Genomic DNA, 144,179 nt, shown 5'->3' with positions numbered 1-144,179 from the left:
TAGGACTTGCACACTTGACACAAAGAATTAAGCTAGGCCCTCTTCAAACCATGAATTTTGAATATTTTCATTAATTAAGGATGATTAGTTATATAGTCTATAATAGGCACCCAGAAACAAGAAAAAAACATAGTTCCAGTAGCAAGGTTCAAACAGTTCAAACTTCAACTCAATCCATCCAATCTTTATGAAATCATGAGGAAAGGTTCTCCAATGTGTCTCCAACACATCCCTAATTATGAAAATCATAGCTCCACCAAAATCCAAGCTCAATGCTCAACAAAACCTAACCAAAATCCCTCCAAACATGCAGGATTGCAAGCAAACCCAAGATGCTCCTGTATCAGACTCCCTAGGTGAATAGAAATGTGTATCCCACACTTTGATGCCCAAATAAATATCTAAAACCATCTTCATCTTCACCAAAGGCTTCCACTTCATCAAAGTCAATAGAAAATATCTAAAAATCTACCATCTATGCTTCATCATCAAAATCAAATACATATCAGCAACAGAATTAGCAAGCTCACACCCAAGAACAAACTAAACATAATGCTTTATTAGCAAACTCTCATCCACATCAGCAACTAGTGAATCCACACTAGTAGAAACAAACTCTATATCATAAATAATATGTAGATCTCAATCAACACATGCCAAACTCTCAATACCAACCATCTCATTGCTCACAACAAGATTCTCTACAACATACAAGTCACCACCAACAGAAACCAAATCATCCATGACCAAGTGCTTTGTAATTTTCATGTTTGATTCAGCCAACTGATCATGAAAACCAGCCTTTGTCGCAACATCAACAAGGTTAGGAATATCTTGAGCAACAACCTCAATCTACTTTATAGATTCTATATTAGACTTCACAAACTGATTAGCAAAAGCCAACCCCTTCCATCTTAACCTTGTCATGCCATCTTCTATCATGAACAAGTCTCTTAACTAGCCAAACAACTCTCTTCCAGATTGGTAGACTCCAGCTCCACAAACATCTACAAAGTGTCTTCCTCATCCTATCCTTATCTCGATCATTTGAACTAGTTTCAACCTAAGCAACCACCTTCTTAGTTCGATCAACCAAACTAGTTTCAAACTAAGGAGACATCTTAAAAAAATTCCTCTCCACCACATCATGGAGATTCACAATCATCTTAGGGTCCAATCCTCTCAGAGGCATCTCCCAAGACCTTCATAAACCCATTACAAAAAATCCTTCCCATGCTCCTTATGACAAAACTAAATTATTTGCAAGTCATATAGCAACCTGCCACCTCACATGAATAATCAAGAACCATATCACAAGTCCAAGACCACGGATCTACAATCCACAAACTCTCTATGATCATGCCTCAACAAGATCAATCTTCCATCTTTGCATCCATCGATCCATCTACAAGCCCTCTACAATTGCAATTTAGAACCACAATCTATCACTTCACAACCAAGAGATCTAGGACTCCAAAAAGAAAATCCACCATTAGATCAAAGATCAAATCAGATCTACTTCTCCACACAAGTCCTAATGCAAACTACCTCAACTTTGGCAATCTGTCTACATGTTTAGGAATAACCTTTTCTCTAATACCACCTAACACAGTGCAAGGCAGGAGAATCCCCAAAGGGGATGTCTTAGCCCATAGCTATACAACCACACAGTGAAAACACAACAACAAAGAAACAATAATGCAAGATCTGATACCAACTCACAATAATTTATTCATAAAATATATAACTGATTACATACAATATTCTTGACTATAAGGCCTTCCAGGTTAGGGCCAAATACAAATAGTAATTACAATATTAGTTCTACAAGATCCCTCAAGATCCAACCCAAACACTATCCCAGCTAGCCCAGATCTATAACATAATAGCAACTTGGAAGAAACCACCAAGGAAATCTCAACTTGTGCTCGCAAGCCCACCAAACAATCTCCTTGATTTCTAGCCACAACCCTAGCTCTTCTCCAAGATCCAAGATCCAAGTGTAAACTACCTCACATTCGGTGCTTTGTCCACATATTCATAACTTCATCACAATCCTTCTATAAAGTACCTCACATTCGGTGCTCTGTGCATAGACTCAGGAAAATTTTCCCTTTAGCTACTCCCACAAATTATTCCATCATGAATGAATGAATAAAAGACTCTACAAGACCCATACTTATACCAATCTAAGCCACAAATCAGCCCATAACACAAATTAAATACAAGTACATAAATGAAATGCCACAAGTCGGCCTACAATAGTAATTAAATGCCCAAAATCAATATCTAAGTAAAATCATGATATCTCCTAGCTCCAATTAAATTAGAACTTGTGCTCAAACCATATGTAGAAATCTAGGTCCTCTACAACCCCTTAAATGCATAAAGGCTGATTCTCCAAGGAAAAGTGTGCATCCATCCTGAAAGTCACCCACAGCATACTGTCACATGAAACTGCCAAAAATCAATACTTTCGAAGAATTGTCATATCTCCTAACCTATAATGAATTAGGATGTGTACACTTGATATACATAAGTACTCTAGGCTCTCTTCAAACCCTAAAGTGTGTAGCTTCTCATTCATTAAGGATAATTAGTTATGTGGTCTGCAATAGGCACTCAAAAATCAAAAAAAAATACAGTTCTAGTAGCAACGTTCAAACAGTTCAAACTTCAACTCAATGCATCCAATCTCTATGAAATCATGAGGAAAGGTTCCCCAATGTGTCTCCAACACATCTCTAACCATGAAAAGGATAGCTTCACCAAAATCCAAGCTCAATGCTCCATAATACTTAACCAAAATCCCTCCAAGCAAGCAAGATTCCAAGCAAACCCATGATGCTCCTGCATCATTATGGCATCCATCCTCGGCATAGGAAACCTATATTTCACTAGGTAAAAGCACAAACCTGTATCATCCTTTTACAAAGGAAAAGGCTAAAAAAAGTATAAATTTTCACCTTCATGACATTTAAAACTCATCTTATTGTTTAAAATTTGAAAATGAAGTAAACTAATAAAATGTGTAGAAATAGATGAAGTTTAGGATTATAATTTTTAATAATTATTTGGAAAAGTCATTGATACATTTTCCTATTTTTTAAAGATAACTTTTTAGTTGCTAAAAAACGTTCAAAATTAGGGGTCTAATTCCCACCACAAAACTATATGGAAATAAAATTATTTTCCTTTGATCTCATATTATGTTATACATAATATAGATAGCTAGAACAATCTCAATAAATTTTGGCTTTAGATGTACATTTTCTGTTTTATAACGATTCAAATTTTAATTCACCTAAAATCGATAGTTTTCATCTCCCACCACATTTTTCAAAACAAATCTATTCCAACAAAAACAAAAATTATGCATTATTGAAGAGGACTCTCTTTTCTAGAATGACATATAATTTTTGTAAAAATTTGATATTTTATTCTTTCTCAAAATTGACATCTTCTCAAGTGTTAAAATGCATTTTTTAGAAATTTTTAGTTACAATATACTAATCTAATTAAAACACTATGAAATCTATATAAGAATATTGTTGAATTTGAGCTCTATAAAATGGTGTTTATATGTTATTAAAAATAGTAAGAGTTATTGAAATATCAGTTTTCTGAATAACTTTATTTCTTTAATAATTGGAAACTAGTATAAAACATGCATTTAATAGACATTTCCAATTGGAAAATTGTGAGCTCATCTATAACTTAGCTAGAATAAATTTATCAAGATCATATGTTTGAACAAATTTGATTTTTAGATAGAAATACACAAGTTCAGTTGTTCTGATAAGTCAGCCTAAAAGGTGACACAACTTTGTACTTTTACTCCACTGTGATCTTTTTAATAGCTCTAGAATAAGTACACATTCTCCATTTTTCATTCCTTTTAGGTGTCAATATAGTAGATACAACACATAGACTCAAGCTTTCTCTAATCAAACCTTTCTCCAACAACTCATACACTTGTCTATTAAGTTCTTCGTTCTCTGTAGGTGTCAATCTATATGGTGCTTTGTTTGGAAAACTAGCTCCAGGAATTAGATCCATACAATGACTTATACTTCTCATTGGAGGTAAACCATCAGATATATCCTCTGCAAAAACCTCTTTTTACTCATTTAGAAACTCTACAATTTCTTCTAGTACTCAGTCAATACAACCATCTATCACTCAGCCATTACTATCCAAACTTGGTCCTTTAGAGAGTACGGTAAAACAAACTTGATTCTTATTCAAATTGCTTCCCGCTAACCATGTAAAAGTTTATTGCAGTGTAATTGACCTCATCTAAACTTTCAATCAAAGGTAACAATATTTGCTTCTTCCCATCCACTTAGAGTATATTGATTCAATCTTCCATCATGTATAGCATATCTATCATATTGCCAAGGTCTACCCAATAAAATATGACAACAACCCATAGGCATAATACCACACAAAACTTCATCAAAGTAATGTCCAATCTTGAACTTCACAATATATTTCTCAATTACCAATATCTTATGCTCATCTTTGATCCATGAAAGATGAGAGGGTTTAGGGTGCTTCAGCCTCTACAACTACAACTTTGTAACTAGTTCTTTTGATGCCAAATTTGTAAAACTTCCACTGTCAATGATTACCTTGCAACATTTTCCAGCCATCTTACATCTGGATTTGAAAAGACTTCTCCTTAGGACAGGTTCCTCATCACTTCCTTTATTCCATAAGGTTCTTCTTACCATCAGATTTTCACCAGCCTTAGGTCCACTTGGTGAACCCTCATCATCTCCTTGAATCACAGTATTTTTGTTACCTTGCCTACTTTCAAAGGATCTATGCCCTTCTTTACCACATCGAAACAATTACTATAAAAACCACCTCTAGAATAAGAATTACCTCTTCCTCGGTAAGAATTAGTACCTCCTCAATAAGAACTATCACCTTTTCATTCAGTCTTGCCTTTGTTATCATTCTTCCATTTAGATTTTCCCTTATCTGGCACATAATTGTCAGATCTACCACCTTCTCCATAAGATCTGCCTCTAGCTCTCTAGAATCTACCACCTCTACCTCTTTGTCTTTGTTCATGCTTCTTTGTCAAGATCTCCTTAGCTTTCAAGGCATACTAGTATGCATCTTCCACACTTTCCAATTTCACAAAACTTATTTCATCTTGAATTCTAGATCTCAATCCATTTATGTATCTTGCAATCTTCTCAATATCATCATCCACATTTCCAGATCTGATGTCCAACTTATAGAATTCCTCAGTATACTCTTTCACACTCATGTCTTTTTACCTCAAATTCTACATCTTTCTTAACAAGCTAACTTGGTAATCAACAAGAAGGAATTTGTTCTTCACTTTGTTCACCATCTTCACTCAAGTTTTGATCCTTTCCTTTCCTCTCCTTTTTCTATCAGTTTGCAAATGCTCCCACCATAGTGAGGCATGTCCTTTTAACCTAGTAACTATGATTTTCACCTTGTTATTATTAGAAGTGTTTTCATACTTAAAGAACTTCTCCATTTCGAAAATCCAATCCAACATAGCATTGGTGTCCAATTTTCCATCATAAGGAACAAGTTCTATAGTAGGCTTTGAATGTTTCCTAGTTAATACTCTCAACAACCTTGCTTCATCTTGATCTTCTTTAGGTTTTGGATTAGGGTTTGGTGCCACTGCTTCATCATCACTTACATCATCAAGATGTGCTCCCCTCCTCTAGGTTATCTCCACAACATCTAATCTAGTTGTAATCTATCTCAATGTATCCAATATTGTGTCATCAACATTTCCTCTACCTCAAACCATCTTTACAAATCATGTTCCTACAAGATTGTAATCCCCTGCAAGTCGTAGGTCAAATCTTTAGATCTGTTACCCCACAACCAAATTCACTTGGGGTTCTAGACAATCCAATCTCCACAAGGATGAACCTAACTCTGATACAACCTGACATAGGTAGAATGAATAACTAAGGCCAAAGGCACACCTATCTATGCAAACCACCATACAAGAGTTAACACAATGAAAATCTAACACAAAGAATAGCAACCAAAGGAGGAAGAAGAGCAAAAACTTTCATTGATTCATTAAGTAACTAGCATATATGCCCAGCTATAAGGCCTTCTAGGTTACGACCATATAACGATTCAATTGCAATCCCTAATGATGCTACTTTGCATTCTTGCTTCTTACTCTTCTATGTTCTATATCTAAAACTTAATCCTAGACCTCCTCAAATACTTGTACATCCATAGGTCAGCCTATCACAAAACTAAACCTTACATTAAATTCATGCACAGCCACAATTCAGCTCACATTAACTACCTATACCAAAATTAAATGGATGAAAGGTCAGCCCAAACTAGAACCAAACACAAACAACATAGCAAATGAAGAGTTTGCCAAAATACTTGCACTCGGTATCCAAATGAACACTCAGCAACCACACAAGTTCGACATCCAAAGAGTCACATTGTAGCAACTACAAACTTGGCAAGCAAAGGATCACTTGGCAACCAAAGGAATCACTCGGTAGCAACTATGAACTTGGCAAAAACTAAATGCTCAACAACCACTGAAAGCTTGGTAATGCAAGCATTACAAATTGGTAGAAAGTGAAACTAAAAACATGCATGATATTAGTGCAACCTAGGATGCTCCTGCATCAACCATAAACATAACTCTACCCCTAACTCTACCATAATTGGACTCTAACCATAACCCTAACCCTAACTTTAATCGTGACTCAAGCCCTAATCCTAATCATAACTCTAACTTTAACCCTGACTCAAACCCTAACCCTAACCCTAGCCCTATTATAACCCTAACCCTTACCATAACCCTAACCTTAACCATGAGCATAACTTTAACCCTAACGTTAACTATAACTCTACCCCAAACTCTAACCCTAAATCTAACTCTACCATAATTGGACTCTAACCCTAACCCTAACCCTAACTTTAATCTTGACTCAAACCCTAACCCTAATCCTAACTCTAACCTTAACCCTAACTTAAGCCCTAACCCTAGCCTTATAATAACCCTAACTCTAACCCTAACTATAACCATAACTCTAACCCTAACCTTAACCATAAACATAACTCTACCCCTAAATCTAACTCTACCATAATTGGACTCTAACCCTAACTTTAATCCTAACGAAAAACCTAACCCTAACTCTAACCTTAACCTTGACTCAAACCCTAACCTTAGCCTTAACCCTAACCATAACTCTAACCCTAACCTTAACCATGGCCATAATTCTAACCCTAACCTTAACCAAAAACATAACTCTAATCTAAACCTTAACCATAACTCTAAAAATAACCATAACCATAACTCCAACCCTAACCCTAATGCTAACCCTAACCCTAATTAGAATTACTAAGGTTAACATTAACGGTAATGGTAACTTTGTCCCTGACCATATATCTACATTTGACTATAACATTTTACATTGGAATATCCCAAAAATTTAAAAAAAAATTGTAATCTAAATTAAACTCCATATATTAAATTTTAAAAAAATGTTTTGAAGCATAATTTTATAGTAACTTTATACACCTCTAATTAAAAACTAATTAACAATTTTATAATAACCTTCTCAAAATATTTTTAAAAAAGTAAATGTTTTTCCTATTGCATCACAATTGCCACTAGCTTTTATATATACCTATATATATTACATTGAGAGTAATTGTTCTTGAGGCGCCTATTTTCATAAATCCCAACTACGATTAAAATAACCTTGGGATTAAATAAAAATAGGTGCCTCGAGATCAATTACTCTTAGCATAATATATATAGGTATATATAAGCTAGTGTTTTGTTCAGATATTTGGATGTGCTGCAAATATATTGATTGTGTGCATGTTATGATAAAGCTTTTGGAGTTATGGATATACATTTATGTATATGGGTGTGGGTGTTTAGTTTCCCTGTGATGATACTTAATCAAACTAATGATAGAATCTATTGGTGTAGGTTTATAAGATTCTAATGTAAATTATTCATCATTTGGTTAATTGTTTTGTCAATGACATTACTTTGTGGTGGTACACTAGTTAGCAGTATAACATTAAAATATAAATGGTAATAATTGATAATAAAATAAAATGATTATAATGACAGAAATGTGTTGCTCATTTCTTGTGTGGCCAGAATTTAAGCTTGTTTGGAGAGTTTTAAATGTTCCATCAAAGATATGGCTCAATTTATTTCTGATTTTTATTTTGATAATTTTTATTTATTTTAAATTAAAGTGAATTTAATTACTTAATTGATTCCCCTTGTTTATAGCTTCCTTCTAAGTGAGCCTATTCCGAAGGAAAACCTTGAAAAACTCATCAAGTTATATCAAGTTGCTCAAAATTTGAAAAATTCTAACTGTGAAGTTTTTAATGCTCAAATAGAGAGCATTGATAACTTTAAAAAGCATAAAGCGCTCAAAATTTGAGCATTCAAAATCAAGTTGGTTTAAAATGCTTGCAAAGTGAGCAAACATAACTTGAAGGTTTTTAGTACTTTGAAAACAAGCATGCATAACTAGAAAGAAGGTTGTGGGTGTTCGAAAATGAGTGCGGAAAATTAGTTGATTAAACCAATAGGCTTTTCAGCGTGGGCGCCCACTAACAAAAAAAACTGTCTTATGTTGGTAAATTTTCAATAACAAGATTATAAACCCATTGAAATGAAGAAAGTTTACAGGCCCTGTTGAGCTTGAGCATCCTTGCAGAGAGTGGTGTTGTGTTGCAAATGGAAATCATTGCCTGTGATTTGAAGGCTTTGATATGGTTTCCTCGCTACTTTACAAGAAAAACTATGCAGCGCTGCATGCACCTATGGGTTGTGTCTATCATGTCACAGACTTTTCTTTCTGGCTTCATACCACATTATTTTGAGAATTGAACTGTTGGGATATGAAGTCCAATAGTCACATGACTATTTGTTCTCCCTCAGCTCTTCATATTCAGAAAACTCTTTATAATGGTTGTGTGTAGCTCATATAATTGTATCGATTATTAATAAATAGTAACTTCCTGCTTGATTGTGGATGTAGCCACAGTTGTGGTGAACCACAATAACTGTGTACTTGTATTTTGTCTTTGTCATGTATTATTTATTTCATTTCTCTGCTCATTTAATAACTTACAATTGGTATCAGAGCCCAGATTGAGGTTGGAGCAGAGATAGAAGAAAATGAAGTTGATCTCATCATCATCAAATTTCTTGCGAGCTTAAACTTGGTAGAGGTTGTGCCTACTAAGAGCAGAAGAATCTGCCATGTGCACTAGTGGGATGGCTGGGAATATAAGCCTGAAGTTGAACCAGAAGATTTAAAAGCTCTTAAATCTAAGCTTAATTCAATTCTTGAGCACACAGGCATGCATAAGAAAGTTGTCATGGAAGAATTACGGAAGTGAACAAAAGAAGATAAGACTGGTGAGTCTGCAAAATGTCTGGGGTTGGCATATTATTAAATGGCTTCTCTGGTTTCGACCTCAAAGACAAAAATAATTTTGCATCTAAAGTTCATAGGTTGCTGCAATTAGAATACTTTGAAGAGCATGCCAAGTTTTCGGAAGAAGAAGATGAAAAGTTTGCTGAGAAAGAAGAAGGTGAAGGGATAGATGACGGTGTAGAAGATGTATCTGACATGATAGAAGACACCGTTGAAAGAAAAGGCCTGCATGTGACCAAAGTTGTTGCTCAACTTGGAGATGAGGATGCTGACAGGACACCGATCAAAGGTGATAGTGGTGTAGTCTTTAATGACATAGGCTTTTGGTCAAATGATAGACTGGGAAACAAGGATCCTGTAGAGAACTTGTAGATGTATGGACCACGCAGGTACCAAGCCGGTGTGGATGAGGAGGGGCAGGGAAAGACCCCGGATAGGGCTCTGGAGTCCACCTCACTCTGTCTTGGATGGTTTCCCTTGTGACGCATCTAACAGATATGGTTGGGTGAAGGTCCATGTCCCATTAATGGTGATCGTTTTGATCCAAACACTAGGTCATTGTTGCTTGGAATGTTTCGGAGATGTGCCCTGGATTATGACTATTGGTGCCAGCTTCTTGGACATAGGTCTTCCCTTACATGTTCGCCTGGACAACGAGAGTGTTTTCTATGAAGAGTTTCTTATGGTAGTGCACATCTTCATGGAGAATGGGCACTCATGTCTCAATGGAAACTTGAGTTTCATTGATGTTGAAAGAAAAATAAATTTGTGTGGACAAGAGGTGATAACATAGATGGTGAAGGGCAGAGGAAAGTTTGTAGGAACCAATCTGAGGGAAACATAAAGTAGCGATGGAGTATGGCAGTACGATCCTATTGGGATCATTAAATTTGATCCATGACAACAACAATCCTGTTGGAGTGCCTCTGTTCTTGACAGTAACGATGAGAGGTTCCTCGTGGAGGCTGAGAAAAAGGAGCAGAATGCTGGTAAAGACCCTAAGACCAGAGCTTCTATCAAGGATGAAGGTCCTATTTTAAAGAAATCAAGCCAGCATTTATCGACTTGGAGGAGCCAGTTGTAATAGCAAATGTGTCAAGTGTTGAAAATAGGATTGATAAGACTGGGCGATACAGGGGGAATGAGAGAGACACTAATCTCCACTTGGCGAGAATTGATGTGTCTTATTATGTGACCAATTGTGAGTGCTTTGTTCCCCAAGCTATTCTCATGGATTTGAAGCCTGGTACTATGGATAGCATGCGGTCTGGACCATGGAGCATGATTCTTGCAAATGACAGGGATACTCTGTAACAAAGGCAATTGAAGAACTTAATATAGAGGGTGGCGTAGCACTATGGTTGCTGAGGGAAAAAGGAATGGAAATTCCTGTTGAAATAAACTCACCACAGGTTGTTCCTTGTCAATTTCAAAACATTGGCTCTGTTAATTCAAAACTACTAACCTATTGCAACGCTTATATTGGCTTGGTCATTAGTGTGGGAAATTTGGTAACCAGTTTGGATGGATGAGGCTTTTCCCAAGCACATGAAGCCAACTGTGGCTTTAATTCGCAAAGTAATGCTCTGTCTAATATACATGTTCTAGTTGTGCATTGTGGAAACAAGCTGCAATTTTGTGGTGCTTTAGGTGGCTCAAGCCAGACCTGAGAAGCAACTGGTCATAATAATAATGGGGATGTTGTCTTAAAAGAAACAACCAAAAGAATGGTGCAAATTATGTGAGCTGCATGTTGCAGTACAGAGGAGATATTTTTAACTCTGATCTGATGTGGAGAAAACTCATCAGGAGTGTGTTAGAACAAAACTTGACAACCTTGAGATCGTCTCAAGGCCTCATTGTCCTATGAGATTCAAAAAAGGTAGCAGGGGATGTCATGATGCATGGCTGCGTCAGTTGGACTTCATAGGGGAGATTGTTGAGATGTGAAGCTAAATAGTCACATGACTATTTGTTCTTCCTCAACTCTTTGTATTTGGAAAGCTCTTTATACTGGTTGTGTGCAGCCCATGCAATTGTATCGATTATTGATAAATAGTAATTCCCTACTTGAGTGTAGATGTAGCCACAGTTGTGATGAAGTACGATAACTCTGTGTACTTGTATTTTGTCTTCGTTGTGTATTGTTTATTTCATTTCTTGTTCATTTAATAACTTACATAAACCTGTGATATCATGGAGGAAAAGATATTTGGGATCAAATTATGGGTTGAGAATCGATTCAATGTTGTTCATCTCACCGAGAAGGCTTATCATATTGCTATTGGATTGGCTTTGGTGAATGATTTTTTGAGATGTTGATAGGTGATTCAGTATAGAGAAAATTTTACGTTTTTTAATACCCCCGTTCGGAGCATCTGATTGCATTCCGAGACTTCTTTTCTTTTTGTTTTAATGTTTAGAGCCTATTTGTTTTTTGATGTCATCTAATAGGGCATCCTTTGATTGTTGAAAATAGTTATTAACATTTTCAATACCGTGTAATTTCATGAGATCCTTCTTTTGTGTAAAATACTATTAGTCGTCAACAACAGCGGTAATGCAGCAGGGTAGTTATGTGCATTTGAACTTACTTTGTTGTAGGTATGAGCAGAACGAATCCTGTTTTTCTTACAATATATATTTGGTTAGGTTTACCAATCTTTTTCTTATTCATTAGGTTTTGTAAAGTTAACTCGTTCTTTTCATTGTTCTATCAACATCAACGCTGTGTCTTGCTTTGTTGCATTCAATCTTGCTTTGTCAGAGGAATACCGAATGACGGATTTTGTGAAATTTATGAATTCCCCTTCACGTGCCATCATTTTATCTGAATATATATGTGACTTGGAGCCCCAAATATCTGTGAAAACTATGATATCCAACTGGTAATGTTTTGCGATGTTGTCCAGATGTTAATTAATTTCCACTGTGGTAGCATTCAGCTAGGTAAATGTTCTGCTAACCCATCCTTTAACTGTTGGAACATTCATGCATAATTCTGTTCCATTATACATGCATTCATTTTTAATATACCAATTAGTGATTCCCTCTGGAGTGATATTCAGTCTCATTCCTTTTGAGAGCATATCCATCTATCCTTATATTGATTGTTTGACTTTGGTGGCTTTCTTTTCAATTTTTCTCCCTAGTAGCTACAAAATACTTATACTAAATTCTAATGTAACCCCGCACCCAGGTCAAAAGCCTGAAGCACACTGTGTGCACCTGAGTACCCCTATTGGCCGAAAAAGTGTCGCCTCACCTTGGCCTCATCGATCGAGCACCCAGGGGGACACGAGACTCAAGTGCAGGGGTGTGCACCGGGTGCTACTGGGGTGCTTGCGGGGTGCAGCCGGCTGAATGGTCCAAAAAGTCATTAAAAAAATTCTTTTTACATTTTTTTTTTCATTTTTTTTTAAAACAAGCTAACCCTTGGGATGATTAGGACTTCGGTATAGGGAATGATTAGAGAGCACTTGGGATGATTCCATTCTCATTATTGACATTTTGTCATTTTGTTGATTGTACTCACTTTGATATGGCTATGATACATTATTTCATTTCACTGTTTCATGGTACTCGGCTCGTTGTCATCATAAGCATCTTTATGATATATGATATTCATATTTGAACAATGAAATTTGAATCTTGCATCTTGAACTAAGTTAATTTGTTAAATGGTCATTGGTAATGGTTATGAAGTTTCAAGTTTCAAGTTTGAACTTATGATTTGTGAATCGCATTTCAATTTTCTCTATTCAACTATATTTGTTATGTTATATAATATATTGAAGTATCATTTCATAATTAGCATTTTCACTCATATATATATATAAAGAACCATTCTTTGAAATGAAACTCAACACTTAGAAATGATACAAAAAAGAAGTTGCAATAAAGATGAAGCACTACTCTATTGCAATTTCTTGCCTATACTTCACTAGATGGCCTAATCACGCATCCAAGTAACATCTAATACATGATAATCATTTATTATAGTTAGGGCACTACTGAAACTTAGCATTTTCAGTCTCTCACACACACGCATATATATATACATGCACACTATGCAACCTCCTCTCCCATGTCCTCTACTGTCTCCAAATTGAAGCCCTTATTTTTTCCACACCTAAAACTCGTCCCGACATCCCCGCACCCCGCACCATTGTAACACTGCTAAATTCCAAGTTTGATACTTTTTTCATTTGTAATTTTGTTGTATGGAATACTTATATTTCTTTTTTAATCATACATGTATAGAGCTTATATTTTATATCTCCTGTATATGTTGGGTATTTGTAGTGAGTGAATCAATCATGCGTGGGCCTGCTTGTGTATTTGAGGATTTCCTTCCTGATTACAGGTGTACATGAACTCTACAACACTCGTCTAACTGTTTGTTTCCTTTGCCCTGCTAAATTCTGCAATGGTTCCTGTACTTTCTTTTAATTTGGTGTAGGTTTGCCTCAAATTTATCTGCACCATAACAGATTCTTGAAGGCGCATTTTGTCTCGCTTCACCCACTCAAGCATTTACATTTGTTTTCTCAAAATAACTCTAGGTAATGTTGGGTAGCTGGTAATGGTCTCAGTTCTGTATTTTTGTTCTTTCTTTCTTGTCTCGTTTATTTAACTGCAGTGTTTGAGTTTTGTGGAGATTGAATCCGATGTGTGCCAAAATGTGGAGGCCATTTGTTTTTCTATATAGATGAAGTGACTTTACGTGTGACCTGCAATTCAAAAAGTGCACAATGCGGAGTGTGCGAGTGGCGGCCTGAGGAGTGGCGCCGCTGCCGGTGGCCACGAGGCTCCGAGGTGTCTGCCAAGGCATCTGGAGGTACTCGAGCCACAGTGCAAGGGGCATTACCCCGTTGAGCAGCTCCTGCAGGTGAGCAACTTCCAGGGCAACTTGTTAGCTTGCACCTGTATCTGCATAATAACATTGTTACAAATCCCCCTGCTGCTGTTGCTCCTGATGACGGCTGGTCTGTGCCTAGCCCGCCCCCCAATTTCAGAAATGATTGGGGTTTTAATGACAAAGATGATCCTCCCCCCTCGGCTGCCACTGCTTTGGTAGCCTAAGGTTGCTATATATGTTTTTTTTTAATGAATAGTTGCTTTTTTCGGCTGGTGCCGTGTGTTTATTTCCGGCTTAGGCCGCTTGAACTCTCTCGCGGGGTGATCTTGTATCCCTCGACCCCTTTTTGTAAATTGTATTCTTAGTATATTTTTTAATAGAACAGGACTATTCATCCAAAAAAAAAAGTGCACAGTGTCAAGTACAAGGAAGACTTTATTTGCATAGGACATTTCATTATTGATGTTTCATTGTTTCCTAAGACAACCAGGTCCTCCAATCGATCTAAGGGCCAATTTTCTGGTGTAAGCCTTGTGTTTTGTGTGCGAAGGAGATATTTTAGAGGTTCTGAATAAGGTGGAAGATAACTGACTACTTCCCCTTAACTCTTGGACTGGTTTTTCATATGTATTAATACATGGGTTTTGTAAAAATGTTGAGGAGAAATTCATATGAAATTTGTGAATCTTCTATTTTATGAATAAATATCTGGGTTTAAGGACAAATTATAGGAAAAGAGAGCATTTTACTTCTGTCAAGAGGATTGTCCACACCTAAGAAAGGACTATGATTTTGTTGCCCATACTGTAAATGATTTGACTGCCACGCATAGTAGACATTTGGTTGCTAACCTCAAAGTTTCTCTGCTCCCATTGTCAGTGGCCCTGATTTAGCAGACAAGATGTTTGGAACATTATGAAGCACCAAGGTTTGTTGAATTAACTTTTGCCCTTGCAGACCAGTTAGCACAATGCATGATTAAGCACAGCTCGACAAGCCGTAGAATATATTTCTCTGTTCATCTTCAATTTGAAGAGGTGCTTACACTATTTTTTCCTTCTCTTTGTGTTATTTAAATCAAATCTTATTGGCAGTTAACCCAATTGTAGTATTGTCGGATAAACCCAGACGTTGTTCCTGTTTGATTTTCAGGATATGGTAGCATTTTTGTGTTGTGTATGATGGGGGCAAGGGACAAAAGGAAGAGTTTGATGTTTCTCGAGAGAAGGGCTGTAGGGACAAGTTCAACAGAACAGGCTGTATCATTAGACCTGGAAAAATTAGGAGGAATGCAAAATGTACATAAAATCCTTTGGAGTTGGTGTTTTATGATCTGGATTCGCTCACTTTTTATAGATTATGGTGTCTTTCAAAATCCAATGTCATAGTTTGTTTTTTCTCATCTCAACTTACAAAGCTTATTAGTTGTGTACTTTAAACATTCAAACATTCAACGTGGGAACTGTAAAATGGGTTTTATTAGAAATGCTATAATATACAATGGATGCCAATAAATTACTTCTTTTGGGTTAGTTAGAGACTTTTGAGCAAATACAATAGGTACCCGTAAAGCCAGATACAAGAACCTTTTCCAGAATCCTTCAAAGCATAATGAAGACAGATTTATGTCAAGCATTATGGTTGGAAATACTCTGGTAGAAATGTCAAAGCATAAATTAGGCACACTAACTGTATGACAAAAAGCCTTTGTAAAAGGTGGAAGCATGAACATGGCACACAAACTGTTTTATAGAAAGTCTTTGCAAAATGTACTTGAGCATGAACATGGCACACAAACTATATTGAGCATGAAAATGTTTGATAGATACTATAGTTGAAAATGTTATGTTTTACATGCATTCAAAATATGCAATTAGATAACGCCTCTGAATTGTTTGGCAGACTTCCCTTCAAAGCTTTCGTTTTTGTGAGCTCCAATAAACTGAAGATTCATTCTGTGTGAACCATTCAGCTACCCTAAGAGAGGAAGTCAAGTATGGGAAAATGTTAAATTCTATGAAAGAAGTGCAATTGCATTGGAACATTTTGGTCATCTGTGTCTCACACAGTCAAGAGATGTAGTGCTTATTGAATGTAAGGTGTTCGACAACAAGAGCAATAGGGCAAAGACATCTTCATCCATGGTCATTTCTTATTCATTCTGATAGTGCTACTTGGCCCATTAAACTAAATGTATCTTATATGTCATATTGTGTTCAATTTCTCACTAAATTGCTGCAATCTGTCGTGCCCTTTCTATTTCTGTTGTGTGAAATTATACTGCTTTCTTCACATTATTTGGCAAATATTACCTTTTGTGATCAGACAAAACTTTCATGGTCAGACAGTTTGTGTATTTAAATTCTACATGCTCTCATGCTGGACTTATGTTTCATTCTGGTCAGATAGACTGATGGTATGCATCTCTTGGAAATTATGTTCTAGATGATCTTTAAAGAATTTTTTTAACATAAACGCTATATTTTGAAGGTGAGATAATATTGAAGATGAAATTAGTTTGAAGGTGATTCTCCCAGTTTCACGTTTCACCTATAATAACATTGTTTTTTACTTTTCTCCCAATTGCTTTTATGTGCTATATAAGGATATACAAATTCTTCCAATGTCATATAATGTCTGAAATATCTGAATTCCATATTCTTGGAGGCTCGAATGTGAGAATTCCTGGATTTCTTGCTAAATTGCTGTATTGGTAATGCTTATATGTATTCCTGTTGCATGAGATTATGCATGTTTCTCCCCATTATTCGGCTGGTCGAGATGATTTATGGTTTGCGCCTATTTACGTGCTTTCGTGCTGGACTTATGTTTTATTCCGGTCTGACCGATGGTATCCATCCTTTGGGAATTATGTTCTGAAGTGTCTGTTTGGCAACAGGAATATAAGTCGAATAGGTATATGTATATTCTTAAAATTTTGAATTTTCTGTTTGGATGCACCAAATCGAAATTGGAAAAAGAATAAAATAAGAATACAAATTCTAATTCTGGACCAAAAATAAGCATTTGCTATTTCACCCAAATAGATAGAATTGGAATATGTATTCATATTTCATTTTTTTATTTTAGAAAACATAAATTTTTGAGTCTATGAATTCTGCATCAAATTAAATTACGAAACAAATATTGAAAATGAAATTATTTTAGAGGTTATATTTCACAGTTTTCACATTACTATAATGTATTTTTTAATTGTCCCAATTGTTCTTATCAGGACAAATTCCAGATATCTAAGGATATACACATTTCCAGATTAAATATTGCCTGAAATATCTGAACAACAATTTTTCCTTGGGCAAACACGAAAAAGAAGGTTAATAAATGATTTTAATTGATAAAGAGGGAAAACAGTGCAGAAAATGCTCTCTAAAGAAAAATCAATATTAAATTTATCATGTGACTTTGCAAACAAGAAAAGATGTCAAGAAATGAATATTATTGACAAGAACAGCATTACTTTGCTCTACTATTTATTGTAAAGTAAAGAGAATGATCTTATTTGAAGAAAAGTCGATCTTAAATTTGTTATGTGCCTTAGCAGATATATCACATAAATTTGCATAAGACTTATTTCTGACAATAACTTTCGCCATACTGTCCCTCTCCTATGACGAACCATGTCCTAGAGAAATGCTTCTGCCAAAGCCCAAAATAAAATTTGGGATAACTAACTTTTTCCCAAATCGGCTGGTATATATTCTTCTGCCTATTATGTCAAGTATTTCACAACATTATATGGCTTTCCTTTTCACAATGACTAAGTTTTAATTTGGATTTGTAGGTTCTCTGACCTGCAATAAATTTATCAGACATATAAGCTGGATCATCAACATCAGTTATTTTTTATCCGGGTACCATTGGACAAACAAGGAAGCCCAGTACTTGACAAATATCCATCAGCATATGTTTCTATTGGCATAAACATTGCATCTGATTGGTGCAAGTGTTAGTAGTTATGAATTATGAATGATAAAAAATTAGTGGACTTAAGTAGGAGAGTTTTGAGCACTTAAAAAGCGAGCACCCAAAACAAAAGGGTTTAGAATGCTTAATAATCAAGCATTCCTAACCCATTACTTAAGCATGCTTTAAAAATTGAGCACCCATAAACATTTCGCTAGAAATGCTTGCAATAGTCAGATCCATAATTGTAGGGCCCATTTACCGTTGCACCAAAAGCCATGACTGTTAGTGAACATGGAACACCACATAATTAACCACATGTGGGCAGGGGAGTGCGTCGCATCACCCAACAATAATTAGTTTCAAGTTTTCAATACTAAAAAGTTGAGCACTCAAAATTATTTTAGTTATGATTTGTTTCAAAAGTGAGCATGTCTAACTCCTTTAGTTGGATCATGAATTTGAGCGGTAATTGAAAATTCAAAATTTTCAAAAAATTTCAATCTATTGTTCGGATCTACAAAATGAGAATTGGAATTTGAGGAAATGTGGATTTGGTATTTCCATTTGACCTCCAAAACAAGAATTATGTTTCTACTCAAAATATTGTTATTTGGAATTCTTCTTTTAATTTCCATTTTAAATTCCATTTTTTGAAAATAAAGATTTCAACTAAAGTGAAATTTAATTGGTTTGACATTCGGATGCCCATTTGGGAGCACTTATTTGCACATATTTTTTAAATTTAATTAAGTTGTAACCAAAAAGAGACATTTCAAGAAATGATGCCCTTTGCATCTACTACGGGCACCCTTTGAACGTCATTTCGTAAAAACATAGTAGGTGCTGCTTGAAGAAATTAGAAAGATTATTGCAAAATTTTGTATAAATACAATTTTTTTAAATTGGGGGAAAATTGCACCTGCTCATATGTTTGGATTAAATAAAATAACTAGTGCCACAAATATCTAATTTCTTTTAACTTTTTCTTGAATTCTTATTTTGTAATGAACATCAACATTTTCGGCATATGTGGAGTTGAAAGCACCATAAACAGATCCTTGAACAAATTAGATGTATGAATCACTTTTCTCTCTGTAGCTTTCATATTCATCTTTTGAACCATATATTTATATTTTGAACCAAATAGGTTTGGAATAAGAAATTTTGAATATCAAATATTTTTTGGTTTGAACCAAACAGTCGCTAAATAAATTCCAAAAACCATAATATGAATTTAGATTCCAATTTCTAAATCATATTCCAAAAACCAAACATACCCTTAATTCTTTGTTCAAAATCCAAGCATTTCTGGCTCACCTCAAAAATCGGTTGTAACTACCAACAAAGGAAGATGATGCATAAGATGGAATTGTTCATATAGTTGTTGAAAGTCTCGAGCTTATGAGAATGACAATATAGTGCTATGATCCACTATTCGGAGTGATTATTTTCTCCTTCACCAAAGTGGAAGCTTTCAAAGTACTAGAGGGCTACGTGTATAGATTGAACAGTAGGTGTGAACCAAGGAGTAGTACATATGGTCATACGATAATCTCAAAAATGATGGTTAAAAAGTATCGACGTGAATTGAAAGGGAGATTATTTTCTAATTTCATAGTTGAAAATGAGAATTCTTTGATCGATTAGTATGCAAAATGTGGAATCATAGACAACCGAGTTGAGTTGTTTGTCGTTATGTTTACGAGAAGTCCACTCTAGCTTTGAGAAGGAAGATCTCTGGATACCATCTCAACTGGCGCATTGTAGGAATATTTTTAAAGGGGGTTTTATCACCAGCAGTAATGTTTATTTTGTAATTGCAACTGCAATGTTGAATGGTTATGGTCCATATGAAATTCGTAGAGCAAGCTCTCACATTGTTAGACCAAACGCCATTGAGAGCGTGATGACGTAGGCTTTGGAAACTTTCGAGCAAGTACATTGCATAGAAAAATCATAGTAAAAAGCACCAGCAAACATCCTCGTGAAATCTGATCGTGAAATATGGGATATAGTTGCTCAAAACTTGGAACTCTTGAAGTTGTGCAATTGTTTACGATTTGAACGGGCTTGGAGAAAGTACAAGAATAATTCTACATCACTGTCTAGCTTAGATAACAAGCACCAGCAGTCATTAGGCCTAAATATTAAAGGGTGTCCATTTGAATGAGACATGCCGCTTAGCTTGGAAGGTTTTCATGCTCTTATTCATGATTCTAAGCTTTAGGGAATATTGTCTCCGTTAATGAGGAATAGACTTCAAATTCTAACGTTTGGATGGTGATATCTTTAAAGTCAAGATATATAATTTCTTTTTCCTTATTGGTTGGAGGTATTTTTGCTAGGGGTTACTTGTATTTTTAAATCTAAAAATAAGAAGAAAAAGTGTAAACACATTTATTGTACAATTAGAAGTATATGACTTTAAATTCTGGGACTTTTCTTCTCCAAATAAATGCAATTTGTAGGCATAGGAATTCTTTAGCTTGGATGAGAAGGATTCAAAGCATTTGGCTTTGTACAAGAGGATTTTGAAAGATGACATTTGCTTAAAGGAGAAAATTTGTGAGGAAAATGAGTGGGTAAAGAAAGGAGGGGAGGGGTTTTTTACAAATGGGTGAAGCCACAGTCATGGGGGGAAATATTGTAATAGAGATCAGAGATTCATAGAGGCATGGCCTTGAGTGTTTCTTGGAATATTTGACACCATTGAAGAAGCGACCTTTTTTATGAGGGTTTCTAGGGCTATTCTCATGTTCTCTTCTAGTGAGGAATGGAATTTCATGGCCATGGCACCATTGTCGAAATGTCCTATTACTAGGAAGCCTTACCAAAGATCTAACCAATTCTTCACAAGGGAGCTCAAAGGACCAAGTTTTACTCAACCTAGTTATATAATAATAGGGTCAAGGAAGCATGTGAATTAGTGAAAATGTATGGTGGAAGAGCCCAAGTTTTGGAGTTGGAAGACCTAGGTATGAAATACCTTGAAGAGATCTTGCTAATAACATCATCATGCTAAATATCATATGTGAATACCTTTTTCATTTTAATCTGAGGAATTCAGTCATCTTCTATCTATTTTTCTTATATAGTACCTTGAAGACAAATTACTTGCTTGTATAATACCTTGAAACCATATTACTTGAAAAGCTAATTTTTTAATGGAATTTTTTTTTGTAGTTTTGAATTTTGTTTTGATATTTGACTTGAGAGCATGGTTCTACATTGATATATTTTCTACTAAGAATCAGGTATTGAGAGGTATCTATTTTGCATCTTGTTTTGAACAACTTAGTACGAGAGCCCATAACACCCTCCACAACAACCCAACAAAGATAACTTCAAATTTGTGACTTGCGCCCACGGTTGCATATTACATAGACAAGGGTTTGACCATTGGCACATCATTCCAAGGCCATGTCATCTCATAGAAATGTTGGGTAAATGTGTTTTCTCAAAGTATAGATCTGGAATAAGAACCATTAAAGAAATGTGGTTTCATAGTTTCCCATGATTATAGGTAAGCAGAACCATGAAAACCCACTAGTGACCTACTATCTCAAAATTCCCATTATGCTTTAGCACTCTCATTTGAAACTTGTCATTATTCTTGTCAATACAGGCTTGTATTGTTAAATACATTATGCTTGTTATGTAGTGCCTGCCCCTAAGTCGCATTTCTGTCATCCTTGCCAAACTCTTTTAGGCCAATTTATGTTTGATGATTAGTATTATTATTTTAGAGATCATCAGATGTTGTTTTACACTCAGTTTATTATATGATGAGATTACTTGGTACTCTATATTTCATGCATGTATGATGATTATTCAATGTTTTCAGTTATCGATGATGATTAGTTAGATGGTTTACTATCACATGTGCTTTCTTATGGATACTTACCCCATACTACATATGTATAGTGTCGAGATCTACACGATGCACCACTTCCTGCCATTGTCTGTTTAGCTTAGAATATTGTGTTTGTACATGCGTGGATTTTATGCAGGTTGCAGGTACCGGGTATCGACTTCCCTGAATTGCCAAGATGAGCGTACCCTATCACATTATCTCAATGGTAAGAGAGGGGAGATAAATTCTTAAGTCCAAATTCCATACCTTTAAGCCATTTGTCCTAATTGAAAATTAGGACAAGTATTTGAGTCAGTACCCTTCGAATGTGTCAAATGACGTTAATTTGTGATTATAACCATTTTGTTTGATTTAGTATGTGCTTTGCAATGATGGGTTTTCGTATGTTGCTTTATGAGTCTTTGGTGTAATTTTTATTAATTAAGTCTAATTAAAAGATTAATTAATGATTTAATTTAATGGAAAAATTATTATGACATTTTAATATTTAATTAATTAAATAAAAAGAATTAAATTTGGTGATAAAAGTTAAAATTTTAAATTTAGAACGTGATAATATTTATTTAATTTAATAATAAAATATTTAGAGTTCATTTTTAAATAAATGCTAAATATTATTATTAATTGAATTAATAAATATTTTATTAATTAAGTTTCTAAAATGAATTAAGAAGTGGAAAAGATATTAAATTATTAAAAAGATTCTACATTGCATGATGCGTGCATAAGTTTAAAATAAAAGAAATTAATTAAAAAGATTAATTAATGATTTAATTTAATAGAGAATTATTTTGATATCTTTAATATTTAATTAATTGAGAAATTAATTAAATAAAAGAACTAAATTTGGAGATTAAAGTTCAAAGATAAATTTAGAACAGGATAATATTTATTTAATTTAATAATAATAATATATTTAGAGTTCATTTTTAAATAAATGCTAAATATTATTGTTAGTTAAATTAATTAAATATGTTATCAATTAAGTTCTAAAATAAATTAAAAGTTGAAAGATATTAAATTATTAAGAATTCTAGATCTCATGATCTAAGCATGAGTTTAAATATGAGAATTAAATTAAAAGATTAAATAATAGAAAATAATAATGTTATTTTAATTTCATAAAGTGCACATGAGATTAAAGTAATAAATTAATTTAAAATAGAAGTCAAGTGGATTATTAAATAAAGTTATTTTATAATTCAACTTAATGTGCATGAAAGATGAATGCAAAATAAAATAAAAGATAATAAAGGTTAATTTGGGAGTTAACTCAGTTGTGCAAAGAGTCTTCTCGGGTGAACGCACAATTAGTGCCCCGATTTGAGGAGAAAATTGCTTATCACAACTTTGGGAGTTCATTCTTGGGGGACACGAATTGGGACACGTTTTGGACGGGAATTTTTGGGAGACTACTTTTGGAAGTGAATTTCAAAAGGCTGATACCAAGAAAGTTTTCCAGAAGAAGGTTATTGAGAGGAGCGAATTCTCTTACAATTCCTGGAGATTGCATATTAGCATCAGGATCAGGTAGGGTCTTGTGTTTTGATCGCTAATTATTTACGCAAATTTCTTATTTCCTGTCTTCTTCGTGTCTGTGGATTGTAAACCTGAATTCTCTATGATGAATGTTTAAACATTACGATATTGGAATTTATCAGATGCTTGTTTATAAACTTCTGTATACATGAGATTTAAATGGGAAAGGGTTGAATCTAATACCGATATTCTAGATTAGAAGTTCGGATGCTTGTTTATATTTCTATACCAATATATTAAAAGAAAAAAGGCAATTCTTTAATATATTTATATATTAATATATTAAAGAGGAATTGAGTTAGTATATTTATAAATTTATATATATTTATTTATATATTTATTTATTTATATATATATTTATATTTAAGCGAAATTAAATCTCAATTAAAAAAAAGAAAAAAAGAAAAGAAATTTGTTTAAAACAAATTCATTGTTTTTAAAATTAAATCATATATAAAACTAAAAAATATAAATTTAGTGGGGGGGAGGGATTTACCCCATGCCCACCCCCACAGTCGGCCTAGCCGACAGTACCTGCATCGCAGGTACTGCGATCGCAGGTACAATGTACCTGCTACCGCAGGCCCTGCGTCCGTAGGACTGCGGCAAGCCGTCGGCTGGAATAGCCGACAGTTTATATACCTTGTACGTTTTTTCTTTATAAATATATTTTTAAAAATTATATTATTTACAAAAAAAAAAAAAAAAACAATGTTTATTATTAATTAAAAATTTTAATTAATAAAATTATAATATATTTTAATTAATAATAGTTTTACATTTATTAATATTTAATAGATAAATATTAAATGCATTTAACATAGTTTGTATATATTAATTTATTAATAATTTTGGTTTAATATTAATAAATTAACAATTAATGAATAGATTAAGATAAGTAAGTAGAACAAGCAATTATTGATTAATTTAATTAAAATTAGTTTAATTAAAGTTAATTAATAATGAATATTATTTGACTAAATTATAGATTTGGATTATTGATTTAATGGAAGTTATTATAGAAATGGGATAATCGTAAGGGGTAGTTATGAAAACTTAGTTACCTGAATTCGACATTAAACTGAAACATAAACCTTACCTTAACTCAATAATATACTTTCAAATCCAATCTCTGAGACTTTGATGTTGTCTTTGTGCTTTGAGTGTTATGGGGTTGGTTTAGCGTTGACCAGTTTAGGTTGTTACCAAAGGCTCGGGGTTGTGAATGTGATGTCATGATGATTTGGTCTCGATCTATCTTAACCCGACCATGGTAATGTGAAGAAGTGCTCTATGACATGATTGTGTTTACTGTTTGTTATTGCTTCCAGTTTCCTTGTGTGAAGCTGAGATGTATGTAGTTGAGATACCTGACTTAACCATTTCCGAGTCTCGATCAGTTATATTGATAACCATTTTTGAGTCTCGATCAGTTATACTTGGATTGCTTTTCGATCGCTTGAGAGGACTGAAGTGTTTGTTATGTTCTTGATGATGTCATGTTTTGACTTGACCATTTTGGAGTCTTCGATCAGTATTGTAATTTACTATTGGGATACTTTCTGGTTGCTCATTAGAGAACCATTGGATTTCGTGATTTATCATTGATGCCTTCAGTTGCTGATAGAGAATTGTCATGATCATATGATTATTATTGGATGCTTATCTGTTGCTCATGAAGAACTGATGTAATTTTGTGGCTTATCTTATATGATGTTTTTCAGTTGTTTGAATAGGACTGAGGTGGTTTTATTATGATTCTTTGATTTATGATTTCATGAGCCTAGGGTAGGTTATCTATGTGTAGAGTCGGGAAGTGGCTTGCAATGGGGATCGGGGCCCTAAGAGGCTGCTTGGAGTAACCCATTGTAAGTTGTTTTAATAAGTGAAAACATTTACACTAAATGAGGGAAAATGAACCTAATAAGATAATTGTATGTTCTCTCCCATGCCTTGAGTGCTAGTACAGACTAGGATGGGGTAGAGAGAATGCTTGGTTACGACCTTGCATTCCATAGTAGGCCTCCTCAGTACGAGAGGATACTAGTGGCCGCAGGATCAGTAGGGACCCGAGATTCCTAAGGGATTGCTCGGGTAACTTCTATATGACTTTTGCGATGACACTTTCTGCTTGCATATTAGGTTTCCTACGTGTCTTGTGGTACCTCTGGGATTTAGATGTCGATCATTTTAGGAACCCTTGAGTTAGCATACTTATAGGATTTTTTGGACTTAGAGAGTATTTATGATTATAGGTTTTGTTATCCTATTTGGGACTTGAGACTATCTCCTCAGCGCGGTGGGAGTGGACCATTTAGGTTCCACGCGGTCGGGTGGTAGTGCTTTTACTCTTACCATTGAGATCCGTTCTATGGTCACCATGGCTGGAGTTTTCGTGATTGGCATTTACCTTCACTATGTTCTTGGATTATTATGATGGATGGTTAGATTTTATGATAGATGTTTTATCATTATGGATATATGGATGTATCAAGTATGGTGAATGGTTTCATATATTTTTACTGTACTTTGTATCATGGATTTGAGGATGTTGTATCTTTATCTTTACATATGTATATTCTTTTAAGCCTTTCATACCCTGTGACTTGTACAGTGGATGATTGAGCATTCCGAATTAATTTGCCGAGAGGCATTCAGAACAAATGTATATTATGGACATGGGACTTTCTGATTATTCTTTCATATCTATGTGATAGTTGTTAGACTTAGAATTAATTAAATTTAAATGTGACTCAACGTCTTGGGATCTTTAAGAAATGTAACTTACAATGTATGTTTGTCGATGATTACATGTTATTGCTTCCGCTACTATGTGTTTGATGTGTATGTTATACTTTCTTACTTCAAAAAAAAAAATGTTTAGCAAACTTAGTGAAACTTTAGGTTAATTCTTTTGGATCCCTTGGTGGGGCGTTACATGTTACTTACCAAGTTGGTCTAACACAGAAATTGCCCAGGACTATGAGGATTTCTACAATTTGGGGATGATCACATTGTGTGTGTTTTTCCTTTATGATAAGCTTTGAAATATGTATGGTTGCTAATAATTTGTCAAAGTCTATTGATTTCATTTTTATATGAATAATGACACATGGTGGACAATGCTTTTCTCATTTTGGTTTTGTAAATTTGGCCAAGATGTCTTTTTTGCACCTATGTCACCCAAGTTTCAATTCATCTTTCTTCTCTAAGGTTTTGAGTCAAGTCAAGTGTCAATGTCTAGATTACCCTTAAGGAACTTCTCCTCTCATCTATCCCTTTGTGTGTACGTAGGTGGGCATTCAAATAAATGTAATGCATTTGTTCATATGAGGTGATTAGGAAAGAGAGAGTAATTTTATACATTTCCCAGACGAGAGGGAAGTTATTTAGAAACTCTAACTCTATGATCAAGTGTTTATTCAAGGCATAATACAAGAAGAATGGAGAGATCATTGGCAGCAAAGAATATGAGAACTGAGGCTAAAAGATTTCATGCAGATCATATTAACATCATGGAAACCAAAGAAATTGGATTGAATACAGGAGAAGCAGATAAATCCTCAAAAATGGTGAAAGAACCTAGTCAAAGGTGGTATGAATTTCTTTAAAATTAAATCAATGGCTCATATTTTATCTAATTGTCTACATTGCAAAGTTGACAAGTCAAATGGCTTAGGGATTAAATTTGGATTGTCAGAAGAAGATACTCCAAAAATTCTTATGGTAAGTCTTCAAAATCCTTGGTTCTCAAACATTGCTTATTTTCTGATATATGGTGAATGCCCTGATGAATTGACTACTAAGAAAAGAAGAGATTTAAAAACAAGATCCTTGAAGTATGTGATTCATGATGATGTCTTGTACAAGAGATCAATTGATGTAACATTTTTAAGATGTGTGGATAAGAAGCAGCAGGTAAAATTATTGACATTTTTTCAATATGAGGCATGTAAAGGACACTTCTCTTCTACTATCACTGCATTTAAGATTTTGAGGAAATTTTATTATTGGCTTGGCATGTTTAAAGATGCATATAAGTAGGTGTCTGATTGTGAGAAATGCAAGATGTTTACTTATAAAGCTCAGTTTGTTGCCTTACCTCTTAGGCCACTAATAATTGAAGCTCCTTTTCATCAATGGGGTTTAGATTTTATAGGCCCAATTAATCCTCCTTCCAGTCAAGGACACTCTAACATACTAACTACCACAGACTATTTCAATAAATGGGTTGAAGCAAGATCAATGAAGAAGACTTCATTAGAAATAGTATGTGAATCTCTCAAAGAGCATATATTGATTAGGTTTCAAATTCCTATGAAGTTGATAATGGATAATGCATCTTATTTTTCCTCTTTAGAGATGATTGAATTTTTCTACGATAATGGTATTCAAGTTGGGCATTCTTCTGACTATTTCCCTCAAGGAAATCGACAAGATGAGTCTATTAATAAGAATCTAATTAATATTTTGAAGAAATTGGTCTCAAATAATCAAAAAAGTTGGCATAAGAAGACTCATGATGCTTTATGGGTTGACATAACAACACCGAAAAGAGCTATATGTATGATCTCACCTTTTGAATTAGTCTATAGAGTGGAAACTAATTTTCCTCTACTTTTATAGCTTGCTACTTGTAAATTAAAGACTATGATTCAAGAGGATGTTTTCAAAGATGGATTAGAGAAGAGGATCTTGCATCTTACCAAACTATAAGAAGAAAGGGAAGAGATGGCTAATAAAATCATTGAACATCAAGGAAGGATGAAGAAGTTGTTTGATAGAAGAGAAAGACCTAGAAAATTTATGGAAGGTGACTTGGTGTTGCTATGGGCTAAGGGACATGAGCCAAGAGGTATGCATTCTAATTTTCAATCTTTATGGAAAGGGCCTTTTCAGGATATTCAAGTGAATCAAAATAATTCCTTTAAATTAGCATATTCCACTAGAGAAACCCTACCATGTTCTTATAATGGGAAGGATTTGAAGTTGTATCAAATGAAAAATTGAAAGTAGGTAACCCCTACATAGTAGCTAGATAGGTAGGTTTTCGTTTCATGCAATTTGCTTTAGTTTAGTTGCTTTCTTTTCTAGGTAGTTTGTTGCTTCTTTCTTAGTTTAGTCTATTCTTTTTGTTTTCAAGTTGTCACCTTATGTGTGGAACCAGAGATTGCTAGAGTTCCTTACGAGCATTATCATGCTTAAGTCCTTAGATAGAGCCAGTTGTTACCCAAGTTTCAATTCATCTTTCTACTCTAGGGTTTTGAGTCAAGTCAAGTGTCAATGTCTTAAGTCTATGTCTAGATTACCCTTAAGAACTTCTCTTATCTATTCCTTTATGTGTACTTAGGTGGTCATTCAAAGAAATATAATGCATTTGTTCATATGAGGTGATTAGGAAAGGGACGGTAAGTTTATGCATTTCTCAGATGAGAGGGAACTTGTTCAGAAGCCCTAACTGTATGATCAAGTGTTTCATTGAAGGCATAATACAAAAAGAATGGAGAGATCACAGGCATATTCAGAGAAAATGACAACAAAGAATACGAGAACCAAGGCTAAAAGATGATATGCAGATCACAGAAACATCATGGAAACTAAAGAAATTGTATTAACTATAGGAGAAGCAGATAAATCCTCAGAAATGGTGAAAGAACCCAGTCAAGGGTTGTATCACTTTCTTTAAAATTAAATCAATGGCTCATATTTGATCCAACTATCTATGTTGCAAAGTTGACAAGTCAAATGGCTTAAGGATTAAATTCAGATCGTCAGATGAAGATTTGATCGATGAATGACATTTTAAGATGAAATTATAAGTATTTAATGATGCCTCTTCATAGCTATCAGATCTCACAAAGATCCAAGGTCATCATTATGTTTCTTTCCAAAGTTTCACGATTGATAACCATAGCGACATGACGATAAAACAACATGTGTCCCTGTGGGTCATTTCCTTTTGTGGTTGGTACAATGTCAAATGAGGTGATAAGAATCTTTATTTGATTGGTGCTATATGAGATAGAGTCAGGGTTATTTAGAATTTCTTTTCACCGTTGATCTCTGAATCAATCAATGGTTATTGCTATATCATTATAAAAATTTGCATGAGGAATAGTCATGGCGAAACAGCAACAAGCTGACACCTATCCATGGGAACCAACTAAGGGTAAGATCACCAGAAGAATCATCACCATAGATCATACTTGAAATCAATGCTTTTCGGTATGTCATTATGGAGAGTTTCTCGACTGTTAATTATAGCAAGATAATGATAGCACGACACTTAGAATAGACGGACCCACATTACAAAGCAGAACAATGGTTAAGATTTTCTAATCTCAGTCATTGTGTCAAAAGATCAACTCTCATCACACTTTCACAAATAATTGAAGGTAACCCAAGGTTGACATGGTGAAGCTATGAGAAACCAATGTTTGGAAGGTCACAAACAATTAGTATCAACTAGGGGTTGGATTTGTGAAGAGATGAAAAAACTAAGTATCGCATGGTTGTAGCATTAAGTGTTAGATTAACAAGCAAGATGCAAAGATGTAAGAGAAATCCATGATTAAGTCAAATAGTTTCTTGCAATAGCAGATGTGATGTAACAGTTAAGTCTCTTCAAGTCATGAAGTTGTGATGATGGGCTCAGCGGTTAAGATTTACGCTTTGTTAATCATCATCTAAATTTGTGAAATAATAAAATTGTCTGATCACATCATTGCATCGAATGAAGACATCATATGAATTGAAGTTGTGAAGTAGCAACACAATTAGACATTTGAACCATTAATACCTAGTGGTTAAAAGAAATGTCAAGGTTTGAAACTGTGGTGAAGATGTGACATATAAAAAAGGGAGATAAGTTTAACCGTCAGATCTCAAGGAATCGACAACACTCACTTGCCCACTTTCCAAAGATGCATGAAAGATAATTAGAGAAAGGAAATGATAATTCAACACGTGTATAGGAAGGGACCCAAAAAAGGAAGATATAAAGGAAGAGACAAAAAGGCTTATAACGATTTAATCTAAACTATTGATTTGAGATCAACAATGGAAATTTAAAATTTCAGTGATCATTGTATTATGAATTATACAAACTTAGCGTGAAATAGTAGAAATATGAAGAGAAAAGGTGATTTTCTATAAGATTTCATGAAGATTGCAAGAAGCTAAACAACCATTTCATAGTTTTAGAAGTGTCATAGATTCATATCATTGATAGGAAAGATGCCACTTAGATAATTTCATATTTCATTTCCTTTTCTATTTTCTAACTATTGCTATGTTGAACTAAAGGATAACAACAAACTATAAAGTAACCTTATTTGACAATATAAAGTTTGGCAAACTTGAGGGTGAATTGAATCTATAATTCCATTTACCACATTTGCTTGTCATGTTTTGTTGCCCATGCATGGATTAGCTTTGCATTAAGAGATGAAAGACAATCAAGTATGATTATGTGAATAATCAAATGAATTCCATTTCACTTTAATGTTTGCAGTATAGTGATTCCATTTACTTTCTTCATATAAGGCTATATTTCTTAAGTTTCATTGGGAAATGAAATATGAATGTGTATGAATCTATTAGTTATTGGTTGGATTCCATTTCATTCAAGGTGTATAGTGAAAGCAATTCCATTTGCCCTCATTTGCATATCTTCTTCATTCCTCTTATGTATTTAGATGGTTAATCTACATTTAAAATAGAAGCAAGGGTTAGAAATATCAATATAATCTACTACAATCATTCCATTGAGTGTGATAGGTTATTCAAATCCATCTTAGCTAAATTTTTTGTGCCTATAAACAATTTGGTTGTCCTTTACTACTCTCAGGTTAAGAACTTATAATGTCAAAACTTCTGATCTCATAAAAACATATTAATTGCATATCATTGCAAATCATAGGGAGATGTACCTAGTAATTTAGAGGGCAATGATAGAATACATGCATTAACCCATTTATTGGTAAGCATCCTTTTGTCTCTCCAAAACATTGGGAATCAAAGATTCGGGTTCTAAAATCTAATAGGAGGACAAATTGTTAACCAACAACTTGTTGATTTATGTTTTTATTTGCAGTTATAAATTTACACTTTGAGTTTATTATTTTCTTATCTTTTGTGCATGTTGTACTTAGTGTCCCATTAGTCTAACAAAAAATTTCTACCTCATTTCAATTATTGTATGCTCATTGTTTTTAGATCATCCACCTTCTTCAACACTATTCATTAGATACTAATGAATCTGTTGAGATATATTTTGTTAATTTGACTCATTAACCAATCATCACAATAATTATTAAAATTTACTAGATTGAAACATTATAAATAATTTAAAATTTGTATTTTCAATAATTTTTTTCCTATTTATCATTTGGTAAAGCAAATAAAAAAATCATTTTTCTAACAAAAAATACAAACTTATAAATGTTATAACAAGAAAAATTAGTGATTGTGAAAACATTACTATGAATTTCTAGAAATTTCTTCAGAACATTGCTATAAATTCTTGGAAATTTCTTTTATATAGCATTGTCATTATTGGTTGGTAATTTATGGATTTTTTCTTAACCACCAAAACTATTTACAAGCGTCAGCATTTTCTATACAGGGAGGCTTCCATTGAATAGATCATTTTGGACAAATTCTTTCCAACAACAAAATTACTCTCATCAAGGTGAAAATTTGTTGTGGTGTGATTGATTTTAACAGGTCGGGCAATTGTGGCAAGTTAGTTATAGGCCCTATAAGAGTTGATGTGGGAATCAGTCTAGCATCCACTAGATCAACTTTTGGTATGCCTCAATAAGCAACATTTTTCTCAAAAGCTCCTACCATGACTTCTCATCTATTGACTTACTATATGTCATTCAACTTAACTCCTAAACGATTCCTTTGCAATTATAGAATAAACATTTGAGTTCCAAAACCAAAGACCCTAGAAATTAGAGAAACTTTTTCACAACAAGGTACCAAAATTCAACAACTCTCCCACCTAGGGTTTCATAACATAGATCATAAAAGACCAACCATCTTCCCAAGTAAGGGGTTTTTAATAGGTTTTCATGCAATGCATAATCTATAAATGAATCATTTGAGAGCTCACACCTTAGCATTTAGTTGAAACAAACTACATGAAAGGTCTCACTACAATAGATGTAAAGTCATGAGAACCAACAAAGCCTGCCACCTTACTTCAAAATCAACTACATAGAATTGCAATTCTAGAAGCCTTTGGACAATCAAAGGTATCTGAATTTTGATTGCAGTGCAATTTCTTGCTAATAAATTTAAAAAGTAAAAAAAAAAAAAGGAAAAAATACTTGAAATATATTTTTCCAATCATTGATCACTGCTAGCAAATTGTTTGAATAAGATTAGGGTTACCTTTCCATAAAGACCAATGATTGATTACTACTTAGGGTCTAGTTTACATCAATTCAAGAAAGTCATTTTACAAAAATTAAGAGGACATGAAATAATTGGGGAGTTGGTATTCTGGATTCTAGAGCTTGAGCCATCCTTTTTCTATAACATCTCACATACAACCATTTTCTATTTTTTTTCAATCGATTTCCATAATCTATTCCAAATCGCATATTTTCCCACATGATGACATGATGCTGGCAAATTTTGTCAAGTTTAGATACACACCTACCAACTACATTTGCTTAAAAGCCTTCAAGGTTTTTTTAGCAAACTTGTTTTGTACATATTCTACAATCAACACATTCCATGAGATGATATTTTGTTGAGGAAATTTGTTATAAAAAAAACCCTCTACCTTCTCTATACTTCCACATTTCACATACATGTCTATTAAGACAATCGCACTACCACATTTGAAAAAAAGACCTCTTTGTACTACACTTTTATGGATTTCCATGCCCTATTCTACACCTCCCTCAATGGCATACCCTGAAAGGATGCTACTAAAGATGGTAGATCTTAGCTTTATACCTTCTAACTCCATATGCTTTAAAATCTTTAAGACTCTTTTTGGTTGTTGAAATTAGACAAGAATTGTTATGCCTAATTTCTAAAAATTTCAAATTCATACAATACCTGTGAGAGGGTGGAACCAAGGAATATTAAATATGGTCATACAATAATCACAAAAATGATGGTCGAAAAGGCCTCCAATACTGTGAAGAAAATGCAATGGACTAGTGTACATGCAAACTCATCCACAATCCTTGCTAGCGGCTGGCCTGCCTGTGCCAAAGGGATTTTTTTTTCAGGGTATGGATAATGTATGGAAGTGAATTGAAAGGGAGATTATTTTCTAATTTCATAGTTGACAATGGGAATTCTTTGATCGATTAGTATGCAAAATGCGCAATCGTAGACAACCGACTTGAGTTGCTGTTTGCCATTATGTTTACGAGAAGTCCACTCTAGGTTTGAGAAGGAAGATCTCTGGATACCATCTCAACTGGCACATTATGGGTATATTAAAAAAGGGGGTTTTATCACCAGCAGTAATGTTTATTTTGTAGTTGCAACTGCAATGTTGGATGATTATGGTCCATATGTAGTTCGTAGAGCAAGCTCTAAAAAACTGTAAAAAATTGTCCATATGCACCAAAGGAATTGAGCTTAAGAAATTGTAATGAATCCACTAGTTACAATGAATCAAACTGCTAATTCATGGACTTCCATAACCACAGGAAAATGTTGAAGAGACTTTAAAGTGAAAAAAAACACCAAAGTGTATTCAATTAGCTTTAGCGAACAGCCCACCCAGCTGCCTCTACTAAGCATCCTTTCGAGTTTCAATATAGAAGATTCAAACCAATTTGGGTTCTACATCAGAACATTGACAAAGTTTTGACAAAAAGACTCATAAAGTTTATTCATGTCTTTAGTTAACCTTTGATTATAGCAGTCATGTTAGAAAGAATACGTACATGAAATGTTTGACAAAATGTCCTCCGGGTATGCTCCATTTCTTGCCTTAACTGGTATAGGAATAGAAATTGCCAATGAAGAGTTATTGTTCCTTGTTTTATTGGTGGTCGGTTGGAAAAATGGAAGAGAAGGATTTGTATGAGATTGTTTCCGTCTGAAAGATCTTATCATCACCGGGTTATAACAAGGTTCCCATTCCAATATTGACATCAAACTCCCACGAATTGTTCGTCAAAATGCCACAGAAAACTACCATCTCATGTATTCCTTAATTACTGATACGTTCAATTCACACTAGCTAATACATTTTTTCCAAATTCTAGAACAGATGCAATTAGAAGAATCATCTGTCATTGTTGACAATCTCTTATGCTTGCACTTATGCAATGCTTGGTGAGATGGAGAGACATGATGAAGATATGGATGCCGCATCGCATGGCTTCAGCATGTTGAGCCAATTTTCAAGGATGCTAGAATCATTGGAACTTGCATACTGGACATCATGGACTGATATTTGATCGTGAAATATGGGATATAGTTGTTCAAATATCTTGGAACTTTTCAAATTGTCCATATGTTTACGATTTGAAAGGGCTTGGGGAAAGTACAAGGATAATTATATATCACTGCATACCTTAGCACTGCAGTAGCGATAAGGCCTAAATATTAAAGGCTATGCAGTCCCTCCCTGTAGAATGTAGGTGAGTTTTTGAATGATATTCCCAAATGGTGTGATCTCTTTGCTAAAATGCATACAAAATGTGAATACATAGACAAGGGTTTGACCCATTGGCACGTCATTCCAAGGTTATGTCGTCTCATGGAAATGTTGGGAAAATGTGTTTGCACAAAATATAGATTTGGAATAGGGTATTCTGACTTGATTCACAAAAACCATTAAAGAAACGTGGTCTCATAGTTTTCCATGATTATAGGGAAGCAGAACCATGAAAACCAATCAGTGACCTATTATGAAAGAAGGCCCATTATCCTCCAACACTCCTGTTTGAAACTTGACATTATTCTTGTCAATGCGGACTTGTATTCTTAAAGATATTATGCTTGTTGCTTACCAAGTTGATCTAGGATAGAAATTGCACAGGTCTATGAGGATTTTGATAATTTGGGGAATGATCACTTTGTGTGTTTTTGGCATTTCTAATAAGATTTGAAATATGTAAGTATGGGTGTTGATAATTGGTTCAAGTATATTTGTTTCCTTTTTATATGAACAATGATCTATGATGGGCAATGCTTTTTTCATTTTGTTTTTTAAAAATTTGGACATAATATCTTTTTTTCACTTGTTTTATGTTTTTATTGACAGTTATAAATTTATCTTTTAAATTGACAACGATCATCGTTTACGCTGGTTGTACTTGTCGCCCCATTAGTCCAACCAAAATTTTCTACCTCATTTCAATGATTATATGCTCATAGTTTTAAGATCATCCACTTATGCAACACTATATTTATTAGATACGAATGCATCCATTAAGAATTTTTTCATTTGACCTAGTCAACCGACCATCACAATAATTTATTAAAATTTATTAGTTGGCAACATTATAAATATTTTAAAATTCCTATTTAAAATAATTTAAGTTTTTTATTCCTCCCATTTATCATTGGGAAAAGCAAACAGAAAAAAAAATTCTAACAAAAAATACAAAATTATAAACATTATAACAATTTAAAATAGGTGATTGTGAAAATATAATTGTAAATTTCTAGAAATATAAATAGGTGATTGTGACAACATTATTGTAAATTTCTAGAAACTTCTTTAGAACATTGTTGTAAATTTTTAGAAATTTAATTTATAGCATTGTTGTTGACAACCAATAATTTCTGGAAATTTCTTAACCTCTAAACTGTCTACAAGCATCAACATTTTCTATATTTGAAGACTTCCATTTGAATATCATCTTGGACAAATTCTTTCCAACAACAAAATTACTCTCATCAGGATGAAAAATTGTTGTTGTGTGATTGATTTTAATAGGTTGAGCAATTGTGAAAAGTTAGTTGCAAGCCCTGCAACAACTGCAATGGGAATCAATCTAGCATCCATTGGATCAACTTTTGGTATCTCATAAAAAAAAGGAGGGCCTCAATGCTCTAGAAAATCAATAATCCAACTATCAAACTCCATGTCTTTTGTAAGGTCCAGTTATCATATTCCATGTGAAGATGTCTCATTACTTAAGTGATCAAACACTTATTGAGCATTAACCAAACATTCACATTTGTCATACATGTTGATAAGCCATTTGTGATACATGTTGATAAGACTATTTTTCAAAAAGGTGCCCTTGGAAAAAATAAATCCCTTGCCATTGATGTGTGACTATATTTTCTTTCCCTTTGAAAGTGTATTCTTATTAATGCAAGCCTACAATAGTTGAAGATATGTACCATAAATTACAATGGGGTTGTGGGTATTAAGAAAAATCTACACTACCTTCTTCAATCAATAATCTTTACATATTTTGATTAGCATGTATTATAGACAACTTGTGGGAATCAAGCCCAAAGAGTATTAGTAGTGCAACTAAAACAAACTGGCCAAGTTTATAAGCATTCTAATAAAGTTGCAACTAATGATGAATAGGGAAGATATATATCTTACTGTAAAGACTACCCCCTACAAAACCAATGCCACATCAGCAATCTCCATAAAATGTGGAAAAATCAACGCGAGTCAAAGTCATTTGAAAATTGACGAGTCAACATTAGTTGATTAACCATCATTAAATTTAACAAAATGATACATATACATATATGCTCAAATTTAAAAGGATACCATAATTCAGTTACCAAAATACCAAGATGTATCAGTTATTCATTGATTTTGACAGAGGCTCTAGAACTTGTCTAAGAACAGAAGGGCGAGAATATTGTAGGAGTTCTTTTCCACCCTACCACAAAGATATTAAGCTTCCCCCGAATCTTTCCTGACATGAAAGATACCTAGCCTAGCAACGAGGAAGACTAAACAAGAAAAACTAAGAGGAAACTAATAGAGGTGTTTAGTAACAAAAGTCATATTCTAAAACTAATATACTACATAGACATCCACAAAAACCACATAATTAGGTCAGTATCCATCTTATCATAATTAAATAATTTATCCTTATTTCCAATTCACATCATAACCATCATATATGCCTGTGAAATATTACACCAAGACTCTCCTTTAACTCATAATAGAACATGATTCTCATTGGCATTCTACACATATAGAGGAAAGTAAACATCCTCTTAATTATCAAACATGTCAATTTCATAATACTTCCTTTACTTATTCATATAGTTTGATATGCCATTTACTTCAAGAAGCTCTAAATATAGGAAACATAGTAATGATAAAATATTCACTCCTCTTGGATAATGACAACATCTATATTCAATATATGGTGTGTACACTATAGAACAAAAAAAAAATTAAGGAAGCCAAAACATCCTCTTATTCTTTATCGACATATTAATGCTTTCCATACTTCAAAAACACGTGATCATTTCTCCTACTCTTCAAACATTAATAGTTAATGAACTGTTTCCCTTGAATAGTATGTGTTTTTCTCTACTCTCTTTAGGCATCATCTAAGAGTTCATAAAATTTAAACTACTTTTATTCCAAACCATTCCTTATGCCTACTCAGGACCAATAGAGACCTCACCAAACTAAACAATTAGTTTGTAAATCCAATATTGAATAATTACATATTCTCAATTATGAGGAAATCTTTGATCACAAGTGTCTTTTAGACTAACAATTAAAAACAATAAGAATTGATAGATAGAAAGTATATTGTCTACTCTTAATGTCAATCATATAAGAGAACAATAAGAAAATGAATACATCATCTCATATAAATGTTGAAATCTGATTGAAAAGATCATTGTTGAAAAAGGGAGATTGTTAAAGAAAAATGTTTCAATCATTATTTTGTCACTGATGTCAAACCTACTATTTGCTAGAAAGATAATTGCTTATAAGATCCAAGTACTATCGCTTAGTTGATTGATGAAGAGGATTTAATCAATGAGATGTAACAATAGCACCTAGAGGAAAGGTTGAGTTATGATTTTGTAATGAAGTACAAGGATTAGTTAATACAATGGTGAAATGATGTATTGATAATATGCTTGAGGATACAAAGGTTGGCTACACTTAGAAACTTTAGAAGAACAGGTAATGCTAAGAGTGTCTGCAAAGCCTAACCAAAGTTGATAGTGGGTGCTGAGCAAAGTTAGTTCATACCAAGTAGAATATCAGTTGGTGCCAAGTAAAAGCAAATTATAGTGTGTGCAAATAACATAGTTAGTGCCGAGAAAAATATAATAGGTTTCGAGCATCAGTAAATTGTAGTTGATGCCGAGTGAAAATATAGTAGGTGTCAAGAAACACAATATGTATCGAGCATCAAAAAGATAATAGTGCCAAGCTACTGCACTATTTTAAAAGTCAAAGATTTGCTAGATTTGAGCTAATAAGTTTATTACCTTGAATCTTGTGAACCGAATAGAAGATAAGGATGATGAGCTGGTGGTACAGATTTTAAGGTTAACCATTTTTAGGCAATTTCAAGTGGATTCTACATGAAATTTCTAGAAGAAACAAGATAAGGGACAGATACATTATATCCTACCTAATCTATCTTAACCCTAATTTGGATGATGGAAAATAGAGTGGGAAAAGTATTCTAATTTCCTATTTAAGGAATGCTTGGTCATGAAGCGAAGAAGTGGTGGAAGAGTGTGGTGTCAAAAAGAAGACATTGAGAAGGTTAGAGAAGACCTAGGAAGAATAGAGTACAGATTTTGTACTTCATCAAGTGACCATAGGAGTGACTGCATTGGTACAACAAGCAAGAGGCTTAAGGAGACAAAAGCTTGAAGAGAGAACAAGCTATCAGAGCTGTAGAGATTGAAAGCTAAGCAAAATTGGGAACTAAATTGAGATCTGAAACTAGCAAGTTAAGTTGTAAGTTATTTTAGGTCAAATACTCTATTGTACTCTCTAATAATTGTATCAATTAGGTAAAATCCTTTGGACTAAGGTTGACTTAATAGTAATTAGAAAATCCTTTAATAGGGTGGCATTCCAAGTGAATGTCCTAAAGTCCTTTAATCGAGCTCACTTCTAACAAGGTGATTGAAATCCCTTAACCAAATCACATTTAACAGTTTGTGTTGTAACCTTTAACAGGGCATCACTTCAAAAGAGTGAGAAAGGAGTAGCATGTTATTGGCGGCTTTTCCCAAATTGAGTTTCCACATAAATCATTGTGTTATGTGTTGATATTTCATATTTTATTGTTGCATGTTGATTTATTAGTAACCTACAAGTTTAAGTGATTATCTTGGATGCATGAATGTTTAATGGGCTCACTATGATAAGTGAACAAGTTTTATTGGTACATCTGAACCTTGAATAACTAATTCACCCCCCTCCCAATTATTCTAAAGAATTCTAACAATAAAGCTTCATAATTTCTCAATTTAGTGCAATTATTTGAACTAATTATTTTAAAATTTCATTAGTCTACTATTTCTAAAAGTGACATTATATGGAGATCATTCCTATCTGCAAAACTAATCTAGCTCGATAAAATTAACAACAGGGTAAATGTGTTTATAGATTGGGTTGAACCACATCACCCCATTTCATAGATGATTAACACATGTTTATAGTGACATAACCTTATGCTTAAGTTCAAGCCTAGTGGGGGGTGTATGTCGAAGGAAGTTGACTAGTTGATGTGATTCAATATGAAAATTATATTCAGTTATAATCAGTCTCGAATATACATCCATTTGGGAGTAGACATGCATGATAATGCTTGTGATTTTACATCAAGAGGATTAAGGTAGTTTCAATGCCAAATGACTATTTCATTACATTTCATTTGTAGACATATATTCAGAGTTCCCAAGACATGAAATCTTCTAGAGGTTACTATGAGCACTACACAATGCTTCTTAAATCATATGGAATAATGCCTAAATAGGAATGATTTTCAGCAACTAAGAGAAATATTATCACAAGATTTGTTAAAGATATAATGGAAATCCTTATGTTTAGGTTCTTGCATTATTCCCCATATATATCAATGGGTGGTCTAGCTCTAACAATGTTAAAAGATGTGAACATTGAGAAAATATATGAGTTTTCTTATAGGAATGTAGTCGTCGTAGTACAGAATGGTCATGCCAACTAAATTAAACAGTTCTAGGTTTGCACATATATGTTTCATTACAGCTCAATGAAAGTAATCAATACCCATTCCAATATCACATGACTTCAGCATTAAAATTTCCAACAAGATATGGCCTATAACCAGCCTACACACACATAAATTTTCATACATTGTATTCTTCATACACAGAAAACATCATACACATACACATGAAATCTTTATTCAAGAAATTTTGTAACTTAGTTTAGTTGTTCAACTAAAAATTTTCCATATTTTTCACACATTGCATCAATTCTGAACGAAGAGTAAAATCTATAAAATGCATTAAAAGATAACCTAGTGTTATTCGTTCTAAAACCTCTAACCAACAAGCAAAAGTAGATGTGAGATCTTCCTCCGCATTACAGCTTCATCTTCAACTTTAGCTTTGGGAAATATATGTCAATCAGCCAGTTTTCCATAGATTCAAACAATGTTGGACGCGCCAGAAAACCCCCATTTTTCATATATTAGTCACCAAATTTCCTCTTATGAATGGCTCTTCCCTCATTCCCCCAACTTCATAACTATTTATTTTGTTAATATCCCTTTACTCGAGCAAAATTTACCCTAATTACTCCCCTCCCCAAATATTGTAACTAACTCTTTTTAAGTAATTGCATTTAAGGTAATCCTATTTAATAAATTTCATTTGAAAGATAACAAATTCTAACAAGGTATCAGGTGGAAAAATGACTCATTTTAATTGGCATCACCAAAATTGGATTGTGACACTTACAAAGAAATCTTTTTACTTTTTCTATTTGAATTATAAAACCTCACCTCAATCACAAGATTAAACGTGCAAAATTAATGTTGTAAAAAGTGATTGAATCAAGCCTATTGCTACTCCATATAACATACATGTTCTAGGAACATTACAAGATTGTTTTCCCAAATCCTCTAATCTTTTACAACATTTTGAAACATGTCATTGTTCTTTTACAACATTCTAAAACATATCATTGTGCTAATTCATTGTGTTATTGAAAGGAACAACTAACACCCTTAGGTATGACAAGTGTTGCATGGAAATTGTGTAAGCACTTAATGGGCCATGTGCATAACTCCCAACAATTGGTGACATTTAGTAGGCCATGCTCAAAGCTCCAAACAATAGGTGATTTTGAAGGTGGGAAATGAGATATTCAAGAGATTCCACTTCATTGATTTCGTGGTTGCTTATGTTGATCTCTCATTTTGTTTTGGGTGGGAATTATCTTGAACATGTCATTGTCCATGACTTGTCATTGTTATTATGACTAGCTATTCCAAATATGCTTATTGGGATTTCAATCCTCTTCTTATGGATGCACTGCTTGAGTGTGATGGTTGCAACTTGGTAGAGTAATTTAAATTGAAGGTAGACATTTTTTTCCCTTGAAGTTTTAGTATAAATTGCTAAAGGATGTATTTATGGTACTAATGCATGTTTTAATATCTAAAGTATATTTTTAAGCAAATATTTTTTATAAAAATATTATTAGGGTATGTATAGGATCGTGATCAATCAAACTATGGTCTTAAGAGACAATGAAAAATCAATAAAGCAGGGTTATGTTAACTTGACATGTAATTTTAAAATAGTTATGGGCTTATATCAAAAAGTTGTAAGAAAAGAATCTATAAGAAATTGAATGCAGTTTCCAATATACTAGGCCTTATATGGAGAAAAAATATTTGATTGGTCAAAATTTTGGATTTTAATGAAGTACTCAAAAATTTTAGGGCAAAAATAAAAAGTAGGTGTATGTCTAACCACCTTAATCAAAATCAAGTGTTAATATTTTTAATATAATTATAGATATAAAAAAGTAGACTCATGCCCAAATATAACACATATGTTTGGGTATTTTTATTCCAAATAAATAATTAAAAATAAATTTTCTACTATAACTTTTTCAAAATAAAAACCTCATGTGTCAAACCACCTTAACTAATTGAAAACTTTACAAAATTAATTAAATTTTTTTCTTATACTAGGCAAAGCATATAATGTGACTCAATTTTAGGATTTCAAAAATGTTAAACCATTTGAAATTTATAGGTATTTTTCAATTAGTATGTCAATCAATAGTTTACAAACATCTTCATTAGAAATTAACTAATAAATACAAGTTATCAAACTCATAATTTGACAACAATTATATCAATGGAATTTTGAGAGTGTTCTCCAAAAACCTTTTTCGTTTCATTGAATTTGGATTAACAAAAATTGTCAGATGGCCAATCAAAGTCTGAATATCAGGGAAACATGTTTCAAACACATTTATTGAGTTGACCAAAGAGGTTTGGTAAATACCAAGCCTACTTAGGTACCCAATCTGCAATCGGGTACCCAAAATGTGGTGACAAAACACAAAATTTTAAAAGTTGAGATCATGGGAACTAATTGTAGATTATAAAATAAAAACTTATGAACATATTTAAATTTGTTTATTTTATATTTTATTACTATATATTATATAACAAATTTTATTATTATAATATTATATGATATTAAATATGATTATATATTATTATATAGTATTATATATTATCTATATATTATTATTATAATATTAATATTATAATATTATTATTAAATATATATTATTATAATAATATTATTATTAAATATATATTATTACATATGCTACTATAATATATATTTGAACATAGTATCAAAAATTATTAAATAGTATTATACAGTTTATTAAATTACAATAAGATCGATTACCATATGTCCCTAGGGGTCCTAGGACCCCTACAGACACATGTAATGTAATGGGTTGAAGGGGTCCTAGGTTAGCCTATGACCCCATTCAACCCAAATGATCGATTAATGTATGTCCCTAGGGATCCTAGGACATCTAGAGACACATGTTGTGATGCAATGGGTCGAATAGAGTCATAGGCTCATCTATGATGCCATTCAACCCATAAGATTGATTACCGTATGCCACTAGGGACACATGTCATGATTTAATGGGTTGAAAGGGATCGTAGGTTATCCTACAACCCCATTCAACCCATATGATCAATTTCCATATGTTCCTAGGGGTCCTAGGACACCCAGGGACACATGTCACAATGCAATGAGTCAAATGGGGTTCTAGATTAGCCTACAACCCCATTTGACCCATATGATTGATTACCATATGTTTCAGACACGTGTCTTGATGCAATGGGTTGAATGGGGTCATAAGTTAGCCTACGATGCCATTTGACCCATATGATCAATTACCATATATCCCAATGGGTCCTAGGACCCGTAGGGACACATGTCACGATGCAATGGGTCAAATGGGGTCATAGGCATTCAACCCATATGATTGATTACCATGTCCCTAGGGGTCCTAGGACCCCTAGGGACACATGTCATGATGAAATGGGTCAAAAGGGGTTGTAGGTTAGCCTAGGAAACCAATCAACCCATATGATTGATTACTGTATGTACAGGATTTCCCTAATTAGTCATTGCAAACTAACACTAGTTAAGGAACAATTGAAGATTTCAAGAGTAGAGCTTTTTGATGCTCATAGCATTATTGATTGGTGTAGTTCAACATTATAATAGGGGATCTTGATTTAGTAGTATGTAGGTTCTTTTGGTTGGTTGAAGAAGATTTCATAGGTGATTTAGAGATTCATAAAAAATGCATTCATTCTAGAGCTCTAATTTGAGTACATGGACCATTTGGACATGACAACTAGCTTTCTTTTGTCCTAGTTTTTTTTATTGTGATTAGGATCATTGTAAGTTGGGTGAGTGGGTGGACACATGGGCTCCAAATTATCTTACTCCATTGTCTATCATACCCTTTTTCAGAAATGATGGCATGAAAAGTTTAGTTGAACATAACCATCTATTAGATCTTCTTTAGCTAGGACATGTCTTTGCATTGGTGTCACCATAGGGGAATGATGAGAAATTAGATTATTAGTTAACACATTGTGTAAGAGGTAAACAAAAGCTTGCACAATTGATTAAAAATGATAATGGAGTCACATATCCTACTGTGTCAGTTGTTATTGGTGGAACATGGCTGTAGACATACATGCTTAGAAGGAATGGAATTCTCGCATTTCAAGACTATTAGAAGCACAAAAAATTTCTCATATATTCACATCTTATTATAGAAACAAATGTGAAGTTGTTGAAGCATCAAGGAATACCAAAAGTAAATTATTTTTTCATTGTTACTAATGTTGATCATGATGTTGAAATCTAATTTTAAAATATCATTGTTGAGAAAGGGAGATTGTTGAAGAAGAATGTTTTCAATCATTATTTTGTCACTGATTTCAAACTTGCTATTTATTGGAGAGACATTTTCTTATAAGATCCAAGTGCTATCACTTAGTTGATTAATGAAGAATATATAATCAATAAGATGTAACAATAGCACTATAGGGAAAGGTTGAGTTATGATTAAGTAATGAAGTACAAGGATCAGTGAAGACAATGATGAAATGATGTATTGATAATATACTTGAAGACACAAACGTTGGCTACACTTAGAAACATTAGAAGAATGAGTTATTCTAAGACTATCTAAAAATCTTAACCAAAGTTGATAGTGGGTTCCAAGAAAAGTTCATTCATGTTGAGTAGAATATCAGTTAGTGTCGAGTAAAAGAAAATTCTAGTGTATGCCAAGTAACATAGTTGGTGCTGAGCAAAATGCAATAGGTTTTGGGCATCAATTATGCCGAGTGAAAACATAACAGGTGCCAAGCAACACAGTATGTGCTAAGCATCAAAAGGTTAATAGTGCCAAGCTGTTGCATTATTTGAAAAGTCAAAGATTCTTCAAATTTGAGCTAATAAGTTTGTTATCTTGAATTTTTTGAACAAGGTAGAAGATAAGGATAATGAGCTAGTGGTACAAAATTTGAGGTTAACCATTTTTAGGCAATTTTGAGTGGATTCTACATGAAGTTTCTAGAAGAAACAAGATAAGGGTTAGATACATTGTATCTTACCTAATCCATTCAAACCCTAATTTGGATGAGGGAAAATAGAGTGGAAAAAGTATTCTAAATTCCTACTTAAGGAACTATAGATCATGAAGCAAGTGGTTGGCTAGAGTGTGTAGTGTCAAGGAGAAGACATTAAGAAAGAAGAACAGAGTGAAGAGACTTTACTTGGTCAAGTGACCACAGAAGTGAATGCATTGGCACAACAAGCAAGAAGGCTTAAGGAGACAAAAGCTTGAAGGGAGAAAAAGCTATCAGAGATATAGAGACTAAAAGCCAAGTAGAATTGTGAACTGAATTGAGATTTGAAATCTACAAGATATGTTGTAAGTTGTATCAGATCAACATCCCTTATTGTTACTCTCTAATATTTGTATCAGTTAGGAAAAATCCTTTGGACTAAGGTTGACTTAACATGCATTAGAAAATTCTTTATAGGGTGGCATCCAAGTGAATGACCTAAAGTCTTTTAATCAAGCTCACTTCTAATAGGGTGATTAAAATCCCTTAATTGGGTCACACTTAACAGTGTGTGTTGTAACCTTTAACAATGTTGTCCATTCACATGGCATCACTTCAGAAGAGTGAGAAAGTAGTAGCATGTTACTGGTGGTTTTTCTCAAATTTAGTTTCCATGTAAATCATTGTGTTATGTATGTTTATCTTTCATGTCTTATTGTTGCATGTTGATTTATTAGTAACTTGGTAGTTAGAGTGTTTAGCTTGGATGCATGAATAGTTAAATGGGTTCACTAAGCTGAGTGAAAAGTTTTATTAGGACATTTTGACCTTGAATAACTAATTCACCCCTCCCTCCCAGTTATTCTAAAGAATTTATAACAATTGGTATCAAAGCCATCTATTGATTGAACTAGTTTGAAGGTATTAGAAGCATAAAGATCAAGATGTCAAAGAGAGAAGTGCCTAAGCTGAACAGAGAAAACTTCCTTGCATGGAAAAGTCTAATGAGATTGCATCTTGGAGGAATAGGAGACCATGCACAATCTTCAATTATAGTGGAACATGATGATCCAATTGGTGTACCTAATGCTGAAGATATGAAGATAAAGAAGGAGCACAATCAAGCAATGTTGGAGATTGCCTCTACTCTCAACTATGCAGAATTTGATTACAGAAAGGGATGCAAAAATACTTACAAGATATGGGAAAGCTTGTAGATAATCTATGGAGGAGATAAGAATGTACAAAGAGCCAAGTTAGAGATCCTTAGAGGAAAGTTTGATGACATGAAAATAAAAGAAGGCGAGAACATTGCTTAGTATGTTGGTAGAATAAAAGAAGTTGTTAGTGCTATAAAAGGTACAACTGGTCATGTTGATGATGAAACTATTCTAAGTAAAGTCTTAAGAAAATTATTACCTATCTATGCTATAAGAGTATCTGCTATACAGAAATTGAGATGCATTCTAGGGAACAATCTAACCCTTGAAGTTCTAGTAGGAAGACTCATTGCATTTGAGTTATCCAACTTTGACAACTACAAGCTAGAAAGTCTTGAATCTACTTTGAAGGCCAAGTTGCTACTAAAAGATTCTAATGAGAAGAAGTAGAGGAAGAAGAGAAGAATAAAACATGAGTCCAGTGACAGTAACATTGAAGAGGAAGATGTTGAACAATTGGAAGCATTGATGGCGAGAAGATTCCATAAAGGAAAGGGAAAATTTAAAGATAAGCTTCCTATCATTTTTTTTAATTGTAATTGAGTTGGACATATTGCTGCTAGGTGTCCAAAAAAGAGAAATTACAAAGGAAATGGAAAATACAAAGGCAGAAGAAATGAAAACAGCAAAGTGTACAAAGACAAAGGCAAAAAGTGCTACATTGCAGAAGAAGATGATTCAGATTAAATTGATGATGAGGTGGTCTATGTTCCTATGAAGGATAAGTTAGATGAAGATGAGGAAACTAAACTTGTGACATGTGTGAACAAGAATGATAAATGGATCATTGATAGTGGATGCTCACTGTAAGAATTTGCCTTAGGGTAAGATTCACCCAAGATCGTAGAACTCAAACACAAGCACAACTATAGACCAAAAAAAGTATGATCAATTAATCAGAGTATGTCCTCATATATTGCTCTGTATTATATTTATAAACACATTAGGAGTGCCTGTATATAAAGGCCTCTTAGGAAGAACCTAGAATGTCTCTAGAAGGAGCTAGGAGATAAGATAAGCATGACAACTAAGCACACATCTTATATATCATTCTAGATGAGTGGATGAGAATGAAGATTTTGTAGACACTATGTGCTTAATTAGTATGCTAACTCTTGTGTTGTAGACACCATGTGCATAAAAGAGGTATAAACTCCTGTGTTGTCAACATAACAACTCACAAGAGTATGCATACTCCTAGGTGACTAATAAATAAATAATAAAAATATGCATTAACCTAAGTAAACTTAAGTAAGTGTAAATAGTAAATACTTATTTACACTAACACCCCCCCTTAAGTGCAACTTAGGGGAATGCACTTAAGTTCACAAGAACTAGGATGAAATGCATAATGGGTCCTGGCTACTAGGCCATGTTAGGTACCCATGTAAATAATGATATGCAATCTCTCATAAAGCATAGAAATAGGGAAAACCTTATGGGAAAAACCCTCCCCCAAAAAGAGAGATGAAAAGGGATGCATGGATGGATGGAGTAATCAAGACCAACCCCCCCCCCCCCCCCCCCCCCCACCATTATGACATACATCGAGTATAGGTTATGTGCAAGATCATGGTGTGCCAAAAAGTGGCGATGTAAAAAAAATAGAGTTTGAACACATCTAAAAGCGCTTCAAAATCTGCTCTGACTTTTTTCCACCTGTCCAAGTACCAATCCTGGAAGGAAAGGCCGAGCCTTATCAAATATTCGATCTAAAATCGGATATCGAATTTAATATCAGATATCCGATAATTATATGACATTATTATTATATTATAATAATATAAAAACATTATATTATAACAATATAATACATTATAATATAATATTATTAAATATAATATTATAATATAATATTTTTATTAAATATATACTATAATATTATTATAATAATTATTATTATACTATAATATAATATTATTATTATTATATTATAATCATATAATATTATACTATAATAATAATATTATATTATAATGTATTATATTATAATAATATAATATAATATTTAATATTATAATATATAGTAATGTAATATTATATATAATATAATAATAATAAAGTATAATATATTATAAACTATAATAATATAATATAATATAATACATTATAATAATATAATATAATAATATAATATAATAATATTATTATATTATAATAATATAATAATATAATATAATATAATATTATTATTATATTATAATAATATAATAATATAATATAATATTTTATATTATAATATATATTAATGTAATATAATATATATATATATAATATAATATAAAAATATATAAAATATAAGTGAATATAATATTTCAAAGCTATATGTTATATGTTATATATCTTATATATAAAATATAAGACATGCAGGCAATCGAATATCCGATTCAATATCGAATATCCAATATTATATTGGATATCCAATATTATATTGGATATCCAATATTATATTGGATATCCAATATTATATTGGATATCCAATACCTGTAGCATTACATTAAAAAAAAAAACCCGCGGGCCCTTATTTCTCATATTTTGGGCGCCAGTATTAGTGCACAACTGGATATCGGATATTAGATCAGATATTAGATATTAAGGTTTTTTTTCGGTTTTTTAAACTAATTTTTAATCTAAATTCAATAGATTTTAGCATGATTTTGTTTGTTTTAGTTGAATCTAGGGTTTTTTTTTTTTTTAAAGGTTAAAATTAAGGTTTTTTTAATATATATTACATTTTGCAATTCAATAGGAATGGCTAATCAGAATGATGACACTGAGGCAGGGAATAATATTCCTCGTACCCCCCACCAAAAAATCCAGTACCCCCACAAAATTGTCCACCAAACGATCCTCTACCCCCTCAAAACCCTCCTCGAATCAAGGATTTGATAAATGAAAATCTTAATGAGTTGAGAGGTTTGCATAGAACATGTAATAATGTACCCGCATTGGCTCCTATGTTATCCACGTTAAACACCATAGTGGATAACATTGAAACCCTTACAAACCAACAAAATGTCGCTCTTCATTGGCATGATCAAATGCACAAGATGTTTGATGATGGTTTGGATTATGATGAGGTTGCGGCCCTCAACATAAGCAAAGACAATTTGGCCAGCCTTTTTGCGAACCCGAAAATGAGTTTACTAGTTGACCCAAAAAAATCCAAACTATCGATTAAATGGTGCACAAATGATGATACGTGCAAACTTTTAGGATCGTTGGTGGATGATCTTTGATATCCCTCCACATGGCAATTTAGACATACCATTTTTTTTCCTTAGAAAATTATATGCTGAATTTGTGTTGAAACTTAAAGTGAACTATTGGAGCATGAAGCCCAACATTGGCTTAGGAATAGGAGCTCCTCAGGATAGACCCTCTTCCTAGCAGAAGAAAGCTGGCACTTTTTTCCCCCCCACTAATATCTCCCCTCCTCCTCAAGTGCAACATCCAGATATTATGATAGAGGCTAGCTCTCAAACTATCAGAGCCATTCATAAGCTGAGTAGCCTAATGATATCTCAGGCTACATCAATCCTGCCTCCTCATGTTGATGATACTGGTGCCAGTTCATCATTGGCTAGCTCATCACATGTTTGTGTGCCTCACACTTGCATTACGTGCAAGAATATTTGCCTAGATCCCATAGGTGATCTTCCTGAGTATCATTTTGTATTAGACAAGGATACACCAGACACACACGCAGAGGCTACAAACCCTTATGTGAGAGAGGAGGGGAATGCAGAGGCATGGACTCCTTCAGTGTTAGTACATGTATATATTTTTTTGTTATGACATATGTGATTTAAAGTTAATTTTTATAATATAGTAATTTTAATTTTTAAGCCATATTGACTTTTATATGTATGTGATCTTCATTCACATTTAGTTGATGACCAAGGAGGAGCTCAGATAGATTGATGATGCCACGCTCTCGGCCATTTCATTTGGCCTTGAGAAATCTATGGTACATTATGTTGTGTTCACATATTTTTTCTATTTGATATTGTAGCATATATGGTTGCTAATCTTTCTTTTATCTTGTAGGTAGCATCTGTCCCAGAGGGACAAAGTGCAGAGGGTGAGCCAGCACACATTGAAAAAGGAAAGGTATTTAGGTGCTTTCTATTTGATTAAATATCAATTCATTCTTGTAAAATTTTTATGACCTAATCCCATTTAATTACATTCTTTATTGTATATAGGGCATCGCTACTGGTGATGAGCCTGTACAGATTCTGCATCGTAGACCATCAGGGACTTCCATTCGCACTGAGATTCCCATTGTATGTATAAGTATCATTTATTTTTTATTATCCTTATCTTCATAAATAAATTCAAAACTAATTTTTGTGATATTAACAACTATTATTTTGTATCTCATAGGAGACTCCTACTGCACATGAGGTTCGATGGGAGAGTTATGTAGATTTGATGATGCGGCCACTCACTCCTGAGGAGGAGCCTACAATAGTAAGTTGTAGTTTGAATTCATGATTAAATATGTTATAAATTTAGAATGCTATGAATTATAATTGTATATTTTAAATTGTAGATTCATATAACAAAGGTATTTGAACATATACAGCCCACAATCAAAGAGGTACCAACATTGCTGAGGGCATACAAGAGGACTCCTGAGCAGCATAGGAGGCCAACGAGAGAGGTATTTATTATGAAATTTTGATAATATTAATCTCCATTACAAAAAATATCATTATGCATTTGAGTAATTCAATGTTAGATACATAGAATCATATAAATTGAGTAGTCTAACTTTGGGTTTTCCTTTTTTGTTTATGTAGGACACATCTGATGCACCTAGTGCAGTGAAGACGCTGCATTTTGATCATCCACCACCACCCTAGGATAGTATAGTTGTCATAGGATGCATTATGAGACATTTTGAGATGGCATATGCCACATTGTATACAGAAACATTGATATTATACACATTCTGATGGCATGATCAGCCACATTTTGTATATGGATCTATGTATTTTGATATATATTTAAATACTTTTTCTATGGATACATGATCTTTGATATATATTTGTGTAAAATTTTGTCTATGGATACATGTATTTTGATATATATTTTTGTCATTTATGTGCACAATGATATACATGTTAATTTAGTATCTAGTATTGTTCAATTTATTGTGGATCATGTGTCATGCCCTAAATTTTACTAGTAAAAGCACAACAATTTTTATTTTTTTGTAGCTTATGAAGTCGCATAAGAAATTACAAATTGTAAAACAAGGTTATCATTGAATAGGAGTTCAAGACTCATGTGGATAGTGTCATCTGGTTGTAACATTTTAATCACAGGTGGTTTTCAAATAGATTGGATGAGAGTCTAGTTCAGGTTAGCATCACGAGTCAAAAGAGAAAGTTCAAGATACAACACTCATAAATTAGTGAGGTAATTCATATCCTAACAAGCCTCTGATACTAATATTCTATTAGGGTATGTCAGTTGTATCATATGGACTAGGTCGTGATTCTAGCATGTAAGGGAAGGGGATCAGAATTACTTATTATCCTCATTACCAATGTACACATATTCATTAATCATTACAATATATATTAATGTGACAATTACTATATGGTGTGGAAGTGTAGTATATCTTAATCGATTAAACACATGTATCTAGAGAATTTAGATTTAGTACTCATCACATGAGCACCCTTAGTCAAATAAGAAAATGTACACTTATGTACCACACTATATCGGATCTAACCATTAGAAATTAGAAAAGATATGCCCCAAAGGTAGCTTCCAAGTCTACATGATGGAGAAGGGGCCACTTGTATTGATAGTATCCATCATTCAACACATACTATACACAACTTATGGAATAAACAATTTGTTTTATGTGCCAAACGTGTATCATGTGCTTGCCTCCATGTCTTACTGGTTATAGGTCCTCTCGAAGATTGGACAAATACTAAGTCATTTTCTCCCTCTTTACTCTATTTAGTCATCCTTATGCATTCTATCAACATTGCTTCCTCACCAAACTAGCACTCACTACAGTTTCCTAAACACAAAAATTACTATTTCAATACATAAATTAAACTCACTCTAACAAAAGAAAATTACTAGAACTATCTAGCTCATCAACTACTAACTAATCTAGCTACATTGCCATGCTTTTACATTTACTATTTTAATTACTATAATTACTATACTATTACATTTACTTTTTACATTATTACATCTAATTATTCACCATAAGCTTACTTTCTCACTATCAATATTATTATTATTAAAGCATGTTAAGATTCAAAGTAGTTTCATAGTATGAATTAGTAAGCACATAAAATGAGGAACTCTTAGTAAGTCTAAGGGCCAATTCAAAGTACTTAACTCAATAATAATTCATGATCATTATTTAAACACATCCTACTACATCATCATATTGAGTGTGTCAATTTAAATTTGTTAGATGAATTGTTTATGCAAGGATTAGGTGCAAGCGTATAAATAAGGTTTTTATATAACATACCTTGTCATTTTGACATATATGTATTCATCATTTCATGCAACTAACGTAGTAAAATGTGGTGTACATGAATCATATTATCATTAATTATATACATAGGGTACATGAGCTAATGAGCTACCTCTAATGACATGCCTATTGACCCTTATTACATACTAGCTAACTAATGCTTTATTCCTACACTGCATTTTCAAATTGGTATATATATTCTATTAACTTTGATATTCTACTAATATCTTCGATCGAATCCACAACATTCATTATCTAACTAACATTCCCTCAAGCCAAATATAAAATTCACTTGACATTAAATCCAACATCTACACAGGTTTGTCGTGCATTCAATTCTATCTAGTAACTCTTATCTATCAATGTGCTTTATTGACTAGATAAAACTAGATATGAGTTATTATTTTAATCCACCATCCATCCTTATCCTTGATTCTCCAATCCCATCATCCCGACAACTTACTTCATATTAACCCTATTATATCTACATCCAACTATCCTATTTTACAGTCTTAACACTAATTTAATTAAACCTTCCGTACTTAACATCATGTTCAATTATATATGCATTCTCATAAACTTATTTATTTCATCTAATTTATTTTCCTATATTGAGATTTTCCATTACCATATGGTTTAATTGTTACATGTTTCTAAATGAGCCCCTTGATAAAAACATTACCCTTAAACTAAGCTCAAATACACTAAGTGTCATTATCCTCTACTCAAGACTTGAAATGATTAAATAATTATCTGATAAAAATAAAAATAAATCTAAACGGTGATTCTCCTATCTATCTTAAATCCTCATAATTCCCTAACTCTTACCAAGGCCACATTTCTTCCTACACGTGGTCCCCACAAGGTCCCACGTGGGTCATGTGCAGAATTTTGACTAATCCAAGCCTTAGGACATCTTTTTCCCATCTCTCCAATCAGCAATCCTAATGTGAACAAGTCATATTAAATGTCAACTTGACATTCTCCTAAGTACAAATCCCTTGGGATTTCTATCCCACTCCCCCTTAATTTCAAGTCGACTACCTATGCTTGGGAACATGTGACCACTGCTGCAAGGAGGGGACAACTAGTGCATAAGACAAGGATGTGACATAAACCCTTTCTCCTATGCACCCAAGTATATTAATGGGGATGAAACCCCTTTTCAAGGAGGCAAGCTCAAGGATAAAAGTTTTGACATGACATGTCAGAATGAATGTCAGATTTAACAATATGCCTCGGAGAGTGGAGAAAACTTTTTGCATTATGATGGCTTAGGAAATGTTCGGGGCTACTCTAGAAAGGCGGTCAAGATCAATCTTGGCTTTTATTTTATTTTTGAGTTAAATATTTAAATTTGTCATATTCTCTAACATGCACACTAATATGCCTTTATTTATTTAATTACTAATTTATTATTTGAGTGTTGGATGTGACTTAGAGGTCACAAGATTGTAATGTGTACCATTCTGTCACTTACAAAATATATTAGTCTAGGAATTAGTCTCTATATGCTATTATTATTATTATTAGTATTATTGGATAGCAGTCTAGAATTTGGGAATATTCTTTAATATTTTATTGCTCTCAATTAAGGAAGGGATTTATTTGCCTTTACCATACATTTTCCAGAGAGGAAAATGCATGCCTATAGCAATGTATCTCATAGATTTTGTTATGTCTTCTCTTACAACAAACTTCATTTTGTTATATCATGAAATTAATTTGATGATTTCCTTGCTTATAATTGCATTAAGCTTGGAAATTAAAATCAATGTTATCCATGCATGTGATATGAACATAAAATTTTCCTTCCAAATTATTGAGTGCACAACAAGATTGTAAGCAATCTACTAAGTTTTAAATTTATACAATCAATGGTATCACATAACATCCATGGATTGTTATTATCAACTAATCATTTACAATACCACAAGGAGAAAACCTTCTTTCACATTTTCAAATGATAACAATGATGTCAAAGTAAATCTATGACTCATACCAATGCTTTCATAACAATATAAACTCCAAATGAAACATGCATATACAACCTTATCAATTATTTCCTCTACACGTACATTAGGTAACAATGATACAATCTCCTTCCATCATAATGGGGAAACATAAGGGACTTTTCAAAATCATAAGGAACATGAACATTGAAAGATATGGACAATGAGTAGCATGAACATTGTCCAACATGATCGATGAGAACATGAACAAACTAGTGCATCCTCCTTCACAAATGAGGGCACAATGTCAATTGTTCTCATCCAACATCAATCTGCAAGATAATCATTGCAAGCCATTTCCATTTCTCCCTTGGACACAAATCTGCATATGCAACACAACAAAATAACAAGGACCATGGGTGCTTTCCATCCAACCATAGGCCTCAAAGAGACGACCCCCGCGCTAGGGAACAAGGCTCAAACTAGGATGCACATACAATCTTTCAATGCATAAACATTACATTTCAAACTTGAACAATTTCCCCCCAAGGCTATTTCACAATGGCTTCATAGATGGAACCATAAACATAGGGTGAAGGTGTGTTCTAAAATGGAGACTTGCCATACCAAACCATATCTGCAATAAACAATTTTCATGCCCTCTCTGGTCTATCATAAATCAACGACTTAGTGCCCTCTTGAGGCCTCCACATTTCCTCCTCCAAACCCACTACCATCAGGTTTAACTCCTCAAACTTCCTTTCTACACCATACTTTCCTTATCACCCCCAGCAAGATATGAATGGTTATGACATACAATGGAGCCCATACTCCAAGGTTCTCAATACATTTTTTGAACCCAACTTAAGCCCTTCACCCTGGACTTATATTCCCTTCCCACAAGGGTGAGTATAAGTCAAATGCCCATAACAACACTCAAGCACAAAACAAGAAAACAAAACCAAGTAGAAATAAAACAAGAAATTTTCAAGAGCACATCACATTTTCACAACACAATATCAACACCCATAATACAACAAGGAAATAGAGGAAATCCAAACCTCATACTCACAATACTCCATACAATACAACAAGATGCACAATGGTCTCACACGAATCTACATGGAATGAACACCATTCAAGCACTCACATGAATGCTACTCCACAATGCAATGCAATGCATACTCCATTAATAAACTCCACACTTGCATATTTGCTTAACCATGCTAAAAGAAAGAAATGGAAAAGAAGCAAGTTTGAGATACCAACATTGATCCAAGCTAGGGTAAGGGTAGTTGTAGTAGAGCTCCCCTAATCTCCCTCCAAAACCTAACTGTCTCTAAAATTAGAGAGTGGGTAGACACCCCACTAGTTTTCCCAAGACCCTCTAATAAAGCCTTCCCACTAACTTATTTTAGCAAAAACACTAAGCCACTACTTCTTACAAATATGTCTCCTCTAACAGTTCATTGATAGCCCTCATGAGCTCTGAGTTATGACCCTCAAAATATCGACCTCAAAATGCACTTAGAGCACCTTGGAGACTCCTCGGTATGGGGTGGCCACAGATGATGGATGGTCTCTGTGGCCAAAAAAAGGGCATCACTAAGGTTCACCTACCCACCCGAAGCTAATGGCACTAAAAATTCCATGCCAAGATCAGCAATTTCAAAGTTATGCTATGGTGCACCTATGAACTAAGGCACACTACGAGTTTTGGCATCGAGCAAGATCACTATGTCGAATCCAAACAGAATGTGATCTCTCAAAAATGAGATAGATTATTTTAGTTCTCAGCAACTATCCTGTAGCATTTCATAGTTCATCGATAGCCCTCACAAGGTCCGAGTTATGACCCTCGAAAGATCGACCTCGAAATGCACTTAGAGCACCTTGGAGACTCCTCGATATGGGGTGGCCGCAAATGATGGATGGTCTCCATGGCTAGAACAAGGGGGTGACTAGGGTTCACCCGCCCATTTAGAGCTAATGGTGCTAACGATTTGATGCCAAGATTAGTGGTTTCAAAGTTACGATGTGGTGCACCTATGAATTGAGGCACACTGCGAGTTTTGGCATCGAGCGAGATCGCTATGCCAAATCCAAACAAAATGTGAACTCTCAAAAATGAGATAGGTTATTTTACGCCTCACTATCACCATTCTGTAGCATTTTATAGTTCATCAATAGCCCTCACGAGCTTCGAGTTATGAGCCTCGAAAGATCGACCTCAAAATGCACTTAGAGCACCTTGGAGACTCTTTGTTACGGGGTGGACGCAAATGATGGATGGTCTCTGTGGCTATAACAAGGGTGTGACTAGGGTTCACCCACCCATTTGGAGCTAATGGCACTGATGATTCGATGCCAAGATCAATGGTTTCAAAGTTACGATGCGGTGCACCTATGAACTGAGGCACACTGCGAGTTTTGGCATCGAGCGAGATCGTTGTGCCAAATTCAAATGGAATGTGAACTCTCAAAAATGAGATAGGTTATTTTAGGCCTCAGTATCACCATCTTGCAGCATTTGATAGTTCAATGATAGCCCTCATGAGCTTCAAGTTATGACCCTTGAAATATCGACCTTGAAATGCACTTAGAGCACCTTGAGACTCCTCAGTATGGGGTGGCCGCAAATGATGGATGGTATTTGTGATTGGAACAAGGGTGTGACTAGGGTTCACCCACCCATCCAAAGCTAATGATGCTGACAATTCAATGCCACAATTAGCGGTTTCAAAGTTATGTTGTGGTGCACCTATGAACTGAGGCACACTGCGAGTTGTGGCATTGAGCAAGATCGTTGTGCCGAATCCAAACAGAATGTGACCTCTCAAAAATGAGATAGGTTAATTTAGGCCTTAGTATCACTGTCCTATAGCATTTAACAGTTCATCAATATCCCTCACGAGCTTTGAGTTATTACCCTCGAAAGATCGACCTCAAAATGCACTTAGAGCACCTTGGAGACTCCTCAGTACGGGGTGGCCACAGATGATAGAGGGTCTCCGTGGTTGGAACAAGGGTGTCACTAGGGTTCACCCATCCACTTGGAGCTAATGGCACTGATGATTCAAATAGTTCTAGCTGTTAGGAGTTAGATTTTGAAAAGTTGTCAAGAAAATTGCAAAAGTTGCTAAGCAACTTTTTGCAATTTTTGCGCTTAGACAAGTTTTATTGCAAATTTGATTGCAAATAGACTCTACAAACTCCTAGGGACCCTAATAATGTTCTAAACATCTAGACTTACCTAAAAAACATGGAATTTACCAAAAATTCACTTTATTGGACCAATTGATGGCCAAGGCTTATAGTTCACCATGGGGTCTTGTGTCCATTACAAATGTGGATGGTCACAGGGAGATCATTAGATCTATCCCTAAACCTTATTACATCAAGAAAAGAAAAATGATTAGGTGCTTTGCACTAGTGTTCCCTGTATTTCATAAAATTTAAACTATAGAGTTTCCTTCCAAAATGCTCATGTAGTCATTCATTCAAGATTTCAATTTTCTAAAGCAATAAGCTAAATTTTAAGTGACTTATTGAATGTTTCAACTTATGAAATGACTTGAGATTATTATGAGACCTTATTAGGACCTGTGTAATTACTCACTTACCCTATGAAAATGTAGACATTACTAAAGTTCAAATCTCATGGTCCTTTACAACTTTTCAATATGAAAGTCTTTCAAAACATTATACAATATTATGACTCTTTATGCTTTCAAATGCCATGATTGGTTGCAAAATGGAAGAAATCAAGTATTCTAATTGTTCATCCATACTTTCTAGATTTTTTTTATTTGATTAGTTTGATAAAAATAGTTTTAACAATCATAATGTCAGCTTTATGTCAAATAAGGAAAAAACTAAATTTGTAATAAGATATCCACAAGCAATTATCTTTCATATAGTTATAAATGCTCTTAAAATTGTCCTTATAGCCTTATATCACATGAAATTATGATTTGCAAGAACTTGTTCAATATCTTCCTCTTATAATTCCTTACAAAGAACCTACCAAAATACAAATTAGAATGTGCAACTAATTTAACCTATCTTTTTAATTATTACAAAAACCATATACAAAAAAAGTTCACATTTTACATCATAATACATCATAAATCTTATGAACTCTCTCCAATACCATCCCCCCCTCCCCCAACTCTTCATGATGTACCTACATTCCAATATCATAAAAAAATTAGTAACTTATTGTATTAAACAAGATAATCATTAGTTCATTGAATCATTATGAAGAAAATAACATAAGAAGTAAATATACCTAGTCGAGTGTTCCAATAGGGTCCTCTCTCTATTTTAGGGTCTCCAACAGGGCTTCATGATCAACATTAGCAATAGTAAAAAGTTTTTTTACTTTTGGTCTTCCTTGATGCTTCAACAAATTTACATTTGTTGCTATAATAAGATGCGAATATATGAGAATTATTTTGTGATTGTGATAGTCTTCGAATGTAAGAATTTTGTTCCTTCTAAGCATGTATGTCCGCAGCCATGTTCCAATAACAACCACTGAACCAGTAGGATATGTGAATCCATATCATCTGTGATTGGTTGTGCAAGTTTTTGTTTACCTCTTACACAACGTGCTAACCAATAATCAGATTTCTCATCATTCCTTTGTGGTGCAACCAATGCAAAGACATGTCCTGGCTGAAGTAGATCTGTTAGATAATTATGACCAAGTGAACTTTCCATGTCATCATTTCTGATAGAGGATATGATAAAAAATGGAGTAAGATAATGTGGAGCCCATGTGTCCACCCACTCACTTGACTCAAAGTGATCCCAATGACACCAAAAAAAACTAGGACAAAAGCAAGCTAGTTGTCATGTCCAAATGGTCTATGTACTAGAATCAGAGCTTTGGAATGAATTCATTTTTGATGAGTCTCTCACTATAGCACAATCTAATCTATCAACTACGGACCTTTCCTCAACCAACCAAAAGAACTTGCATACCACTGAATCAAGAGTCCCCCCCTGTGATAATGCTAAACTACACCAATCAACAATGCTACGAGCATCAAGAAGCTCTGCTGCTAAAATCTTCAATTTCTCCTTGACTAGAGCTCTCTTCACACATGCCCCCACTCCATCATGTTCCCCTTTTCCATGGCCGAACTCAAAAAAACTCCAAATATGAGGCACCCCTCCCTCTACGTGCATCCTACACAACCAATAAAACATGCGAGCATTCTTGAATTGACCTGTACAGTTATCTGACCAAAAGATATGTCTATTCATAGCAATTGCATGCTCATGTAAGAAATCAAAATAATTTTCGAAAAAATGTTGCACAAACTTGTGAGAGTGAGATCTATCATCACTCATATAAAAATGATACTCTCTAATAATCTTTCGATTATCTTTCGCACTATCAGGGGCATTTCTATATGTTATGTGAACAAAAATAGCAATCTGAATAGAGTTGTAATACTGAGATTGTGTCTCATTTTGAGGTTGAAATGTGTAGTTCTCAGCAAAATCAACAACTGATATAATAGTGCCAATGGGAAAAGTCTCCTTGCACATTCTAAATTGTTCATCCAACCACTGAGACTTATGACTATGTCTTGCATACTTGTAAAAAAGATTTGCCTTGAAATTTGAAATAAAACTAGCCACACTGATATCTTTTCCAACCAATTCACATCTAGAGCTCTCACCTCCACTCTTCAATGTGTATTTCACCATTTCATATACCTTTTTTTTCACTATTGTCTTTCCAAGATCTTGTTCGCACCCCTCATGGAAACATGTATCAAACTTGGATAAGCCACCACATTCTGAACACTTCTCATTTAAGCAAGCATTTCTATAAAAGAAACAACCATCAACTCTATGACATAAAAGTTGATCTATCAAGTCTCTTGATGATTTTGGAAGCTCACTCGCACCACAATCCTCTGACATTTCTTTACTATGCAAAGTAGAATGGATGGAGCATAATAGTTCATAGTGCATAGAAAACTCAACATGATATTTCCAACAACATGTATTTCGAATTTTGAGTTGCACACAGTAAAATGGCTTCAAAGATTCAAAAGCCCTTTGTGATAAATGAAGACTTGGATGACTCTCTCTAAATTGTTTAAACAACATAGTTTGACTTACCTCCAAATAGTGTTTAGGATGTGGCATGCAGTTTTTGATGCCAATTCTCAACTTTAACATGTCTTTAACATTGGGTGATACTCGTGAGTTAGAGTGCCAAAATTGTGTAATTTCTTCCTTCACATGCCCAAATGTTCATGTTTCATTTTGAAGAGGATCATCAATTTTCTCTCGTCGACTAAGTGCTCTTCTTAAAGCAATACGATTTAGATTCAAATCAATACAAGTTTGTCTCATATATCTACCCTTTCTCAAATGATGACTTACCAAAGATGTTGTAATAACCCTTCGAGAAGCTCTGTTATCCTTCTCCCTATTATTTTTCCCAATACTATTGAGAGCACTGAAAAGATTCTTCATAATAATGGCATTTCTTTCTAACTTTTTATTGACACGAATCTTCAATTTGGAAAGCATAGGTCTCATCTTTTGCATCTTTAATAAGTGCATGAAAAGCTGACGTTGCTCTACCACTGTCTTGTTATCGAAAAATATCTGATATAGACTTGAAGCCCATAACTGAATGGTCCTTTCTGATTTTTTCCCTTTCAAACTAGTAATGATCATTTCATCAATTTCAATTATCCATTTTGGTGTTTTAGAACCTTCATGTCGATTATAATTAGGAGATATGTAATGTTCTTGTGCATTAGGTTCCTATGCATGGTCATGTTTGACATAGTCAATTATATAATTTGGATCATGACTTGGTAGCATTTCATCTTCAAAAATTTTATTCTCTAAATTTTCAATTTTAGCATTATCATTTTCAATAGGTACATTTTCATTCCCCAACTATATATATTCATTATCTGACTCTATGATTTCACCTTCAACTAATTCATCGTCAACTTGACTTATATTTAGCATACATTGTCTTTTTCTTCAGTGTTCCATTTTGTCTCTTTCCCTATATGCCACAATGACTTCATTCAATATCTTCCTTTTGCATTTATCCTTTCAACAACTGTTGCTCCCCATTGACATGAAAAATTTGAACACCTAAGGTTATATTTTTGAAAAAAAATCGATTGGTTGGGCCCCAAAATGCACTTTTTTGCAAAACCTGTGAAAAAAAATTGAAAAAGTGATGTTGTCGGGTCTACAGGAACAGGGATATGTTGGAAACTGGTGCCAGGAGAAATCAGATATCCGATTTTCTTCAATGACATTTGGAGGGAAAACAACCTTTTCTATAATAGTATTAATATTAGAATAATTATTAGAGGGAAATTGACTTTGGTTAATTACTATTAATATATAGTATCAATATTATTATTATACATATAATAGTATTCTTATTATTACTATAGATATAATAGTATTAATATTTAGTGTTTATTTATATTATTATTATTATTATGCTACAATAAGATTAATTTATATATTAATACTATGCCATAATAGTATTAATATATATATTATTATTATAGCTATAATAGTATTATTATTATTACTATAGATATAATAATATTAATATTTATTGTTTATTTATATTATTATTATTATTATTATGCAACAATAGTATTAATAGTATATAAATATGTCATCATTTAATGGGTCAAAGGGGGTCATACGTCAACTTATGACCCCCTTTGATCCATATTAACCATTCTAATATGTCCTTAGGGCTCCTAGGATACCTAGGGACATATCTTGTCATTTAATGCATCTAAGAGGGTCATAGGTCACCCTATGACCCCCTTTAACCCATATTAACCTATCTAATATGTACCTAAGGGTCCTAGAACCCCTAGGGACATATGTCATCATTTCATGGGTCAAAGGGGGTCATAGGTCACCCTATGACCCCCTTTGACGCATATTAACCATTCTAATATGTCCTTAGGGGTCCTAAGGACCCTAGGGACATATGTCATCATTTCATGGGTCAAAAGAGGTCATAGGTCACCCTATGACCCCCTTTGACCAATATGAATGATTCTAACATGTCCCTAGGGGTCCTAGGACCCCTAGGGACATATCTCGTCATTTAATGGATCATGGGGGGTCATTGGTCAACCTATGACCCCCTTTCACACATATTAAACATTCTAATATGTTCCTAGGGGTCGTAGGACCCTTAGGGACATATGTCATCATTTAATGAGTCAAAGAGGGTCATAGGTCAACCTATGATCCCGTTTGACCCATATTAACCATTCTAATATGTCCCTAAGGGTCCTAGGACCCTTACGGACATATGTCATCATTTAATGGGTCAAAGGGGGTCATAGGTCACCCTATGACCCCCTTTCACACATATTAACCATTCTAATATGTCCCTAGGGGTCCTAGGACCCCTAGGGACATATGCCATCATTTCATGAGTCAAAGGGGGTCATAGGTCACCCTATGACCCCCTTTGATTCATATTAAACATTATAATATGTCTCTAGGGGTCCACAGACCCCTAGGGACATATGTCATCATTTCATGGGTCAAAGGTGGTCATAGGTCATGTTATGACCCCCTTTGACCCATAAGAATGATTCTAATATGTCCCTAGGCATCTTAAGACCCCTAGGGACATATCTCATCATTTAATGGATCGTGGGGGGTCATAGGTCAACTTATGACCCCCTTTCACACATATTAACCATTCTAATATGTCTCTAGGGGTCCTAGGACTCCTAGGGACATATGTCATCATTTAATGGGACAAAGGGGGTCATAGGTCACCTATGACCTCCTTTGACCCATATTAACCATTCCAATATGTCTCTAGATTCCTTTATGGAAGATTTCTTTTGTTTCAGTCACCAATCATCCTGGCTGTGTCTGTCTACTGTCGCTCAGTCCTTCTTAGGTTCTTCATCGTGAAGATTCCTCTTTGACCTCAGTCACTAGTTGTTCTGACTACGTCTGCCTATTGTTGTCACCCTACTGAAGATATTTCTTTCGAATGTATTCTAGACATTCACACTTGACATCAATCCCAAAACATTGAACTCAAAACTGATATACTTGTTTGGATATGCTGAGTGTTTTCTTTGTTTGCTTTGTTTTTCTTTATCATATCCCCTCAAGCAACTCAATGATTTCATCTTCGACTAGAGAAGTAATGACTGGGGGCATGATCTTTTCTTTACTTTCTATTTGCGATTTAGTTCCAAAAAGTTGATACGTTCCTATAAAAGGGGTGTCCACTATAAGAGCCTCCATCTCGTATCAGATGGCCATGTGTACCTCGACTCCTTTTATACAGATACATCAATGACATTGGTTCTTCTCCTTTTTTGTTGGAGTGAACTCTTCATGCTATAGTACATACTGATACTTGTCCTATTAAGTGAATGTATGGGTCACTGCGAGTATATCTAGCACACTTTTGTCTCAGGTTACCAATGCAAAGGTCATTGCGGACAATATAAATACTGAGTACTTAGCATAAGATGGATCTCCCGTGTGTTTGGTGTGCCTGTCATGCAAGCAACATTCAGGTCATCCTAGCATTTATGCTTTGATGCTTATGTTAACTTGCTACATTATAAGGGAGAAATGTTCTGGTCATTCTGGCTTCTTATGACTGGAATGCTTACATTTAATCCCGACAAACCAATAACGTATGTTATATTCATATTTCCATGATTACAATGTTAGTGGGAATTATATGACCTATGAGCTTTGTTCTATATCTAGTGATGATTAAATATTGGGGCTTGGTAACCAGACCTAGAGTTGCATTTAATATAGTCTTGCATTACATACTTCACTTGCATAAGCATGCGATTCAATTGCAAATCTACTTTCACCTTCTCTGATGAGGGACTATGGATCTCTTCAAAGCATCATGTTCTTCACGACTGCACAAATAATTGATTAATCACTCTTTTGGCTACTTTGGTTGCTCTGAACCCATTTTCGAGATCGAATTCGAAATCTGACACACTTAAGTCGCTCAAAAATGCATTTTAAAATTTTGGGACCAACGCGATCGAACGCTTGTGCAGTCCAAAAATTTTTGATACTTTGCATCTTTTCAACTCAAATTTGGTCTATTGGACCTCGAAATCACTTCGGATCAACTTCTAAATTTCCTCAGATCATTCTGATCTCTTCATATTTCTTCAGATCATTCTAATCTCTTTATATTTCCTCAGATCTTTCTGATCTCTTCATATTTCTTTAGATCATTCTGATCTCTTTATATTTCCTCAGATCATTCTGATCTCTTCATATTTCTTCAGATCATTTTGATCTCTTCATATTTCCTCAGATCATTCTAATCTCTTCATATTTCTTTAGATCATTCTGATCTCTTTATATTTCTTCAGATCATTATGATCTCTTCTTATTTCCTCAGATCATTTTAATCTCTTTAGCTTTTCTTTAGATCGTTCTGATCTCTTCTAAATTATGTCGAATCTCAAATTTGATATACTGCTTCACATCATATTTCTAGCATGTCATCTTTCAATTTCACTCCTGAGGGGGTAGGATGATTACATCATTGAATACTTATTGCTATCTAGAAACCATTATTTTTACTATTTCCCATAAGTTTACTATCTAGAAACCATTATTTTTCACATTTCAACATGTTTTTGGATGATTTAACTGAGTCTATAAGTTCTATTCTTACAGGATAATCATCTGACCTAGCATTTGGAAAAATGTAAGATTGAAAAGATAAATTCATCACTCTTAGGTTTCCTTTAAATAAAAATATGTCTAGTATTTTTACTATGTTGTAAAATCCTAATATTCTATTATTCCATGCAAATACTCCATTATTGGTTGGTATATCCATTAAATTGTTTTCCTCAATCCAATCCCTAAAATCTATTCTAACTGGATAAAATCTATGATCTATCATATCTTTCTTCCAAGTTTAAGATTGCATTAAAATTTCCTCCAATGAGGAAGTTGTCTCTAGGATTAGCTTATATGAATATGCTAAGTTTCTTCCACAAGTCTTTTTATCTGTTGTTTGTATAGGTCCATACACATTAATGAGAGTTAGTTAGGTATTGTGTCTAAATCTTGTAATTTCACCCCCCATCTAATTTTTGGTTGAAGTTAATTTATTGAATAAATTTTCCTCGAATTCTAGATGATCCAAATTCCTCCTGAACGTCCATTTGATTCTATTAAATCTATTTTCTAGTTTCCCAATTTCTTTTCTAATTTGGTTCCTTCTTCTTTGTTTAGTTTAGTCTCTTGGATTAATATTAATTTTGATTCAAATAAGCTTAAATTACACTTTAGTAAGAGCTTTTTTCTAGGGGCATTGAGACCTTTAACATTTCATGTAGTGATCCTCATTGTGCTACAAGAAGGAACTTCTCATTCCCTATATTCAGAACCTCGTTGATCTTTTTCTAATTTTTTCCTGTCTTATTACATTTCTTAATTCTCTCAGTGTTTTCCTACCTCATTTCATCTTCTATTTTTCATAATTTGGAGTCTTTAGACCATCTTGGTTGATTGAAATGCATAAATTATTAGTTTATTTTTGGACCTTTTTTTAATGATGGGATCAGTTCATCCTCTATGATTTCTTCTTCTTCTTCCAATTCCTGAACTATTTGCTACCCAATATCCATTTCATACATTTTTTATTCCATCACTTCTACTTGTTGATCTCTAAATTTAGTGTTCTTATTTTCTTCTATGTCCTTCTCTAGGGCATCTAGAACACCAAATTATTCTCATATTTGATTGTTTTCCAACTCATTTCCCTTTACTATTATTACTAATTTATTGTATTGTTGAACTTATGTATCTATTGATCTGATTTGATTTATAATAGACTATACTTCCATCAATATTTGAAAGCCCCCATTGTTATTCTTATCTTCCCTCTTCTAGTTGGATTCATAGTCATTGTCTTCAAATGGATCTTTTCCATTAGTCAGTGTCTGCCAAAATTTTAGTGTTATTTTCTTACCTCTTTTTTTAATGGTGATATTTCCCCAATGATCTAAAGAAGCTATGAGAATATTAGTTGACCGAATTTGACTCTCTTTCTGAGTTTTTGATAACTATCCTTCTTGCCTATTTATTGGTTCTGTTATTGGTATGTCAATTCCTCCAAGGTCTAAGATATCTATTGTCATGTTATCTTCCATCCCATTTTTTTGAAACTCTCCTTCTTTGAATTATTTTTCATTAATACTTATACTTTCCCTTATTCTATCTTGTATTACTCCTTCTCATTAGTTAGATGTTTCCCTTTGTTTGTTACAAATCACATATTCCTATCTAAGCTATGGTTTGGTGATTCCTTATAGATGTCTGGGAAATTTTCCACATGATTTGATTTACATTCCCCATATTCCTTCTAATTATCTGATCTTTCTCCTAAGTTTTATCTCTTCTCTTGGAGATTATTATCTATTATTCTTTCCCGAAGTTTGTTGTCCTTGCAACTTCTAACCTTATCTTGGTTTCCTAGGACTTTTCTAGTCTCGAGTTTTTGGATCTAAATTAGATATTCTTTGTGTCATTTCCCCCAAATTTATTTGATCATATATATTATTCTAGGATAATTACAACTCGTGTGTAAATTTTTGGTAGGTTCTTTTGCTAGAATTTATGTCATTAAGAAAACCATTTTCTTTCTAACATAGACCACTAGCCACTAATTTTGTTGTATAACTCTCCATTTATTTTCCTTTTGCCTCTCTCTCTTCCAAATTTTCTACTTCCCCCTGATCCTTATTTAGTGAGTTCTCTTTTGGTGATCTATTTTTGTCATCTAATTCCATAACTTGAAATTCTCCTTCTTCTAGCTCTGCTTTTCTATTATCCTAATTCTAGTTGTTTATATTTTTATCTCTCCCTCTTGTCTTTGGTTCCTTTCTATTTTCATTATCCAATTATTTTCTTAGTTTATGCATTATGTTGAGTATCTCTTTAAGATTAGAGGTTATGTCAATCTATTGAGTTGTTCTATTAGGATTTATTCATTTGATACCTTTAATTTTCCCTTCATATCTAGTTAAAGTTAGATTATATATGGATCTATTTGTGATGATATTTTAGATTTGATTTCTTTATGTCCTAGCTCTATGTTTATGAGAAAAAAAATGTTATTAGTTTCATTGTCAATTAGTTTCAATTCCTAATATATTACCTAAACCTTGTCCTATTTTAATAAGATCTAAATATGGTTAAGTTCTGGTGGAAGACTTTTTCATTCATACTAGGAAGGAGCTTCATATTTTCCTAACCTTTACTCATTGCAATCAGATTCCCAAGCTATAAATTTTAATGAATGTCCTTTATAAAGAAAATATGATACTAAAATAAATTCATTCCTAATATCTTTATCTTGACAATGCAAATACAACAAGCATTTATAATATGTAGATATACTTACTTGCTCCCAAAAAAACTCCTTTAACCATCTTTCTAGATTTTGTCTTGGAGTTCATTCTAGTATGCAAAATACACCTAGTTCTTGACATTCCTTCCATCTATTCTCACTATCTTTGTCACTAATAATATGGATATCTTTAAAAGAGTTTTGGACTGAATGTAGACGTCCTCTGCTTGGATTTTTGTTAGTTATCAACTTATTGAGATCAAAATCATTTTGATTGGGACTTATACCTACTAATTTCCTATGAGGTGGGATTTATGTCTATGGGATTTTAGCAAGGACATTGAGATTGATGGGTTTTTGGATAATTTTTAAGCTAAAAATGGTATTCTTTGTACCAATGGGTATACTATTTACTTCAGAGATCTTTCAAGGTTTATTCTACGTTCCTCTTTAATCGGATAGTATGTTTTCGACAAGGGGGAGGATAGGGTTTAGAGCATACTTAGTACATGAAAAATGTGCTTTTTTAAAAAAAAAACTCAAATCTCACTACTATTATCTATGTTATTCACCCTACATACCTGATCTATTCTTGTCTTGGGCCACAAATTTTCTATGCTTTGAGGCCTATTTGTACAACTCCTTACCATTTGCCATCCCTCTTCTGATCATTCTATTTATTGGATCTTCTTATTTCTCGCCTTCATAGTTTCTCTATTTCTGATATTAAGTAATCAAATAAGGGCTTCAAAACTATTGTTTTGTTTCTCCACTTCTATTAATATCTCTTTTTTCTAGGACTTTAAAGAAGATCCTCCTCCTTAGTATCCTTTCCATTTCTCTTTTTTTGTTTCCCTATCCCTTTTTCTATTTTCACAATTTTGAATTTTCTCCTAGCTTCTTTTGGGGATTGCCTTAATCAGAGAAAATGGTTCACCATCACTAGTTTATGTGGCCTGTTGCTATGATTCCTAATAGCTTATGTCCTAGGGTATTGGTTTGCATCATATTCTTGGCTTGGAGCTTTCAATGTAGGAAGATCCTAAAAGATCTCAAACCTAGTTGTACTCAAGATGAATGAATTCAAGGCATATTTTATTTTTGAAAAATGTGCTTCCTTCAATTTTGTTGTTTCAACAGCTTATTGTAAGAGGGATATTTCTCCTAATTAGAAATTTTGGGTAATAGGTCTTAGCCAATAATGTTATTTAACCCTTGGTTGTAAGCACTACAAGAAAGAATCCTTACTATTTCACCAAGGGTCAAAGTCAACAACTCTCAATTAAGAACCATAGCAAAGATCAACTTTGTGGAGACTTGAACCTTCGATGTAGGTACTATACAAAAGAAGCCCCACTACTTCACCAAAGTTAGAAGCCTTAAATGTAGTTGGTATTCATAATGTAAAGAACACCTCATTCAAAAAAGCTTTTACAATTCTAAAATAATTTATTAATAACATGTAAAAGAATTTAATGAGAATAAAATGGTGCATATAGATACCATAGCTGGAAAAATAGAATTCATGGATGACATAATTTGAAAAGAAAGCATATACATGTTCATGGGCTTCATCTTGCCAAGAGATATTAATTATTCAATGATTATTGACTACATCTTATTTTATAGGAAGCTTGAAATCTTTACTAGTATCAACATCTTCCTTGTTTTCCTAAAAACACATCTCTCCTTGGTAAAAGAATGTGGTTAGATTTTTTATGTAAGTGATTATAAATTTCCCTTTTTGTAGCCTCATCATTGCCTAATGTATTTCTTGTTTCACATAATGTGGCTTCTTGACCAAAATATCTTGCTGGTTATAGGGAGCAATGTCTTATGGTATATGCCGCCTCTTCTTACAAATTGATCCAATTAGGCTTTTTCCAATTTTTTGTTTAAAATGTATTGGATAGATTTAGAATAAAAGACTATTTTTTAATCTAAACATAAAAAAATGTAGTTGGGTATTTATATTATTTTTTAATTGAAATTACTAAAATAGAGATGTAGTTTCTTATTATGCCTTTATTATTATTATTTTGGTATCTAAAAATAGAGATGTATCTTTGTGGAAGGCTTTCTCTATTGTATAGTTGGTTTTTCTTAGTCTTTTAGCATTATATCTAATGCTCTTCATTAATGAAAGAAGTTTCTTGATTTTTTATATTTTAAAATGGAAAAAGTCACAATTGTTATTGTTGAGCAATTGTTTTGTACAATTCCAACAACATAAATTCTTGTGAATTTCTCTCTTGAAAAGTTGATCAAGGCAACCAACTTCAAGGTTTTGGATGGCTATTTTTCAACCCATGTGGTAGCTCAATTGAAGATAAGGGTGAATGTTCACAAGGAGGACTTTGCTGACCTCTTTAATCTACAATTTTTGTTTTGAAGAAATGCAACCACAAAATAATGTATTTTTGTATTTTCCAATTTTAATGATGAATGAAAATTCTAACAACGCAACTGTATGAATCCCTATTCTAACCAAGTGTTCAAAATCAAATAGAAGAGTTATGGTAACAAGAATTTAAATAAAACTATTGAAAATGAAATTCCCAATGGACATAAGTCATAGCCACAATGTGTCAAAAAATTAAAATTTTCAAGCGATCAAGTAGAAAACCAATGAAATTAAGAGCAATGCATCCTCAACTCCACAAATTATGCAATCATCAAAGGGAACAATGAAAATTTTATTATGTTTCACAACTCATCAAATTGTATAGCCACAAGAATTGCCCTTACATGAGACAAATTTCTATGCAAGTAATCAAAGGCGATCTTTTCTCTAATTCATTACAATAGGGGAATTTGTTAGCAAATGAAAAATATAAGAACTAATAGATTGCACAAGAATTAATGTACAATAAAACCATTGTCTACATCTTTATTCATGAAAATAAAATTCACAAAGAAAATGCGCGTTCTAGCAAGAAACACTACACACAGAATTAGTGCATCAATAGCATATGTTATTGCATCAAATACCGACCTTGAATATATATTATATTTTTGTATTTGTAAGAAACCTCATCCTTAGTGCATGTTTTGGATCTAGGACTTTTTCCTTGCAAAAAGCATGCTAAAATTGCTAACTCTAAGAAAATTATGTACAAATAGACTCCTAATTAGGTGCTAAGTAGGTTTGCACTCTTTATTTTATTAATTACATGGTCCATGGACCTTTACATGACTAGGAAACTTATAAAGAAGAAGAAGATAAGAAAAGAGAAGACTGTAGCTAATGGGGACACAACCCAAAAACAGAATAATATAGCCCCAAGAATAGAATGGACACAACAAAAAGGGGGAAAATATATTAACTGAGAAAATAAGCTAGTACAAATAGTACAAGGAAAATAAACTTCAAAACATGCCCTAAGGGCTTACAATAGCATAAATCTGGAGATAATTTCTCCTTTCAGTACCTCCTCTCAAACTCCACTCTGAACTGCCTTTTACAATGCCATAAATCTCCTTAAATAGACCCTAGAGGGTTAAGGACTAGGAGTGCATTCTAGAAAGTGCTAGTAAGCATCCACCAACCAAATAGAAGGTTCCAGAAGCTACGTTAGAAGTCAGTGCCAATCTAGAAGAATCCAGAAATGGTAACTGAACTTTCGGGAGGCATAACTTTTGAACCGTAGCTCCGATTGATGAACCGTTTACATTTCTAGAAAGCTCTCAAAGTGCTCTATAGCCCTATGGACAAGCTTTTCTGGTCCCCCATTTTTTGGCCCTTTTTTAGGTCATTTAATGCCCCTAACTTGACTTTGAAGCATTCTTAGGAGGTCTCCAAAACCCGAAAAACTATAATAACTTTCAAACCGTGGGGCCTTTTGACCTGATTCTTTTTTTGGAATGCTCTAAATCACAATTAGATTCATCTGGCCAATTCACACCTTCTAGGTCACCAAAATGATGGCCAAATTACATGCTCCTATTTTTTTGGGATTTTCTAGCTCACTGATAGTGGAACTGTGAGAGTTGGAACCTTTATTTGGCCCAAATGGGTATCCAAAAATGTAAACACATGAAACAAAAACTAAGTCTAAGTACATTTTTTTGGGTGACACAGGATTGCCCTTATACCTCTGGATGCTCCTGCATTAGTAGCCAATTTGGGAGTCTCTAGTACTTCTTTAGGTGCAAACTCGAGCTCCACTACGTGTCTCTATGAGCTAAACTACTACCAAAATAAATTTTTAATGTACAAAACACTCAAACAATGAATAGATTAGAGTAGAGATTTCTTCATGGTAGATGTCTTTGAAGGATTTGATTCTTCTTGTAGAGAAGAGTTGAAACATGCATAGTTTTATAATGTTATGCCAATACGAACCATAAGGAACTCAACCCAAAAGTTTGTAGTCGTAGCCCATGTGTTTTCCTAAAGTTGCAAGCACAAAGTGAAACCCTTGTCATTTACTGTAAAATACTCTTTCACTATCTCTAAAGAATTGATCACTAGAAGTATGTGATTTCCTAATCAAAGTTGTGTGACCGATCCATAAATTCTAAAAGTGAATGCAGGGTTCTATGAATCAGTTGTTGCTTCATCAACAAATGCATATTCCCAATTATTGGCCATGATGGTGGACATGGCACATGATTGAAGTTTTTTCTCTTTTTCTTGGATTGCTTTTTAGTTAGCAGGAGGGACAGGACTAAAAGTGTAGTAGTTTCTAATTCAAATTTTATTATTGATAACAAAATAGAGGATGCAAGAAACTATGCTTAAGAAGAAAATAATCTTAAACAGATATATAGAAATATAATGGAGTAATTGTTTTTGGGGAAATACTTCAATTTCATGTCAAGGTTCAACTTTTGGCCTCTAGACAAAAATGAAATTAAAATTTTGGGGGGGGAAATAGCTGTTGGAAATGAGAATGGAGTAACTGAGAGGGGGAGGGGGTGAATCAGGTACCACAAAAACATTTCACAGTCCCTTAGATGTCTAAAATCTTGATCTTAGTTACAGATTACTGAAACTTGATAATGCAGCAAATACTAATAATCGTTAAGAATTGATAACCAAAACAATTCAAAAATCATGAACACTAGAGACACCAGATTTAATGTGGAAACCCAATATGGAAAAAACCACCAATGTAACTAGTTACTATTTTCCACTCTTCTGAAGTGAGCCCTATTAGGAGCCAACCCTGTTAAAAGTTACAAAACACACTGTTAGGTGTGACCCTGTTAGAGGATTTAATCACCCTGTTAGGAGTGGCCTTGCTAGAGGTCTTTAGAACAATTCAACTGAACTGTTACCTTGTTAGAGGATTTACAATAATGCTGTTAAACCCACTCTGTTAAGAGATTTGAGATCACGGCTACAATTTTTAGAAAGTAACAATGAATGATCTGAATATAATGCAACTTATCTTTGCTGATACAAATCTCTGTTCTGCTTCACTAGATCCTCCCTGATCACATAAAAGCTTTGTAGCTCCACAAGGATATCTGATCCTTCAAAAATTTGCTTGCACCTTCACAATTTGCACATACATCTTATCCACACATGCACACTTGAATTCGCAACTTGATCCTTCATATATACCTTTTTGATTATCAAGTCGGCCTTAAATACAAGTTAAAATTATTAATAATTATACCGTGAGTCGGCTACATTCATCACATAAATCAATTTTAGCCTTAATTCCACACTTTTCAAAAATCCTTCGCTAACCAACCCAGCTCGGTAAACACTGTACCATAATGATCTTTAGTGTTAACCAAGTGAGGCTTGGTAAGCACTACGAATTGTGCAAAAATCCTTTGGACACCGAGTGAACTCGGTAAACACTGACTTTCCTTCACTTACCTTCCCAGCCCGGTAAACACTAACTTTTCTTCGCTTACCTTCCTAGCTCGGTAAACACTAATTTTTCTTTTCTTACCTTCCCAGCTCAGTAAACACTAACTTTTCTTCGCTTACCTTCCCAGCTCGGTAAACACTAACTTTTCTTTGCTTACCTTCCCAGCTTGGTAAACACTAACTTTTCTTCGCTTACCTTCCCAGCTCGGTAAATACACTGTCACAGTTTCCTTTGATCACCGAGTGAGCTCGGTAAGTACTAACCTTCCTTCGTTAACCAAGTTAGCTTGGTAGAAGCTATCTTTATAGTGTAATATACAACAACACTCCGTAGACTCTGTAAACTACTATGCTTACCTTCTGAGCTTGGTAGACTCTGTCTGATGACTGATATGACATTTGTGTAACATCAAAGACAACACTCAATTAACCAATTGTATCCAACAATCTCCCTCTTTGGCATTGATGGCAACACAACATGTCATAGCAGAATGAAATTTGAAAACAAGTCTTTCTCTTATAGTGCAGCACAATATGTCAACATAATACTTCTCCCTCTTAGATAGAAACTTCTCCCTCTTTTAGTAATCTCCCTCTGTAAAGGAATTGTATAACAGAAAGATATGATAGTTTTATTCTCCCTTTACAAATGCTTACAAATTTCAGAATAGATATTACAGTTTTACTCTCCCTTTTTGACAACACATGCCAAAGACAATACAACACAGTAAAATCTCTTCTCGTATGCCAAAAGTACTCTCAACTGGATTACAATGTACCTTATGTATAGATTCATATGCAATGACTTCAATACTCTGCTACATCAACTTGATAGATTTTCAACTTGCCATAGGTTGATGCATCGCTTAAAACTTTATTTTAGTGAACTTCAGATAGGGGAGTGACCCCTAACTTACCTCTGAGATACAAAAATGTATCCTTAGGTAATGGTTTGGTGAATATGTCAGCAATTTGTTCCTTTGTATGCACATATTCCAGTCTGATCTCCTTGTCCTGCACCAATTCTCTAACAAAATGATATTTTATTTCTATGTGCTTGGTTTTGGAATGCATCACTGGATTCTTAGATATATTGATTGCACTAGTATTGTCACAAAACATAAAAATTGGTTCTTTGATTTCCATCTTCATTCCTTGTAATAACTGCTTAAACCAAACAATGTTGGAATAGTTTACTACTGCAGCAACATACTCTGCCTCTGTTGTAGATTGGGATGTACAATTCTGCTTTTTGCTTGTCCATGAAACCAATCTCTTTTCAAGAAAGAATGCTCCTCCACTTGTGCTTTTTCTATCATCAAGATTCCCTGCCTAATCAGCATCAGTAAAAACTTTCAGATCCAAATTACCTCCAAATTTGTACCATATTCCATAATCTTCAGTTCCTTTCAAATATCTCATTATTCTTTTAATTTCCATTAGGTGAGTTTCTCTTGGTTTTGCTGAAAATCTTGCAACAATACCAACTACAAGAGCAATATCTGGCCTGATATGAACTACATACTGCAAGTTTCCAATCATAGATCTATACAATGTTTGGTCTACTTCTTTGGATTCATCATCTTTGGTAAGTTTCAATCCAGTACACATAGGAGCTCCAACAGGTTTGCAGTCCTCCATACCAAACTTTTTCAATATCTCCTTGATGTATTTTGATTGAGTAATGAAGATGCCATTCTTATTTTGTTGAATTTGAAGACCAACAAAGAATTTTATTTCACCAAACATAGACATTTCAAATTCTTTGTTCATTTGTTCTGAAAATTCTTTGCAAAGATCATCATTCCCTATGAAAATAGTATCATCTACAAATATTTCTGCCAAGACAATCTTATTATCTGGTCCTTCCTTTATATACAAGCTACTATTATCATTAGTTCTTTGAAAACCAATCTGAATAAGATATGCAATCTTTCATACCATGCTCTAAGGGCTTGTTTCAGACCATACAGTGCCTTGTGTAATTTGCAGACCATGTTCCTTTTATCTGGATCAACAAAACCTTCAGGTTGTTCAATGTAAACCTCTTCATCCAATATTCCATTGAGGAATGCTGACTTGACATCCATCTAATAAACTTTGAATCCTTTGTGAGCAGCATATGCAAATAAGGTTTGGACTCCTTCCAATCTTGCAACAAGAGCAAAAGTTTCCCCATAATCTATGCCTTCTTCTTGAGAGTATCCTTTGCATACCAATCTAGCTTTGTTTTTGGATGTACCTTACCATCTTCAGTCAACTTTTTTCTGAATACCCACTTGGTTCCTATTATATTCTTATCTTTAGGCCTGGGTAAAAGAGTCCATGTCTTGTTCTTCTCTATCTATTCTATTTCCTCATTCATTGCCTCAATCCAACTATCATTTGCCAATGCGTCTTTAATACTTCTAGGTTCAAAATCAGCAAGTAAACAAGTATTTTTCAACTTACTTCTTGTCAGGGTTCCTTCATATTTGTCTCCAATGATCTGATCTGGTGTATGATGTCTTCTAACATATTTAGCTAATACAGGTTCTTTACCTCTTGAATGAGTTTCATTGATATCTGCTTGTGCTTCAATTTCATATTTAGGTTGTTCTGGCTTGGTTGCTTCAGACTCGGTAGACACTTGCTCGGTAGTGTCTGAATGTTGCTATGGCTCGGTTTGAACTATTTGCAACTCGGTTACTGAAGACTCAGGAGTTGAGGATTCTTGAGTGAATGGTATACTTGGTATAGTATCAAGTTCAATGTAAACAAATCTCTTGTAGTCTTCAGGTATCTTTTTGCTTTCTTCTTCTGATTTGTCTGCAAACTCATCAACTTTCACATGTGCACTTTCTATGACTTTGTGAGTGGATAGATTTAAACATCTATATGCTTTTCTTTTGCAAGAATAACCCAAAAATATTCCTTCATCACCTTTTACATCAAATTTTCCTTTTCTAGATTCTTTCAAAATATAACATTTGCTTCCAAATACTTTTAGATAACTTACATTGGGTTTGTAGCCATACCATAATTCATAGGGAGTCTTGAATGAGTCCTTCAACTATACTCGATTTAAGGTATGAACTGCAGTGCTGATGGCTTCCTTCCAGTATTTGATAGCAATGTTTTTTCCTATCATCAGGGTTCTTGCACAATCCATAATGGATCTGTTTCTTCTTTTAGCTATTCCATTTTGTTTTGGAGTTCCTGGTGCTAAAACCTGTCTTTTAATACCTCTTTCAATGTAGAAGTTATTGAATTCATGTGAAATGAATTCACCACCTCTATCTAACCTTAAACATTTCAGCCTTTTCCCTGTTTCTTTTTCAACTCTTGCCAAATACCATTTGAATTTCTCAAATGCTTCTGATTTATTCCTTAGATACATGATAGTCATCATTCTTGAATAGTCATCAACAAAAAGAATGAAAAACTTTTCTCCAGTATAGCTTTCTATTCCAATGGGTCCACATAAATCAGTATGCATAATTTCTAATATATCTTCAGACTGATAGTTTTTACCTTTAAAACTAGTTTTTCCCATTTTACCAATCTGACAATTCTTGCATAGACCAACCTCAAGTTTCTTAATGTTAGGAATGCTTCTTACTTTCTTGAATTTGCTTATTTTTACCAAATTATCAAAATTGACATGACACAACCTTTTATGCCATAACCAACTCTCTTCAATTTGAGCAATAAAACATGAGCATTCACCAAGTTCTAGATAGAACAAGTTACCTTTAGTTTGGGTGCCAGATCCTATCAGTTTTCCTTGCTCATTCAATAGTCTCGCCTTTCCATGCATGAATTCTACCTTGAATCTAGTATTTAGTAACTATGCAACAGTTAGCAGATTATGTTTGAGACCTTCAACCTAGTATGCATTATTACATATAAGTTCTTTGGATAGAAAAATTTTTCCTCTTCCTTTTATGAAATGAGGTTCATTATTACCAAACCTCACACTGCCACCATCATAGTCTTCAAACTGATCAAACTTAGTTTTATCACCAGTCATATGATGTGAGCAACCGTTGTCTATAATCCATGTATCATTCTTACTTACATGAGAGATAAGAGCCATTTTATCTTCATCATCACTATCATAGTCATCTTTAACAGCAATATAAACAATTTCATCCTCACTATTATCAGAATCCTTAGAATTTTCAGCCATGAAACATGATTTCTTACCTTTGTTCTTGGATGATTTAAAGTCTTTCTTGCCATTCCATTTGTGATCTTTCTTTTCATCATTGTTTTTCTTGTTTGATTACCTTGCTGCAATATGACCAATTTCATCACAAGAAAAACAGATTAGAGGAACTTTACCTTTGTATTTTCCTCTACCTCTAGAATATTTCTTGGCTAGTAGAGCTTCAATCACTTCGAGATCACTGTATGAACTTTGGCTTGATTCATTTTCACTTTCTAAATGTGATTCTATCTTCTTTTTTCTTTTCTCTTTGAGTGAGAGCTTGGCTTGAAATGTTGATTCAATGTTTTTGGAGGCTGGAACATAGTTGTCAAAGTTATCTAGTTCAAATGCAGTTAGTCTTTCGACTATGGCCTCGAGATTTATCTTATGATTTGCTTCACACCTTCTTTCCTGTATTGTAGAGACTCTGATTGCATAAATAGGAAGCAAGGTTCTAAGAACTTTGCTTACAACTGTTTCTCCTTTGATGTCACCTCTAGCTGCCCTAATTGCACTTACACATGCTTTAACTCTTTCAACATACTTTGCAATGTTTTCATCCTCTCTCATCCTCATTTGATCAAATTGTCCTCTTAGACTTTCTGCTTTTGCTCTTCTCACATTATCATCCCCTCCATAGATCTCCTTTAGCTTGTTCCACATGTCAAAGGCAGTTTTGCAATCCTTAATGTCATCAAATTCTTCATAGCTGAGAGTAGATGCTATGTCTATCATCATATTGTTGTGAGTCTTCTTTTCAGCAGTATCATTAACTGACAATGTGCCAGAAGGTTCTTCATTTTTTTTTTCAAGGTATTTCAGTCCAGTGTCACCAATAGTAGCCAGATGAAGTTTCATCAATTCTTGCCATGCTGAAAAGTTATCTCTATTAAGTTTTGGAATTTCTCTTTTGTAAGACATCTTGATCTTTGGCTTAGAACCTTGAAATCCTTTCCTGTAAGCACCAAAAAGCTCTGATACCAATTGTTGGAAATGAGAATGGAGTAACTGAGAGGGGGAGGGGGTGAATCAGTTACCACAAAAACATTTCACAGTCCCTTAGATGTCTAAAATCTTGATCTTAGTTATAGATTACTGAAACTTGATAATGCAACAAATACTAATAATCGTTAAGAATTGATAACCAAAACAATTCAGCAATCATGAACACTAGAGACACCAAATTTAATGTGGAAACCCAATATGGGAAAAACCACCAATGTAACTAGTTACTTTTTTTCACTCTTCTGAAGTGAGCCCTATTAGGAGCCAACCCTGTTAAAGGTTACAAAACACACTGTTAGGTGTGACCCTGTTAGATGATTTAATCACCCTATTAGGAGTGGCCTTGATAGAGGTCTTTAGAAAAATTCAACTAAACTGTTACCTTGTTAGAGGATTTACAATAAGGTTGTTAAACCCACTCTGTTAAGAGATTTGAAATCATGGCTACAATTGTTAGAAAGTAACAATGAATGATCTGAATATAATGCAACTTATCTTTGTTGATATAGATCTCTGTTATGCTTCACTAGATCCTCTCTGATCACATAAAAGCTTTGTAGCTCCACAAGGATATCTAATCCTTCAAAAATTCGCTTGCACCTTCACAATTCGCACATACATCTTATCCACACATGCACACTTGAATTCGCAAATTGATCCTTCATATATACCTTTCTAATTATCAAGTCGGCCTTAAATACAAGTTAAAATTATTAATAATTATACCGTGAGTCGGCTACATTCATCACATAAATCAATTTTAGCCTTAATTCCACACTTTTCAAAAATCCTTCGCTAACCAACCCAGCTCGGTAAACACTGTACCATAATGATCTTTAGTGTTAACCAAGTGAGGCTTGGTAAGCACTATGAATTGTGCAAAAATCATTTGGACACCGAGTGAAGTCGGTAAACACTGACTTTCCTTCGCTTACCTTCCCAGCCCGGTAAGCACTAAATTTTCTTCGCTTACCTTCCCAGCTCGGTAAACACTAACTTTTCTTTGCTTACCTTCCCAGCTCGGTAAACACTAACTTTTCTTCACTTACCTTCCCAGCTCGGTAAACACTAACTTTTCTTTGCTTACCTTCCCAGCTCGATAAACACTAACTTTTCTTCACTTACCTTCCCAGCTCGGTAAATACTCTGTCACAGTTTCCTTTGATCACTAAGTGAGCTCGGTAAGTACTGAACTTCCTTCGTTAACCAAGTTAGCTCGATAGAAGCTATCTTTACAGTGTAATATACAGCAACGCTCGGTAGACTCTGTAAACTACTATGCTTACCTTTTGAGCTCGGTAGACTCTGTCTGATGACTGATATGACATTTGTGTAACATCAAAGACAACACTCAATTAACCAATTGTATCCAACAATAGCAAGGGTCCGAAATTGATTTTAAAATAAAAAACAAAATTGGAGAAAAATTATAAATGTACATAAAATATCTCCTTGGTTTTTCACTAACATTTTGTAGTCTTATAGCATTAGGGATTATGATGATGATGTAGTCTCTTCCATTATCTCAAAACTATACATGACACTTTTGAACTTGTGTGTATGACTCATCTCTTTGGGAGTTTTAGTTTAGGCATATGCTACTGTTATGAAGATTTGTGCGTATTATTTTTTGTCCATTTTATTTGGCAAGGAGTGTGTTAAATGGAACAGTCAATCAAATAAAGATGATAATTTATTCTTTTTTCTAAGTTTGATTTTGTAACATTTATTTATTATTAACATTTTGGGTCACACTATCTACAAAATATAATCAACATGAAGACTCTTTATACTAATAAAGCACTTCTTTGAACCTTTGACAGGACACAAATGGTGAAAGTCCATTCACTATTAGTGCCAAGTCATCAATTATCAACTCCAAGTCATCTAATTTGATAAAGAAGATATATGAACAAAAGACAATATATATGAATAAAATCCAATCTCATTTAGATAGCTATTATATGATAAGAGAATCAAATGGTGACTAGAAATTAAACATTTAAGAATCTTATGCCTTTTTCAAAATGAACCAGTGCAAGAAGATGTTGACATCTTCAAAGCTCCAAAATAAAAAAATAATGAACTAAGAACATCATAGATCATTATCATGAGTATATTATAGAGAAGACTAGAAGAAAATCATCACAAGTATAAAATGTTCTCTCACAAAGCTACAAGAATTTTAACACTTCCTTATATGTTGTAATTTAACTAGGCTTTAAGACCATATTAAGGTTTTCTTAGAAATTCAAGATAAACAACAATAAGGAAGAATAAAATAGATACAAGAGATATGCCAAATTATCCTAGGAAATGCCTTCCACTTGAAGGGAAAAACCCAACTACACAACAAAATATCACATTGATTGATAAACAAATGTTCAAGTGTACGATGTTTCTTTCTTAATATATATATAGAGAGAGAATCGAGAGGCTCTGCAATAAATAAATTAAGGTCTCTTCAATTTCCATAAATACAACTCTTCATATTTCCATACACATGCCTCTTTGCATGACACATGACACATTTTACTTTATAAAATACTATTACCAAATCTCTATTTCAATTAGAGATGACCATACTAATCATAATGGTTATATTTGTTGACTCAACGAGTCACATTAGCATATTGAAGCACATTTTACATAAGCATATTGTCATTGATTTGCAATTTTTTAAAGAGTTGCATCATTTCATATGCACTAGTAGATATCTTCAACGGCCCACACAGTAGAATAAGACAAGGTAGAGTATATCATAGTTAGCATGAGGATTTGTCACCATGACATGACAAAATAGGTATGGTGAGAATTCAAATTTGGTAAATGTATTCAGAAAAGAGTGATAGAGTGTGGAAATGGACAACTAACTTGAGATGAGATCTAGAGTAGAAGGATTGTACCACTAATCCAGACCCTACAGTGTAGACATCATGGGTTTCTTATAAACCACTCAGCATATTGAATTCAAATTTTGTATTCATTGATTTGAGTAGGCTACTTATTTAAGGTTTTTCCACCCATAGATATAAAGGGGAGATCTCACTTATTCAAGGTAAGGTTGTTGGTTGGCATGTATGAAAAAAAAATAAGGAAAATAGAGAGAGGTAGTGTATGCCATAAATTGGAAGATAGTGAAGAAGAGGTGAAGGGAGAGAATGCCATACCTCACTAGTTAGCATGAAGAACAAAGTGAAGAAAGACTTTAGATAACAAGCAGAAGATTGACGATGAAAGGATACACCTAACCAAAAGAAGAAGAGAACATTATATACAAGGGTAAATATGAAATAAGGAAGAGAAGTGATACAAAAGGACATCACCAAGTGCACCCAAGTGGCAAGGGGAGATCATGAAATCTCAAAGGTATACATTGGAGATTTACCAAGAAAGAAAGTATTATTTACCATGGATCACATTTGATTTCTTTCTAATAACTAAAATCATCTTGTAAGTTCTTAAGGAAGCATGCTTCATCAATAAGCATATGTTAAATCATTTAATAAGGTGCCTTTTAGAAGGAGAGATAAATCTTGTAATCAAGTCGCCTTAATCGGCTCATTGTGATCCTAATAGGTTGTTGACTATGTTCTTGAAAGGAATAAGTTATAGCTCTTAATTGAGCAACCTTTTATCTACAATAAAAGGCTAGTGGATATATTATCCCCGTCGTGGTTGTCATCCTCTCATCAAGGGTTTCCACTATGTGTGTGCACTGATGAATGCTTTAGTGTGTGACCTTATTTATTTCTATCTTATTGTATTCATATTCGTGTATGATATTAAGTGGATGTTAGTTAATATATTTGATTTAGTTGGAAAAGTAACCAGTTTTAGAGTTGGTACTAATTTATCCCCCCTCTTAGGACTGGTCAGGACCAACAATTGGTATCATATCTTGGAACCCAATAGTCACAAGCCTCATAGCTTGATGGAAGATCAAAAAATAGCCATGAAGTACAAGAAGTTATACAAAGAGGCTCTTGACACTATGAAATACTCGAAGGAAAAGCTAAAAGAGTATGTAGCGAATAGAAAGAAGCTTGAAAATAAACTTAGTAAGAGTTCCAAAATTATTGAGTAGATGGATGCAAAAGGTGACTCAAATGGATCCAAAGAAACTATCTCAATTCTCACAACTAACAACAAGAAGTTGAGAAAGTCAATTGAAAAACTGGAGAAAGAGTTGGAAGAAGCACTGAAAAGACTAATTCAAGCACAAAAGGAGAAAAGTGATGTTGTACATGCACTAAAAAAGGTTGAAAGATCACTAAGTGAAGCCATGGAAGCAAAGAATATATAAGAAGAGAATGTAAAACAAGAGGATGAGCAAATTCAAAGGCTAATAGAGGAAATAAGATCACTAAAGAAAGAAACGAGAAGCTGAGAAAGTTCAATGACTTCTTAGAGAATATAGATGAACAACTCAAAGCTCAAAGAAGAACCAAGGACACAACTAGTCTTGGCTATGAAGATGATGGAAAGACTGAAAGTGGTGAGATGTTTGATAGAAAGGATTGCACCAAACAAGGAAAAAGGAAAGCATCGACTAAAGGTAGAAAACTAGAAAAATGAATATGTCATTATCATGGTAAAGTAGGTCACACCTCAAATGTATGCTGGCATAGAAAGGTTGCATCTAATGAACAATATACCTTTTATGGGTACTATAACACATGCCACTTGTATGGCCATTCCACTCAAGAATATAGATCTCATAATCTTGAGGAAATGTTTGATGGGTATTGTTACTATTAAAACAAGTACAAACACAAGGCTGAGGTATGCAAATCAAGATAATAGACAAATCAATAGTCTTAGAAGACCTCCAATCCTGCTAGAAGAACAAAGTCACCACATCTACATGCTCAAATTGTGAGAACATAAGACATAAGGCTGAGAATTTCCAAATGAGAACCAGTCAAAGGAAACACTTAGGACCATGGAGAGGAACAAAACTGACCTATTCCTACTGCAACAAGATTGGTCATCTTGCTAATTATTGCAGATTAAGGAAAGTTTTCAGGATGCACACTGTGGACAACAAAGGGAAGACCAAGTGATGCAGGAGCATCCATAGGTATAAGGGCAATCCTATGTCACAAAAAAAAATGTACTTAGACTTAGTTTCTATTTCATGTGTTTTCATTTTTGGATACCCATTTGGGCCAAATAAAGGTTCCAACTCTCACAGTTCCACTATCAGTGTTCGTGTAAATCCTGAAAAAATAGGAGTATGTAATTGAGCCATCATTTTCACAAACTAGGATGTTTAAATTGGCTAGATGAATGTAATTGTAATTTAGAGCATTCCAGAAAAAGAATCAAGTCAAAAGGCCCCACGGTTTGAAAGTTATTGCAATAAGAATGCTTCAAAGTGAGGTTAGGGGCATTAAATGACCTTGAAAAGGACCAAAAAATGGGGGATGAGTGAAGCTGGTCCATAGGTCTATAGAGCACTTCGAGAGCTTTATGAAAATGTAAACGGTTTGTCAATTGGAGCTACGGTTCAAAAGTTATGCCTTTCAGAAGTTCGGTTACCGTTTCTGGATTCTCCTAGATTTGCGTCAACTTCTAACGCAGCTTCTGGAACTTTCTATTTGGTTAGTGGATGCCTACTAGCACTTTCTAGAATGTACTCCTAGTCCTTAACCCTCTGGGGTCTATTTAAGGATATTTCTGGCATTGTAAAAGGAAGTTCAGAGTGGAGTTTGAGAGGAGGTACTGAAAGGAGAAATTATCTCCACATTTATGCTATTGTAAGCCCTTAGGGCATGTTTTGAAGTTTATTTTCTCTATACTGGATGTACTAGCTTATTTTTCAGTTAATAAAATTTTCTTTTTTTGTTGTGTCTATTCTGTTCTTGGGTTATGTCCCCATCAAGTGGTATCAAAGCCATTTTTCTTGAGTGTGTAGATAGAGTGCCGACTGTGAGGCAGTTTGCACCAGGACTGTGTGGTTGTGGGTTTGAGTTAAGAAGATGCCTCCACGAAGAGAGTGTGGTAGAAGGGCCAAAGCTATTAATCCTAAGGAGGTTAGAGCCCTCCAAAGGCAGGTACAAGCATTGCAAGAGGAGCTCTGTAGAGGAGCAACTGTGGCCACAGGTGACGATAGTGAAGATGACAACGAAGAAGATGAAATTGGACCAAAAGGGGAATTTGACAGGGAAGTTCTGAATCATGCAGAGGAAAGTCTTTTTAGGACCATTACTAAGTTTGGGAAAAGACCTACAATTGAAGTGGGTGTATTTTCAGGAAATCTGAAACCAGATGAGTTGATCGATTGGATCAATGAACTGGAAGAATACTTTGAGTATGAGGATATCAGGGACCCAAATAGGGTCAAGTTTGCAAAGGCCATCCCAAAATCTGGTGGCAAGAGGTCCAATTGGAAAGGAATAGAAGAGGAAAGGAGAAGATCACAAGGTGGGATCGCATGGTGGACAAATTGAAGAAGCAGTTCATCCCTATGGACTACGAGCTTGATTTGTTTAAGAAGAGGAGGCTTTTGTGGTACCTATTTTCATTGGGATGAAGAGGGTCATCATGTCTTTGAATGCCCTCAATGACAAGGAAGGACAGATAGGAGAGATGAGGGCCAAGCTAGGGTTGCATATGTGGATGAGGATGCACAATCATCACATTCAGAGGATGTAGAAAGAGGAGAGACCTTAGTAAATAAAAGAGTCCTACTACGGGGTGAGATTGAACCAGGACAATGGAGGATTTTTTTTCGTACCAGATGCAAGTGTGAGGATAAATGTTGTGATGTGATCATTGATGGTGGTAGCACTGATAACTTGGTATCAGAAGAGATGGTCTCTAAGCTAAAGCTCAAGAGGGAGAAACATCCCCAGCCCTATCGGATTGCTTGGGTAAAAGATGATTATAAGGTCCTGGTAAGTGAAAAATGTTTAGTAAAATTCAAAATTGGGAGTTACCATGATGAAGTTCTCTGTGATGTTATTCTGATGGATGTTTGCCATCTATTGTTGGGTAGACCATGGCAGTTTGATAGGCATGCAATACATGATGGTCATGCAAACACATACTCTCTAACAAATGATGGAGTTCGCCACAAATTGAAGCCCATGAAAAAGGAAGGCGAAAAGGTATGTAGCAGTGCTAGGATTTTTCTTGTTGATCGAAGTTTTTAGATGGCATGAAACATCAACATATGTGCTATGCTTTGATTCCTAGGAAAGATAAAGAAGGTAGTAGTGAAATACCACTTAAAGTTTCAGATTTAATAGGTGATTTTGGAGATATTATCTCTGATAATGTTCCAGATGGATTGCCACCAGTAAGGAAAATCAGTCATTAGATATATTTAATCCCAGGAGCTAGTTTGGCTAACAAGGCTGCTCACAAGATTACTCCTATTGAAATAGAGGAGCTGAACAGACAGGTTCAGGAGCTGTTGAGGAAGGGCTTGATTCGAGAGAGCCTAAGTCCATGTGTAGTACCTATAGTACTCACACCAAAGAAGGATGGAGAGTGGAGGATGTGTATAGATTCTTGAGTTATAAATAGGATAACCATCAAGTACCAGTTTCCTTTGCCAAGGATGGATGATCTGATGGATTGTTTGAGCGGAGCTCAGTACTTCACAAAGATAGATCTGAAGAGTGGTTATCACCAAATACAGATTCGAGAAGGATATGAGTGGAAAATAGCCTTCAAGACCAAGGAGGGTCTTTATGAGTGATTAGTCATGCCCTTTGGATTGACGAATGCCCCAAGCACCTTCATGCGGCTCATGAATGAGGTACTTAAGAAGTTCTTGGGAAAATTTGTTATTGTTTATTTGGATGATATTTTAATTTTCAGCAAGACTTTGGAAGAACATTTATTGCATATTCGTATTGTCCTTGAAAGGCTAAGGGAAGAGAAACTGTTAATTAATCTGAAGAAGTGTATCTTTGCAAAAAGGGAGTTAGTCTATTTGGGGTTTTTTATATCACTTGAAGGTCTCAAAATAGATCCAGAGAAGGTAAAAGCCATCTTGGAATGGCCTGCTCCAAGATCTACTACTGAGGTAAGATCATTTGATGGTCTGGTTAGTTTTTACATGAAGTTTATTAAGAATTTCAGTGGCATATGTGCACCCCTAACTGATACAATAAGATTGGATAGAAAAGAGTTCAAATGAACTGCAGCAGCTGCGAGAAGTTTTGAATTGTTGAAGAAGAAGGTGACAGAACAGCTTGTGTTGGCACTTCTAGATTTTAAAAAAGTGTTCTAGGTGGATTGTGATGCTAGAGGCAGCGCTATTGGGGCTGTATTAAGCAAAGAAGGTAAGCCTATTGCATATTTTAGTGAAAAATTGAATGATGCAAAGAAGAAGTATTATGTTTATGATCAAGAGTTCTATGCAATAGTTCAGGCCTTAAAGAAATGGAGGCATTATTTATTGCCAAAGGAATTTGTTTTGTATACTAATCATCAAGCATTACAGTACCTAAATAGCCAAGGTAAATTGAACTAGAGGCATATGAAGTGGGTAGAGTTCTTGCAGAGCTATACATTTGTGTTGAAGCATAGAAGTGGAAAATCTAATAGGGTTGCAGATGCACTAAGTAGGAGACAGTTGTTGCTTACAGTAATGCAGGTTGAAGTAGTTGGGTTTGATGAACTCAAGAATTTGTACCCTGAGGATCTTGATTTTTCTGAAGCATGGAAAGCTTGTAAACAACCTGTTGTTGTAGATAGAACCAAGTGGTTAGACTATTTGATTCAGGATGGCATGTTTTTCAAGGGTGGCCAATTGTGCATTCCAAGGAGTTCCACGAGGGAAAATCTGATTAAGGAGAAACACAGTGGAGGGATGGAAAGACATTTTGGTTGAGATAAGACCATTTCCATTCTTAGAGAACATTATTTTTGGCCTCAAATTTCACAAGATGTGAAGAAGTTTGTACAGAGTTGCCAGGTTTGTCAAGTTGCCAAGGGGTTTAGTCACAATACTGGCCTATATCAGCCATTGCCTGTTCCATCAAGGCCATGGGAGGACATAAGTATGGATTTTGTTCTTGGATTGCCAAGGACACAAAGGGGTAATGACTCAGTATTTGTTGTGTTTGATAGCTTCTCCAAAATGGCACATTTCACTCCATGCCACAAAACTCATGATGCTATCCATATTACAGACTTATTTTTCAAAGAGGTGGTAAGACTACATGGTCTTCCAAGGAGTATAGTTTTTGACAGAGATACTAAATTTGTGGGGTATTTCTGGAGGACATTATGGAAAAAGTTAAGAACGGACTTGAAATTTAGTTCCACGCATCACCCGCAGACTGATGGCCAAACAGAAGTGGTAAACAAAAGTCTAGGAAATTTTCTAAGATGTTTAGTTGGGGATAAGCCCAAGGGATGGGATTTGATTCTATCACAAGCAAAGTTTGCTTACAATAACTCTATAAATAGGAGTACTGGAAAATCACCATTCCAAATTGTATATGGGAATAGCCCAAGGACTGCACCAGAATTGAGGAAGATAGATCAAGGGGAGAGGACAAGTGTTGAAGCAGAAGAATTTTCTAAACATATCAAGTGTCTACATGAGGAGGTTCAGGAACACATTACCAAGATGAATCAAGAGTATAAAACTAGGGCTAATCAAAGGAGAAGACATAAGGAATTCCAAGTAGGGGATCTAGTCATGGTGCACTTACAAAAAGAAAGATTTCTAGTCGATACTTACAACAAGCTGAAAATGAAGAAATTTGGCCCCTGCAAAATTTTGAAGAAACATGACTCAGGAAATGCATATGAGGTGGAGCTACTAGACGGTATTCACATTTCTCCTATTTTCAACATTGCAGATTTAACAGAGTATCATGATGATGGTGCAGATGACGAGCTAGTGTTAGTGCCATGTCCAATTCCTGCTTCTAAGAAGGAGGAGATAGAAGACATTCTAGATCATCGTGTGGGTAGGAGTACCAGAAACAGGCAGTATGAAGAGTATTTGGTCAAATGGAAAGGACGACCGATCAAGGACTCAACTTGGATTTCAGCAGCTGAGGTTTCCCATTTGGGATTTCCTCTACCATTCATAAAGTGACAGGGTCACTTTTCAATCTACCCTGGGTGTTTGATGCAGGAGCATCTAGAGGTATAAGGGCAATCCTATGTCACCAAAAAAAATGTACTTAGACTTAGTTTTTGTTTCATGTGTTTTCATTTTTGGATACCCATTTGTGCCAAATAAAGGTTCCATTTCTCACAGTTCCACTATCAGTGTTCATGTAAATCTTGAAAAAATAGGAGTATGTAATTGAGAAATCATTTTGGCAAACTAGGAGGTGTAAATTGGCTAGATGAATGTAATTGTAATTTAGAGCATTCTAGAAAAAGAATCAAGTCAAAAGGCCCCATGGTTTGAAAGTTATTGCAGTTTTTCGGGTTGTGGAGACCTCCTCAGAATGCTTCAAAGTTAGGTTAGGGGCATTAAATGACCTCAAAAAGGGCAAAAAAATGGGAGACAAGTGAAGCTGGTCCATAGGGCTATAGAGCACTTCAAGAGCTTTCCGAAAATGTAAATAGTTCGTCAATCAAAGCTACAATTCAAAAGTCATGCCTTTCGAAAGTTCGGTTACTATTTTTGGATTCTTCTAGATTTGCGTCAACTTCTAATGCAGCTTTTGGAACCTTCTATTTAGTCGATGGATGCCTACTAGCACTTTCTAGAATGTACTCCTAGTCCTTAACCCTCCGAGGTCTATTTAAGGAGATTTCTAGCATTGTAAACGGCAGTTCAGAGTGGTGTTTGAGAGGAGGTACTGAAAGGAGAAATTATCTCCACATTTATGCTATTGTAAGCCCTTAGGGCATGTTTTGAAGTTTATTATCTCTGTACTGGATGTACTAGCTTATTTTTCAATTAATACAATTTCCCTTTTTTGTTGTGTCCATTATGTTCTTGGGTTGTGTCCCCATCACCAAGGTAGTGGAAAAGGAGGAAGTTAGAAAGAACTTAAATAACATATGGGAAAGGAAAGTAGATAAGAGCAAAGAGGTCAAGACTAAAGAAGTAAGAAGCTCACATGTTATTGGTGAGACTTCTAAGGAAAACTAAGCTAATCCAATCTTAGAAGGGGTCACACAAAAAAGAACATGCTATACACGAGCTCCCTATTCAAAATTAGTGGAAGAAAGCACAAAACAAGCATAAGAAACCTATATAGAGCCAAGAGAATGTTAAGATTATGACTGTTGTTGCACAAGTCATCTACATTTAATGCAAAAGGATAAGTAGGTGAGATTTGTGCTTATTATTTCTCATTGATGAAAACCTAATAATATCTCATCAAGGGACATAAATATATTAAAGAGGGGTTTAATTAATCAATTTGCAAACCCCAAGTCTTGAGCTAAGAATGATTCCAAGAAAAACCCAGTTAAGAAATTGCATGTCATTTTTGCCACCAAAAAAGCCTTTGAACTTGCAAGTGCAAAATTATATTCATAAAAATTAATTGAATCAAAAAGGAAGAGAAGATTAATAAGACCAAGCTTTTTTAGACACAAGGACCTTGCAGAACCACAATATACAGTTACCTCACTAAAAGGAGACACAAGAAACCAAGTAGCAATAGTATCCTCACTACCTATAGATATTTTACTTGTTAAAGATGTTGAGCATACCTAAAGGAAAATATTGTGGAGATGGGAGTAGGCAAAGTGTATGAGGAATTCTCTACATTTTTATAGGATGGTAGATTGTGGAAAGAATGGAGACACTTGATGAACATAATATTGCATCACATAATATAAATTCTCAACTTTATCCATGAGGATTGAGTGAGACTAGCACTAAATAAAGTGCATGGAAACTTCATATGGCTTGATAAGCCCCATAAAATCACAAAGAAAGTTATCCTCAAGGCAATAGGACTAAATGACAAATGAGTATATGACTTAGTATAGGGAAGGTCATGCTTAAAGAAGTCACTAGACTCATCAAGGCAAACAAGGAATGATGAGCACCAACCATTGAAGAAATTCCTAACCCCAAAATGAAGTTCATCACAATAAAAGTTACATACCACCTATATTTTTCAGGTAGGGCCAATAGTGTGTTAGGATAAACCACGGACAGAAATAAAAACTACATACAAATATAACCAATAATAGAAAATAATAGAACACACAGAAATGAACACAAGGCACCAAGATTTAATATGGTTCACCCAATCCCTGGGCTACGTCCACCAAACAGCAAGTTCAATCTTATTACAATCCAGTCATTACAACCTGATTACAATCTGTAATCCCTTATAGCTCAATACCGCCACAAGAACCAATTTCGTATCACAACATTATAAAAAATACCCAACCCTAAGCCCTTTTTACACAAGTATTAAACCGCTTTAGGGTTATAACATGTTAGCCATATGTCAGCCATAATATTTCGGCTACCATGTCGGCTACTGCCCAAAAAAAAAATTTTGGGGTGATGCCCCGAACCCCACTATTTATGAAGTATGTACAGTACTTTCCTGATCAGTCACCACAATCTAACATAGTGTACCCTATGGAGTGGTGCATGCTGTACATCACATCATTCATGAACATGCCCCACTTGATCTAGGATGTTTGTTGTATGAGAAACTAATGTTGAAACTGGTGAAGATATGGAAAACCCCATGGTACATCCATTCAATTTTAGAGTTCCCCTAGTATGTATATTTGTCTACTTAGCATGCTAATCTCCTAGACAAGGTGTAATCAATTGGTTCAAGGATAATTTGATCTGTGAACAAGTTTGTATGTCATATATGATGTTAGGAAATAATAGGGATAATTTGTTCAAAAGATATATTGATAGATTCAAAGACACAATGATGAAAACAAAAAGGCTAAACCCTAGTAGTATAATATATGAATGATGTATGTTTTGTAGCATTGACAGACACATGCATGTTACATACAATGAAGCCCAAGCCTCACTTTCTCATTAGATTTTAGTATGAGCTAACAGAGAAAGAGGCAAGGAATTCCATAGAGATGATACTTTCAATACCTATTGACAACAAGCTACCATCTCGTGGTACCATCTCAATGAGAAGAAGCACAATAGCCATAATGGAAAAGGATAAGGAATAAAATAGAAAAAAACCAAGAAAGTGAGCAAAATGAAGAAGGAAACTAGTAGAACTAACACCAAGGCCACAATACCTAAGAGGAAGAAAAATTAAGAAAAAAATATAAATTTAGGAAGAGAAACAACCTCACCAAGACCAGAGTCAAGTGAGGAAGATGAGAGGAAAAGGAAGAATTAAAGAGTTTCCAAAGAAAAACCATCATCTACACAAAAAAACCAAATTCATCTATAAGTGAGTCATCATCAGGAGTAATGAAACCTAGCAATCCCACTCCTCCACTCTCCATTGATGGCATGCTCAATAATATTGTTCACAATGGGAATTATAATATGATGAGATACACATATGCACTGATGAGAGCTATAATACCCCAAAATTGGCATACTAAACCATTTTGGTGCATTAGTCTCAAAATATCAATCTATCAATAGAAAAATTCCTAATTCACTAGAAATTTCTTATCCTGATTGACTCTACTTGATCTAAGTATCAATTGCAGAAAATCAATAAGATGCAATAATCACATACCTTTATTTAATACCTAAATATCAACTTAATTTGGCTAGTAAATCCTTCTAATCAAATTAATTTAATTATATGTCCTAGTATATTTAATTAAATTAAATAACCCTTTTTAGCTAAATAACAAAAGAACAAAGAATATAATGCATTTGATTGAATAAATCTCCAGAAATGTGAGTGCTAAATGTGGCCTCAAACCTCAAAAACACAATCTTAATCATATCTTGCTTCAAACCATTCTCAAATCAATCTAAGAATCACTCAAAGTCCTCATTGTTAGGAGCATCTCATCACTAGGGGCTTATTCAATTACTAATATATAATTTCAAACTAGGTATCCCATGATCTATCTTTGATTATCTCAAATCTTTAGGGGCATATATGTTCCTTGTATCTCACATCAAACTACAATTGTATTATCTATCATTTAGGTTACTGAATTTCTATCAGTTATCTTGATCAACTCATGACAACCCACATCATGGCTCAATGGACAAGTATCTAGGCATTCTATTTAGACTTGTGAGGATTAAGCCTCATTTTGGGGATGATCCTATGACTCATGAAAGGTCTTGTCATATTTTTAATAAATCTTTATCTAGGTGTTATGTTTGGACTCAAGAGGATTAAGCTTAATTAATTAGATAATTCTAATCTCTCTTTCAATCACCTTTGAATGGAAAAGTATCTAGATGTTCCATCTAGACTCCTGAGGATTAAACCTCATTATGGGGACAATCTTATGAATTGTGACAATTCTTGTTCTCTTCTCAATGGACTGATATCTAGGTGTTCTATATATAGACTCTGAAGGGTTAATCTTTATTCTGCAGATAATCCTAAAATCTTTTCAAAGGACAGGTATTCAGTTCTCACCCTCTATGACAACTGAACTCATGAGGATTGACTTTTCCTTCAAACCAAGTTTGGGATCAGTTACATCTTATATATCAAATTTTTTTCAATCTTAGAACCAATCTCAAGTCTCATCCAAAATTGGCATCCAAAACCAATTTGGTGCATTAGTCTCAAAATATCAATCTATCAATCAACAAAGTCCTAATTCACTAGGAATTTATGATCCTAATTGACTCTACTTGATCTAAGTATCAATTGTGGAAAATTAATAATTTGTAATAATCACATACCTTTATCAATAACAATCTCATAAATTCAATTAAAGAAGAAGGAACATTTTTGCCATGGGATGTTGAAATGAAGGATAATTGGTGAAATCTCATCAACCCTCCAATGGTATATGGTCCTATAGGTAATAAATTAGCTAGGGCTAACTGTAAATGGATTCCACCACCAAAGGGATGGGCAAAATTAAGCTTTGATGGATCATCTAGAGGCAACCCTAGAAATTCAAGCTTAAGATGTATCATACATAGTGATTATCAAGAATGGTTAGTCAAACAAGCCAAATATTTAGTTAGGGTTACTAAGACTATTGCAAAAATTGAGGCATTAATAGAAGGGTTGCGTCTGAGCGTGGAACTTAGTATCATGAAGTTGCTTATTGAAGGAGATTCTGAAGTTATTTTGAATGCAATCAAGAAAAAAGGAACACAGAATTGGAAACTCAATCCCAAATTAAAATAGGCTTTAGAGTTAATTAGAGTCATTTCAAATTCTAGACATATATAGGGAAGGAAACAAAATAGTGGATGTTCTAGCAAAATACAAGAGTTGATATTGGCAATATACTTATTAAAAGCACTAATTAGATCGAATAAAATTAATGCATTGATTAAACATTAAATATATAAGCACTCAGTAGAATTATAATTAAAATATTAAAATATTTGAGAGATAGTAAACTAAGAATTTTTATTCGTTCATATATGTCAATTTAGTGTTATTTCTAACAATGATCTTGGCCAAGCATTTGACTTATTGTAGGATATAGTGAACAAATTAGTATAAAGAAGCACTTCAATTCAAAGGTGTGAAATTCTAAAGTGATGGAAGTTGGAAATCAATCAACCAAGAAGGTCTGCATATTGAAATAATTATTGTAACCCTTGAAAAAAGAATCAAACCCTAGATGAATGAAGATGTACACCTATTAAGGACACACTATAAATTTTATTCTAATTTTATTAAGTTATTAGGGCTTAAGCATTTTATTGATAAAAAATAAATAAATCGCATACCTTTATTTAATTCCTAAATATAAACTTAATTTGGCTAACAAATCCTAATTGATTTAATTTAATTAAAGGTCCTAACACATTTAATTTTATTAAGTCACCCATTTTAGCTAAATAACACATGAAAAAGGAATTAAATGCACTTGATTAAATAAATCTCCTCATTTCAATTATTGAATTTAATTATTCAATTAATTGAGAATATTCAAATATGAGGTAATTTTGAATTAAAATATTCAAATATTCTCTCAAATCTCCTCCTGAGTTTAGAAATGGAAACTTTGAGTTGACTTAAATTAGAAAAGGAAACAAGATAATTTATCTACCTCATTCACTTCAAAAGAAAACAATTAACTTCTCGCATGGAAACTTTCCATTTGAACTAAAATCCCATCTATCTCAATCGTCTGTCTAATTTGATCTCCATCATTGATCAATTCTAGGTTTCGATAAATTGAGAACTTATGTCTCTCATTAGGGAGGATGCAATTTATGACTAACAAAACTTATTAATTTGAGCACTTGATACTCTTACATTCAAAGATCTTTTATTGTATTTTTGTTTAAGTACTCATTTAGCTTAGTATTGCAATCATGCTTAGAGTAATTGATCTTTCTTTCTTAAATTAGACTTGCATTACATATAGCTTAAATTCATCTATTTTGCATTAAAAAATCATTAAAATATAGATTATTATTGCATCTAATATTGCCAAATCCTTCATTCTTAGTTGGTCCCTAGTCACTGAACTCTTGATTATGAGACCATACATTCAAACCCAAATTAGATAGAAGGTAACATGTCGACATGAAAAGGTCTTTTGGGATGAACAATTTGATGTTCATTATCAGATGAATCCTTCATAGAATGACCATATTGAAGTGTGTTGCTAAGGTCTGAGGCCACATTTAGCTCTCACAATGAGTGAAAAATATCATAACAATATCATAAGTGTAGTACTAGATAGTATGAGAACCTTCAACATAACATCTGACTTGGTGAAGAAGGTCTTGCAAAGGAGTTAGCAAAAGTCATCACTAAGAAATGGTAAACCAATGTAGCCCAACTCAAAGGAATTCTCAGCAATGCACTATCAAAGGTTAGGTCATATTATACCCAATCATAAAGGCAAATGTGTGTGGGAGCATAAATCTCAAAATTCCTAACTCAACTAAATATTGCACTGATAACAATCAATAAAGAAAATGAAATGTTCAAAAGAGCAATAAGAGATTGGATAGCAATTGTAGATCAAATGGAGCTCATGTGTGCTCTGAATCCTCCAAGGAAAATAAAAGCTATAACTAGTGTTGATCTAAATGATAAAGGTAAGGTGAAAATGATTGCATCTATTGGCCTTAGAAGCCTAGTAGCATATGGGGGATACTTTGAACAAATATGCAAAGAACCTATAAACTCCAACCCTCTAACCTCCCCAAGGAAAGAAAAATATGCAATAGCTTGAGGTACAATAGTGGCAAGGAGTAATATATCAGTAGGACTGGTAAATTTTGAACTCACCCCGAAAGCACAAGGTTTAGTTGACATTCCCAAAATTGCTAAGATGTAATTGGTAGTATAAATAGAGAAATCATGTACAACGCAACTTGAATAGAGAAAAGAAGGTGAAACTCAACCAAGAAAACTCATAGAGACTCAACACACCAAGGAAGTGTCATCAATTGAGGTCATAGAGGAAAGAATCAAAGGAAAAAGAAATCTAGAAAGGAACATAATAGAGAAGCCTCTATAAGAGTTAAAAGACACACAAAGGAAGTTGATCAACCAGTTACATAACCAACACAACTAGAACCTGAAGGCTCTATGAGGTCCACATCTACAAAGCACATCTAGAGAAAGCAGAGTCCAAACAATCTAAGGAAAAAAAGATCAAGAGGAGAATAACATCATCCTAATCATCATCATCCTCAAGTTTTGAAGATGAAGGAGAACTTCATGAATGACATGCTCAAGAAGTGGAAGATCTTGAGACAATTCAAACTAAATTGGATAAATATGTTGGAAGAGTGAAAGGTCTAATTCACATCACAATTTGACTAGCTGTGGAAATCATGTCCTACTTATCAACAAAGAGGTTATTCATCATACTTATTGCAAAAATTTAAGTGGTAAAGAAGGCTAATTTAAGAAAGGAATGAGCACATACTTTGATCAAAGCAAGGACATTGGTCACAAGAATACTTAGCAACATGCACTATGATTCTAATGCAGATCTAGTTGAGCAACTTTCAAATATACTCAAGCATTCAAATCTTAGTACAACAACCATTCTACTTAGTTAAGGGAAAAAAATGAAAAGATTAAACTACTCTTTGACCATCACGTGGAGGAACTTATAGAAGCTAGAAAACTACAATTGAGTTATTGAAGGATATCTCTTCAATCCTTCATAGAATATCAGAATCACAAAAAATTTTGATCAATCTAAATGATACTCCAAGAATAGCTCATAAAGGATCACAAGTTAATCAAACATCATTTGATGCATCAACTAGTCTACCCAATGTGTAAACTATTAGAATTTAAGAAAAGATTCATCTAATCGACTAAGTGACCATAGAACAACACAAGAGGAAATTCACACTCTTCAAACTATAATGTTTCCTGATCCCCATTATAGGAATCATCTAAGGATACATCAAAAAGGTGGATGTTCTACTATCTAAAACCCTTGAGGACAACATTGAAGCAATGAAATAACATCTACCAATAATTATTAGTCTAACCTTAGTACTCCACAAAATTCTAGCCACATGGAAGCAACAATTGGAAGCTACATAGGTAAGATATCCTTTGTCATGTGGCAACAACATAGTATCTATTATGTCTTTATTATCTCTTTTTGCTATGTTATTATGCTGAGAGGCATTCTATACAATGGCACACAAATGTCCAACACAAGAATATGTCAAAAAAGATTCTTTGTCAATTAAAAAGAACTAGGAGTGGTTACAAACTTTTAAATCATAAAATACAAAAAGTATTTCCAAAATAATAGCTAGCCAAAATAATAGGACCAAAAAAATAGAACCCAAAAAAGTAGGGTCCGAAAAAATGTGAAAAGACGTCCATTCGGGGATCTGAGGAGCCTCTCACAAGTTATAAAACAAAGGCTCCCCATTTCATTTGCACTTAATTTTTTTGTAAGAAAGAAGAGGTGGAGATTATTGGAGGACTACATTGGATTTTTTGAAGGAGTAGATTGAAGTTTTGGAGTAATTTTTTTGCAAGTGAGATTTCTATTTTTTATTTAGATTTAGATGTGGATGTGGATGTAAATTCAAAATTAGTTATAATATTCTACTTTGATTTAAATTTCAATTTTAATTAGTTTCATTTAGATTTAGAACTCTATTAAAATTTGTTTAGGCTTGCATTTAATAGTTTAGTCTTGTATGTTTGATTTAGATTTAGATTTGCATTCAAAATCTATTTGATTTACATATTTTATAATATTTTTCATTTGCATATTTTAAAAGTGCATGTTTCAAATTAGTTTTACATTTGCATATTTCAAATTAGCTTTAGATTTGCATATTTCAAAAGAATTTTGATTTGCATGTTTTAGATTTGAATGTTTCATAATAGTTTTACATTTGCATGTTTCAAAGTATTTATATTTTCATGTTTTAATGTATACTTTTATCATTAATGTAGATGATAATGCCATCATATCAATACAATTTATATTTAATCAAAGCTAATGATTTATTTAAAGTAGATGAATCATATATTTAGTATATATTTTATCAATTATTAAATTATAAAATAGAAGAATATTTTTGAAATAATAGTTGGCCAAAATAATATGAACCCAAATGGATGCCAAAAAAAAAGGGCCCGAACAAGGGGCCCAAAAAAAGGACCCAAAAATGAGGCCAAAACAATGGAACCCAAAAAATAGGACCGAAATAATTTCATTAAATTTTTAAATATAAAATATTTTCTTTTTGTTAAATATATTTTTGCATGCACATTCATACTTATTTTTTGTGGGGAGTGGGGGAATTTGAAACAAATTCATGGAATGTCAAAATACATCTATTGGAGGATATGAGGAGTCTCTCATAGGATATAAAAAAAATGCTCCTCATTTCATTTTTATTTTGTGTTTTTATAGACAGGAAGTGGTGGAGATTATCGGATCAAATTAGAGTTTTTGAAGAGAAGTAGATTAAAGTTTTGGAGTAATATGTTGTATATGAGATTTCTATTTTAATTTTTAAATTTTAATTTAGTTTTGCATTTAGATTTAGATTTAGTTATGTATTAGATTTAAACGTAGATTTAGTTTTAAAATTAGTTATAATATTCTCCTTTGATTTAGATTTCAATTTCAATAAGTTTCATATAATTTAGCCTTGCATATTGTATTTAGATATAGAATTCAAATTGATTCAAAATCTATTTGATTTAGATATTTGATAATACATTTCATTTGCACATTTTTAATGTGTATGTTTCAATTTAGTTTTGCGTTTGCATGTTTCATATTAGTTTTAGATTTGCATTTTTCAAAATATTTTTGGTTTGCATATTTTAGATTTGTATGTTTCATTAGAGTTTTATATTTTAATGTTTCAAAATATTTATATTTCTAATATTTCATAATCAAATTTTATCATTAATGTGGATGGCAAGGTCATCTTATCAATAAAATTTGTATTTTATTTAAAATAATGATTAATTTAAAATAAACAAATCATATATTTTGTCATTATATAAATAGATTATGTATGTGTTTTATTTAAATATTTTTCATAGTATATATAGATTTTTATTAATATTTATGTTTGTAATGTTTGAAAAGTGGAAGGAAATGCCACCATATTTCAAACATTATAATCTAACTATTTTATGTCAAATAGTTTTGATTTTGATTTATGTTAATTTGAACACTATTCATTTGAAAGAATTTATGTTAATTACTAATACTTTTTTTTTTTTTAATATATATGTTGATGTTTGTTTATAAGTTTACAGGTTACTATTTGAGTTATGGATGCCTCAATCAGAGAATCAAACATTATTTGATACTAGCCTAACTACTTCAATGACCTCAAATGATTTCTTTGAAACTATGTTTTCCAAATAGCTACAAATAATTAAAGAGATGTGCACAATTATAATTAAAGTTGTGGAGAACGCATTATTTCCAATTGACTATGTTGAGGAAATGGAAGGAATGTATATGAAAGATGCATAAAAATTCCTATGTGATACATCTACAAAAGTGGATGGATCTCCCTCAATGATGAAAGAAGTCTTTCACAATCATTGTTCAAATAAAGGTTGCAAAAGAATCCTAATCATCGAAGAACGTGACATGTATTTACACCATGACAAAGATTTTTTTTGTATATATAGTTCATTCATGTCTCCAGTTTCAGAATTTTACTTCTAATTAGTTGTATTGATAGTTTTGTTTCTCCATTGTTCTGTGTAATTTTCATGAAGAAGAGAACAAGAAAAAATTAATTTATTATTGTACATTTCATTAATGGATGTGGCTACTAAATATGTTAATTAAGAAAAAAAATCGTAAGTCTAAATAATTGTCCTTAATGATAGGCATATTTATTGATTACAATTCTTAATCATTGAATCATTGCAATAAAAATTGCATTAGTATTATGAGAAATTCAACAATATATAATGTTCTCACATCTTCATGGAGAAATAATTTCCATAAAATTGATTATTTTATATTCTTTCATACTTTTTACATCATCTAAATAGTTGTGTTGGGACTTATAGTTTCCCTTTCATGAATTAAAATTTCTCCACTATTCGAGTCATTTATATAATATATATCCCAAATTTGACCATATTTGTACTCCAAATACTCCAACACTACACCTAAATCTCATATTTCCCTTAACCATGTCCCTTATTTTAGTGTAACATTTAACCACTTATTAACCCTAACCATAACACCAAGTGTCATATAAATGAAATTGTAAACCTTGGATCCTAACTCTAACTCTTACTCTATATGTGACTATACTAAGCATTTAGTAAATTATACACCTTAACCTAACCCTATACATAATACTTACTAGAAATAATATTATTTTTTTTATAAGTGAGAATATATATATATATATATATATATATATTTATTTATTTATTTATTTATTTATTTATTAGAGTATTGTTCGTTTATGCTTATTAATTAAATCATATTGATTTAATTATATAAGTTTCTATTACTCTAGTTACTTAAGCTTTATTTAGGTAAATTATTAATTAATTATTAATTAATAATGTGCAACCCAGTTTTTTAGTTTAGGATTTCTATCTCACCTTTATAAGGTTGAGCCTTGTACTTTTTTCATTATCTCTTATACATTTTACATTTGAGAGAAACTTTTCCTCTATTTCCATTTTTTAGCAAAACCCTTGCGTCTTCTCGTCTTTTTCTTCTATGATAGGTTTTGCATGCAAGGATTCGAATGCTTTGTGGATTTGATTGGCTTATTTGCTCAAATCCTACATGGTATAAAAGCCAAATCTACTGCAGCTTGTTCGTGATTTGGAGAAAAAGGAGAATGAGGGTTTGGTAGAATAAATTTGGAATTTTTTGAGTTTTTTTTGAAAAAATAGGGGTGTTACTATTTTTCAGAGTAGGTTGAGGCCTAAAAAACATCACAAATGGATCTAGAAGGCATCAAAACCCCTGTTTCCATATAAAATTTGTCTGATTTGGACAACATTGCTTCGAGAGGAAAAACATTTAGCCCAGGAGGGTCGTACGGCCTCCTGCACACATATCGAGGCATTTTCTTTTTTTTTAAAAAAAATTAAAAATTATTTAGGGTCGCTCTGCCCCAGTACCATCTCGCAGCCACCAGAGCGCCACCTGTACCCGGCCAGAGCTCAGTCACATCTGACAGACCAGCTGCGATGCAACCTCCACCCTACCGTCACCACTGCAGGTAGCACCACTGGCATTTACCGCCCGGGCAACACCTCCTCCAGTCGTGTTGTTCCCTGCAATAGCCTCGACATGATGTCATCAATCTGATCATTGACATCATCAATCCGGTAGCCATTTTTTTTCGACGACTGGCTATTGATGGCCATATGGCTGTCAATTTTTTTCCCGTGCCTGTATTTTTCCAGAGAGCTCCTTTCTTGGACCTACAATTGGTTTTTTGGCCATAACTTGGGCATATGGAAGTCTTTTCCTGATTTGAAAGAAGAGCCAGAAAGATGGTTCAGAGACGAAGACAATGGTGCTAGTTTTGTTTAATTCTAAGTTTGTTTGAGCTTCTAATTTTGGCATTGAAGTAGAGGCTTCTATTTCTCTCTTCTCTGCATCCAAAATCCAGGTTCTTTTCTTAGTTTTTATGCTTTCTATAGTTGTTTTCTTAGGTATTTGAGGGATATCACTATTTGTTGTGGGGGGGAATTTTTCTTTTTTGTACTTTAATTTAGAATAACACCCTTCTACTTTTGTCTTCTTCTCTCAATGGCAGACTCCTATGTCGCCTGCCTTACACCACACAACTACCATACTTGGAAAGGACAGATGACCATATTGCTTATGGCAAAGGGATTATGGTCATCTCTTGATGTAGCTCAACCAGTTCTATAGAGGCCTTATGAGCTTCTTATGTAGTGCAATAAAATGGATGAGGCAATGGGCCTCATTGCAATGAATATTTCAGAGTGGTTACTATTTCACCTGGATGGTTTGAATAAACCTAGGGCTATGTGGGACAAGTTTTCAACCTTATTTGGCACAATGAATTAGTTTAGGATTCTACAGATAGATGCAGAGTTTACCTCCTTGATTCCTGAATCATTCACCAGCATTGAGGATTTCTTAATGAAATTCAAGTCTCTTCGATCTATGTTATAGGTTGCAAGAAAAACAAAATTTGATAATGAGTGTATCTTTTTAATATTGTCCAAGCTTCGAGGACCTTATCAAATTTTCACTTCTACCTTCTACTCCACTATGGATGCTCTAGGTGCACGACATGTTATGCCCTCTTTCGAGACCTTTTGTGATCGGTTGACTCATGAGAAATCAAAGCTCACTCAAATGGATTCTCTTACAAGTTCACAATCACAAGCATTGATTTCCAAGGCACCTTAGAGCACACAGAAGCCAAAGAAATTATCAGATTCCTCTTCTCAGCACTCTACTGGCCCACCATCTTCTTCTAAGAAGGAGAAATAGAAGACTAAGAGACCTACATGTTCCTACTGTTAGAAGGAAGCACATGATGAGTCACTTTTTTATCAAAAGAAGTTTGATGGTTATGAGAAATAGATAGCATATTTGCAAGCTCTTCTTTAGAAGAGAAATATTTCCTCTCCATCCTCTTCTGGGTCACAAGGGTCTGCTTATCAATCTTCTTCTATCAATCCTATAGCTGAACAAGATCTTAGAAAGGGTCATGCATTACAAGCTTCTTTCACATTCCCTTCACAGGTCCCTTGAATACTAGATGCAAGTGCTTCTTCTCGAGAGATCTTCTCTTCTTTTGAAGCTTCTCCTATTCCCCATATTATCATTGGGAATAACACTGTTATGATAGCCTGCGGGAAAGGCACTATATGCATTTAGGATGGCACATTCAATGATGTGTTGTATGTTCCATCTCTGTCTGCAAACCTTCTCTCAATTTATCAGATTTCTCATAGTGGGTCCGAGAAGATAGTTGAGTTCACTCCAAATTCAATTTTCATTTGGGATAGTATGACAAGAGGTATTTTTGCTATAGGGACAATTGATCTTTTCACCCATCTCTACTCATTTTCACACTTTGGTCCACCTTTGCAGAGCACAACTCTCCTCCTTTGAGAGAGCATCATGTGGTATAGTCAAGTTTCTTGAACCTCTGTGTGGTTCCTGAGACTACTGTTGTGACTACCATACCACCTCCTCTTGAGCTCATTTTTGTTCAATAGAGTTTTTCTTCAGCACTACCTGATCCTCTAGCTCCATTCATCGAGCCACCAGGTGCAATTGCTGAGGATTCTATAGAGGACATTCATCTCCTCTTTGATGACAGTGTTCGCACACCTATTATACCACTTACATTGGGGATTCCCTTTCAAGATCCTCGTGTTTACTCCTTTGAGCATTAGCTCAGCCTTCCACTAACACCTCAACTTTCAAGGTTCCCTCTACAGTGTCCATTGACTTTCACTCCTCTACATTGGAGTCACAGTGGTTTGTTCATTGATCTAGGGGTTCTTTCATTCCAGGGGGGTTGAAGACACGCTTTGTACTTATGGCTTTGAGAGAGTATCTTGAAGTCATACATCTCTTTTTGGAGAGGGGTTTTTCCCACTGGGTTTTCTCCTTTACTCTGATTTATAGATATTTCCTTGTACTGGGTACCTGATTAGGCCTTGTTGCTGAGACCCATTTGTTTTTTTTTTTTTTCTTTCATAGCTTTGCTAGGTAAGCTTACTCCCTACTTTCAGCTTAAGGGGGGGTATTAGAGTATTTTTCATTTATGCTTATTAATTAAATCATATTGATTTAATTATATAAGTTTATATTACTCTAGTTACTTAAACTTCATTTAGGTACATTATCAATTAATAATGTGCAACCTAGTTTTTTAGTTTAGGGTTTCTATCTCACCTTTATAAGGTTGAGTCTTTTACTTTTTTCATTATCTCTTATGCATTTTTCATTTGAGAGAAACTTTCCCTCTATCTCCATTTTTTAGCAAAACCCTTGCCTCTTCTCGTCTTTTTCTTCTATGACAAGTTTTTGCATGCAGGGATTCGAAGGCTTTGTGGATTTGATTGGCTTATTTTCTCAAATCCTGCTGTGTGTGTGTGTGTGTGTGTGTGTGTGTGTATATATATATATATATATATATATATATATATATATATATAGAGAGAGAGAGAGAGAGAGAGAGAGAGAGAGAGAGAGAGATGAGGGGTGTTTCCAAATATTTAGAGAGCATAGATGGAGAGAGAGATTAGGGGGTGTATCTAGAGAGAAGGGTGAGAGAGATAAGGGGGTGTATCTAGATATTAGAGAGAGGGATTAGGGGTTGTATCTAGAGACTAGAGAGAGAGATATTAGAGGGTATATTTAGAAAAGGGGAGATATTACTGGGTGAAGTTCGAGAGAGAGAGAGAGGGATTATATTATTAAAAAGGTTAATAACTTGTATCGCAATAACACTAAGCATGGGCACTATAATAAAACTAACCCACATTAAAATTTAACCTGGCAATTACCATAACACTAAGGTAAAGTGTAATAATAATCGTAAAATTAATTTTAATATGATTAGTAACCCAAAAATAACCTTAACTGCAATAATAACACAAACCCTAACTCTAACTCTAATTCTAACTCTAACTCTAACTTTAAATCTAACTCTAACTCTAACTCTAATTAAAACCCTAATCCTAATTCTAATTCTAATCCTAATCCTAACCATAACCATAACCATGACTCTAACTCTAACTCTAATTCTAATTCTACCCCTAACCCTAACCTTAACTCTTTATAACGCTAACTCTTATCCTAATTCTAATCCTAACCCTAATTCTAGCCCTAACCCTAAGCCTTACTATAACTCTAATCCTAACTCTAATTCTTACTCTAGCACTAATTCTAACCCTAATCCTGATGCTAATTTTAACCCATATTCTAACTCTAACCCTAACTCTAACTCCAACTCTATCTATATCCCTAACCCTAACCCTAACTCTAATTCTAGCCCTAACTCCAACTCTAACCCTTACTATAACTCTAACTCTAACTCTAATTGTAACCTTAACCCTAACCATAACCCTAACTCTAACCCTAAACCTACCCCTAATCCTAACTCTAGCACTATATATAACGCTAATCCTAACCCTAACACTATATGTAACTCCAACTCTAACCTTAACCATAATTCTAATCCTAACTTAAACGCTAACTGTAACTCTAACCCTAAATCTAACCTTGACTCTAACCCTAAATCTAACTCTAACTCCAACCCTAACCTTAAATCTAATCCTAACCCCAACTCTATCTCAAACTTTAATTGTAACTCTAACTTGATCCCTAACTCTAACTCTAATTCTAACCCTAACCCTAACCCTAGACTCAATTATTTCTCCAATTCTAACCCTAATTCTAACTATAACCCTCATGCTAACCCTAACCCTAACCCTAATTCTAACCCTAACTCCAACCCTTGTTCTAACTCTAATTCTAACTCAAACACTAGCTCTAGCTCAAACCCTAACTCTAAATCTAACCCTACCCATAACCCTAACTGTATTTATAACCCTAATTCTTACTCTTACCCTAACCCTAACTCTAACTCAATCTCTAACTGTAATTATATTTGTAACCCTAATTCTAACCCTAACCCCTAATCTAGCCCTAATCCTAACATAATTCTAACCCTAACTATAATTCTAATCCTAACTATAACTGTAACTCTAATTCTCACCCTAACCCTAACCCTAACCCTAACACTAACACTAAGACTAACACTAATTCTAATCCTAACTCTCACTCTAACCCTAACTCTAACTCTAGCTCTAACTTTATCTCTAATTCTAATCCTACCCCTAATTCTAACCCTAACTCTAACTCTAACTCTAATTGTAACCCTAACCCTAACATTAACCCTAACGCTAACTCTAACTCTAAACCTACACATAATCCTAACCCTAATACTATATATAACTCTAACCCTAACCCTAGCCCTAATTCTAATCCTAATCCCATCCCTGACTCTAACTTGACCCTAAGTCTAACCAAGTAACACTAACTCTAACCCTAACCCCAACTCTATCTCTAACTCTAACTCTAACTCTAACTTGAACCCTAACTCTAACTCTAATTCTAACCCTAACCCTAACCCTATCCCCAATTCTAACCCTAATTCTAACTCTAACTCTGACTTTAACTCTAACTCTAACACTACCTCTAATTTTAACTCTAACTCTAACTGTAACCCTACCCCTAATACTAACCCTAACCCTAACTATAACTCTAACACTAACCCTAACCCTAACCCTAGCTCTAACTCTGATTCTAATTCTACCTTAATTCTAACCCTAAATATAACCCTAACTCTAACTCTAACCCTTATTCTAAATCTAATTCTAACTCTAACTCTAACTCTAACTCTAACCCTAACCCTAACCCTTATTCTAACCCTAACCCTAACTATATTTGTCACCCTAATTCTTACCCTTACCCTAAACCTAACTCTAAGTCTAATCCTAACTATATTTTTTACCCTAATTCTAACCCTAACCCTAATCCTAACTCAAACGCTAATTCTAAACCTAACCCTATCCCTAACCCTAAATCTAATGCTAATTGTAACTCTAACCCTGACGCTAACTCTAGCTTTGATTGTAACCCTAATCATAACAATAACCCTAAATCTAACCCTAACTCTAATTCAAACCCTATCCCTCACCCTAATTTTAATCGTAATGCTAACCCTAACTCTAACTCTAACCCTAACCCTAACCTTAACACTAAAACTAACCCTAATTCTAGCCTTAACCCTAACCTTAACTCTAACTCTAAACCTAACCCTAACCTTAACTCTAACTCTAAACCTAACCCTAACCTTAACACTGACCTTAACCATTGACATAGGAAAAATGAATAACTAGGGCCAAAGGCACACCCAGCTATCCAAACCACCATGCAAGAGTTAACATAGTGGAAATCTAGCACAAAAAACAGCAACCAAAGGAGGAAGAAGAGCAAAAACTTTCATTGATTCATTAAGTAACCAGCATACATGCCTAGTTGTAAGGCCTTCTAGGTTATAACCATATAATGATTCAATTGTAATCCCCAATGTTGCTACTTTGCATTCTTGCTTCTTACTCTTCTATGTTCTATATCTAAAACTTAATCCAAGAGCTCCTTAAATATTTGTGTGGTCACAGGTTAGCCTATCACAAAACTAAACCTTACATTAAATTCATGTATAGCCACAAGTTGGCTCACATTAACTAGCTATACCAAAATTAAATGCGTGAAAGGGCAGCCCAAATTGGAACCAGACATAGACAACTCAACAAATGAAGATTGTGCCAAAATACTAGCACTTGGCATTCGAATGAACACTCAGCAACAACACAAGTTTGGCATCCAAAGAGTCACACAGTAGCAACTATGAACTTGCCATCCTCCAAGGCTCAACAACCATGGAGAATGTGATAATCAAAGGATCACTCAGAAACCAAAGGAATCACTTGGCAACAACTAGGAACTTGGCAACAACTAAATGCTTGACAACCACTAAAAGCTCAGCAATGTGAGACATTGCAACTCAGTAGAAAGGGAAACTACAAACATGCAAGATATCAGTGCAACCTAGGATGCTCTTGCATCAAACAATCAGGGTTGGAAGAAATGATTCTCCTGAATCATTGAGATGTCACAACCTAAGCTAAATCCAACTCAGATTGAGAAATCCATGAAGCATCTTCAATAGGTCTGTTCTTCTACTTCACCAAATATTCATAGTAATATTTTCCTCTTTTGCTCCTACCAACTCTCTGATCCAATATTTGTTTGACTTCCTAAATCTGCTTCATAGAATAATCTTTTGATACAATAACTTTGTCATCTAACTCATGATGCTTATATAAATTAGCAACATTGAATATAAGAGATATATCCATGTCATTAGGTAACTTAACTTCATAAGCATTACCACTATCAAACTTCTTCAAGATCTTAAAAGGTCCAAATTTCTTCATCTTTAGCTTACCATATGTTCCAATAGGAAATCTTCTTTTCTTCAAATGAACCATCACCTCATGTCCAACTTCAAAATCATGATGTCTTCTAGACTTATCAACATTCTCCTTATACTTCTAATTACTTTGTTCTATCCTTAACTTCACTTCCTTATGCAAAGACTCCATAAAATCAATAAATTCTTCCCCTGCAGCACTTCTCTTTTTTTCACTAGCTAAATTCATCAAATCTGATACTCCTCTAGGCTGCATTCTAGTAACAATCTCAAAAGGTGTTTTTCCGGTACTCCTATTCACAAAATTATTATATGCAAACTCAACTTGTGCTAACACTACTTCTTAATTACTTGGCTTATCTCCAACTAAATATCTTAACAAATTACCCAAGCTTCTATTCACAACCTCTGTCTATCCATCTATTTGTGGATGGAATGTAGAACTAAACTTCAACTTAGTACCCATCTTTTTTCACAAAGTCTTCCAAAAATAACCAACAAACTTATTGTCTCTATCAGAAACAATACTTCTTGGTAATCCATGCAATCTCACAAACTCTTTTAAAAAAAGTTCAGCAACATGCTTAGTATCTAATGTCTTCTTACATGGTATGAAATCAGCCATCTTATAAAATCTATCCACAACAAAAAATATAGAATCATACCCCTTCATTTTCTTAAGCAATCCAAGAACAAAATACATATTGATGTCACTCTAAGGTTTCTTAGGAACAACAATAAGTGTATACAAACTAGTATTCTAACTTACTCCTTTTGCAATTTGACAAATTCGACAACTCTTCACAAATTTCTAACATCCTTATACATTTGTGGCCAATAATACTTCTCTTTCAAAAAACTCAATGTCTTATCCATTCCAAAATATCCAGCCAATCCACCACTATGCTTTTCCTTAATCAAATTCAACCACATAGAACTCACAATCTCACATTCTTTTTAAAAAAAATAGTTCAACAACATGCTCAGCATCTGATGTCTTCTTATATGGTATGAAATGAGTCATGTTAGAAAATCTATCCACAATAACAAATATAGAATCATACCCCTTCATTGTCTTCGGCAATCCAAGAATAAAATCTATGTTGATGTCACTCTAAGGTTTCTCAGGAACAACAATAGGTGTATACAAACTAGTATTCTGGCTTACTCCTTTTACAACTTGACAAACTCCATAACTCTTCACAAATTTATGAACATTCTTATATGTTTGTGGCCAATAATACTTCTCTTTCAACAAACTCCATGTCTTATCCATTCCAAAATGTCCAGCTAATCCACCACTATGTTTTTCCTTGATCAAATTCAACCTCATAGAACTACTAGGAATACACAATTGAATTCCTTTAAATAACCTACCTTCTTGAATGAAATACTCATCATACTTACTTATGTGATCTATTAAATTTGGTGCTTTGCACTCTCTCCATGCCTCAGAAAAATCAGGGCTAGTATCATACAACTCTTTCATTTCATTAAAACCAAGAACTTCAACCTTCATCCTAGTCAATAAAGAACATCTTCTGCTCAATGCATCAGCAACTCTTCTAGTAACTACACTCTTATATTTGATAACAAATGTAAAGCTTTGTACTTGTGCTCAACCCACTTCATATTTCTCTAATTCAATTTATGTTGACTTCCTAGATACTGTAAAGCTTTATGATTAGTATACAACATAAAATCCTTAGGAATAAAATAATATCTCACTTCTTCAATGCTTGAACAATAGCATAAAATTCTTGATCATACATAGAATACTTCCTTTTAGCATCATTCAACTTCTCACTAAAGAAAGAAACAGGTTTACCTTTTTGACTTAATACAACTCTTATTGCACTACCACTTGCATCACATTCAACTTGAAATACCTTGTTGAAATTAGGCAAAGCCAATACATGTAACTCAGCAACCTTTTGTTTCAAAGTCTCAAAACTCTTATTAGATCCATATGTCCACTTAAATTCTTTTTTATCTCCTCTCATTGTCTCAATCATAGCATTACAACCAGAACTAAAATTCCTTATAAACTTCCTATAAAAACTAGCCAAACCAGGAAATGATCTTACCTCGCCCACATTCTCAGATGTAGGTCATTCCAAAATTGCTTTTACCTTCTCAAAATCCAATAGCTGAAATCACAAATCCCAAATACACAATCTCCTCTTACATAAAAGAACACTTCTTAAAATTAATCATCAACTCCTCCTCTTTCAATCTCTGCAATACTTGTCTAACATACTCAAGATGTTCTTCCTTATTCTTCTTGAATATTAGGATGTTGTCTAAATAAAAAATCACAAACTTACACAAAAATATTTTTAGAACTTCATTCATCAACCTCATGAAAGTACTAGGTGCATTAGTCAAACCAAAAGGCATAACCAACCATTCATACAAACCATCTTTTTTCTTCAAAGTAGTTTTTCATTCATCACCTTCTCTAATTATGATCTAATGATAACTACTCCTCTAATAAATCTTTTTAAAATACTTTGATCCACTCAAAAAATCTATTATGTGATGCAGTGCAAGGTAGGAGAATCCCCAAAGGAGATGTTCTAGCCCCCAGCTATACAATAATAGCAAAGAAACAAAAATGCAAGATCTGATACCAACTCACAATAATTTGTTCATAAAATATATAACTAATTACATGCAATATGCCCAACTATAAGTCCTTTCTACGTTAGCACCAAATACAAATAGCAATTACAAAATTAGTTCTACAAGATCCCTCAAGATCCAACTCAAACACTATCCCAGCTAGCCCAAATCTGTAACAAAACAACAATCTAGAAGAAACTACCAAGGAAATCTCAACTTGTGCTTGCAAGCCCACTAAAAAATATCCTTGCTTTCTAGCTATAGCCCTAGCTCTTCTCCAAGATCCAAGATCCAATTGTAAACCACCTCACATTTGGCTTTTTGTCCACACATTCACAACTTTATCACGATCCTACTGTAAACTGCCTCACATTTGGCACTTTGCTCACAGACTTAGGAAAATTTGCCCTTCAGTTGCTCCTGCAAATCATTCCATCATGAATGAATGACTAAAATACTTGAAAAGACCCCTACTTATACTAATGTAATCCTCAAGTTTTCCCAAAACACAAATTAAATATAAATACATAAATTAAATGTCACAAGTCATCCTGCAACAACAATTAAATGACCAAAATTGATATCTAAGTAAAATTGCAATATCTCCTAGCTCTAATTGAGTTAGAACTTGTGCTTAAAACTATAGGTATAAATATAGGTCCTCTATAATCTCTTAAATTTTCAAATATTGATTCCCTAAGGAAAAGTGAACATCCATCTTGAAAGTGACCCATAGCAGACTATTGTGTGAAACTACCAGAAATCGATACTTCAAGAGAATTGTCATATCTCCCAACCTATAATGAATTAGGACTTGCACACTTGACACAAAGAATTAAGCTAGGTCCTCTTAAAACCATGAAGTTTGAATATTTTCATTAATTAAGGATAATTAGTTATATAGTCTATAATAGGCACCCAGAAACAAGAAAAAAACATAGTTCCAGTAGCAAGGTTCAAACAGTTCAAACTTCAACTCAATCCATCCAATCTTTATGAAATCATGAGGAAAGGTTCTCCAATGTGTCTCCAACACATCCCTAATTATGAAAATCATAGCTCCACCAAAATCCAAGCTCAATGCTCAACAAAACCTAACCAAAATCCCTCCAAACATGCAGGATTGCAAGCAAACCCAAGATGCTCCTGTATCAGACTCCCTAGGTGAATAGAAATGTGTATCCCACACTTTGATGCCCAAATAAATATCTACAACCATCTTCATCTTCACCAAAGGCTTCCACTTCATCAAAGTCAATAGAAAATATCTAAAAATCTACCATCTATGCTTCATCATCAAAATCAAATACATATCAGCAACAGAATTATCAAGCTCACACCCAAGAACAAACTAAACATAATGCTTTATCAGCAAACTCTCATCCACATCAGCAACTAGTGAATCCACACTAGTAGAAACAAACTCTATATCAGCAATAATATGTAGATCTCAATCAACACATGCCAAACTCTCAATACCAACCATCTCATTGCTCACAACAAGATTCTCTACAACATACAAGTCACCACCAACAGAAACCAAATCATCCATGACCAAGTGCTTTGCAATTTTCATGTCTGATTCAGCCAACTGATCATGAAAACCAGCCTTTGTCGCAACATCAACAAGGTTAGGAATATCTTGAGCAATAACCTCAATCTGCTTTATAGATTCTATATTAGACTTCACAAACTGATTAGCAAAAGCCAACCTCTTCCATCTTAACCTTGTCATGCCATCTTCTATCATGAACAAGTCTCTTAACTAGCCAAACAACTCTCTTCCAGATTGGTAGACTCCAGCTCCACAAACATCTACAAAGTGTCTTCCTCATCCTATCCTTATCTCGATCATTTGAACTAGTTTCAACCTAAGCAACCACCTTCTTAGTTCGATCAACCAAACTAGTTTCAAACTAAGGAGACATCTTTAAAAAATTCCTCTCCACCACATCATGGAGATTCACAATCATCTTAGGGTCCAATCCTCTCAGAGGCATCTCCCAAGACCTTCATAAACCCATTACAAAAAATCCTTCCCATGCTCCTTATGACAAAACTAAATTATTTGCAAGTCATATAGCAACCTGCCACCTCACATGAATAATCAAGAACCATATCACAAGTCCAAGACCACGGATCTACAATCCACAAACTCTCTATGATCATGCCTCAACAAGATCAATCTTCCATCTTTGCATCCATCGATCCATCTACAAGCCCTCTACAATTTCAATTTAGAACCACAATCTATCACTTCACAACCAAGAGATCTAGGACTCCAAAAAGAAAATCCACCATTAGATCAAAGATCAAATCAGATCTACTTCTCCACACAAGTCCTGATGCAAACTACCTCAACTTTGGCAATCTGTCTACATGTTTAGGAATAACCTTTTCTCTAATACCACCTAACACAGTGCAAGGCAGGAGAATCCCCAAAGGGGATGTCTTAGCCCATAGCTATACAACCACACAGTGAAAACACAACAACAAAGAAACAATAATGCAAGATCTGATACCAACTCACAATAATTTATTCATAAAATATATAACTGATTACATACAATATTCTTGACTATAAGGCCTTCCGGGTTAGGGCCAAATACAAATAGTAATTACAATATTAGTTCTACAAGATCCCTCAAGATCCAACCCAAACACTATCCCAGCTAGCCCAGATCTATAACATAATAGCAACTTGGAAGAAACCACCAAGGAAATCTCAACTTGTGCTTGCAAGCCCACCAAACAATCTCCTTGATTTCTAGCCACAACCCTAGCTCTTCTCCAAGATCCAAGATCCAAGTGTAAACTACCTCACATTCAGTGCTTTTTCCACATATTCATAACTTCATCACAATCCTGCTATAAAGTACCTCACATTCGGTGCTCTGTGCATAGACTCAGGAAAATTTTCCCTTTAGCTACTCCCACAAATTATTCCATCATGAATGAATGAATAAAAGACTCTACAAGACCCATACTTATACCAATCTAAGCCACAAATCAGCCCATAAAACAAATTAAATACAAGTACATAAATGAAATGCCACAAGTCGGCCTACAATAGTAATTAAATGCCCAAAATCAATATCTAAGTAAAATCATGATATCTCCTAGCTCCAATTAAATTAGAACTTGTGCTCAAACCATATGTAGAAATCTAGGTCCTCTACAACCCCTTGAATGCATAAAAGCTGATTCTCCAACGAAAAGTGTGCATCCATCCTGAAAGTCACCCACAGCATACTGTCACATGAAACTGCCAAAAATCAATACTTTCGAAGAATTGTCATATCTCCTAACCTATAATGAATTAGGACGTGTACACTTGATATACATAAGTACTCTAGGCTCTCTTCAAACCCTAAAGTGTGTAGCTTCTCATTCATTAAGGATAATTAGTTATGTGGTCTGCAATAGGCACTCAAAAATCAGAAAAAAATACAGTTCTAGTAGCAACGTTCAAACAGTTCAAACTTCAACTCAATGCATCCAATCTCTATGAAATCATGAGGAAAGGTTCCCCAATGTGTCTCCAACACATCTCTAACCATGAAAAGGATAGCTTCACCAAAATCCAAGCTCAATGCTCCATAATACTTAATCAAAATCCCTCCAAACAAGCAAGATTCCAAGCAAACCCATGATGCTCCTGCATCATTATGGCATCCATCCTCAGCATAGGAAACCTATATTTCACTAGGTAAAAGCACAAACCTGTATCATCCTTTTACAAAGGAAAAGGCTAACAAAAGTATAAATTTTCACCTTCATGACATTTAAAACTCATCTTATTGTTTAAAATTTGAAAATGAAGTAAACTAATAAAATGTGTAGAAATAGATGAAGTTTAGGATTATAATTTTTAATAATTATTTGGAAAAGTCATTGATACATTTTCCTATTTTTTAAAGATAACTTTTCAGTTGCTAAAAAACGTTCAAAATTAGGGGTCTAATTCCCACCACAAAACTATATGGAAATAAAATTATTTTCCTTTGATCTCATATTATGTTATACATAATATAGATAGCTAGAACAATCACAATAAATTTTGGCTTTAGATGTACATTTTATGTTTTATAACGATTCAAATTTTAATTCACCTAAAATCGATAGTTTTCATCTCCCACCACATTTTTCAAAACAAATCTATTCCAACAAAAACAAAAATTATGCATTATTGAAGAGGACTCTCTTTTCTAGAATGACATATAATTTTTGTAAAAATTTGATATTTTATTCTTTCTCAAAATTGACATCTTCTCAAGTGTTAAAATGCATATTTTTAGAAATTTTTAGTTACAATATACTAATCTAATTAAAACACTATGAAATCTATATAAGAATATTGTTGAATTTGAGCTCTATAAAATGGTGTTTATATGTTATTAAAAATAGTAAGAGTTATTGAAATAGCAATTTTCTAAATAACTTTATTTCTTTAATAATTGGAAACTAGTATAAAACATGCATTTAATAGACATTTCCAATTGGAAAATTGTGAGCTCATCTATAACTTAGCTAGAATAAATTTATCAAGATCATATGTTTCAACAAATTTGATTTTTAGATAGAAATACACAAGTTCAGTTGTTCTGATAAGTCAGCCTAAAAGGTGACACAACTTTGTACTTTTACTCCACTGTGATCTTTTTAATAGCTCTAGAATAAGTACACATTCTCCATTTTTCATTCCTTTTAGGTGTCAATATAGTAGATACAACACATAGACTCAAGCTTTCTCTAATCAAACCTTTCTCCAACAACTCATACACTTGTCTATTAAGTTCTTTATTCTCTGTAGGTGTCAATCTATATGGTGCTTTGTTTGGCAAACTAGCTCCAGGAATTAGATCCATACAATGACTTATACTTCTCATTGGAGGTAAACCATCAGATATATCCTCTGCAAAAATCTCTTTTTACTCATTTAGAAACTCTACAATTTCTTCTAGTACTCAGTCAATACTACCATCTATCACTCAGCCATTACTATCCAAACTTGGTCCTTTAGAGAGTACAGTAAAACAAACTTGATTCTTATTCAAATTGCTTCCCGCTAACCATGTAAAAGTTTATTGCAGTTTAATTGACCTCATCTAAACTTTCAATCAAAGGTAACAATATTTGCTTCTTCCCATCCACTTAGAGTATATTGATTCAATCTTCCATCATGTATAGCATATCTATCATATTGCCAAGGTCTACCCAATAAAATATGACAACAACCCATAGGCATAATACCACACAAAACTTCATCAAAGTAATGTCCAATCTTGAACTTCACAATATATTTCTCAATTACCAATATCTTATGCTCATCTTTGATCCATGAAAGATGAGAGGGTTTAGGGTGCTTCAGCCTCTACAACTACAACTTTGTAACTAGTTCTTTTGATGCCAAATTTGTAAAACTTCCACTGTCAATGATTACCTTGCAACATTTTCCAGCCATCTTACATCTGGATTTGAAAAGACTTCTCCTTAGGACAGGTTCCTCATCACTTCCTTTATTCCATAAGGTTCTTCTTACCATCAGATTTTCACCAGCCTTAGGTCCACTTGGTGAACCCTCATCATCTCCTTGAATCACAGTATTTTTGTTACCTTGCCTACTTTCAAAGGATCTATGCCCTTCTTTACCACATCTGAAACAATTACTATAAAAACCACCTCTAGAATAAGAATTACCTCTTCCTCGGTAAGAATTAGTACCTCCTCAATAAGAACTATCACCTTTTCATTCAGTCTTGCCTTTGTTATCATTCTTCCATTTAGATTTTCCCTTATCTGGCACATAATTGTCAGATCTACCACCTTCTCCATAAGATCTGCCTCTAGCTCTCTAGAATCTACCACCTCTACCTCTTTGTCTTTGTTCATGCTTCTTTGTCAAGATCTCCTTAGCTTTCAAGGCATACTAGTATGCATCTTCCACACTTTCCAATTTCACAAAACTTATTTCATCTTGAATTCTAGATCTCAATCCATTTATGTATCTTGCAATCTTCTCAATATCATCATCCACATTTCCAGATCTGATGTCCAACTTATAGAATTCCTCAGTATACTCTTTCACACTCATGTCTTTTTACCTCAAATTCTACATCTTTCTTAACAAGCTAACTTGGTAATCAACAAGAAGGAATTTGTTCTTCACTTTGTTCACCATCTTCACTCAAGTTTTGATCCTTTCCTTTCCTCTCCTTTTTCTATCAGTTTGCAAATGCTCCCACCATAGTGAGGCATGTCCTTTTAACCTAGTAACTACGATTTTCACCTTGTTATTATTAGAAGTGTTTTCATACTTAAAGAACTTCTCCATTTCGAAAATCCAATCCAACATAGCATTGGTGTCCAATTTTCCATCATAAGGAACAAGTTCTATAGTAGGCTTTGAATGTTTCCTAGTTAATACTATCAACAACCTTGCTTCATCTTGATCTTCTTTAGGTTTTGGATTAGGGTTTGGTGCCACTGCTTCATCATCACTTACATCATCAAGATGTGCTCCCCTCCTCTAGGTTATCTCCACAACATCTAATCTAGTTGTAATCTATCTCAATGTATCCAATATTGTGTCATCAACATTTCCTCTACCTCAAACCATCTTTACAAATCATGTTCCTACAAGATTGTAATCCCCTGCAAGTCGTAGGTCAAATCCTTAGATCTGTTACCCCACAACCAAATTCACTTGGGGTTCTAGACAATCCAATCTCCACAAGGATGAACCTGACTCTGATACAACCTGACATAGGTAGAATGAATAACTAAGGCCAAAGGCACACCTATCTATGCAAACCACCATGCAAGAGTTAACACAATGAAAATCTAACACAAAGAATAGCAACCAAAGGAGGAAGAAGAGCAAAAACTTTCATTGATTCATTAAGTAACTAGCATATATGCCCAGCTATAAGGCCTTCTAGGTTACGACCATATAACGATTCAATTGCAATCCCTAATGATGCTACTTTGCATTCTTGCTTCTTACTCTTCTATGTTCTATATCTAAAACTTAATCCTAGACCTCCTCAAATACTTGTACATCCATAGGTCAGCCTATCACAAAACTAAACCTTACATTAAATTCATGCACAGCCACAATTCAGCTCACATTAACTACCTATACCAAAATTAAATGGATGAAAGGTCAGCCCAAACTAGAACCAAACACAAACAACATAGCAAATGAAGAGTTTGCCAAAATACTTGCACTCGGTATCCAAATGAACACTCAGCAACCACACAAGTTCGACATCCAAAGAGTCACATTGTAGCAACTACAAACTTGGCAAGCAAAGGATCACTTGGCAACCAAAGGAATCACTCGGTAGCAACTATGAACTTGGCAAAAACTAAATGCTCAACAACCACTGAAAGCTTGGTAATGCAAGCATTACAAATTGGTAGAAAGTGAAACTAAAAACATGCATGATATTAGTGCAACCTAGGATGCTCCTGCATCAACCATAAACATAACTCTACCCCTAACTCTACCATAATTGGACTCTAACCATAACCCTAACCCTAACTTTAATCGTGACTCAAGCCCTAATCCTAATCATAACTCTAACTTTAACCCTGACTCAAACCCTAACCCTAACCCTAGCCCTATTATAACCCTAACCCTTACCATAACCCTAACCTTAACCATGAGCATAACTTTAACCCTAACGTTAATTATAACTCTACCCCAAACTCTAACCCTAAATCTAACTCTACCATAATTGGACTCTAACCCTAACCCTAACCCTAACTTTAATCTTGACTCAAACCCTAACCCTAATCCTAACTCTAACCTTAACCCTAACTTAAGCCCTAACTGTAACCCTAACTATAACCATAACTCTAACCCTAACCTTAACCATAAACATAACTCTACCCCTAAATCTAACTCTACCATAATTGGACTCTAACCCTAACTTTAATCCTAACGAAAAACTTAACCCTAACTCTAACCTTAACCTTGACTCAAACCCTAACCTTAGCCTTAACCCTAACCATAACTCTAGCCCTAACCTTAACCATGGCCATAATTCTAACCCTAACCTTAACCAAAAACATAACTCTAATCTAAACCTTAACCATAACTCTAAAAATAACCATAACCATAACTCCAACCCTAACCTTAACCATAGCTCAAACCCTAACCCTAACTCCAACCCTAACCCTAATGCTAACCCTAACCCTGATTAGAATTACTAAGGTTAACATTAACGGTAATGGTAACTTTGTCCCTGACCATATATCTACATTTGACTATAACATTTTACATTGGAATATCCCAAAAATTAAAAAAAAATTGTAATCTAAATTAAACTCCATATATTAAATTTTAAAAAAATGTTTTGAAGCATAATTTTATAGTAACTTTATACACCTCTAATTAAAAACTAATTAACAATTTTATAATAACCTTCTCAAAATATTTTTTAAAAAGTAAATGTTTTTCCTATTGCATCACAATTGCCACTAGCTTTTATATATACCTATATATATTACATTGAGAGTAATTGTTCTTGAGGCGCCTATTTTCATAAATCCCAACTACGATTAAAATAACCTTGGGATTAAAGAAAAATAGGTGCCTCGAGATCAATTACTCTTAGCATAATATATATAGGTATATATAAGCTAGTGTTTTGTTCAGATATTTGGATGTGCTGCAAATATATTGATTGTGTGCATGTTATGATAAAGCTTTTGGAGTTATGGATATACATTTATGTATATGGGTGTGGGTGTTTAGTTTCCCTGTGATGATACTTAATCAAACTGATGATAGAATCTATTGGTGTAGGTTTATAAGATTCTAATGTAAATTATTCATCATTTGGTTAATTGTTTTGTCAATGACATTACTTTGTGGTGGTACACTAGTTAGCAGTATAACATTAAAATATAAATGGTAATAATTGATAATAAAATAAAATGATTATAATGACAGAAATGTGTTGCTCATTTCTTGTGTGGCCAGAATTTAAGCTTGTTTGGAGAGTTTTAAATGTTCCATCAAAGATATGGCTCAATTTATTTCTGATTTTTATTTTGATAATTTTTTTTTTTTTTAAATTAAAGTGAATTTAATTACTTAATTGATTCCCCTTGTTTATAGCTTCCTTCTAAGTGAGCCTATTCCGAAGAAAAACCTTGAAAAACTCATCAAGTTATATCAAGTTGCTCAAAATTTGAAAAATTCTAACTGTAAAGTTTTTAATGCTCAAATAGAGAGCATTGATAACTTTAAAAAGCATAAAGCGCTCAAAATTTGAGCATTCAAAATCAAGTTGGTTTAAAATGCTTGCAAAGTGAGCAAACATAACTTGAAGGTTTTTAGTACTTTGAAAACAAGCATGCATAACTAGAAAGAAGGTTGTGGGTGTTCGAAAATGAGTGCGGAAAATTAGTTGATTAAACCAATAGGCTTTTCAGCGTGGGCGCCCACTAACAAAAAAAACTGTCTTATGTTGGTAAATTTTCAATAACAAGATTATAAACCCATTGAAATGAAGAAAGTTTACAGGCCCTGTTGAGCTTGAGCATCCTTGCAGAGAGTGGTGTTGTGTTGCAAATGGAAATCATTGCCTGTGATTTGAAGGCTTTGATATGGTTTCCTCGCTACTTTACAAGAAAAACTATGCAGCGCTGCATGCACCTATGGGTTGTGTCTATCATGTCACAGACTTTTCTTTCTGGCTTCATACCACATTATTTTGAGAATTGAACTGTTGGGATATGAAGTCCAATAGTCACATGACTATTTGTTCTCCCTCAGCTCTTCATATTCAGAAAACTCTTTATAATGGTTGTGTGTAGCTCATATAATTGTATCGATTATTAATAAATAGTAACTTCCTGCTTGATTGTGGATGTAGCCACAGTTGTGGTGAACCACAATAACTGTGTACTTGTATTTTGTCTTTGTCATGTATTATTTATTTCATTTCTCTGCTCATTTAATAACTTACAATTGGTATCAGAGCCCAGATTGAGGTTGGAGCAGAGATAGAAGAAAATGAAGTTGATCTCATCATCATCAAATTTCTTGCGAGCTTAAACTTGGTAGAGGTTGTGCCTACTAAGAGCAGAAGAATCTGCCATGTGCACTAGTGGGATGGCTGGGAATATAAGCCTGAAGTTGAACCAGAAGATTTAAAAGCTCTTAAATCTAAGCTTAATTCAATTCTTGAGCACACAGGCATGCATAAGAAAGTTGTCATGGAAGAATTACGGAAGTGAACAAAAGAAGATAAGACTGGTGAGTCTGCAAAATGTCTGGGGTTGGCATATTATTAAATGGCTTCTCTGGTTTCGACCTCAAAGACAAAAATAATTTTGCATCCAAAGTTCATAGGTTGCTGCAATTAGAATACTTTGAAGAGCATGCCAAGTTTTCGGAAGAAGAAGATGAAAAGTTTGCTGAGAAAGAAGAAGGTGAAGGGATAGATGACGGTGTAGAAGATGTATCTGACATGATAGAAGACACCGTTGAAAGAAAAGGCCTGCATGTGACCAAAGTTGTTGCTCAACTTGGAGATGAGGATGCTGACAGGACACCGATCAAAGGTGATAGTGGTGTAGTCTTTAATGACATAGGCTTTTGGTCAAATGATAGACTGGGAAACAAGGATCCTGTAGAGAACTTGTAGATGTATGGACCACGCAGGTACCAAGCCGGTGTGGATGAGGAGGGGCAGGGAAAGACCCCGGATAGGGCTCTGGAGTCCACCTCACTCTGTCTTGGATGGTTTCCCTTGTGACGCATCTAACAGATATGGTTGGGTGAAGGTCCATGTCCCATTAATGGTGATCGTTTTGATCCAAACACCAGGTCATTGTTGCTTGGAATGTTTCGGAGATGTGCCCTGGATTATGACTATTGGTGCCAGCTTCTTGGACATAGGTCTTCCCTTACATGTTCGCCTGGACAACGAGAGTGTTTTCTATGAAGAGTTTCTTATGGTAGTGCACATCTTCATGGAGAATGGGCACTCATGTCTCAATGGAAACTTGAGTTTCATCGATGTTGAAAGAAAAATAAATTTGTGTGGACAAGAGGTGATAACATAGATGGTGAAGGGCAGAGGAAAGTTTGTAGGAACCAATCTGAGGGAAACATAAAGTAGCGATGGAGTATGGCAGTACGATCCTATTGGGATCATTAAATTTGATCCATGACAACAACAATCCTGTTGGAGTGCCTCTGTTCTTGACAGTAACGATGAGAGGTTCCTCGTGGAGGCTGAGAAAAAGGAGCAGAATGCTGGTAAAGACCCTAAGACCAGAGCTTCTATCAAGGATGAAGGTCCTATTTTAAAGAAATCAAGCCAGCATTTATCGACTTGGAGGAGCCAGTTGTAATAGCAAATGTGTCAAGTGTTGAAAATAGGATTGATAAGACTGGGCGATACAGGGGGAATGAGAGAGACACTAATCTCCACTTGGCGAGAATTGATGTGTCTTATTATGTGACCAATTGTGAGTGCTTTGTTCCCCAAGCTATTCTCATGGATTTGAAGCCTGGTACTATGGATAGCATGCGGTCTGGACCATGGAGCATGATTCTTGCAAATGACAGGGATACTCTGTAACAAAGGCAATTGAAGAACTTAATATAGAGGGTGGCGTAGCACTATGGTTGCTGAGGGAAAAAGGAATGGAAATTCCTGTTGAAATAAACTCACCACAGGTTGTTCCTTGTCAATTTCAAAACATTGGCTCTGTTAATTCAAAACTACTAACCTATTGCAACGCTTATATTGGCTTGGTCATTAGTGTGGGAAATTTGGTAACCAGTTTGGATGGATGAGGCTTTTCCCAAGCACATGAAGCCAACTGTGGCTTTAATTCGCAAAGTAATGCTCTGTCTAATATACATGTTCTAGTTGTGCATTGTGGAAACAAGCTGCAATTTTGTGGTGCTTTAGGTGGCTCAAGCCAGACCTGAGAAGCAACTGGTCATAATAATAATGGGGATGTTGTCTTAAAAGAAACAACCAAAAGAATGGTGCAAATTATGTGAGCTGCATGTTGCAGTACAGAGGAGATATTTTTAACTCTGATCTGATGTGGAGAAAACTCATCAGGAGTGTGTTAGAACAAAACTTGACAACCTTGAGATCGTCTCAAGGCCTCATTGTCCTATGAGATTCAAAAAAGGTAGCAGGGGATGTCATGATGCATGGCTGCGTCAGTTGGACTTCATAGGGGAGATTGTTGAGATGTGAAGCTAAATAGTCACATGACTATTTGTTCTTCCTCAACTCTTTGTATTTGGAAAGCTCTTTATACTGGTTGTGTGCAGCCCATGCAATTGTATCGATTATTGATAAATAGTAATTCCCTACTTGAGTGTAGATGTAGCCACAGTTGTGATGAAGTACGATAACTCTGTGTACTTGTATTTTGTCTTCGTTGTGTATTGTTTATTTCATTTCTTGTTCATTTAATAACTTACATAAACCTGTGATATCATGGAGGAAAAGATATTTGGGATCAAATTATGGGTTGAGAATCGATTCAATGTTGTTCATCTCACCGAGAAGGCTTATCATATTGCTATTGGATTGGCTTTGGTGAATGATTTTTTGAGATGTTGATAGGTGATTCAGTATAGAGAAAATTTTACGTTTTTTAATACCCCCGTTCGGAGCATCTGATTGCATTCCGAGACTTCTTTTCTTTTTGTTTTAATTTTTAGAGCCTATTTGTTTTTTGATGTCATCTAATAGGGCATCCTTTGATTGTTGAAAATAGTTATTAACATTTTCAATACCGTGTAATTTCATGAGATCCTTCTTTTGTGTAAAATACTATTAGTCGTCAACAACAGCGGTAATGCAGCAGGGTAGTTATGTGCATTTGAACTTACTTTGTTGTAGGTATGAGCAGAACGAATCCTGTTTTTCTTACAATATATATTTGGTTAGGTTTACCAATCTTTTTCTTATTCATTAGGTTTTGTAAAGTTAACTCGTTCTTTTCATTGTTCTATCAACATCAACGCTGTGTCTTGCTTTGTTGCATTCAATCTTGCTTTGTCAGAGGAATACCGAATGACGGATTTTGTGAAATTTATGAATTCCCCTTCACGTGCCATCATTTTATCTGAATATATATGTGACTTGGAGCCCCAAATATCTGTGAAAACTATGATATCCAACTGGTAATGTTTTGCGATGTTGTCCAGATGTTAATTAATTTCCACTGTGGTAGCATTCAGCTAGGTAAATGTTCTGCTAACCCATCCTTTAACTGTTGGAACATTCATGCATAATTCTGTTCCATTATACATGCATTCATTTTTAATATACCAATTAGTGATTCCCTCTGGAGTGATATTCAGTCTCATTCCTTTTGAGAGCATATCCATCTATCCTTATATTGATTGTTTGACTTTGGTGGCTTTCTTTTCAATTTTTCTCCCTAGTAGCTACAAAATACTTATACTAAATTCTAATGTAACCCCGCACCCAGGTCAAAAGCCTGAAGCACACTGTGTGCACCTGAGTACCCCTATTGGCCGAAAAAGTGTCGCCTCACCTTGGCCTCATCGATCGAGCACCCAGGGGGACACGAGACTCAAGTGCAGGGGTGTGCACCGGGTGCTACTGGGGTGCTTGCGGGGTGCAGCCGGCTGAATGGTCCAAAAAGTCATTAAAAAAATTCTTTTTACATTTTTTTTTTCATTTTTTTTTAAAACAAGCTAACCCTTGGGATGATTAGGACTTCGGTATAGGGAATGATTAGAGAGCACTTGGGATGATTCCATTCTCATTATTGACATTTTGTCATTTTGTTGATTGTACTCACTTTGATATGGCTATGATACATTATTTCATTTCACTGTTTCATGGTACTCGGCTCGTTGTCATCATAAGCATCTTTATGATATATGATATTCATATTTGAACAATGAAATTTGAATCTTGCATCTTGAACTAAGTTAATTTGTTAAATGGTCATTGGTAATGGTTATGAAGTTTCAAGTTTCAAGTTTGAACTTATGATTTGTGAATCGCATTTCAATTTTCTCTATTCAACTATATTTGTTATGTTATATAATATATTGAAGTATCATTTCATAATTAGCATTTTCACTCATATATATATATAAAGAACCATTCTTTGAAATGAAACTCAACACTTAGAAATGATACAAAAAAGAAGTTGCAATAAAGATGAAGCACTACTCTATTGCAATTTCTTGCCTATACTTCACTAGATGGCCTAATCACGCATCCAAGTAACATCTAATACATGATAATCATTTATTATAGTTAGGGCACTACTGAAACTTAGCATTTTCAGTCTCTCACACACACGCATATATATATACATGCACACTATGCAACCTCCTCTCCCATGTCCTCTACTGTCTCCAAATTGAGGCCCTTATTTTTTCCACACCTAAAACTCGTCCCGACATCCCCGCACCCCGCACCATTGTAACACTGCTAAATTCCAAGTTTGATACTTTTTTCATTTGTAATTTTGTTGTATGGAATACTTATATTTCTTTTTTAATCATACATGTATAGAGCTTATATTTTATATCTCCTGTATATGTTGGGTATTTGTAGTGAGTGAATCAATCATGCGTGGGCCTGCTTGTGTATTTGAGGATTTCCTTCCTGATTACAGGTGTACATGAACTCTACAACACTCGTCTAACTGTTTGTTTCCTTTGCCCTGCTAAATTCTGCAATGGTTCCTGTACTTTCTTTTAATTTGGTGTAGGTTTGCCTCAAATTTATCTGCACCATAACAGATTCTTGAAGGCGCATTTTGTCTCGCTTCACCCACTCAAGCATTTACATTTGTTTTCTCAAAATAACTCTAGGTAATGTTGGGTAGCTGGTAATGGTCTCAGTTCTGTATTTTTGTTCTTTCTTTCTTGTCTCGTTTATTTAACTGCAGTGTTTGAGTTTTGTGGAGATTGAGTCCGATGTGTGCCAAAATGTGGAGGCCATTTGTTTTTCTATATAGATGAAGTGACTTTACGTGTGACCTGCAATTCAAAAAGTGCACAATGCGGAGTGTGCGAGTGGCGGCCTGAGGAGTGGCGCCGCTGCCGGTGGCCACGAGGCTCCGAGGTGTCTGCCAAGGCATCTGGAGGTACTCGAGCCACAGTGCAAGGGGCATTGCCCCGTTGAGCAGCTCCTGCAGGTGAGCAACTTCCAGGGCAACTTGTTAGCTTGCACCTGTATCTGCATAATAACATTGTTACAAATCCCCCTGCTGCTGTTGCTCCTGATGACGGCTGGTCTGTGCCCAGCCCGCCCCCCAATCTCAGAAATGATTGGGGTTTTAATGACAAAGATGATCCTCCCCCCTCGGCTGCCACTGCTTTGGTAGCCTAAGGTTGCTATATATGTTTTTTTTTTAATGAATAGTTGCTTTTTCCGGCTGGTGCCGTGTGTTTATTTCCGGCTTAGGCCGCTTGAACTCTCTCGCGGGGTGATCTTGTATCCCTCGACCCCTTTTTGTAAATTGTATTCTTAGTATATTTTTTAATAGAACAAGACTATTCATCCAAAAAAAAAAAGTGCACAGTGTCAAGTACAAGGAAGACTTTATTTGCATAGGACATTTCATTATTGATGTTTCATTGTTTCCTAAGACAACCAGGTCCTCCAATCGATCTAAGGGCCAATTTTCTGGTGTAAGCCTTGTGTTTTGTGTGCGAAGGAGATATTTTAGAGGTTCTGAATAAGGTGGAAGATAACTGACTACTTCCCCTTAACTCTTGGACTGGGTTTTCATATGTATTAATACATGGGTTTTGTAAAAATGTTGAGGAGAAATTCATATGAAATTTGTGAATCTTCTATTTTATGAATAAATATCTGGGTTTAAGGACAAATTATAGGAAAAGAGAGCATTTTACTTCTGTCAAGAGGATTGTCCACACCTAAGAAAGGACTATGATTTTGTTGCCCATACTGTAAATGATTTGACTGCCATGCATAGTAGACATTTGGTTGCTAACCTCAAAGTTTCTCTGCTCCCATTGTCAGTGGCCCTGATTTAGCAGACAAGATGTTTGGAACATTATGAAGCACCAAGGTTTGTTGAATTAACTTTTGCCCTTGCAGACCAGTTAGCACAATGCATGATTAAGCACAGCTCCACAAGCCGTAGAATATATTTCTCTGTTCATCTTCAATTTGAAGAGGTGCTTACACTATTTTTTCCTTCTCTTTGTGTTATTTAAATCAAATCTTATTGGCAGTTAACCCAATTGTAGTATTGTCGGATAAACCCAGACGTTGTTCCTGTTTGATTTTCAGGATATGGTAGCATTTTTGTGTTGTGTATGATGGGGGCAAGGGACAAAAGGAAGAGTTTGATGTTTCTCGAGAGAAGGGCTGTAGGGACAAGTTCAACAGAACAGGCTGTATCATTAGACCTGGAAAAATTAGGAGGAATGCAAAATGTACATAAAATCCTTTGGAGTTGGTGTTTTATGATCTGGATTCGCTCACTTTTTATAGATTATGGTGTCTTTCAAAATCCAATGTCATAGTTTGTTTTTTCTCATCTCAACTTACAAAGCATTCAAACATTCAACGTGGGAACTGTAAAATGGGTTTTATTAGAAATGCTATAATATACAATGGATGCCAATAAATTACTTCTTTTGGGTTAGTTAGAGACTTTTGAGCAAATACAATAGGTACCCGTAAAGCCAGATACAAGAACCTTTTCCAGAATCCTTCAAAGCATAATGAAGACAGATTTATGTCAAGCATTATGGTTGGAAATACTCTGGTAGAAATGTCAAAGCATAAATTAGGCACACTAACTGTATGACAAAAAGCCTTTGTAAAAGGTGGAAGCATGAACATGGCACACAAACTGTTTTATAGAAAGTCTTTGCAAAATGTACTTGAGCATGAACATGGCACACAAACTATATTGAGCATGAAAATGTTTGATAGATACTATAGTTGAAAATGTTATGTTTTACATGCATTCAAAATATGCGATTAGATAACGCCTCTGAATTGTTTGGCAGACTTCCCTTCAAAGCTTTCGTTTTTGTGAGCTCCAATAAACTGAAGATTCATTCTGTGTGAACCATTCAGCTACCCTAAGAGAGGAAGTCAAGTATGGGAAAATGTTAAATTCTATGAAAGAAGTGCAATTGCATTGGAACATTTTGGTCATCTGTGTCTCACACAGTCAAGAGATGTAGTGCTTATTGAATGTAAGGTGTTCGACAACAAGAGCAATAGGGCAAAGACATCTTCATCCATGGTCATTTCTTATTCATTCTGATAGTGCTACTTGGCCCATTAAACTAAATGTATCTTATATGTCATATTGTGTTCAATTTCTCACTAAATTGCTGCAATCTGTCGTACCCTTTCTATTTCTGTTGTGTGAAATTATACTGCTTTCTTCACATTATTTGGCAAATATTACCTTTTGTGATCAGACAAAACTTTTATGGTCAGACAGTTTGTGTATTTAAATTCTACATGCTCTCATGCTGGACTTATGTTTCATTCTGGTCAGATAGACTGATGGTATGCATCTCTTGGAAATTATGTTCTAGATGATCTTTAAAGAATTTTTTTAACATAAACGCTATATTTTGAAGGTGAGATAATATTGAAGATGGAATTAGTTTGAAGGTGATTCTCCCAGTTTCACGTTTCACCTATAATAACATTGTTTTTAACTTTTCTCCCAATTGCTTTTATGTGCTATATAAGGATATACAAATTCTTCCAATGTCATATAATGTCTGAAATATCTGAATTCCATATTCTTGGAGGCTCGAATGTGAGAATTCCTGGATTTCTTGCTAAATTGCTGTATTGGTAATGCTTATATGTATTCCTGTTGCATGAGATTATGCATGTTTCTCCCCATTATTCGGCTGGTCGAGATGATTTATGGTTTGCGCCTATTTACGTGCTTTCGTGCTGGACTTATGTTTTATTCCGGTCTGACCGATGGTATCCATCCTTTGGGAATTATGTTCTGAAGTGTCTGTTTGGCAACAGGAATATAAGTCGAATAGGTATATGTATATTCTTAAAATTTTGAATTTTCTGTTTGGATGCACCAAATCGAAATTGGAAAAAGAATAAAATACGAATACAAATTCTAATTCTGGACCAAAAATAAGCATTTGCTATTTCACCCAAATAGATAGAATTGGAATATGTATTCATATTTCATTTTTTTATTTTAGAAAACATAAATTTTTGAGTCTATGAATTCTGCATCAAATTAAATTACGAAACAAATATTGAAAATGAAATTATTTTAGAGGTTATATTTCACAGTTTTCACATTACTATAATGTATTTTTTAATTGTCCCAATTGTTCTTATCAGGAGAAATTCCAGATATCTAAGGATATACACATTTCCAGATTAAATATTGCCTGAAATATCTGAACAACAATTTTTCCTTGGGCAAACACGAAAAAGAAGGTTAATAAATGATTTTAATTGATAAAGAGGGAAAACAGTGCAGAAAATGCTCTCTAAAGAAAAATCAATATTAAATTTATCATGTGACTTTGCAAACAAGAAAAGATGTCAAGAAATGAATATTATTGACAAGAACAGCATTACTTTGCTCTACTATTTATTGTAAAGTAAAGAGAATGATCTTATTTGAAGAAAAGTCGATCTTAAATTTGTTATGTGCCTTAGCAGATATATCACATAAATTTGCATAAGACTTATTTCTGACAATAACTTTCGCCATACTGTCCCTCTCCTATGACGAACCATGTCCTAGAGAAATGCTTCTGCCAAAGCCCAAAATAAAATTTGGGATAACTAACTTTTTCCCAAATCGGCTGGTATATATTCTTCTGCCTATTATGTCAAGTATTTCACAACATTATATGGCTTTCCTTTTCACAATGACTAAGTTTTAATTTGGATTTGTAGGTTCTCTGACCTGCAATAAATTTATCAGACATATAAGCTGGATCATCAACATCAGTTATTTTTTATCCGGGTACCATTGGGCAAACAAGGAAGCCCAGTACTTGACAAATATCCATCAGCATATGTTTCTATTGGCATAAACATTGCATCTAATTGGTGCAAGTGTTAGTAGTTATGAATTATGAATGATAAAAAATTAGTGGACTTAAGTAGGAGAGTTTTGAGCACTTAAAAAGCGAGCACCCAAAACAAAAGGGTTTAGAATGCTTAATAATCAAGCATTCCTAACCCATTACTTAAGTATGTTTTAAAAATTGAGCACCCATAAACATTTCGCTAGAAATGCTTGCAATAGTCAGATCCATAATTGTAGGGCCCATTTACCGTTGCACCAAAAGCCATGACTGTTAGTGAACATGGAACACCACATAATTAACCATATGTGGGCAGGGGAGTGCGTCGCATCACCCAACAATAATTAGTTTCAAGTTTTCAATACTAAAAAGTCGAGCACTCAAAATTATTTTAGTTATGATTTGTTTCAAAAGTGAGCATGTCTAACTCCTTTAGTTGGATCATGAATTTGAGCGGTAATTGAAAATTCAAAATTTTCAAAAAATTTCAATCTATTGTTCGGATCTACAAAATGAGAATTGGAATTTGAGGAAATGTGGATTTGGTATTTCCATTTGACCTCTAAAACAAGAATTATGTTTCTACTCAAAATATTGTTATTTGGAATTCTTCTTTTAATTTCCATTTTAAATTCCATTTTTTGAAAATAAGGATTTCAACTAAAGTGAAATTTAATTGGTTTGACATTCGGATGCCCATTTGGGAGCACTTATTTGCACATATTTTTTAAATTTAATTGAGTTGTAACCAAAAAGAGACATTTCAAGAAATGATGCCCTTTGCATCTACTACAGGCACCCTTTGAACGTCATTTCGTAAAAACATAGTAGGTGCTGCTTGAAGAAATTAGAAAGATTATTGCAAAATTTTGTATAAATACAATTTTTTTAAATTGGGGGAAAATTGCACCTGCTCATATGTTTGGATTAAATAAAATAACTAGTGCCACAAATATCTAATTTCTTTTAACTTTTTCTTGAATTCTTATTTTGTAATGAACATCAACATTTTCGGCATATGTGGAGTTGAAAGCACCATAAACAGATCCTTGAACAAATTGGATGTATGAATCACTTTTCTCTCTGTAGCTTTCATATTCATCTTTTGAACCATATATTCATATGTTGAACCAAATAGGTTTGGAATAAGAAATTTTGAATATCAAATATTTTTTGGTTTGAACCAAACAGTCGCTAAATAAATTCCAAAAACCATAATATGAATTTAGATTCCAATTTCTAAATCATATTCCAAAAACCAAACATACCCTTAATTCTTTGTTCAAAATCCAAGCATTTCTGGCTCACCTCAAAAATCGGTTGTAACTACCAACAAAGGAAGATGATGCATAAGATGGAATTGTTCATATAGTTGTTGAAAGTCTCGAGCTTATGAGAATGACAATATAGTGCTATGATCCACTATTCGGAGTGATTATTTTCTCCTTCACCAAAGTGGAAGCTTTCAAAGTACTAGAGGGGTACGTGTATAGATTGAACAGTAGGTGTGAACCAAGGAGTAGTACATATGGTCATACGATAATCTCAAAAATGATGGTTAAAAAGTATCGAAGTGAATTGAAAGGGAGATTATTTTCTAATTTCATAGTTGAAAATGAGAGTTCTTTGATCGATTAGTATGCAAAATGTGGAATCATAGACAACCGAGTTGAGTTGTTTGTCGTTATGTTTACGAGAAGTCCACTCTAGCTTTGAGAAGGAAGATCTCTGGATACCATCTCAACTGGCGCATTGTAGGAATATTTTTAAAGGGGGTTTTATCACCAGCAGTAATGTTTATTTTGTAATTGCAACTGCAATGTTGAATGGTTATGGTCCATATGAAATTCGTAGAGCAAGCTCTCACATTGTTAGACCAAACGCCATTGAGAGCGTGATGACGTAGGCTTTAGAAACTTTCGAGCAAGTACATTGCATAGAAAAATCATAGTAAAAAGCACCAGCAAACATCCTCGTGAAATCTGATCGTGAAATATGGGATATAGTTGCTCAAAACTTGGAACTCTTGAAGTTGTGCAATTGTTTACGATTTGAACGGGCTTGGAGAAAGTACAAGAATAATTCTACATCACTGTCTAGCTTAGATAACAAGCACCAGCAGTCATTAGGCCTAAATATTAAAGGGTGTCCATTTGAATGAGACATGCCGCTTAGCTTGGAAGGTTTTCATGCTTCTAAGCTTTAGGGAATATTGTCTCCGTTAATGAGGAATAGACTTCAAATTCTAACGTTTGGATGGTGATATCTTTAAAGTCAAGATATATAATTTCTTTTTTCTTATTGGTTGGAGGTATTTTTACTAGGGGTTACTTGTATTTTTAAATCTAAAAATAAGAAGAAAAAGTGTAAACACATTTATTGTACAATTAGAAGTATATGACTTTAAATTCTGGGACTTTTCTTCTCCAAATAAATGCAATTTGTAGGCATAGGAATTCTTTAGCTTGGATGAGAAGGATTCAAAGCATTTGGCTTTGTACAAGAGGATTTTGAAAGATGACATTTGCTTAAAGGAGAAAATTTGTGAGGAAAATGAGTGGGTAAAGAAAGGAGGGGAGGGGTTTTTTACAAATGGGTGAAGCCATAGTCATGGGGGGAAATATCGTAATAGAGATCAGAGATTCATAGAGGCATGGCCTTGAGTGTTTCTTGGAATATTTGACACCATTGAAGAAGCGACCTTTTTTATGAGGGTTTCTAGGGCTATTCTCATGTTCTCTTCTAGTGAGGAATGGAATTTCATGGCCATGGCACCATTGTCGAAATGTCCTATTACTAGGAAGCCTTACCAAAGATCTAACCAATTCTTCACAAGGGAGCTCAAAGGACCAAGTTTTACTCAACCTAGTTATATAATAATAGGGTCAAGGAAGCATGTGAATTAGTGAAAATGTATGGTGGAAGAGCCCAAGTTTTGGAGTTGGAAGACCTAGGTATGAAATAGCTTGAAGAGATCTTGCTAATAACATCATCATGCTAAATACCATATGTGAATACCTTTTTCATTTTAATCTGAGGAATTCAGTCATCTTCTATCTATTTTTCTTATATAGTACCTTGAAGACAAATTACTTGCTTGTATAGTACCTTGAAACCATATTACTTGAAAAGCTAATTTTTTAATGGAATTTTTTTTTGTAGTTTTGAATTTTGTTTTGATATTTGACTTGAGAGCATGGTTCTACGTTGATATATTTTCTACTAAGAATCAGGTATTGAGAGGTATCTATTTTGCATCTTGTTTTGAACAACTTAGTACGAGAGCCCATAACACCCTCCACAAACAACCCAACAAAGATAACTTCAAATTTGTGACTTGCGCCCACGGTTGCATATTACATAGACAAGGGTTTGACCATTGGCACATCATTCCAAGGCCATGTCATCTCATAGAAATGTTGGGTAAATGTGTTTGCTCAAAGTATAGATCTGGAATAAGAACCATTAAAGAAATGTGGTTTCATAGTTTCCCATGATTATAGGTAAGCAGAACCATGAAAACCCACTAGTGACCTACTATCTCAAAATTCCCATTATGCTTTAGCACTCTCATTTGAAACTTGTCATTATTCTTGTCAATACAGGCTTGTATTGTTAAATACATTATGCTTGTTATGTAGTGCCTGCCCCTAAGTCGCATTTCTGTCATCCTTGCCAAACTCTTTTAGGCCAATTTATGTTTGATGATTAGTATTATTATTTTAGAGATCATCAGATGTTGTTTTACACTCAGTTTATTATATGATGAGATTACTTGGTACTCTATATTTCATGCATGTATGATGATTATTCAATGTTTTCAGTTATCGATGATGATTAGTTAGATGGTTTACTATCACATGTGCTTTCTTATGGATACTTACCCCATACTACATATGTATAGTGTGCGTGTTTGTTTTATTTATGTATGGTGTTTCTGATGTGGTTAAGGAAGGGAGTCGTAGTCACCTACTAGTCGAGATCTACACGATGCACCACTTCCTGCCATTGTCTGTTTAGCTTAGAATATTGTGTTTGTACATGCGTGGATTTTATGCAGGTTGCAAGTACCGGGTATCGACTTCCCTGAATTGCCAGGATGAGCGTACCCTATCGCATTATCTCAATGGTAAGAGAGGGGAGATAAATTCTTAAGTCCAAATTCCATACCTTTAAGCCATTTGTCCTAATTGAAAATTAGGACAAGTATTTGAGTCAGTACCCTCCGAATGTGTCAAATGACGTTAATTTGTGATTATAACCATTTTGTTTGATTTAGTATGTGCTTTGCAATGATGGGTTTTCGTATGTTGCTTTATGAGTCTTTGGTGTAATTTTTATTAATTAAGTCTAATTAAAAGATTAATTAATGATTTAATTTAATGGAAAAATTATTATGACATTTTAATATTTAATTAATTAAATAAAAAGAATTAAATTTGGTGATAAAAGTTAAAAGTTTAAATTTAGAACGTGATAATATTTATTTAATTTAATAATAAAATATTTAGAGTTCATTTTTAAATAAATGCTAAATATTATTATTAATTGAATTAATAAATATTTTATTAATTAAGTTTCTAAAATGAATTAAGAAGTGGAAAAGATATTAAATTATTAAAAAGATTCTACATTGCATGATGCGTGCATAAGTTTAAAATAAAAGAAATTAATTAAAAAGATTAATTAATGATTTAATTTAATAGAGAATTATTTTGATATCTTTAATATTTAATTAATTGAGAAATTAATTAAATAAAAGAACTAAATTTGGAGATTAAAGTTCAAAGATAAATTTAGAACAGGATAATATTTATTTAATTTAATAATAATAATATATTTAGAGTTCATTTTTAAATAAATGCTAAATATTATTGTTAGTTAAATTAATTAAATATGTTATCAATTAAGTTCTAAAATAAATTAAAAGTTGAAAGATATTAAATTATTAAGAATTCTAGATCGCATGATCTAAGCATGAGTTTAAATATGAGAATTAAATTAAAAGATTAAATAATAGAAAATAATAATGTTATTTTAATTTCATAAAGTGCACATGAGATTAAAGTAATAAATTAATTTAAAATAGAAGTCAAGTGGATTATTAAATAAAGTTATTTTATAATTCAACTTAATGTGCATGAAAGATGAATGCAAAATAAAAGAAAAGATAATAAAGGTTAATTTGGGAGTTAACTTAGTTGTGCAAAGAGTCTTCTCGGGTGAACGCACAATTAGTGCCCCGATTTGAGGAGAAAATTGCTTATCACAACTTTGGGAGTTCATTCTTGGGGGACACGAATTGGGACACGTTTTGGACGGGAATTTTTGGGAGACTACTTTTGGAAGTGAATTTCAAAAGGCTGATACCAAGAAAGTTTTCCAGAAGAAGGTTATTGAGAGGAGCGAATTCTCTTACAATTCCTAGAGATCGCATATTAGCATCAGGATCAGGTAGGGTCTTGTGTTTTGATCGCTAATTATTTACGCAAATTTCTTATTTCCTATCTTCTTCGTGTCTGTGGATTGTAAACCTGAATTCTCTATGATGAATGTTTAAACATTACGATATTGGAATTTATCAGATGCTTGTTTATAAATTTCTGTATACATGAGATTTAAATGGGAAAGGGTTGAATCTAATACCGATATTCTAGATTAGAAGTTCGGATGGTTGTTTATATTTCTATACCAATATATTAAAAAAAAAAAGGCAATTCTTTAATATATTTATATATTAATATATTAAAGAGGAATTGAGTTAGTATATTTATAAATTTATATATATTTATTTATATATATATTTATATTTAAGCGAAATTAAATCTCAATTAAAAAAAAGAAAAAAAGAAAAGAAAATTGTTTAAAACAACTTCATTGTTTTTAAAATTAAATCATATATAAAACTAAAAAATATAAATTTAGTGGGGGGGAGGGATTTACCCCATGCCCACCCCCACGGTCGGCCTAGCCGACAGTACCTGCATCGCAGGTACTGCGATCGCAGGTACAATGTACCTGCTGCCGCAGGCCCTGCGTCCGTAGGACTGCGGCAAGCCGTCGGCTGGAATAACCGACAGTTTATATACCTTGTACGTTTTTGCTTTATAAATATATTTTTTAAAATTATATTATTTACAAAAAAAAAAAAACAATGTTTATTATTAATTAAAAATTTTAATTAATAAAATTATAATATATTTTAATTAATAATAGTTTTACATTTATTAATATTTAATAGATAAATATTAAATGCATTTAACATAGTTTGTATATATTAATTTATTAATAATTTTGGTTTAATATTAATAAATTAAGAATTAATGAATAGATTAAGATAAGTAAGTAGAACAAGCAATTATTGATTAATTTAATTAAAATTAGTTTAATTAAAGTTAATTAATAATGAATATTATTTGACTAAATTATAGATTTGGATTATTGATTTAATGGAAGTTATTATAGAAATGGGATAATCGTAAGGGGTAGTTATGAAAACTTAGTTACCTGAATTCGACATTAAACTGAAACATAAACCTTACCTTAACTCAATAATATACTTTCAAATCCAATCTCTGAGACTTTGATGTTGTCTTTGTGCTTTGAGTGTTATGGGGTTGGTTTAGCGTTGACCAGTTTAGGTTGTTACCAGAGGCTCGGGGTTGTGAATGTGATGTCATGATGATTTGGTCTCGATCTATCTTAACCCGACCATGGTAATGTGAAGAAGTGCTCTATGACATGATTGTGTTTACTGTTTGTTATTGCTTCCAGTTTCCTTGTGTGAAGCTGAGATGTATGTAGTTGAGATACCTGACTTAACCATTTCCGAGTCTCGATCAGTTATATTGATAACCATTTTTGAGTCTCGATCAGTTATACTTGGATTGCTTTTCGGTCGCTTGAGAGGACTGAAGTGTTTGTTATGTTCTTGATGATGTCATGTTTTGACTTGACCATTTTGGAGTCTTCGATCAGTATTGTAATTTACTATTGGGATACTTTCTGGTTGCTCATTAGAGAACCATTGGATTTCGTGATTTATCATTGATGCCTTCAGTTGCTAATAGAGAATTGTCGTGATCATATGATTATTATTGGATGCTTATCTGTTGCTCATGAAGAACTGATGTAATTTTGTGGCTTATCTTTTATGATATTTTTCAGTTGCTTGTATAGGACTGAGGTGCTTTTATTATGATTCTTTGATTTATGATTTCATGAGCCTAGGGTAGGTTATCTATGTGTAGAGTCGGGAAGTGGCTTGCAATGGGGATCGGGGCCCTAAGAGGCTGCTTGGAGTAACCCATTGTAAGTTGTTTTAATAAGTGAAAACATTTACACTAAATGAGGGAAAATGAACCTAATAAGATAATTGTATGTTCTCTCCCATGCCTTGAGTGCTAGTACAGACTAGGATGGGGTAGAGAGAATGCTTGGTTACGACCTTGCATTCCATAGTAGGCCTCGTCAGTACGAGAGGATACTAGTGGCCGCAGGATTAGTAGGGACCCGAGATTTCTAAGGGATTGCTCGGGTAACTTCTATATGACTTTTGCGATGACACTTTCTGCTTGCATATTAGGTTTCCTACGTGTCTTGTGGTACCTCTGGGATTTAGATGTCGATCATTTTAGGAACCCTTGAGTTAGCATACTTATAGGATTTCCTGGACTTAGAGAGTATTTATGATTATAGGTTTTGTTATCCTATTTGGGACTTGAGACTATCTCCTCAGCGCGGTGGGAGTGGACCATTTAGGTTCCATGCGGTCGGGTGGTAGTGCTTTTACTCTTACCATTGAGATCCGTTCTGTGGTCACTGTGGCTGGAGTTTTCGTGATTGGCATTTACCTTCACTATGTTCTTGGATTATTATGATGGATGGTTAGATTTTATGATAGATGTTTTATCATTATGGATGTATGGATGTATCAAGTATGGTGAATGGTTTCATATATTTTTACTGTACTTTGTATCATGGATTTGAGGATGTTGTATCTTTATCTTTACATATGTATATTCTTTTAAGCCTTTCATACCCTGTGACATGTACAGTGGATGATTGAGCATTCCGAATTAATTTGCCGAGAGGCATTCAGAACAAATGTATATTATGGACATGGGACTTTCTGATTATTCTTTCATATGTATGTGATAGTTGTTAGACTTAGAATTAATTAAATTTAAATGTGACTCAACGTCTTGGGATCTTTAAGAAATGTAACTTACAATGTATGTTTGTCGATGATTACATGTTATTGCTTCCGCTACTATGTGTTTGATGTGTATGTTATACTTTCTTACTTCAAAAAAAAAAAATGTTTAGCAAACTTAGTGAAACTTTAGGTTAATTCTTTTGGATCCCTTGGCGGGGCGTTACATGTTACTTAACAAGTTGGTCTAACACAGAAATTGCCCAGGACTATGAGGATTTCTACAATTTGGGGATGATCACATTGTGTGTGTTTTTCCTTTATGATAAGCTTTGAAATATGTATGGTTGCTAATAATTTGTCAAAGTCTATTGATTTCATTTTTATATGAATAATGACACATGGTGGACAATGCTTTTCTCATTTTGGCTTTGTAAATTTGGCCAAGATGTCTTTTTTGCACCTATGTCACCCAAGTTTCAATTCATCTTTCTTCTCTAAGGTTTTGAGTCAAGTCAAGTGTCAATGTCTAGATTACCCTTAAGGAACTTCTCCTCTCATCTATCCCTTTGTGTGTACGTAGGTGGACATTCAAATAAATGTAATGCATTTGTTCATATGAGGTGATTAGGAAAGAGAGAGTAATTTTATACATTTCCCAGACGAGAGGGAAGTTATTTAGAAACTCTAACTCTATGATCAAGTGTTTATTCAAGGCATAATACAAGAAGAATGGAGAGATCATTGGCAGCAAAGAATATGAGAACTGAGGCTAAAAGATTTCATGCAGATCATATTAACATCATGGAAACCAAAGAAATTGGATTGAATACAGGAGAAGCAGATAAATCCTCAAAAATGGTGAAAGAACCTAGTCAAAGGTGGTATGAATTTCTTTAAAATTAAATCAATGGCTCATATTTGATCTAATTGTCTACATTGCAAAGTTGACAAGTCAAATGGCTTAGGGATTAAATTTGGATTGTCAGAAGAAGATACTCCAAAAATTCTTATGGTAAGTCTTCAAAATCCTTGGTTCTCAAACATTGCTTATTTTTTGATATATGGTGAATGCCCTGATGAATTGACTACTAAGAAAAGAAGAGATTTAAAAACAAGATCCTTGAAGTATGTGATTCATGATGATGTCTTGTACAAGAGATCAATTGATGTAACATTTTTAAGATGTGTGGATAAGAAGCAGCAGGTAAAATTATTGACATTTTTTCAATATGAGGCATGTAAAGGACACTTCTCTTCTACTATCACTGCATTTAAGATTTTGAGGAAATTTTATTATTGGCTTGGCATGTTTAAAGATGCATATAAGTAGGTGTCTGATTGTGAGAAATGCAAGATGTTTACTTATAAAGCTCAGTTTGTTGCCTTACCTCTTAGGCCACTAATAATTGAAGCTCCTTTTCATCAATGGGGTTTAGATTTTATAGGCCCAATTAATCCTCCTTCCAGTCAAGGACACTCTAACATACTAACTACCACAGACTATTTCAATAAATGGGTTGAAGCAAGATCAATGAAGAAGACTTCATTAGAAATAGTATGTGAATCTCTCAAAGAGCATATATTGATTAGGTTTCAAATTCCTATGAAGTTGATAATGGATAATGCATCTTATTTTTCCTCTTTAGAGATGATTGAATTTTTCTACGATAATGGTATTCAAGTTGGGAATTCTTCTGACTATTTCCCTCAAGGAAATCGACAAGATGAGTCTATTAATAAGAATCTAATTAATATTTTGAAGAAATTGGTCTCAAATAATCAAAAAAGTTGGCATAAGAAGACTCATGATGCTTTATGGGTTGACATAACAACACCGAAAAGAGCTATATGTATGATCTCACCTTTTGAATTAGTCTATAGAGTGGAAACTAATTTTCCTCTACTTTTATAGCTTGCTACTTGTAAATTAAAGACTATGATTCAAGAGGATGTTTTCAAAGATGGATTAGAGAAGAGGATCTTGCATCTTACCAAACTATAAGAAGAAAGGGAAGAGATGGCTAATAAAATCATTGAACATCAAGGAAGGATGAAGAAGTTGTTTGATAGAAGAGAAAGACCTAGAAAATTTATGGAAGTTGACTTGGTGTTGCTATGGGCTAAGGGACATGAGCCAAGAGGTATGCATTCTAATTTTCAATCTTTATGGAAAGGGCCTTTTCAGGATATTCAAGTGAATCAAAATAATTCCTTTAAATTAGCATATTCCACTAGAGAAACCCTACCATGTTCTTATAATGGGCAGGATTTGAAGTTGTATCAAATGAAAAATTGAAAGTAGGTAACCCCTACATAGTAGCTAGATAGGTAGGTTTTCGTTTCATGCAATTTGCTTTAGTTTAGTTGCTTTCTTTTCTAGGTAGTTTGTTGCTTCTTTCTTAGTTTAGTCTATTCTTTTTGTTTTCAAGTTGTCACCTTATGTGTGGAACCAGAGATTGCTAGAGTTCCTTACGAGCATTATCATGCTTAAGTCCTCAGATAGAGCCAGTTGTTACCCAAGTTTCAATTCATCTTTCTACTCTAGGGTTTTGAGTCAAGTCAAGTGTCAATGTCTTAAGTCTATGTCTAGATTACCCTTAAGAACTTCTCTTATCTATTCCTTTATGTGTACTTAGGTGGTCATTCAAAGAAATATAATGCATTTGTTCATATGAGGTGATTAGGAAAGGGACGGTAAGTTTATGCATTTCCCAGATGAGAGGGAACTTGTTCAGAAGCCCTAACTGTATGATCAAGTATTTCATTGAAGGCATAATACAAAAAGAATGGAGAGATCACAGGCATATTCAGAGAAAATGACAACAAAGAATACGAGAACCGAGGCTAAAAGATGATATGCAGATCACAGAAACATCATGGAAACTAAAGAAATTGTATTAACTATAGGAGAAGCAGATAAATCCTCAGAAATGGTGAAAGAACCCAGTCAAGGGTTGTATCACTTTCTTTAAAATTAAATCAATGGCTCATATTTGATCCAACTATCTATGTTGCAAAGTTGACAAGTCAAATGGCTTAAGGATTAAATTCAGATCGTCAGATGAAGATTTGATCGATGAATGACATTTTAAGATGAAATTATAAGTATTTAATGATGCCTCTTCTTAGCTATCAGATCTCACAAAGATCCAAGGTCATTATTATGTTTCTTTCCAAAGTTTCATGATTGATAACCATAGCGACATGACGATAAAACAACATGTGTCCCTGTGGGTCATTTCCTTTTGTGGTTGGTACAATGTCAAATGAGGTGATAAGAATCTTTATTTGATTGGTGCTATATGAGATAGAGTCAGGGTTATTTAGAATTTCTTTTCACCGTTGATCTCTGAATCAATCAATGGTTATTGCTATATCATTATAAAAATTTGCATGAGGAATAGTCATGGCGAAACAGCAACAAGCTGACACCTATCCATGGGAACCAACTAAGGGTAAGATCACCAGAAGAATCATCACCATAGATCATACTTGAAATCAATGCTTTTTGGTATGTCATTATGGAGAGTTTCTCGACTGTTAATTATAGCAAGATAATGATAGCACGACACTTAGAATAGACGGACCCACATTACAAAGCAGAACAATGGTTAAGATTTTCTAATCTCAGTCATTGTGTCAAAAGATCAACTCTCGTCACACTTTCACAAATAATTGAAGGTAACCCAAGGTTGACATGGTGAAGCTATGAGAAACCAATGTTTGGAAGGTCACAAACAATTAGTATTAACTAGGGGTTGGATTTGTGAAGAGATGAAAAAACTAAGTATCGCATGGTTGTAGCATTAAGTGTTAGATTAACAAGCAAGATGCAAAGATGTAAGAGAAATCCATGATTAAGTCAAATAGTTTCTTGCAATAGCAGATGTGATGTAACAGTTAAGTCTCTTCAAGTCATGAAGTTGTGATGATGGGCTCAGCGGTTAAGATTTACGCTTTGTTAATCATCATCTAATTTTGTGAAATAATAAAATTGTCTGATCACATCATTGCATCGAATGAAGACATCATATGAATTGAAGTTGTGAAGTAGAAACACAATTAGACATTTGAACCATTAATACCTAGTGGTTAAAAGAAATGTCAAGGTTTGAAACTGTGGTGAAGATGTGACATATAAAAAAGGGAGATAAGTTTAACCGTCAGATCTCAAGGAATCGACAACACTCACTTGCCCACTTTCCAAAGATGCATGAAAGATAATTAGAGAAAGGAAATGATAATTCAACACGTGTACAGGAAGGGACCCAAAAAAGGAAGATATAAAGGAAGAGACAAAAAGGCTTATAACGATTTAATCTAAACTATTGATTTGAGATCAACAATGGAAATTTAAAATTTCAGTGATCATTGTATTATGAATTATACAAACTTAGCGCGAAATAGTAGAAATATGAAGAGAAAAGGTGATTTTCTATAAGATTTCATGAAGATTGCAAGAAGCTAAACAACCATTTCATAGTTTTAGAAGTGTCATAGATTCATATCATTGATAGGAAAGATGCCACTTAGATAATTTCATATTTCATTTCCTTTTCTATTTTCTAACTATTGCTCTGTTGAACTAAAGGATAACAACAAACTATAAAGTAACCTTATTTGACAATATAAAGGTTGGCAAACTTGAGGGTGAATTGAATCTATAATTCCATTTACCACATTTGCTTGTCATGTTTTGTTGCCCATGCATGGATTAGCTTTGCATTAAGAGATGAAAGACAATCAAGTATGATTATGTGAATAATCAAATGAATTCCATTTCACTTTAATGTTTGCAGTATAGTGATTCCATTTACTTTCTTCATATAAGGCTATATTTCTTAAGTTTCATTGGGAAATGAAATATGAATGTGTATGAATCTATTAGTTATT

This window comes from Cupressus sempervirens, chromosome 5 (assembly GCF_028749045.1).
Source record: "Cupressus sempervirens isolate cs-2001-9-10 chromosome 5, ASM2874904v1, whole genome shotgun sequence".
NCBI lineage: Eukaryota > Viridiplantae > Streptophyta > Pinopsida > Cupressales > Cupressaceae > Cupressus > Cupressus sempervirens.
This window is presented reverse-complemented; position numbering follows the sequence as displayed.